The 121,896-nt window shown below is 56.5% G+C and overlaps 5 protein-coding genes across 16 annotated transcripts; 2 read left to right on the top strand and 3 right to left on the bottom strand.

Annotated features, from left to right (window-relative positions):
* Nucleotides 1-306: 306 nt before the first annotated feature.
* Nucleotides 307-32,560, top strand: FADS2 (fatty acid desaturase 2). Of its 2 annotated transcripts, none has more exons than XM_037137728.2 (12): nucleotides 307-454; nucleotides 9,710-9,820; nucleotides 11,397-11,594; nucleotides 11,688-11,789; nucleotides 17,047-17,172; nucleotides 24,571-24,631; nucleotides 24,884-24,960; nucleotides 29,721-29,818; nucleotides 30,072-30,168; nucleotides 30,465-30,544; nucleotides 31,239-31,364; nucleotides 31,695-32,560. In XM_037137728.2, exons 2-12 carry the CDS (start codon nucleotides 9,758-9,760, stop codon nucleotides 31,744-31,746), a joined length of 1,080 nt encoding a protein of 359 aa, XP_036993623.2. In that variant the 5' UTR covers nucleotides 307-454; nucleotides 9,710-9,757; the 3' UTR covers nucleotides 31,747-32,560. The 2 variants fall into 2 exon arrangements, with proteins under 2 accessions (XP_036993623.2, XP_036993622.2); XM_037137727.2 differs by lacking the exon at nucleotides 307-454 and adding an exon at nucleotides 927-1,334.
* A 5,238-nt stretch (nucleotides 32,561-37,798) lies between these two features.
* FADS3 (fatty acid desaturase 3) lies at nucleotides 37,799-52,689 on the bottom strand. Of its 2 annotated transcripts, XM_037137726.2 has the most exons (12): nucleotides 52,273-52,689; nucleotides 43,456-43,566; nucleotides 42,719-42,916; nucleotides 42,181-42,282; nucleotides 41,929-42,051; nucleotides 41,570-41,630; nucleotides 40,889-40,965; nucleotides 40,356-40,453; nucleotides 39,956-40,052; nucleotides 39,715-39,794; nucleotides 39,429-39,554; nucleotides 37,799-38,141 (listed from the first exon to the last, which is right to left on the bottom strand). In XM_037137726.2, the coding sequence occupies exons 1-12, from the start codon at nucleotides 52,495-52,497 to the stop codon at nucleotides 38,090-38,092; spliced, it is 1,350 nt and encodes a 449-aa protein (XP_036993621.2). In that variant the 5' UTR covers nucleotides 52,498-52,689; the 3' UTR covers nucleotides 37,799-38,089. The 2 variants fall into 2 exon arrangements, with proteins under 2 accessions (XP_036993621.2, XP_053515251.1); XM_053659276.1 differs by lacking the exon at nucleotides 39,429-39,554.
* A 6,695-nt stretch (nucleotides 52,690-59,384) lies between these two features.
* Nucleotides 59,385-80,742, bottom strand: RAB3IL1 (RAB3A interacting protein like 1). 6 transcript variants are annotated; one of them, XM_053659215.1, is made up of 11 exons: nucleotides 80,507-80,742; nucleotides 69,044-69,296; nucleotides 68,573-68,668; nucleotides 68,412-68,489; nucleotides 67,570-67,788; nucleotides 66,508-66,654; nucleotides 65,893-66,021; nucleotides 65,687-65,799; nucleotides 64,211-64,310; nucleotides 61,429-61,495; nucleotides 59,385-60,442 (listed from the first exon to the last, which is right to left on the bottom strand). In XM_053659215.1, the coding sequence occupies exons 1-11, from the start codon at nucleotides 80,656-80,658 to the stop codon at nucleotides 60,360-60,362; spliced, it is 1,437 nt and encodes a 478-aa protein (XP_053515190.1). In that variant the 5' UTR covers nucleotides 80,659-80,742; the 3' UTR covers nucleotides 59,385-60,359. The 6 variants fall into 6 exon arrangements, with proteins under 6 accessions (XP_053515190.1, XP_036993617.2, XP_036993616.2 ...); XM_037137722.2 differs by lacking the exon at nucleotides 66,508-66,654 and having other exon boundaries at nucleotides 64,211-64,307; nucleotides 80,507-80,741; XM_037137721.2 differs by lacking the exon at nucleotides 66,508-66,654 and having other exon boundaries at nucleotides 80,507-80,740.
* A 146-nt stretch (nucleotides 80,743-80,888) lies between these two features.
* On the top strand, nucleotides 80,889-107,898 carry BEST1 (bestrophin 1). Of its 5 annotated transcripts, none has more exons than XM_037137714.2 (12): nucleotides 80,889-81,027; nucleotides 85,753-85,803; nucleotides 98,572-98,762; nucleotides 100,006-100,100; nucleotides 100,610-100,843; nucleotides 101,252-101,406; nucleotides 101,788-101,865; nucleotides 102,202-102,354; nucleotides 103,721-103,801; nucleotides 104,135-104,286; nucleotides 105,958-106,611; nucleotides 107,547-107,898. In XM_037137714.2, the coding sequence occupies exons 3-12, from the start codon at nucleotides 98,611-98,613 to the stop codon at nucleotides 107,563-107,565; spliced, it is 1,773 nt and encodes a 590-aa protein (XP_036993609.2). In that variant the 5' UTR covers nucleotides 80,889-81,027; nucleotides 85,753-85,803; nucleotides 98,572-98,610; the 3' UTR covers nucleotides 107,566-107,898. The 5 variants fall into 5 exon arrangements, with proteins under 5 accessions (XP_036993609.2, XP_053515155.1, XP_053515157.1 ...); XM_053659180.1 differs by having other exon boundaries at nucleotides 103,694-103,801; XM_053659182.1 differs by lacking the exons at nucleotides 80,889-81,027; nucleotides 85,753-85,803 and adding an exon at nucleotides 97,487-97,628 and having other exon boundaries at nucleotides 98,538-98,762; nucleotides 103,694-103,801.
* An 80-nt stretch (nucleotides 107,899-107,978) lies between these two features.
* On the bottom strand, nucleotides 107,979-112,626 carry FTH1 (ferritin heavy chain 1). The gene is made up of 5 exons (XM_037137820.2): nucleotides 112,621-112,626; nucleotides 110,308-110,694; nucleotides 108,862-109,008; nucleotides 108,401-108,526; nucleotides 107,979-108,300 (listed from the first exon to the last, which is right to left on the bottom strand). The coding sequence occupies exons 1-5, from the start codon at nucleotides 112,624-112,626 to the stop codon at nucleotides 108,139-108,141; spliced, it is 828 nt and encodes a 275-aa protein (XP_036993715.2). The 3' UTR covers nucleotides 107,979-108,138.
* Between the last annotated feature and the right edge of the window lie 9,270 nt (nucleotides 112,627-121,896).

The raw sequence follows: 121,896 nt of genomic DNA, 5'->3' as shown, positions 1-121,896 counted from the left end.
GAGCCTGTACGACACCGCCCAATTAATCGTGTGTGGTCCTGTAATGCTTCCATGTTCTTCCCTCAACCAGGTTGAGAACTTCCTGAGCCCAAAGCAAGGACCGTGTCCTGTTCTAGTCGCATCCCCACTGCCCCCACGGCGGAGGTTTCTCCTCCCCGACCATGGAGCTTAGCACAAGGAAGCAAGGCAAAGAAAGGTTCCGCGATTTTCTCAGATCGTCTGATTACAGGGTTCAGGGCCCTGGACGAGCCCGAAGCCGGCTCATTCCTACAGGGAGGGTGCAGGGAGGCGCCAGTGTGGAAAGCGCAGTCAATGTGGAGTACTGGAGTCCGGATTGCAGTACGCTAGTGAGGTCGACGCCTAGCCAAGCCAGCGCCGAAGTGCAGCTCGCCAGCCGGGAGGCTCCGCGCCACCCACCCGCCTGCCGGCCGGAGCCCTCTTTGTGAGGCATCAGGTGCAAACTCAGGGAGCGCGGGACGAGTGCGCGCGCGCCGCGGAGCGCGCGGAGCCTGGCTGCCGCCTCCGCCTGCCCTTTCAGCGCTTCTGGGATCTGCTCCTGAGCCCCGGGCGGAGGCGAGGGGGAGGGAGAAGGTCGGACACGTAGCCGGCCTTGAGGCAGGGCTCGACTCGGCGCGGCCTGGCGGGCGGGGGAGCCAGGGACCGCTGCTCCGGCCCGCTAGCCTTCGAAAGATCCTCCTGGGCCAATGGCAGGCGGGGCGACGCGCCCGGATTGGTGCAGGCGCTCTGCTGATCACTGTGGAAACCCGGGCGGCGGGGAACGCGGGAGGATGCGGAGCCCCGGACGGGGGGAGCCAGAGGGGCGGGCAGAGGAGGCGTCGAGTCTCTGAACACCCGAGAGTTTTTACTGGTGGCAAAAGTCCATCGCGGGCTGGCGGGTGGAGGGCGGGGCGGAGGAAGGGGACTGCCTGGGGGCTCTGGGAAGCCAGGGATATTCCGAGGGATATTTGGCAGCACACTCCCAAGCAAAGTCAAGGAGGTTGGGGGAGGGGGCGCAGTGGGAGGAGGGATAGAAGACAAAAGCCGAAGGCGAGGAGTGCCCGGCCGAACACTCGGGCCATCGGTGCCGGTTGGCTGCAATACACGGGGGATCCCGGTCGGTAGTCAGCATGGGCAAGGGGGGGAACCAGGGAGAGGGGGCCCCTGAGCGCGAGGCGCCGATGCCCACCTTCAGCTGGGAAGAGATTCAGAAGCACAACCTGCGCACGGACAAGTGGCTCGTCATCGACCGCAAGGTCTACAACATCACCAAATGGTCCAGCCGGCACCCAGGAGGCCAGCGGGTCATCGGGCACTACGCGGGGGAAGATGCCACGGTAAGGGTTTGGGAGCTCTCCCGCCACCATTCTCTACCGAAGGCGGGAGTCAGGAGCCCTGAGTCCCAGGGCGCCAAACCTTCACCGCTGAATGGAGCTTGGGGGCGCCCAGAAGGGAAGGTGTGTCTACTGTGCTCATCCCTGCTCCTAATCTTTGTCCCATGGGACAGGTGGGCCAACCGGCTGTGGGGGTCGGATATGAGGCCACGGGAAGTAAGCAGCGCCGCGGTGAAGATCCGAGCGGTGGAGAATCGTGCAGGATCTGCCGCGCGCGCACTGGGACCCACGCGTCCGCTTCCTGCACCGGGTTCACCGGAGCCAGGGACGCCCCAAAGGGGGCGCTCTGGCACCAGGGCTTTGGCGCCCGCGGCGTGGAAGATGGCCGCACCGGGCGGTGCGGAACGGAGCAGGAGAGGAGCCAGGTGTGGGACCCGGAGGGCGTCCCTCATTCTCCAGCCAGGCTAGGGGGCGGGGAAGGAAAGCTCGTTCCCGGCCCGGGCTTGCTCCTGCGTGGAGTCCGGCGTCAGGAGGTCCTCAATGGCTGCCTCGGAGAGACCTCTTGGGAACTCCTGTTCCCACGCTCTCAAAGACTCCCAGGACTCACCTGACCCCAAGGATTGGCCTTCGTGGACTCGGGTGGGGACTTGGTGAAAAGGGGAAAGGGCTGGAGTTTGCATAGCCCAGGTTGAGTGTCGTCGTGAGCGCGTGGATTTTAGCAGCTGTAGGGCGACTTGGCAACAGGTTCAGCTGCCCCGAGGTTACTCTGGGGCGTTCAACTCAGTGATCCTGTTTTACATCCGGCCTGGAATGCTCTTTCCTCTTGCTCAACCCCTATCCCAGAAACTTACTTCCTTCTAAGATCAGACTTTTGGGGCATGAAATGTGCTAACTAGGAATGTAGTTTAATGGTGGAGTAACTGGATATTGATTCCCCCACCACCCCTCGCAGTAGGAAGTATAGGAAGGGGACTTGCAGAGAAGAGGCAGAAGCAGGCTAGGAATTGAGAGTTTTGGGTTTAGGTTGTTGAGCCGGTGCTTTGTCCCTTGGAGCATGGACTGGCTTCTTCCTCAGAGTTAGGGGAGTGACAGTATCATGGCCCCAGCAAGTTTGGGGAGGGACTGACCAGCACCAGTGGTGGCATCCCCTGCAGCACTTCAATGCACAGTCCGGGGCCCAGCAGCACGCAGCCTCCCGAAAGGCTGAAAGTCAGGGGAGCTCTCCTTGGACAATTCAGCTGTCAGGAGGGAATTTTTCTGTTTCTGAGGAGGAGATGCCCAAACTCAGTACTTCCTCTTCCTCGGAAGGATGACCTAGTTAGTGGAGGGCAAAGGCAGTGGCCATTTGGGCCTTTTGCAGAAGTTAGAACTTGTCATCCTGGCCGGGTGGCTCAGTTGGTTGGAGCATCGTCCAGTGCACCAAAGGCTGCCCATTCGATCCCTGGTCCTCTCTGCCCAGGTGCGTGCAGATCCGTGTGTCTCTCTCACACTGACGTTTCTCTCCCTCTGTGAAACCAATAAACGTATCCTCAGATTAAAAAATAAGAAAACAACTAAGGAAACAAAGAAGTAAGAACTTCTTGGCATTGCCTGTCAGAATAAAAGTTGCTTAATTTTTTGAGCTTACAGACCACATTCAGACTTACTAAGTCGTTTCCCCGAGACTGGGATCAGCTCAAAGCGGCTCTGACTGCTCACTGCTTTTACTTAGGTTTAAAAACCTGCTCCAGCAGGAGCCCCTGCGCCTGAACTGAGAGCCTGACATCACAGCGGCCTCCCTACTTCATCTCGGATCTCTCTTCCTCTGCTCCTCCAGCACCTCTCTGGTCTTGCTTCACTGTGGGCAAAAGGGACCCTCACCCGAGTCCCAAGGGTGTCTGCTCTTTTCTTGGCCCAGTCCCACCACTCCAGGCTTTCTCCACTGGGGACTTGTAATCTTCAACTACAATTTCGTCACATGTGTGCGGTGTCTCCATGGCTCAGAGCTGGGGCCCGGGCATGAGGATGAGTAATCCACCCACGGTGACCACATCTGCTGGGTTTGCTTCCCTCCTTCCTCTCAAGCTGGGACGTGAAGTGAACCCTCTGCTCGTAGATCCAAGCTTCAGCCCCCAACCCCCCCTTGTCCAGCACTTTCCCGTCCTGTCCCCTCTTAGAACCCGGGGAGGGAGAGAAGTGGTCAGGATTCATTCGATCTCTTAAGTTGCTCCCACACTGTCCTTGTGAAAAGGCGACAGATTGAAAATAAAAGGCATCCTTGTCCTTCAGACGGAGCAAGAGGATGTCGGTCAAGGCAGAGGACAGGGGTTTGAGGGCCTGAATGTGAATCTTTAGGCAAGACACTTACCTTGAACTTCCCTTTTTCGGATCTATGAAATGGGAAGGCTGTTTATTATCAGGCTCGGTGGGCTGTGTGTGAGCTCACTATTCGAACCGGAGAGTGCTCTACAGACGTGAGGGATCCTTGCCTCGTGTATGTTCCCAGCATGCACAGTGGGGAGCTCAGTAAACCAGAAAAAAAGTGTGAAGAAGGGGAACCTAAGTGGCCCCCTTTTTTAAAAGGAAAATGCATTTACTGGCTTTTCCTCATCTGGTTGTGTCTGGAGGGCAGTTGCAGCCCCTCAGCTACATCTGGGTAGGAGCCCCCTTCCTGCTGGCTCCGGCCTCAGGGGAGATCCCACGCGGAGCTCAGAATTCCTGGCATTTTATGCAGATTCCAGGGAAGCAGAGTCCTCCTGCTTCTCCACTATAATCCCATTTTGCCCAGGCAGCCTGCCTGGGGCCTACTTCCTGTGTAGCCCCACCCTTCCCAACCGCCACCCCCCCAGCCCTGCACCCTGGCAGTGCATGTACCTGGCATTGGGGGCACTTGCCAAGATCTCTTTGGGCACAGACCACTGCCCCCACAGGCCTCCATTGCTTTTTTCCTTTGGAGGAGACATGGCATAAGAGACTCCCTGCCCTGTGTGCATCTCTGCTTGCTTTGGAAATGAAGTTGGCACCCAGGGTCCCTCTGCTTCTCCCTCTCTAACCACGTGTTGCAGAGTCCTGGTTCCCAGGGCTGCTGCCTGCAACCCTGTATGCCCGATGTTGGCTCCTCTCGCACTTCTGAGTCCTGGGCTCCATGCCCGGATGTGTGAAGCTGGGTTAGAGTCCAGTCTTGCTCTGCAGAGAAGGTGGACTCAGCCAGAAACAGATTGAGGCACCCGGGGCTCAGTGCAGAGGAGCCGTGAGCACCGCCTGGATGGGGCTGCATCGGATGGGAGTATGTCTTGCAGAAGTTGGCTGGCCTTGGAGCCAGCCAGGCGATGGCAGAAGCAGGAACTGTGAAGGCCAGGCCGTGTGACATCCACTTGTCTTCCAGTTGAGAATCGGGGTGTTATGGCCCTCCCTCCTGCAGCCTGCCCCCGTCCCACTCCCCCACCCCCAGTCTACAGGGAATACATTCCCGGCGGCTCTTTCAACCTGTTTGCCACTCCTTTCTCTGCACCTGTGCCCCTGGGCTGCTCCTGGAAAGTGTCGGGCTTCTTTCCCTATCCGAGGAGGATAGAGCCTGGTTCCAGTTATTTCAGAGTCTACCTTTGGGTGGTCCCTGTCTTGGGCTTGCCACTGGCAGTCACTTCTGTAGCCATCGGGAAACTTCTCCAAGTGTGTGCAGCACATGTGTGACCCTTTGGCTGGGGGAGATGCTGCAGTCAGCTCTCGGGGAAGCGGAAGTTCAGTTTGACTGAGGACTTTGTATTAACAGTGGAAAACTTGAGAGCTTAGGCACACCTGGAGTGTGACCAGGGGCAGGTAGCTTTGTCTGCCTCGGTCTCTTCTCATCATCTCCCTAAAACAGGACCTGTTTCAGAACTTGGGGGAGATTAGTGGCTTGTGTACATAAAGCCGGTGGCTCAGTGGCTAGCCCACCTAACTTCAGCAGGCGGCCCTTCTCCCAACCACTAGTGTGTAAGAGCTGGGGATGGTGAGGAGTTCCGCCGCTCCAGAAGGATAAGCCCAGTTCTGCAAAATGGCAGAAGAGTCTGAACATGATTGCTGGGTGCCACAGTCTCCTGGGGCGGGGAGGTGCACAGCCATGGGGCCCTGGGTCCCCGGGTCCCCGCGGATACTGTGAGTCCTCTGGTTGGGCTCTGTCATAGGCCCCCCAGTTATTGCTGCAAACAAGATGGGTGTGGCCTTGCCTTGTAGAGCTCATATTCTTTTGCTTTTTTACAATTTTATTTATTTATTTTTAGAGAGGGGAAGGGAGAGGGAGAGAAATATGTCAGCGTGTGGTTGCCTCTTGCCTGCCCCCTACTGGTGACCTGGCCTTCAGTCCAGGCATGTGCCCTGACTGGGAATCAAACTGGCAACCCTTTGGTTCACAGGCTGGCGCTCAATCCACTGAGCCACACCAGCCAGGGCTGGAGCTTGTATTGTAATGGAGACAGGCAATAGGTTCTCCTGTCATTTGCTTTTAGTTATTAAGGAAGGGTGCAGAAAATACGTGTTTTCTGGAAACAGGTATAAGCAATTGCCTGGCGCATGCGGTCTCACAGTTTCATGTGCCGTGTCCTTACACACTAGTTGTTTTACGGTAGGTGTTAATTACAGCAACTAATTCAGCTCCTTGTTACAGGTATCAGACACTCCCTTCCTTAGTTAGGTACCATCCACCACTTGGTGTCCTGGCAGTTCTCGGTTATCTGAAGTGTCTGTACTACAACAAGAGCGAGAACATCTCGTTTATCTTTCTATATTCTTTGCAGCACCATTTTTGTAGTTGGAACACAAATATTTGAGGAGCGAGAAGTATATTCAGGGTATGCAAACCAATTTGGCTTATCGTAGAAAATGGCAAGATCTACCTTAAGAAAGATGTGAACACCCTTCTCATTGGGGGGGGCTGAGAGGGGGATGTTTATGTTTAGACTTTTAATCAACTGCATAATAAAATAATAAAACTAAAGAAAAAGTACAACAAGAAGTGAGAGCACAGCCCTGACTGGTGTGGCTCAGTGGGTTGGATGTCCTCCTGCAAAACTAAAGGTCGCTGGTTCGATTCCCAGTCGGGGCACATGCCTGGCTCGTGGGTGAGGCCCCCAGTAGAGGGCATGTGCAAGAGGCGCTCAGTCAATGTTTCTATCGCACATCAATGTTCCTCTCCCTCTTCCTCTCTCTGAAGGTGAATAAACAAATAAAACATGAGCACAGATGCTCCCCAGTGAGAGGTGGCCTGACTGGAGATGTACTGGCTTTATAAATCCTCGGTGCCGCCAAAGTGACATGCATAGTGAGAGCAGCATGAAGTGTCGGACACTTTATCGCTGCACGGGCTTTGTGTGAGCTGCTGGTGCCCCTCGGTGGCCCCCGTATGTTCTGAGCACGTTTGAGGTGGGCGGGGCGAAGCTCTGGTCAGTAGATTCGGTGTCATCGTAAATGCATCTTCGAATTTCGATATTTTCAGCCTACGATGGTTTATTGGGACATAACCCCACCGTAAGTCGAGGAGCATCTACACATAATATAGCCTGTGACCTTGATAACTTGCGAATAAGCTAAAACGTGTCTCGGAGAAAGTGTTGTGGGGCTCGAGGGTGGCTGCTTCTCCTGGGGCGGGTGGGAAAAGCCTTTCTGAGGCGTGTCCCAAGGCAGCCGGCCACAGGGCACAGTGAGGACGGGACTCCAGGCAGAGGGGGGAGCTGAGCACAGGAGCACAGGTCTGCTGCGGGGATGAGCTTGGTGGGTTCCCACCAGACCCGCTCAGAAAGCTGCCGGAGCCAGCAACGCTCAGCTTTCTAAGCTGGTGGGAGGCAGCAGGCGTGTGGGGACACAGCCCCTGAGTCAGGCGAACCTGCATTTGATACTGGCTCGGCACCCCCCCCCACCAAGAGCTCCACCAGGTAGGTCCCCCGCCTGGGCAAGGGCCTGGAGGTATGGCCTGGACCTGGTGACGGCAGTGAGAGCTGGACGTGGGGAGAGCACGCTTGCAGATCGCTGCACTGAATTCTACCCGAAAAGTCGAGAGTCGAGAGCAACCGTTGAATTGTCTGCCCAGGCAGTTGCTTCTCAGGAAGCTGCCTTGATCGAGGACTTCCTGTTTGTGTCTCAAAGGCTGTGGTCCGATGTGGGCAGGACCAATGAAAGGGCTCTTTTAGGCTCCGACTTGGGGAGGCGGCTCTGCTCACTGCAACACCAGCAACACTCTGGGCCCAGCTGGGGAAGCCGTGCTGGGCCTTTCCCAGGGCCTTGGAACTTGGGAGCAGGGAGGGACTGCGCTGGTTGTGGAGGAGGCAGAGGCTGGGTACGGGCAGCTGGCCCGGAGTGGGCACAACTGGTCAGTACTGGATCCCAGGCCTCATTGCTGCCCGCCCAGGACCCCTGGAATAGCAGCCGGTCTCGTTTCTGAAAATAGTCATAATCCGACGCTCTGCCACCATCCCTTTTCTGCTCAGGGGGCACAGATCTTTTAAAAAAAACTCTGGGCCCTGTTTTTTTCTGCACGAAGTGTTGCTTTGTGAGTCTGTTCTAGACACAGAGAGAGCAGAGACTGGGCGAAGGACTTGGTGCCAGGGATGAGGCAGTAAGGAAATGGGAGAAGACCGGCAATCGCCACCGAGGGGGGGGCGGGGGCGACAGCGAGGGCGAGGGGGGGGATGTTTATGTGCTTTGTCAGCAGGTCCCATTCCTTCCCTTTCGCTTTAATGTGAAAATTTCCAAACATACAGAACAGGTAAAAATAAGCGAACACCTGTGTAGCTTCAACCAAGAGTCACTAGTTTTCACTTTGGCACATTTGCATCCCCCTCACTGGGCGTGTGCAGTTTGCTTTTGCTGAATCGTAGGAAGATAAACTGCATCATATACCATCTCAGTTCTAAATTCTTCACCATCTTCTCCTAAGAATTGGGGCGTTCTCTCACATCATCATAATACCTTTACCAAACAATAAAAGCAGTAATAATTCTTTTTTTAAAAAGATGTATTTATTTATTAAGGAGAAAGAGAGGGAAACATCAGTGTGTGGTTGCCTCTCTCACGCCCCCTACTGGAAGCACAACTTGACTCACAGCCCAGGCATGTGCCCTGACTGGGAATCCAACTGGCCACCCTTTGGTTGGATGGCAGGTGCTCACTCCACTGAGCCACACCAGCTAGGGCATAATTCTTTAATATGACCAGATATCCATTCCATATTCCAGTTTTCTCAGTCAACTCCCCAAAATTGTCTTGTATAACTGCTGGGTTCCCACCTCCCCCATGGAGTCTTTCAAATCAAACATTACAGGTTTGATATCTATGTATCACCTCTTTATTCAGTCTCTTAATCTAGACATCCTCCTCCCCACACACCCCCTCCCTTTTTCCCCCCTCCGTTGATTTTCCTGGTTGTTTCCTGTAACCTTGGACTTGCTCCTCTGCCCTGGCAAAGGCCCAGAGCTTGGATGCATGCAGGCGGACACTGTCCGCCGCGGGGACTTCATACGGCAGCCCGTCAGGGGAGCTGGGTGGGACTTCATCTCCAAGGCAGGCTTGTTATGAGACAACGTATGGAGGGTACAGAATATGCATAGAAAAAAAACCTGCCAGGAAATACGCTAAAATACCAGTGACGGGGGTCACTCCCTGGGTAGTATGTATTTTCCAATCTGTTCTGGCCTTTTATTTATTCAGTTTGCCAAAATGATGCACACTATTACTTTGGAATTGGAAAAAGATGAAAATGGCTAGCTTTTTTTTTCAATTTTAAAAGCGATGCAGCAGTATTAGAGGAAGTATGGAAAGTAATGAAAGTGAAACAAGCCATAGTGCCACCACCTTCACCTGTGATACGGAGCCTTCTGTAAAAATTATTTTTATAATTTTCATAATTAGTTCTATACCTTTTCAAATTTTGAAAAAGCCTTTATTCAGAAATGATTTTACCTAATTCTGCATTTTTTTGTTTGTTTAATATTGCTCCTAATCACATTTTCCACACCGCCGTAGTCTCCAGCGTTGCTCCTCTCATGCAGAGCCAAGTGCGGGGGTTGCGGTGGCCCCCCTCGCGGGGTCCCAGGCACCCCGCAGAGGAGGCGAGGAGGCTCAGGTCCTGCCCTGGCCCTGCCCAGCTGGGTTCGGGCGCGCTGTGTCTCTCCCTGGAAGGGGCGCATTGTTCTGACCCGCCCAGGGGCAGCCGCTGTGTCCGCGCGTCCACCTTCCGTGAGCTCAGCGGCCCCTCGCCTTGGCAGAGGCCTGGGTGGCACCACGGTGGGCGCTGCGCACTGAGGCATCAGCCCCTGGCGAGGCCTGAAGGAGCATCTGGGGCCAGCGCGTGGGAGGGACAGAGAGGTTTACTGGTGAGGGGTGCAGGCTGAGGTCCGGCTCCCACTCATCTCCTACCCCCTGCTCCCCAGGATGCCTTTCGCGCCTTCCACCGGGACCTTGACTTCGTGCGCAAGTTCATGAAGCCCCTGCTGATTGGCGAGCTGGCCCCGGAGGAGCCCAGCCAGGACCGGGGCAAGAACGTGAGTCAGACCAGACCAAGGATGGAGAGAAGGGAGGGTCTGCGGGCAGATGAGGACCCCACCCGTCGGTGCAGAGTGCTAGGTGTGGGGCAGGGGGCCTTTATGCCAATCCGGGGGGAGCCACCGCCCATCCACTGGGGTCAGGGAAGACTCAGAGCCCCCCACCCCACCCAGGCTCTGCCTGACCCCCCACTTGGAGTGATTCATGCCCAGCCTCTCTACTTCTGGGGCCGCAGTGGGCCCTGGCAGGGCAGAGGGCTGTTCCCTCTGGTCCCTCTGTCTTCCAGAGGTCCACCTCCCCTCCTACTGGCTCTCCACATTTGTTGCCCCCCTCATCTTTCCCTCCTGGAGCCGGCCTTCTGTCTGGCCTCTGTCTGGGGGAGGATGTGGCTTCATCCTCCACCCCCTTCCAGGCAGCTTCTCTCCCCAGCCCCCAGAGGCCCACAGGCTCCCCACCCCCCACTCTGCTCCTGCTCCTGTAGCCCCCACCCTGTTTCCCCACTTTCACTGCTGCTTAAGTGGTTGCCAGAGATACTCTTGGGTTTTTCACTTATCACCCAAGCTGCCAGACTTGGCCTCCTCCACCCACAGTCACCCTATTTGCCTATCAAAGGACCCTGGGTGTGTCCTGTAGAGGCCTCAGCTCTCTTTATCGCCTTCCCCCATCCCCCCCACCCACCACCAAACACTGGTTTCCTCAGAGCCATCCTGGGGTCCGCCTCCGTTGCCCCTGACCCCACCAGTCCTCTCCTGCCTCCCTCCCAGCTCTGGGGACTTTGTCCTGCTCTGTGTTTGTGCCTCCCCCACCTCCACCTCCTCAAGGCCCGAGGGGGTACCCCAAACAAGGCTGCCGCCCTGTCAGGTACCGGAAACGGCAAGCTTTTGGGGGGACGTGAAATAGACATAAGATAAAATTGACCATTTGGACCCTTTTTAGGTGTAGGGTTCAGTGACTTTGAGGGGCTTTCCCACTGTTGTGCGGCTGCCACTCCAGAACGGTCAGTTTCTAGAACTTTCTCATCTCCCCAAACTGAGACTGTCCCCCGTCCGGGAGCAGTGGCTTCCAGTCACCCCACCCCAGCCGTGGCAAGCGCCGTCCTGTGTTCTGTCTGCGAGTCTGTGTCCTGTCTGTGAGTCTGCCTGTCCATGGCGCTCAGATGAGTGGAGTCAGCCAAGCAGTTGCCTGTTGGCGTCTGGCTTCACCGCACTGAGCGGGTGTCTTCGAGGTTTGCCCACGTTGTAGTAGCCAGGGTGGACGTCTTCTTCCTTCATAAGGGCTGCGGAACAGTCTGCTATCCAGACGGACCTCGTTTTGTTTACGCATGCATCCAGCAGCGATCTCTGGCTTGTTCTGCCTTCTGCCGATGGTAAATAGTGCTGCCGAGAACGCAGTTGTACAAAATGCAAGCTTCGAAGTCCAATCCTTTCTCTGCCACTTAAATAGTTGGCTGTGGACAAATGCACAGTCCCCAGGGCTGTGCCAGGTCCAGGCCCAGGTACGTGGTAATGACAGCAGTTGTTGTGCACCGTGGCTGGTGGCTGACACCTACACCTTCCCCGTGCTCTCGCTCCAAAGTCCCAGATCACCGAGGACTTCCGGGCCCTGAGGAAGGCTGCCGAGGACATGAACCTGTTCAAGAGCAACCACCTGTTCTTCCTGCTGCTCCTGGCCCACATCATCGTCATGGAGAGCATCGCCTGGTTCATCGTCTTTTACTTCGGCAATGGCTGGATTCCAACCATCATCACAGCCTTTGTCCTTTGTACCTCTCAGGTGAGGTGTGGCGCCCTCACCTGGCTCCCCCAGCTCACAGAGGCCTGTCCCTGTGCATGGCTACAGTGAAAACCCCTGGCCCTCTCTCCCCAGGCCCAAGCTGGATGGCTGCAACACGATTATGGCCACCTCTCTGTCTATAAGAAGTCTACGTGGAACCACATCGTCCACAAGTTCATCATTGGCCACTTAAAGGTAAAGCTCAGCAGCCCTGGGCGTCCGTCCCATCGGTTAGCAGTTGATGACACTCTGTCTCACTTGACTCTGAGACCAGGTCGCCTCTTCTCCGGCCTTGCGAGCCCTGACTCCCTTTCTCACCAGACCCAGAGAACCCGCGGCCTTGCTAGGAAGACAGGCATATGCCTCTTGTGTCTGTTGGCTCCGCTGATTATGTCCTTCACACCCTCTCTAAGGGCTCATCTAGTAAATTCCCTTTAGTGTGGGGCCAGTGGGGGAGCAGCGTCTCTTGATGAGCTGGAGTGGTTTTGTCTCTGGGCCACGGGAGCCGTTCGATGCATCGAGATTCTTTGTGTCTCCTCCTGGGCAACCCAAAGTAACCCTCGGAACCGTCCTCAGTCTCGCTTTTGTGAGCTGTCTCCTCCCTCCCACTGCGTGTCATTTATCATCATTTCATGAGCCCTTCATTATAAGCAGCCTCAGATATGCTTGGGGGGGGATGACAAGGAGATACTGTCCTCATAGAAGTCTTTATTTAGATAAGGGGACGTCACGAGGTACAGTGAGCAGCTGAGCCAAAGGGTCAGATGTGTTTTAAACTCAGAGATGTGTTTAAAACTCGGTTCTGTCCACCCTACAGAGGAGGAGGCTGGCCCATGGAAGTGGCAAGTTCGTAAAGCCCTGGCTGGACTTGCCGGCGGGTGACCTTGTGCTGGTCTGAGTGGCGTTATCTCCTTGGTCTTGGAAACAAGACCAGGCTCTCCCTGAAACAGATCATCCTCTGCCCCAGGCCTCTTACCCTTCAGCCTCCAGCTGCTTCCTGAGAAAGGCTGGGTCCTGAAGACTTCCGCCCTCCCTTCCCTCCCCATCCCAGCTTGGGAAGAGCCACGCGTCTGGGTTAACTTAATCCTCCTACAACCCAGATGCATCAAGCAAGCCCCTTGGCTTACGGGCTCCAGGTCTGGCTGGGGGTGAACGTCCGCTGAACCGGTCACCAGCTCCGCAGCAAGCGGCTGGCCTGGCCCTGAGCCTGACACGGTCTGAGAACCTGGGTTCTTTCCAGAATTTCAGGGGTGAGAGGAGCGGGTGCTCATAGCAGATCACTTTGTTTCACTTCGTGTGCTTTTCTGTGGGGCAAATCCCTCGTCGGGGTTGAAAGTGACATTTCGCTCCCAGCCCACGTGATCCCCACGCAGCAACAATCAACAAAGATGGGCTGCGTCCGGTCTCCAGATTGTCCTGTCTCCAGATCCTGGGCGGGAGCCAGGCTGGGAGGCGCTTTCCCATCCCGCTGGCCCTCGGTCCTTGAAGGGCCCTGGACGCGTCCAGGCCAGTGGCGAGGCCATGCAGCTCCCCCAGGGGCGCCCACGAGCCAAGGCCATCACAGCGCTCCCGGAACTGCTCTGGTACCTGGTGGCCATGTTGCTGCAGACTGGTCTTTTCTTTTTCTTTCCCTAAAGATTTTATTTAATTTTAGAGAGAGAGGAGGAAGGGAGAAAGAGAGGGAGAGAAACATCAGTCGATGTTTCTGCCTCTTGCATGCCCCAACTGGGGACTTGGCCCGAAGCCCAGGCATGTGCCCTGGCTGGTACTCAAACCAGTGACCTTTTGGTTCTCAGGCTGATGCTCAGTCCACTAAACCACACCAGCCAGGGCCAGACCAGTCTTACAAGGCCATCCATTCCTCTGGCCTCTTTGCTGGGACAGAGGGAGACTGGCTGCAGGGAGCCCAGTCACCTCAGATGTTTTAGCACAGGCAGCGAGGACAGTGAAAAGGGCACTGGGACCTGTTTTCTTAGCATTGGCCTGTGCGGCCGCAGGATCCACGTGAGACCCCCCCCCCATCCTGACTTCCTGTCCTCCTTCAGCCACGTCACTTCCCTTCCGATGGAGAGCTCTTTCCAAGGCTGATCTTATGTAATGACACTTCTAAGCAGCCATGCCTCGGCTTAAAACCATTTCATTGTTGGCCATGGCACTTAGGACAAAATGCAAGCCCCAGGGACTGGTGCCAAAGAGACTCAGCATCCAGGGATGGAAACCGGAACCTGCCAGCCTTTTCACAGTCTTGTCTCGGGCCTCTGGGGCCAGGACTAGGGCGAGGCAAGTGAGCCATTCACCCAGGGCGCAGAATCTAGGGGAACACCAAAAAATTTTACCTCGGTAATCGAGGTAACATTTCAGTGCGGTATTGAAAAATCAAAATTAATGCCCCAAAATGCACATTGAACAAAATATCAACCTTTTAAAATTTTTATTTGTTTAAGATTTCTTATTTCTATTTATTTATTTCTAGAGGGAAGGGAAGGGAAGGAGAAAGAGGGGGTGAGATACATCAATGTGTGCCTGCCTCTCATGCGCCCCCTGCTGGGGACCTGGCCTGCAACTCAGCCATGTGCCTTGACTGGGAATCGAACTGGAGACCCTTTGGTTTGCAGCCCATGCTCAGTCCACTGAGCTACACCAGCCAGGGCTCAGAATACCAACATTTTAAATAAATAAGGATCAGGGCGATGCTGAGCCACATTGGAACCGGATGCGGAAGGAAAAGCTCGTGTTCTCTGTTCAGTGGTTGATGTTTTCCTCCCCAGAGCATCAAAGTAGTTAACAAATACTTACAAATTGGAAAGTCAGTGTATTAAAAGCCCCAATGTGAACTTTAAATATATTATTTATATCCAAACAGAATTTTCTGTTCGGTTAACTGAAAATCATTTAAGATGGTCGGTCCCTTGGTTGACCATCAAATCATTTAAGATGGTCACTTAGCTATCCTTGCAGCTGAAAACGAGGTGAGCCAAAAAGTAGATTTGGGAAAGATGGTCGACGAGGTTGCATCTGTTAAAACCAGGGTGCACCTGTCTCCTTTTCCCTCTGGCTCCGATGCGGCTCGGCCCAGCCCTGCTGGCTGCCACCCTGGGGCTTGGGCCCAGCCCAGGGGCCTTCCTTTGGCTCCTGGAACCGCCCACACTCCCCTCACTCCATCCCCAAGGCCCTCACCTGGACTCTTCCCCTCTGTCGGTACAGCGCCCTCACTTGGCCTGGCCCCCTCTCCCCGACCTGCAGACCAAGGCAGTCCTGAGCGGCCTCCTGAAGCTTGGCCAGCCCTCTCGGCCCCATCTCGCTCTGATGTGACCCCTGACTCCCTGGTTATAGACAGTGGCCCCTTCCCCACTTCATTCCCAGGGCCGGCAGCATGTCCGCCAGGGCTGGGCCACTGTTCCCAGGCGAGCGAGGCTTCCTGGGGGGGAGGATTCGGGAAGCAGAAGGAGGGCTTTGCCCAGCAAAGAGGAACGGAAGAGAATCACAGGAAAGGAATGGCACCATCAAAATACGTTTTGTCATTCCATCCGGGCTGGTGCGGCCTGGCCCCTCCTGGCTGCTGGCCTGCTGGCCTGCCCATCTTGCTTTCCCCTGGTTACGCATTCTGCAAACACCAAGCTTACTCATAGCATGCCTCGCCTCTGAATGTTTTTGTCCCAGATACTTTTCTACTTCAATCTCCTCAGGAATTTGGTGTGCAGTCCAGGCAGGCACTCAGTCCCCTGAGCCACACCAGCCAGGGCTGCGATTTGGTTGCTTTTGGCCAGAGAGATGAGTGTGTTATCCGAGTCCTCGGCCCTCTGAGCTCTCGCTCCCCAACACCTGGTTTTGCTCTGATGGGCTTTGCAGCCCACCTGCCTGCAGGTGCCCGAAGTCGCCCGCAAGGGCCGCCGCGGCTCAGAGCCATTCCCACCCAAGCAAAATGTCTGTTTCTGAGATCAGGCCTTTTTGTAGATGGCCAGACCCTTGGCCAGAACACAGATGGCTCCAGGAACAGTCCACCCGTGAAGTCCCAACGTGAAGGGTCAGAGTCTTGTTTCCCTCTGTGCGTCACTGGGCTGCTTTGTGGAGGGACACACCCTCCAACTGTGTGGGGAGCTTGAGCCAGTGAGACAGATTCACGGCCTGGAAATAAACACTCACGTAATGCCGCTTATTTCCGAGAACCTTACTTTTATACTTGCGTGGGAGAGCCAGGAAGCTCTGACCGCGCTCCTTAGCGAGTCGGTCAGTCCCTCCCGGGCTGTGCCGCTGACTCAGTCCTGCCCCACAGTGTACAGCGGGTCTGTCTGCAGGGCGTCTCTTGCCAACTGCTCCAGGCCCTTGTTTGTTTAAAAAAGCTTTATTAAGATGCCATTCACATACCATACAATTCATTTGAAGTGCAGAAGCCAATGACTTAAACCATCGTCACGGTGAATTTGGGGACATCTTCATGGGTCCCAAAAGAAACCCCTGCCTCCTAGCTACCACCTCCCAATTCTCCCATCCCTTTCGCCCACCCCAGCCCTCGGCAACCCACAGGCAAGCACCCATCTATCTCCAGATTTCTCTGTTCTGGACATTTCGTGTCAATGGAATCGTCTGTGGTCTGTTGGGACTGGCCTCTTTCACTGAGCTTGAGGTTTTTCAAGGTCCATCCCCGTCGTGGTGTGTCAGTACCGACCTTCCCTTTAGGGGAGGCCCAACAGCACTCCGCTGGACGGGTCCACCCCGTTCTGCGTAGTCCAGTTCTCGGCTGCTGGGTCCTTGGGTCGTGTTGCCCTTTTTGGTTATTTTGAGTCATGCTGCTGGGAATATCCACATACAAGTTTTTGTGTGGTCGTGTTTCCTCTCATGTCCCTTGGGTTCACACCACAAGCACTTCCTTACCTGGCATGGGCACGCAGGAGCCGTGCGGAGGACCAGGGCGTGGAGGCTCGCAGCTGGGGCTGGAGGAGCGCACAGAGCCCTCCACGCCGGCCGGACTGCTGGCCGCGTGCGTGGGGCCTCGGCTCGGCCCTCACCCGCCGTCCGTCCACCTCTCAGCTGGGCCAATGGGCCTGGGCGCGTGCAGGCAGTGACTCGGCTCCACTCCGGAGTCCTGGCCGCAGGGCCGCCAGCACCCTTCATTTGGTACTGGCAGGGCTGCGTTCTTTTGTGGGCAGATAACATTTTTTTTAATTGATTTTGAGAGAGAGAAGCATCGATTTGCTGTTCCACTTATTTTCGCATCCATTGGTTGATTCTTACATTTGCCCTGACTGGGGGTTGAACCCACAACCCTGGCATATCCGGACCACACTCTAACCAACAGAGAGCTACCACCCGGCCAGGGCCAGACGCCTTTGGTGTGACAGGGAAGTCAGCCCTGAGTGGTGAAGGTGCCAGGCCCCTAGGAACTGGCCTTGGGCAGGCCTCGTTGTCAGGTCCCCTGGCAAACTGTGCTCCTCACCCTCCTCTCCCCCCACAGGGCGCCTCCGCCAACTGGTGGAACCATCGCCACTTCCAGCATCACGCCAAGCCCAACATCTTCCAGAAGGACCCAGACGTGAACATGCTGCACGTATTCGTCCTGGGCGAGTGGCAGCCCATCGAGGTGTGTGAGTGGCGGGGCTGGGCAGGGCGCCGACCTGGGAAGCGTTTGGTGGCCCGAGTGGGGATCGGGGCAGGGATTCTGTGGGGTGACTCTTCAGCCAGACCCGAGGTGTACACGGAAACCTCTCCTGGATGCCCTGAATTATTCGAGCTGCAGTTTCTGGGGAGCAGATTCATGTGTAAATGATGGACATGGCTTCTTATCAGAGCGTCAGTGCTGGTTAGAGGCTGCCCCCCCTTCCACCGGCCGGGGGTGGGGCGGGGGGGGAGCTGGTTTCAGTTGGCAGGGCTCAAGCTTGGTCCCCAAAGGCCAGCTCAAGGAAAGCTCATTTGGAAAGCCACAGGCCTCCCCCTGGAAGGGAGCTGGCCGCAGTCCGCGCCCCCGGCTTCCCCAGCAGAGGAATCGAGCCTCCGTGAGAGGAGGGGGTGTGGCCAGGGGTGTGGCCTGCGGGTGTGGCGACCCCTGGTCACACAGGTCGCGCCCTTTTCTTCCACTCGGCCTTATTTTAGTATTAGTACATTTTAAAATTTTATTTTTATTTATTTTTATAGACTGGGGAGGAGAGGGAGAGAAACTGTCCTCCATTGCCTCTCACATGCCCCCAACCGGGGACCTGGCCCGATACCCAGAGGGTCGGGTGTGTGTCCTGGCCAGGAATTGAACCGGTGACCTTTCCCTTCCCCGGACGACCCACCACCCACTGGGCCACACTGGTCACGGCTAATATTAGTACATTTTAAAATTATAAATACAGAATATACCTATCGTAAGCATTTAAGTGGCTCAGAAATACACCCAATCTGCAAACGAGGCGTCTGTGACCTCCACCGTTCCTGCCTTGCCCCTGTGGCAGCCCCTGAGGTGACGGCTGGTGGCAGCCCACCCTATGCTTCCTACGTGTGGACAGTTGCACACACACCTGCTTTTCAAGAGCTAAAGCGAAAACTTAGAGACTCTCCCCTGCAACTTGCCGCCTCACCAAGCATGGACCTCCTTCTGAGTCCAGGTCCATCGGCCTCCGCCTGGGGCTGCCCAGGGCTCCGCTCTGTTCCTGTTCTGTAATGCTCCCCGTGCTGTTTCCTAAGGCAGGATATTCTGGTGTGGCTAACTCTTAATTTCCTTTTAATAAGCGCTCTCCCAGTGTATTTGAAGAATGTCTTCATTTAATACATTTTTTTAAAAAAGTGGAGCCTTGCCCTGGCTGGTGTAGCTCAGTGAACTGAGCACAGGTCTGAACCAGAGGATCGTGGTTCAATTCCCAGTCAGGGCACATGCCTGGGTTGCAGGCCAGTTCCCAGCAGGGGATGCACTAGAGGCAACCATACACTGATATTTCTCTCCCTCTCTCCTTCCCCTCTAAGGATAAATAAAATCTAAAAAAAAAAAAAAGGTGGAGCCTTTTTCGGGACAGCTCCTAGTAACGGTTCACTTTACCCCCAAAACCTACATGTGCTTTGATTTTCGGAACTCCATGGCTGAGGTGAACCGGAGCTGAGGATCCCAGCCTCACAGAGCGGGACACCGGGAGGGGCTCGGCGGGCATCAGGAGCAGAGTCTTGAATTTCGCCCCGTTCCCAACAGTGTTGGCACCCGAGGCTTGCAGGGAGGAGGGGGGCAGAGCCTGTCTGTCCCTCCCCTCCCGTTTCTTGTCCACTTGAGAGGGTATCTGAGCAGAAATGTGGGTTTCGGTGGCATTATCAGTGCAGGGGAAATTAGCCAAAACTCAGCGCTGTGGAAGTGTGGGGCCTCGGTGCCGAAGTAGGTGCTTGAGTTTCTAGGAAACTTTGCTCGCTTTGATTAGTGGTGTCTAGGGGGTGGACCTGATGAACTTGGCCCCTGGCTAGCGAAAACAAAAGCTTCCCTCGGTGGGTGAGCCCCCACCCCGCTGTGGAGCTGCTGGCTGTCCTGACAGATGGTCCTCGTTTCTAACAAGCTCGAGTATCGCCAACCACGCTGGCAGGAAGGCGTCTTTCTGCCTGGTGGCCCATGAAACCTCTTCTGACATCTCTCTCTAGACGCTTGTCCAGGGCTGGCTTTGGGGCAGGGGGTGGCCAGGAGGTTTGGGGGTCTGGTGACAGTCGCTGGTAGCATTTGAAACGCCTCGGCCAGGGCCACAGTGCTCCCGTCCTCGCCATCCTCCTCTCACACTTCTGGGGGAGGGTTGTTTCTGGGTCCTGGCTAAGCTGTGCCCTGGTGTCCACAGAACCGTGCTGCCCCGGAAGGGACTCTGGTGACGACGGTCTGATGGCAGTTGTCTCACAGCAGACCCACACAGCACACCAGGGCCGGCGGCCCCCAGAGCAAGGAGGCCCTCTTACCTCCGCAGACCGTAAACAAAGCAGCCCAGCAGGCACTCAGAGATGCAAGCAGGCGCCCCCTGGTTAGTTTCCTGTCTTTTCCTCTTATTTTTGACTTCCGGGAGAATTTTTTGCTTGGTTGATGTAGCAAGATGTATTTGTTCACCCCCTCCCACCCCCCCCACCCCAGCCCCCGGAGAGCCCTTCCATTTCCTCTCTGCTTAGGCAGTTCTTCTCTTCGTAGGCACTATTTGCAGTGTCTTACAGTTTCACCTTTGAATGTTGAACTTCTGTCCAGTGGGACTGGGCTCAGAGGATGCTCTTGCCTTCACGTTTCTCTGGAGGCAGCCCGTTTCCTGGCTCCCCCATCCGGGGGACACTGCTCGTCCCCTCCAGGCTTTGATTTTATTTTTAGAGAAGGGAAGGGGGTAGAGACACATTGCTGTGTGGTTGCCTCTTTTGTACCCTCCTCCTGGGGACCTGGCCCTCAACCCAGGCTGACTGGGAATCAAACTGGCGACCCTTTGGTTCGCAGGCCAGCACTCAATCCACTGAGCCACACCAGCCAGGGCGAATTTCCAGGGCGAATTTACGCCTTTATATTCAGCCTTTCCATCCAGGAATAAAGCAACTTTCTCTCTTTACTCAAGTCTTCTTTCCTATCTCTTGGAAAGGTTTCATACTTTTTTTTCATACTTTATATATCTCGTGCAAGTTTCTTTTTCTTTTCTTTTTTTCTTTTAAGATTTTATTTATTTATCTTTAGAGGGGAAGGGAAGGAGAGAGGGAGAGAAACATCAATGTATGGTTGCCTTTCGTGCATCCCCTGCTGGGAACTGGCCTGCAGGGAACCGGCTTGCAACCCAGGCATGTGCCCTGACTGGGAATCAAACCGCGATTGTCTGGTTTGCAGGCCTGCGCTCAATCCACTGAGCTACACCAGCCAGGGCAAGTTTCTTTTTCTTAATCCTGGATATTCGCCATTTTCGTCACTGTGATCAGGGTTTCTCTGGTGTGCAGGAAGCTGCATTTGGCTAGCTAGTTGTCTGATGTCCAAGCAGTGTCCACTTATGTCTCTTTGTGATTCTAGTTGCTCTTCTGTTGGGTAGACAATCGCATCCTTGAAAATAACGAAAACTTAGCCTCTTCATCTGTGGTAGCTGCACGCTCCTGTCTCTGGTGGGCTCTGTGGCCTTCCTGGAGCTTCCACGACAGGCGTGCACAGTGGTGGTGTCCATGGCTCAGTGGCAGCCTGACACTGCTTGTCCTTTTTTCCTGCCCGTGTCATGGGGGCCTTGTCCCTGTGACTGTGTTTCCACCTCTGCCCGAGAGCCTGCTTTTCCACCCCCTGGAACGCTCTCCCTGCACCCGTGCCTGCCCACCGCTCATCGGCCAGGCTTCCCGGCTCAGGCAGCCTTTGGTGAGTGGGTCAAGGGGCGAGTCCTTCCTAGGAGTGACCAGGCGCTCCTCTCAGGCCCGTGGCCTGGGCTGTGGGGTTTTGCCGGCCGTGCATGCCTGGTTGCTCTTTCTCTCCTGTGTTTGCAGGTTCCCAGAGGCTGAGGCTGGACTTTGCGACAGCTCCCCTCCCCCGCTCCGGAACAGACAAAGAAGGCCCTTGTCCTTCCTTAGACATTTTGTTCTAAAGCTGAAAAGTCCCCTGTACATGCCCCTGGCATCCAAACCTATAATCCAAGGCTGGCCATGTGGGCCTCCGAGAGGCTGAGCCCGGGAGGGCTGGCCAACCGGGGCAAAGGGTTGTAAACCTCCAGGAAGCCAAGCTGCCCCGCTGGCAGTGTCCACGCCTCCTTGCCCCCCACCGCACGCCTGTGGCCTGTGGCCCCAGTCAGCCTCAGCTTGGAAATGCGTCAAAGGGAGCCCTGTGCGCCACCATCTTCTGCTTGGCGTCTGGACACAATAAGGCACCCATACCTCATCTGGGTGCCGGCACCCACTGTCCTCCCTGCGTCTCCCCCCGATGGCCCCACTGCCCTGAGCTTTCTCCCTGTGTGTGGTGAGGGCTGTCCTCCAGTGGGGAGGTGTGGGGTCCCAGTGGGGATGAAGGCAGACGCTCGCCGAGAGAGTCCAGGGCCAGACGCTGTGCTGAGCACTGCGTGGCGGCAAGGTGGTTGCTGAGCCTTGCTCAGCCCTGAGGCGGGAGCTGTGCGCACACCCACTTTACAGACCGAACAACTGGGGCTGAGAGCAGTGGAGTGACTCGCTCAAGGCTGTGGCTAGAGAAGCAGCGCTGCGGTCCCGTCCCTGGCCCTCGGGCTCGAAGCCGGGGCTTCTGGGTCCTGGGGGGTCTTGCCTAGGGCCACTGCCTGGTGCACATTAGGGAAGTGTGTGTTTGTGGGGTCACTCTAGCTTATTCTGATGGAGGAAGAAGCCAGGAGCCCCCCTCCTGACATGAAACTTTCTAAAACACCTCCCTCGCCCCTTCCTGGCACCCGTGACGTACGCAGCTGGGTGTCGGTGAAGAACGGACTGTGGGGAGACCAGAGCCAGAAAGTCGCCCCCGTGGCTTGGCCTCCGCCAGCCGCAGCTGTGCCTCCTGGCTCCCAGAGGAAGGCTGGTCAGCCACACCCTGATGCCGGGGGGACGGACGGCGTGTCGGTGTGCCCCCTCCCCCACCACAGGCGCACGCGTAACCTCGACCAGCCTTCCCTTCATGGTCCCAAAGTGCTTCTATAGCCACTTCACCCGCCGGTCCCTCCACAACCCTATGAAGTGCCCATCATCCGTCCACTTGACAGCTAAGAGCTCGTGGGGTGGGTGGTGGTGAAACGATTTCCTCTGATAACGAGTTGTTTCCAGATCTCGAGCCCCTGCCTCCCTAATCCCGGCGATGTCGGGGACTGATGGAGAGGCCTGCCACTGCCGCGACCATCGGCAGGGACCTTCCGGGGCCATCCTGGGGCGCTGCAGGGACACGTGTAGGAGGCAGCATCAGCCTCTGTCATCCCTGTCACTGTCCCCCACAAAGGTCACCAAACATAAATGAAAACAGTGTGCTTCTGTGCAAATGCAGCTTCAAATGAACTCCCAGGTGACTCCCCTGCACCCCCCCAAGCAGTTCTGTCGCCCCTGAGTCCTTCTGCGGGGAGCCTCTGGTCTCTGCTGCCTTGCCCAGGTTCCTGAGGCCTTAGCGTGTTGACCAGCTCGAGAAAGTCCTCTCAGCCTGGGCCCCTTCCCTGGGGTGACCTGCGGGGCAGAGTTGTGGGCAGGGCTGCTGTCCAGGGCCGGAGAAGCCTACAAAGGCAGGGCCTGTGGGCCCCTTCCCCGGCCTCTGCGAGGGAGTTGGAGCAGCACCCAGGGGCCTGTCCCGTGGGCTGTCTGCTCCCAGACCCTTGGGCAGCCGTACTTCCCCCTGCCCCCAGAACGACCACTCCGGGCTCCCTCCCCCGACCTCCCTAGCTGGGACATCTCCAAGGTCAGCCTCAGCCCCGGCCTTAATGACCATCTTTGAGCAAATGAACACACTTTCTGGGGATGAGCAGGACCCCTACCAAAGCACAGGAGGCCGCACAGAACCGAGGGATCGATTCTGGCGGCCCCCCAGTGGGCGTGCTGTGGCCGTGGCTGCTGGTGTCAGGGTGCGTGTTTTGGGGACAAGCTGGCTTTGCGCCTGTCCGGGGCCTCTCCTTTCAGGAGTCCACAGACCCTCCCTGTAATTTGACAATTACTTTCCTCCCTGCTCTCACCTGGACGACAAGGGGCATTGGCCTGGACAACATCCAGGGTCTGTCTATCTCCCTGGCTTTGATTTCCCAGCAGTAAGTAGGGATGGACATCGTTGGCTCCGGCCTTCAGGTCCAGGGAAGGGTTGCTGAGGGGCACTGCCCCTGGGGTTGGGGCCTGGCATTTTAGGCCCATGTTCTCAGTTTTTTTATTTTAAAGATTTTATTTATTTTTAGAGAGAGAGAAGGAAGGGAGAAAGAGGGAGAGAAACATCAATGTGTGGTTGCCTCTCACTCGCCCCCTACTGGGGACCTGACCTGCAACCCAGGCATGTGCCCTGACTGGGAATCAAACTTGCAACCCTGTGGTTCACAGGCCAGGCCAGAGCTCAGTCCACTGAGCCGTACCAGCTACGACTCATTGGTTGTTCTTAACAACCAGTGATGTGGATGGCAAATGGCTTAGCAGGGCTGAGCGACCTGTGCAGGGTCTTGGCCCTGGTCCAGGCTCCCCGCACAGCCCCAGGCAGGGTAAGCAAGAGCAGGTGCCCCCTGCAAGCACCATCTTTTGGTCTTCGCCTCTAAGGAGCAGCCTGGGCTGGGCCCCCGAGGGCTGGGCTTTAGAATTAAAGGGCTGCTGGGACCCTGTGGGGCTGTGCCTCTCTGACCGGCTCACTCACAGAGTGCCTAACAGCTTTGTACAGCGAGGGTGCCCCAGGCCCTCCTCTCTCAGAGTACCCAGGCGTCGGCCTGCCCAGGGGTGCGGGCTCCAATGCGGAGGGGACTGGTGCCCTGGGTGGAGTGATTAGGTTTGGGAATTGCAGGAGGCTCCAAGGAGGTAGATGCTCCCAGGCCCTTGCCTGGTTTTTTGCGCCTGCCTCGGGCTCTGGAGAGATTCCCCAGGATGACTCAGCAGCTTTTGTCAGCCCCCTGGGGGCCTGTGCCCCTGTGTGAGTTGTTTGGTTGTGCATTTACGAAGCCAACAGTTATTTGCTGACTGTTACTGGGGCTCTGGGTCAGCTTTCTCAGGTCCAGATCCCAGCTGGGCCCATTTTCGTGTGGCCTTGGGCAGTGACTTGACCCTTAGCCTCTACCCTGAGCCTCAGCTTCAGGAGTGCCAGCTTGTGGACTCTGGGAGGGGTGCATGAGTGGAGGCCGGCACGAGCGTGGGGACAGCACGCCCAGCCAGGGCCCGGGGAACGTTGGCTGCTGTTAGCTGGAGCAGCTGGGAGCCCAGAGGGCCGGAGGGGCCCACGCTTGGGGGGCTGAGGGTGCAGATTGACAGCAAAGGGACAGAGGCCTCCTGAGTGGAAGGCGAGATGGCCGCTGCAGGGCGGGAGGAGGGGCAGGGGCAGGGGCAGGGGCAGGCACGGGAGGCTGGGCCCCGGGGAGCCTCGCACTCATGGTCTCTGCTCTCTCCTCAGTACGGCAGGAAGAAGCTGAAATACCTGCCCTACAACCACCAGCATGAGTACTTCTTCCTGAGTGAGTGCGGGGCACCCAGCACCTTACCCCAGACCCCCCACTCCGGCTATTCTCTCCCACGGACACCCCTTCCCTGGGTGGAGGGCAGCGTAGGGGGTCATCTGCTCCCAGCCCCCTCGGTGGGCCCCTCTGAGCTGCAGGCCAGTGTGCTGGGCCCACATGTCCTGCCCTTGCAGCCTGGACCAGGAGGGACGGGGAGGACCGGGTGGGACAGGACACCTGTGAGCACCCCTGCTCTGTTCTCCCCCACAGTCGGGCCTCCGCTGCTCATCCCCATGTACTTCCAGTACCAGATCATCATGACCATGATCGTCCGAAAAGACTGGGTGGTGAGTCAGGGGCACAGCTGGCAGGGGGTGCGGGGAGGGCGGAGTCTGGACGGGTGCCCCGGGGCCTGCACCTGCCCCGCTGTGCCCTGTGGGGCCCCAGGCCTCTCCTCCTGGGGCGGCTGCCTTATCTCTCTCAGGAAGGGACCTGCTGTGAAGCTGCCAGGAGGTGGCAGGCTGTGGCACCCCTCTCCTTGCTTAAAGATCCCCCACCCTGGGGAGCCACTGCCTTTGCAGAGCCCCCTCAGAAAGTTCCCGAAGGCCCTGTGATCGGAGCCACACTGGGCCCACGCATCTGCGGCGGCCACTGCCTTCCTGTGTCCCATGCGGGCTCTAAGCCCCACAAACTAGAGCCGTCAGGTTTGTAAACAGAGCAGCCGGGGGGCGGCTGAGACGGCAGGTGTGTTAATTTGCCGAGGCTGCAGAACGAAGCACCACAGACCGAGCGGCAGCTCTGTTAGCAACAGAATTGTACCATCTCCCAGTCCAGCGGGGCTGGGAGTCCAAGGCTGAAGTGTGGCCAGGGTTGGTCCTTCTGGGGCTGCGAGGAAGGGTCTGGTTGGGCCTCTCTCCTTGGCTGGTGCACGGCCGCCACTCTCTCCGCGTGTCTCTTCGTGTCATCTTCCCGGTGGTGTCGGTGTCTGTACCCAAAGTTCCCCTTTTTATGAGGACCCTGGTCGTCGTGGATTAGGGGCGTCTCGGATAACCTCGTCCGAATGAACTACATTTGTGGTGACCCTGACTCCAGGTCAGGCCACGCTGTGAGGTCCTGGAGGTCAGGGCTTCCACCCGGGCCTTTTAGGGAACACACTGCATGCAGCCCGCAACGCCGGACTGGAGGGAGTCTCCGGATTCTGCCCCCAGAGAGAGGAAGGGGCCTGGAGAGGGGCTGGCTCCGTGTGGCCGTGCAGGAGGACGTGCCCACGGAGGAAGGACCGGGGAGGGGCGGTCCGAGGAGGCAGAGCTGGCTTTGGCGCAACAGAGACAGGGCTCCCCTCTCCACGGAGTCACTGGGTAGGTATTGCCGGTGTCTCCTCACTCAGTTTCATCGGTGCTCGCCCTAGCTGATACTGAGGGGCTGGGCGGGGCTGGGGGGGTCTAGAACCCAGCCTCCCAATTCCATGTCCTGGGCCCTCCCCCCCACCCTTTAGCCACCAGTCTCTGAAATAACAATACCTTTTATCTGTCTAGTATTTGAAGGGCCTCAAAATTTTTTGTCTTACGTCCTCTCATTGAAAGTGTGGGCAGAGGGTCTGTGGCCAGGGATCCCGTGAAGAGGACCAGGACTGACCTCAGGAGCAGGTGTGGCGGCTGGGGACTTGGTGGGACTCTGGCAGTCCCCGCCAACCCTGTGCTGGTAGAACCTGTCCAACTCACTTCTAAGATCGGCTCGTTCCCCAAAAGCGAGCATCTCATCGGTCCCCACGGTGTTCTAGAAGCAGCTGAGTGCTTCCACCTACGCTGTGTCATTTAACCCTGTTTTATGAACCGGGGAGGAGTGGGCCGGAAGAGTGGAATTTCTGGATCAGGCCAGTGATAAGGGTTTGAACCCAGGCCTCCTCCCACATGGAGCGCTGTTTGCCCCGGTTCACCTGGGCCCTGGAGGGAGTTAGGCCAAAAGGCATGAGAGCCTGGCTGTGCTGGGTCAGGCGGTGCTGCCAGGGGCATTTTATCTGCTTTCATGGCAGATGACTCCTGACATGAATATTTCATCTTGTTTTTCTCCCGTTTGTTCCCCAAGGAACGAAGCAATTAAACAGGGACAGCAGGAGAGGAAATTAGACTAAGTACCTGAACAGGGTCAGATGGCAGAGCCAGGGAAATTTGCTAGGGCCTCCTGGCCTTTGCAAGGGCTTGCCAGGTGGTGGGGAGTCTGCGTGGCCCTGCTCTTGCCCCTGCTGGAAACTAGGGCTCAGGCCGGGCCCCAGGGCTCCCTCCTGCCTGTTCCCAGTCTTGATGTCTGAGATCCGCAGAGGATCCCTTAGGTGCCCGTGACCGCGTGGGCAGAGGCACGCCCTGTGCTGTGGTTTGCTTTATGATAACAGCAAGCTGAGGTGCCAATTGCACCTGTGACCTAGGGCAGAGGTCCTCAACATGGCCAGTTGTGACTGTCACAGCTCAGGGTGGTGGAGCAAGGGGGCCCGAGTGGTATCTCTGGCATCTAGAGGGCAGGCACCTAGCCAGGGAGGCAGCTGAAGGTCCTAATACCGTGCAATGCGCAGGACTGCCGCCTTCCACTAGGAATTACCAGCCTTGGCGCCGACAGTGTGGATGGAGGCTGTTAAAGACATCCACGAGGGAGGTCTTGACCTCTCTGGCGGCGATGCCAGTGGCCACCTCCTGGGGATGCTTCTCAGGACCCACCTCGGAGGGAAGGGTCCACCGGATCTGATACCACCACCAGCTCCCCCCTGAAATTATCCCTGTTGGCGGCTCCCAAGTCCCTCCCGAAGGTCCCCCCCCACCTCTCTGTGAGATCGCGCAGCTACATCGCCCCCTGCCCCTAAAACAGCGGCGCTGTAGTCCTGTATCCATCCGCGGGAACACAGAGCTGAGCACGCGCCTCCCTTAACACACAGGTGCTCACCGCTGTGCCACGGACACACAAAGACGGTGTGAAAGGGAATGTGATGGAAAGTAGGGGGACTTGTCATATTTGCTCCCTCTGCCCCTTAGAGGCTGCCTTGTGGGCCCCGGGGTGTTGCCCTGCGCTCACTGCGGGTCCTCCCGACGCCCCGCGGCCCCTTCGCAGCAGCTGCTTTCCTCCCCCTTTTCTCACGGAGACGCAGCGGCCTCCACACGCAGCTGCTTCTATCTCCCAAGTAGAACGGGAGTCCCTTACCTCCTTGTGGGTGCTGCAGGCCCTAGTGCGGGGCGGGGGGTGAGGGGGACGTCATCACATGCCCTAGCTGCTGCAGTAGCCTAGTCCTCTGCGCCTCCAGTTGGCAGGGGTCCGTTTTAGATCCAGATGTAGCCGTGTTCTGTTGTTTCAAGTTCCCAGTGGTTCCCCACTGCCCATGAGGTACAGGTAGGTCTCCCAGGCGGGATGTGACCTGGCCATGGTCTCCCGCCCCCTACCTCGGGTTGGAGAGTATGGAACATGCAATCTGAATGGAAACAGCTCCTGCCCGCCGCCCACCTCCCCAGCACACATGCCTGTCTGGGCTTTTGGTATCCTTGCCTCTTCACCTAGTCTCCTTCCTACTGTTCTTGTTTTGGCAGGCTTCTGGGGTAGCTCGGCCCAGCTCAGGCACCACCTCCTGAAGGAGGCCTGTCCAGGGCAGCGTGGAGACCCCACTGCCACGTTCCCTTCGTGCCCCGCCTCAGCCTCCTGTCCCCTTCCGTGGGATAATGGAAGGAATCTCTTTCTAGCCCTGCCCTTGGAGACTCGGGGCTTCTGACCAAGCTTTTGCTCCCAGCACCTCATTTAGCCTCTGACACAGAGAAGGCTTCCCTGAGTGTTGGTGGAGCTACACCGGGCAGAGCTGGCCTGGAGGATGAGTTTGCTGAGCAGATAATGGGGGAGGGAGCCTCCAGGCAGGTACAGCCAGGACGCAAACATTGCAGCAAACATGAGCACACCTGTGCGGGCGTATGTAGATCAGGAGACCTGCCGATGAGGCGGGGTCAACGCGCAGGTGTGTGAGGGCTCCGGCGTCCTAGCCCGGGGCCGAGTTTTACCCTTTGTCCCCTGGCAGAGAAGGAGACCGGAGATGGCTTTGAGGATGGTGGTGGCCTGATCCAAACTGCACGTTAAGAATATCCGTGTCCATGGGGGGAGGGACACGGTGCAGGGCACTGACTGGGGTCCTGAGGGCTCATACCGCAGGCTTCGCCTATTGTCACAGCACATACTCGAGCCACGTGGAGCCTCAGCAGGAGCCCTCTGCCTGCCCTGCAGAGCGGGGCTGAGGCCCAGCGACGTGAACCACCGGCAGCCACACGGGCCAGCGGTGGAGCTGGAGTTAGCGCAGGCAGCCTGAACCTGGAACCTCTGATCGCCCCCTGCCAAGACTCCAGGGAGAAGTGACGGGGGGGGGGGGGGCGGGCCCAGCCCCTGTGTGCACATTCCTGGCAGAGCAAATAGTCAATGCAAAGGCCCAGAGCTGGAGAAGGAGAGGGGTGCCTGGCCTTCTGAACAGTGTGGGCTACTCTGGGTAGGGTGGGAGGCTTAGTAGGGGCGGTGGAGTTTGCTCAGTGTTAGGAAGCCCGCTCTGTCCTGGGGGCACGAGGCAGAGCCGAGACCAGGGTGGGGCTCCCGCTGTGGTCTGGTGGACTCGGGTGGCAGGCCCGAAGCAGAGTGCCCGCCTGCCCTGAGGTGGGGGCAGGTTGCGCTTTGGCATTTGCCCTGCCTTGCTGAGTGAGCGTGGGGGGGGGGGGAATTATGAGCCCGCTGGGCGTCAGCGGGCAGTGCTCACTGTCGGAACCCCCCGGGACCACAAAAGGGCCACTGGCCTCCGGCCCCTCCTTATGGATACTCCTCAGCTGATGTCCTTGGGTCCCCATCCCTGTTTGTCTTCCTGAAGTCAGAGCACACCGCTCCCTTCCTGCTGCCAAACACACGGCATTTCTCTAGAAACAAAGACAGTCTCGCGAACCCGGCACAGGCAGGTGTCTGCTGCCCAGTGCACCCGGGGCCTGGGGCTGTTTCTCACATGCCTTTGCCGCATGGGGCACGGGAGGTGCTGTGTACACACCTGCGGTCAGGACGTAGTGCCAGGGAGGGCAGGGCCGTCCCGCATCCAACGTGTTTCTCTTGGCAGGACCTGGCCTGGGCCATCAGCTACTACGTCCGCTTCTTCATCACCTACATTCCCTTCTATGGCATCCTGGGCGCGGTCCTTTTCCTCAACTTCATCAGGTGCGTGAGCTTCGCTGGCTAATCCCTGCTTCCCCCCAGCATGGGTGCTGACTGGAGCTTTGAGGAGAGAGACCATGAGGAAAGGCTCAGAGGTCCCACTGCCTGCCCTGGGCCTACGTCCTGGCACCTCAGCTTACCCCCTACACCTGCCTTCAGCTGCTCGGGGTTGGAAGGGGGAGCTGTTTCCACTGCAGCAGGGTCCCCCTCGATCAGGGTGGCCAGGGCCCCAGCACTGAGCAGCACTCTCTCCCAGGTTCCTGGAGAGCCACTGGTTCGTGTGGGTCACGCAGATGAACCATATTGTCATGGAGATTGACCGAGAGCCCTATCGTGACTGGTTCAGCAGTCAGGTGAGGCGGCGGGGCCCTGAGTTCGTGTCCTCGGCTGCTGGGAATATGGCTACCTGGTGGACCCGGAGCTGTGCTGGGCTCTCCAGGGGCTGCCCGTGTCCTGCTGGCTGGTGCTGAGCTAAACGGCAAAGGTGGCAGGGCTCTTCAGGAGGGTCCAGTGAGGAACCGGGGTGGGTGAGGACTCCAAGCAGAATAGTGTGATGTGGAGGGGTGGCTCTGAGACCACGGGTGAGGCTGGCCTCGGGGAAGAAGACAAGGTTCTTCACTCCCAGCCACTCGTCCCTCTTCCCTGACAGCTGTCAGCCACCTGCAATGTGGAGCAGTCCTTCTTCAACGACTGGTTCAGCGGGCATCTCAACTTCCAGATCGAGCACCAGTGAGCCCGGGCAGGGGTGGGGGCCGGCGGGCCACACACAGTGGGAGGGAAGTGGCTGCCAGTCCCATCTGGGCAGAGGGCAGCACTGGGGGGCTCCTTTTCCCTCCCCCCGGTGAGATCTGCCACCCCCCAGCCCTAGAGCACATTCCACAGCCATCCCCACTGAGGCTGGGGTTGGGGAGGGGCGCCCTGTGCCCCACTGGCATAGTGACAGCCCCCTCCCCAATGTGTGGCAGGAGCTTTGTAGTTACAGAGGGCTGATGCCAGCGCCTCCCTCGGTCCCGTGAGCCTGGCAGGGCAGGGCGGTCGATCCCATTTCATTAGCAAGGACACGGAGGCCCAGCGGGGTTAGCTAGCTTTCCTGGAACTGGGACGCAGAGGGGCTAGCCCTCAAATAGCCACCACCCCTGCCGTCCCTCATCCTCTCCTGCCCCCTGGCCCCTGTTCCTTTGCCTCTCACCCCCCCCCATTTCCTTTTTAGGAAAATGTGCTGTCTCTAGTCATCAAATTTCTTTCCAGTCCCCAGAGCACAAACAGAGCTGTCCCCAGACAACCCCCCACAGACACACATGCCAGCGGCGTCAGTGGGCACATGGGGAGAGCTGCAGACAGGGACCCCGGGGCCCTGCGGCCTCTATGGGCTGAGAGAGGTGGCAGGGGTGCGCTCACACTCTGCACCCCACGCCCTCCGCAGCCTCTTCCCCACCATGCCACGGCACAACTTCCACAAGGTGGCCCCGCTGGTGAAGTCCCTGTGCGCCAAGCATGGCATCCGGTACCAGGAGAAGCCGCTGCTGAGGGCCTTGCAGGACATCATTAGGTGAGGGGAGCCCCTGGGCGCGGGGGTCCCTGCAGCCCCGGGGGACAAGGCGGGAGGATAGAGGGCATGTGTCTGGGACCACCCGTGGTGGAGGCAGTGGCAATCACAGGAGGGGCCGAGCCCTGTTGGCACAGGCCCCACCGGGCCACCTCCTGACCGGGAATTGCCTGGCTTATCTCTGGGCAGGATGAGGGTCTTCCTTCCGCCTGCCTCGGTGGAGAGCTGAGAGGAAGCCCTGCACTGTCGGCCAGACTTCCCCGTCCCACTCACTCCCTGGGCCCCCGGCTCCTCGCCGGGTCCCCGATTGTCCCTACCTTGCTTTCTTCCCAGGTCCCTGAAGAAGTCTGGGGAGCTCTGGCTGGATGCCTACCTGCACAAATGAAGCTGTAGCGCTCGGGTGCCCGTGGGGGAGGGGGAGCAGGTGGGGACGATGGCCAAAGGGAGGGGTGGGTTTTTGTCCTGAGGGGTGTCCGCAAGGCTGGGGTACATGCGAGCTCACTGGTCCCATTTTTGGTCTTTTCCTGGTTTCCTCTCAAGTTTTCTTTCACTTCGACCTCCAATACCCATTATGGGGCCTGCCTTCTGTCAGGCCCTCCCCGCCGGGAGCTGAGAGATTGGGGGCTCCGTACCACCTCCACCCTCTGCCCCTAAACATCTGCTAGATGAGGGGTCCAGAAATGCGTTTGGACCCCCTGCAGCCTGGCCTTCGGGCCTCATACTCCGTCTGTTCTCCCTGAGCCCCCAGTGTAGTCCAAGACGCTGGGTCACAGTGGGCAAGGTGGCTCCCTGACCCTGCAGGCCTGGCTCCGCCCTCGACAGCACCCACGGTCTGCCCTCCGTAGAGAGATGCTTTGTGATTTCAGGCTACCAGCAGCTCAGACCTCTGACTCAGAAAAATGTCCTCCTCACTCCCCTGGAACCCTCTGACCAGGGCTGGGGCACTTCCGTCCCTCTGTCTTCCACACTCTTCCCACCTCCAGAGCCAGGACCTCGGGCCCAGGGGGCAGTCCTGTGGGTGGCCTCTGCAGAGGCTGGGGCGCAGGCCAGGGTCTGGAGTCTCAGCCCCAGCACCCACCCCATTCAGATGTCTGTCCTGGTTGGGAGGCTTCGAATTAGGGGCACGCGAACCTTTCTCCAAAGTGCTCTTTTGCCTGCCGGGCGGCCATGTCTGCCGCTCTCTCATGACTTTCACTGTTTTTTTTAACCTTTGGCCACAGGATACATTCTGACGGGGTGGCACTGGGGCTGGGGCTGACAATCTGCTTTGGCCCATGCCCCTCGAGGCCAGGCCATGCTGCCGGCTAAGCCAAGTTCACTCACTGAGGCCGTGGTGGCCAGCCTGTCACCGCCAGGGCCACCACTGTGGGGAGGACAGTGGGGCAGAGAGGGAGAGAGTCCTGGAGGGGACTCCAAGGAGCCAGGGGATTTGGGGGGACCTGAAGAGGGTTGCGTGGGAAGTACAAGTGAGAAGGGTTTGGGGCCGGAGGCCAGGAGCTGAGGGGACAGGAGAGTGGGGGGTGGGGGGAGCCCTCCACCCTGGCAGGGACCCAGAGCCACTGCATTTGGAAACCTAACCCACTAACCAGTATTCAGCACTGAGGCGGCACAGGGCAGGGCCAAGCTCAGAGTGGGGGCCTTTGGAGGAGGGTGTCCGGTCCACCAGCTCTGGCTGGCCAGGAGGTCCCAGTACCCACTGTGGCAGACCGAGCGCCGTGGCAACGTCGACCCTGCTGCTGAGAGCACGCAGGCCCGAGGGGCCGTGTCCCTCCCGAGGCCGATGGATCCTTAGGGAACTGATCTTAATTTCTCTCTTGTTGCTCCCCCAGCCCTTTGTGTTTTTTTGGAAATAAGAGAAGTAATTTTATTCTTACTTCCTTGATGAGTGGACTGCCTTGTTCTCCTGCCTGCTAAGGCGGAGGGGGGGTCGGGGGGGCAGTGCTGGGTGGAGGAAGGGCCGAAGCCAGGGCTGTGCGTGGAGAGGTGAGCTGCCCTTCCCTACCCCCTCCTCCCCTGTGGCCACCCTTACCCCTGCTGCCTCCCCCCCCCCCAAGTGCGCTCCAGGCCAGGAACTTTGGGTAATTGACCCAAATACATTGTCCCGCCTTCCTCCTGTGCCCTGGGTAGCTCAGCAAAACCCAACTCCAAACTGCCTGGAGCTTCGAGAGGCCTCCAGGGAGGTGAAGGGAGGGCAGCAAGGAGGGGCCCCACAGGCCATGGTTCTGACATGAACCCCGTCTCTGTCTTCATTCTGGGACCAGCTGTGTGCCCACAGCCTCACGTTAGTTGGCTCCTGCCATCTTCTTTTTGCTAGCTTCTCGGTTAATACACAGCCCTGGGGGAAAAGGGAATCTCAGAATTTCTGAGGAAAGCCCGGGAGACCGAGGCTTCCATCTGCACCCCCTGGGCCCCCGGGCCCCTGTACTGGCTCATTCGGTCCCCACAGTATGGGGAAGCCCGCGCCGTCCCAGCCCGTCCACGACTCACCAGTTCACAGGCAGTGTCATGGAGACGGTCCGAGGCGGCAGTCCTGCAGGGGAGCTCTTGACCACCGAGCCTGGGAAAAATCCAAGGGGGTGCACAGGGGGACTTGCTCTGGCCTCATGCTGCTCCGTGACCACCTGCCTCTGTGGTGGCTCAGCGGGAAGGTCCGGCGAGGCAAGCTCTGGAAGGGCCAAGAGGGTCAGTGTAGCCAGCAGAGTCCCTCAGGGGCCCCCCATCTGGCCTTGCCTCTTTCTCCAGCTCCAGTGTAGACCCTTGTCCCCCTCTTTGGCCCGTGACCTCAGTATAGCCGGCAGGGGTAGCCAGGTGCCTTTGCTGGGATACGGGTGATTGATTCCCCAGTGGGTGCAGGGACTCTAGCAGGACCAAGGAGCAGAAGCAGCCTGAGCCAGGCCAGAGACCCACCGGGGCTTGCTGAGTGGCCTTGGGCAAGTCCTCCTGGCCCTCTGGGCCACAGTGTCCCCATTTGTACAGTGAAAAGGTTGGGCCACAGCCCTTAAGGCTGCTGTCCTGTCAACACCTGTGAACCCTTGGCCTTGCCTTCCTGTAGACCTACTGGAGGCCCTCGAGCCCAGGACCCGAGGAGAACCAACAAGCTAGGTAGACTCGGTGCCTGCGAGGGCTCAGGTCGGTGGGCACCTGCATCTTCTGAGTGATTTCTTCCAACCTCATCCTGAAGTGTTGCCGTTGGGTCAAAAAGCTGGGGACACCCATACCCACTCTTAACTGACCGTCCTGTCACTTCATTGGTACTTGCTCCACACACAGAATGGTGGGGTTCTGGTCCCCACTCCCTGTCAAAGTTGTGACACCCTAACACGCAAGACCCCGAGTGATCCCAAGGCCTGAAGCTTCCATTCACAGGACACAGACCAGAGGGGAAAGGACCGGCCCGAGGCCACTCGGGGACAGTGGCTGGATCAGGGCAAGCACGTGGGGTGCTGACTCCTCACCCAGCACTGCAGGATCAGTGTGTCAGTGTTGGGGGTGTGGGCGTGTGCACGGTGCCAGGCTTAGTTGGGGCTTGCAGAGTAATCTGGGCTGTGTGTGGACCTGGTGGCCAGTAGCCTGGCAGGTTTCTCTGGCATCAGCAAGACACTTGGAAGCCCTCTGGGTCCGCTGGCAGGAAAGGAGGCGTTGGTGAGAAGGGGCAGGGCAGAGGTGGCAGCCACCTGGGCTGGGCTTCATCTGCCGCTGCTCAGGTGACAGCCTGGGACCCATCGAGACTCCTCAGCTGTCCCAGGTGCACCTTAGCCAGCGAGGTCTGCCCCTCTGGACAGGACTCGGCCTCTCGAAGAGCCCCTGGTCCCACACCTGCGATCGAGGTGACGAGCTGTGCGTCCCAGGGGCACCTGCAACTATCTGGGAAGACGTGGAAGCCCAGAGGGGGAAGACAGCCCCCCTCAGGAATGTGGGCGCTCCTCTGGCCGCACGTTACGTTCTAACCCGACTGGCCACGCAGAAGCAGAGCAGGTGGCCACCCAGCATGCGTGATTTAAAGTTCATGTCTCTCCTGTTCTCCACCGTCATGAATGTTCTTCAGTTTTGAAGGCGTTTAGATCTTTTCTCCAAATCCTGTGGTTCAGGAGCCCAGTGCCCTAGTCACAGGCCCTGGGGGCTTGGGCAGGGACAGGCTGAGCAGGGCAGCCTAGTGCTGTGGGGGTGTAGTGGGGAAAGGACTGGGGAAGGAGCCATGGCCTGTCCTCTCAAAGAAGTTTGTCACCCCCACCAGTCCCCCCAGATGGGTCCTTGTATGTAAGTGTGGGACTGCTTTGCCACCACCGGCCGGGGTCAGCCCGTGGGAGACCCTCAGTAGAGCCGTGGCTTCCCTCGGCAGATTTGGGTTTCTTGTAAGGGTCCCAAGACTGTGCAGACCATAGTGCAGGGACACGGGGTTTCTTAGAGGCGCCCCCAGACCCTTCCCTCCGCCCTTTACAAATCCGGCACAGGTTTGCTAAGTTCTTGCTCCCTGACTGCCTAGGAAACCTACAGATAGGTGAAGGAGAGCTCAGCTCATGAGAAAGGTGGTGCCCTGTCCCCCAGGGGCTCTAGCATGGGGCACAGAGTGGGACAAGGACAAAGATGACCAGCCCATGGAGAATTTTATGCAATGAGGAGATAGCTGGGGGTGGCTACTTGAGGTCAGAGGGTCTCTCCAAGTGTCTTGAACAAGTTACTAGGCAACTACCCATTTGCAGACGAAGGGTGTACTGTCCACGACCACCACCAGGGGCAGCATGGAGCATGGCCTGCCTCACAGTGATGCAATACTCCGGGCGACCTCCGAGTGGCGATGCAGGCTCAGCATTGTCGCTGGGTGGCGACATGCTACCCTGGAGTCCTGAGTGTTAGTATCTCCCTGACAAAAGCATCAAAGCCAGTGCAGAAAATGTACTGACCATCTGCCCAGGCGGGGGGTAGAGGGAATGCCATCTAAGGGCCCACGTGGCACCAGGAGTCAGCAGGGTTTCCACTGGTGGACACTGGAAGGGGGACTCCCAGCAGAGGGAACAGCCTATGCAGGGTCCCTGAGTGTGGGTCCTGCCTGGACGTAAGGAATTTGCTCTCAAGACAGAAACACCTTTCAGGGAGCAGACAAGCTCAGAAATAACCAAGGACTTGTCCCAAGCCAGAGCAGGTGACATCCCAGGGCTTGGAACTATGTGTATAAAATATGTAAACACGTTTCTCAGCTCTGTTGCTGGGCCTACTGCCAAGAGCCTTCCAAGAAACCCCGTTTTATCTCCCATCACCAAAGGCGACACACTCCCCTCAGGGAGGTCAACTGCGTGCCTTCTGCTTTCTGAAGGACATCCAGTCAGGGGCTACGGGGGCCCTAACGAAGAGTGGGGGACAATCCTGTGGCTGGTGGGGAGGCTCCGGCCCCCATTCCAGAAAGGCCCTCTGACATGCTAGCTCAGCATTTTCGTGTTTACTTGAAATTCCTCACACTTCTTCACGTGGGACCTTCACCTCAGCTTGACGCTGCTGGCGTGTGGGTACTGGCCTCGCTGGGGTCCAGCAGCCCAGCCCTCTGTCCCTCCTCCTACCTTCAGGAAGCCCCAGGGGACAACGGGAAGCCCTCCACAGAACCATCGTGACCAGGGTCTGAGGCCTACCGTACCCATTTTCCAGATGAGGAGCCTGGGACTCAGGGAAGGGCAGTGCCTGCCTCAGGGCACAGGCAAGCCGGGGCTCCAGGGACAGGAACGGCCCGTCGCAGCCGCCCAGCTCAGGCACAGAGGCGACTGCAGGCAGGCACGGGGAGAGCCTGGGGGTGACTGAGTGCAGTCAAGCTGCGCCCCCACTGGTGCAGTGACCAGTGTGACGCTGAGGCAGCAGGTGGCCCACTGCCCACGGCCCTCTGAGGCCCCTCATCACAGAGGCTGTGGGTGGAGCCCAGTGCAGGTGGAGGACACACTGGCTCCTCTGTCCTGTGCCGTGGGGCCACCTGCAGACGTGGCTCTCGGCCCTGGGCCCTCACCTGCTACACCAGTGCCATCCCACTATGCCTCAGGATTAAAGTGAGGCGAGCCCATGTGAGCACTCAGGGCTGCTGGTGAGCAGGTGAAAACCAGGAAGGGGCAAGGCAGGCCCTCGGTGGATGTGACCCAGAGCAGAGGGGAACTCCAAATGCCACCATCCCCCCACCCCCCAACACCATCGTGGCCCAAGGGCCTAAACTCATGGATCTTGGCAGACTCCAGCTCCAAAATTTATGCAAGTTCAGCCCTGACTGGTGTGGCTCAGTTGGCTGGGCGTCGTCCCACAAAGTGAAAGGCCACAGGTTCCATTCATGGTCCAGCACGTGCCTGGGTTGCGGGTTTGGTCCCTGACTGGGGTGTGGGCGAGAGGCAACGGACCGATGATTCTCTCTCCCCTTCGCCCTCCCTTCCCCTGTCTCTAAAAATAAAGAAATTAAGTCTTTTAAAAAATTCATGCAAGTTCAATACTTTATTCCATAATATATCTGGGTTTGTTTTTATAGAAAAATAACAGTTTTCCCTAAGTTTTTGCTTCCAGAAAACATGCCATGCTCATTGTGTGGCTTTGTGTACCATCACCCGAGCCCCTGTCCTGTTGGGCCGACAACTGTGGCCTTGGGGCTACCGAGCAGACAGACAAGAGGGCCGAGGAGAAGATGGCAGGACCAGGGGTCGGCAGGGCCCCCCAGGCCGGGGGTGGGGGGCTGTCAGGTCTGTCTGTGGCAGCCCTAGGCACTGCCTTCACTGTTGGAGGTAGGTTTCCAGCCAGCTGTTGCCAGACTTCTTCAGGGTCCTGGAGGGGGGGGTGGGGGTGGGTGTTGAGGATGCTACTATAAGACATCCACCCCTATCCCCCAAGATGAAAGCTGGGAGTCCCCTTCCCCCGAGGCAAGTGGCTGGGCGGGGCTGAAGAGGTGGACTGGGGCATGAGGCTACCTTCTGGTAAACTGGAGTGGAATCTAGATCTGGACTGGAATCTAGATTGGGGGAGGGGCAGAGCCAAGGCCAAGTCCAGGCAGGAGCCGGGGTGGGCCTGTCCCTCCTTCCCCCAGTTCTGTCTGTTGCCTCCTTCTGCTGGGCCCCATGACCCAGAGATTTGTAAGGCCTGGCCCCTGTCCACAAGTAGCCCGGCACAGTCAGGCAGAGGAGCCAGAAATGTCAACGACTTGTTAGGAAACCCTGGGCCAGGCGGTGTAACAGGGCCAGGCCGAGCGCCTGAGGCCCGGAGGATGGGGCTGGGAAGGGTCATGAAGGAGAAGAGGAGTTCAAACACCGGGATGGAAGGAAGGGTGGCCAAGTAAAGGGAACAGCAGGCGTCAAGGCGCAAAGGCAGGAGAGCTCTGGCTGGAGAAGCTGACCCCTGTTCCCACTGCCAAGGCTGCCCCTGGGCCAAGCCCGTCATCCCAGCCAGGGCCACTGCAGGCCCCACCGCTCCGCTCCGTCTGCTTTGGCTCTTGCCCCGTCGGAGTGGTCAGAGCATCTTCCCAGAATCCAATTCCTCTGCTCCGATTCCTCCGCTCCACTCCTTCACGGCTCTCGCACACACCAGCACCTGCCTCGGGGCTTTTGCACTGCAGTTTTCTTGCCCAGAATACCCTTCCCCCAGACGTCTGTCTCCCTGGCCACCCCTCTCCTCTGCTCCCGGCTCTGCTCACTTCTCCCTTCAATACCAGCCACCTGCCACCCTAGGATTAAAACCGTAGTCCCTGCTTGGCACTCCCCAGCCACTCTCTGGGCTCCACCCGTGGGTTTTATAGCCTCGTTTCTTGCCAAAGCACTTCTCCCTTTCCCGCATTTTCTGTAACGGACTTATTTTAACTGCTTGTTTTCTGGTCTCCACGCCAGGCCAGGCAGCAGGCAGGATCTCAGCCTGTTTTCCTCACTGGTGGGCCCAGGGGAGATGGGGTAAGTGAACTCAGGAAACGGAGGGAGGGAAGGAGGCCACAGGCTCAGGACAGACAGGCTGACGGGAAAGGCCTCACGTGTCAGCACTTCAAGAGAGACCAGCGTGGGCTCAGAGAGGGGGCCGATGGGAGCCAGGGTGGCCAGGGGACCCAGGGGGGCCGCCATGACCCCTTACCTAACGATGTCCCCTAGGGCGGTGAATAAGGGCTTCACGTCGTAGACAAGCCCGTGCTTGGCACACAGCGCCTGGACCAGCGGTGCAACCCTGTGGTAGTTGTGCCGGGGCATTGTGGGGAAGAGACTGGGGCGGGAGGGAGAGCGTGTGCTGATGCCTGGTGTGGGGGTGCCAGGGGGACCATCACCCCTCACCTCGCAGACCCCCAGGGGACCCAGGGCTCCCATCTCAACCTCCCCAGAAAAAGACTCACTGCCACCCGCTGGGCCCCAGGGCCTACACTCACTGGTGCTCGATCTGGAAGTTGAGGTGCCCGGTGAACCAGTCCAAGATGAGTGAGGACTCCACATTGCAGGTGGTTGCCAGCTGCCAGGGGCAGGGGAGGGCATGGGTGAGGGCACAGGCTGGCTCCAAGCCCTGGGCCTGCAGCAGCCCCTGAACCTGGCAGCCCCATCAGGGCCCTTTCCCTCTCGACTGGGACCTCACCCACCTCAGGAGGTGCCCCTCTGGCCACCCCTGCTACCCACCTGAGAGCTGAACCAGTCCCGGTGCTTCTCATAGCCCATGTCCTTGGGGATGTGGCTCATCTGTGTGACCCACACGAACCAGTGGCTCTCCAGGACCCTGTGGGGAGGCTCAGGCACTGCCATGTCTGACTCACCACTGAGACGGGACCCGGGCCTTGGCTTCCTCATCTGTGCAGGGGGATTGTGGCAAACCCTCCCCCACTGGAGGCCCCCACTGGGAGGGGCAGGCTCCCTGCCCTGCCGAGCCCAGAGCAGCCCACCCACTGTTCCACAGAGCCCACCACTCTCGTGTCATCTGATCCCCCTACAGCCCAGGGAGGCTCTGAGGGTGGAGGGCCATGGCCAGGCCCCCGGCTGCCTGTGTGTGGCTCCCCACCCCTGCCATTCTGAACTGCCATACCTGACAGCCACATAGAGGAGCAGCACCCCAGAAAAGCTGTAGAAGGGGAGGTAGGACAAGAAGAAGCGCGAGTAGAAGCTGGCGGCCCAGAACAAGTCCTGCAGAGAGTGGGGCACATGGGTCTCAGAGCAGCCGGAAGGGGCGGCCAAGGTCATCCGTGCCTTCCGTCTGATGTGCCTCAGAGCCCTGGAGAGCTCACTGCCCCCTCTGGGCCTTGGTTTTCTCAGCCAGGTAAAGGGGCAGGGGCTTTGCCCTGCCGGCTGAGCATGGAAGCGAAGGTGCCATGGCGGGGCTGAGATGAGGGAACCCCTGCGTGGGAGACTAATGCCAGAGTCAGCCCAGCAGACCCCCACGCCCAGGAAGGACACCATGCCGGGGCCTGGGGACACATTCGCTCTCCCCCTGCACACATGTACCTCACTGCTGCATGCACACACACCTGTTTGCATTCGTGGACAGGGGCTGCTCCCTGACGCCCCCGCCTCTTGCCACCATGGCTGTATACCTAGGGGACTGGAGCAGGGCCCACTCACCCTCCACTGCCTCCACACCAACATGTGGATCAGATTATCCACCTCGAAGTTGACCAGGGTGAGCAGCGGCGCGCCAACTGCAAGGAAGGCACGCGAGGGCTCAGGCACTGGATCGGGGGTGGGGCAGGTGGGGCGGGGGCGGGTCTCTGTTACTCTGGGGACACCAGTGGGACTGGGTGCTGAGCCTGGTCAGCTGGGATGAATCCCCATCACCCTCCAGGCCTGGTCCACATTCTTTCTTCAGCATTTGAGCCTGCCGGGCTGACCTTTGCCTCACTGCCTCCCCTGTCCCCACAGCAGTTCGGGGCCAGCCCTGCATGTCCCCATCCTGTCCCCTTTGGCCATACTCCTCGAGTCCTCGCCCTGTCTACCCCAGTGATTGCTCAAATGCTCTCGAGCTCTGGACCACTGTGATGTGAGGGCAGGAAGAAATGCTGAGAGCTCCAGGCAGGGCTGTGGCCACCTCTGGTCTTAAGGCACCCTGGGCGGAGAGAGCAGCCGGGACGGCAGAGCAGGGTCTGGGAGAGGTGCTGGTGCTGAGGGATGGCCAACAAGTGCCCCTTCCCCAACAGGTTCTGGAAGCTGCCCTGTGTCGGCAGGCATGGGGCAGACAGTGCAGGCTCAGGCACGGTCCCCACCCCAGCCATGTCCTCACCATTGTGGGGACAAAGGGACACTCACTCAGGAAGAAGTACAGGTGCTGGTGGTTGTAGGGTAGGTATCTTCGTTTCTTCCTGCCGTACTGCAGAGACAGACGGTGGCTGAGCAGGGCAGCTCTCCGGAACCCTTCCACCTGGGCAGGGGCTGGGGCCTGGCTGGGACCACAGGGCAGAGGCAACCCCAGATTCTAGCAAGCGGGCTCATCATCACCAGCAGACTGGAAGGGGGGGAGGGGTGCCTCTGGGGTGGGGGCCCAGCCTGGAACTAGAGTGGGGGGCTTGGTTGGGGGCTAGGGCTGGGCCATAGTTGGGCCCCAGGAGCCACCAGTCCCCACTCAGCTGCAACTCCAGCCTGTGTGTGTTGCTGTGCTCCCCACGAACCTCAACAGAGATCTCCCCCAAGAGGAAGATGGGTGCTGCAGCCACATCTGGGTCCTTGCAGAAGACGTTGGGCTTGGCGTGGTGCTGGAAGTGGCGGAAGTTCCACCAGTGGGAAGAGAAGCCCTGCGGGGGATGGGGGTTCTCAGGAGCAGGGCCAGGACATGTCCACCCCTCCGTGCCTGTACATGTGGGCGGTCCCAGTGCGGCTCCCCAACTCAGCCCCTCAATGCCCACCACGCACCCCACCCTCACCTTCAGATGTCCCATCACAAATTGCTGGGCCAGGCTGTTCCACTCGGACTTCTTGAAAACAGAGGAGTGGCCCAGGTCGTGCTCCATAAACCAGCTGTGCATCTGGGGGGAGAGACGGGCTTCAGAGCCTTGACCCCTGGCTCCGGCCACAGGGGACGGCGCTGGCTGCCTAGGACCCCAGGAAGCCCCACATCCCCCGCTCACCAGGCCCTCCCACAGCGAATGCTCCATTTTAGGGCCCTGGACACCAGCTTCCTCTTTTCCAGAATACCAGTTTTGGGGAGGTCTGGGGACCCGCAAAACTCGGAGCTGCGGGGCAGCAGCCCTCTGGCTCCATGCCCTGTGCTCATCCAGGGTCCAGCAAGAAGCTTCCTCGGCTTATTTAAAATACAGCTTGACCCTCAGGTTCACACCTCAGGGGGCCCCTGGCTGGTCATTCATTCATTCATTCATTCACTCATTTGGCAAATGCACCCAGAATGTTCACAGGCGTCTGTCTGTCGGGCAGTTTCGGGCTGTAAGATGGCGCTGGGGTCACCTGGGAGATAGCCAAGAAGAGGGTGGCAACGGTGCTGGGCACCCAACCGGAGCCAAAGAGGTAGATGATGAGCCAGGCGAGCACCTCCATGCCCAGGATTTGGCCCCACACCAAGATGTAGAAGGTATGGTTGGGCTCGAACAGCTTCATGTCCTTGGCTGCCTGATGCAGGGCTCGGAAGTCCTGGACCAGCTGGACCTGCCATGGTGAGTGGCCGGTCAGGCGAGGGAGCAAAGTCCCAGTTGCTGCAGAAAACCCCTGCAGCCATTCCTCCCACACCCAGCCCAAAGGGTATAACCAGAGGGGTCAGAGGGACAAGAGCACTTGGCTTGGGGAGGGACCTGGATTGCTGCCTGGTGGCAAAGGCTTCCCTGCAAAAGCGGGGGTGGGGGGGCAGTACGTGAGAAGCAGAAAAAGGCAGAGTGGGCAAAACCCTTAAAGCACAGCTCGTCAAAATCCTCATTGTAGATTGGGGGGCTGGGCCCAGAGCTGGGAGGGCATTGCCTGGGGACAAGTGCTGACCCAGCTAGCTCTGCAGGGGCCATGGGCTTCTGGCAGGCGTGCCCACAGCTCTCCCTACAGCTGCCTGCCTGCCAAGGAAGGAATGGCAGAGCAGCCCTGGCCGGGGCCCCTGGGGGTAATGCTGTCGGAGCAGGTACCAGCCAGGCCCCTCCCTCCACCTGCCCACCCCCAGGGCCCTCCAGAGACGGCTCAGCCTCTGCCGGGGCCCTGCTCACATTCTGGGATTCGTCCCGGCGGGGCTCCTCTGGGGCCAGCTGTCCGATCAGCAGGGGCTGCAGGAACTTGCGTACAAAACTGAGGTCCCGGTGGAAGGCATGGAAAGCATCCTGAGGAAGAGCAGATAGTCAGGTGGGCAGACAGACAGACAGACAGCTGGCAGCACCTAGAGGCAGTAGACAAGGTGGAAGGACTGTTGATGGGAGGGCGGAGCAGACAAGAGAGATGGAGGGACAGTGAGCTGGTTGGTCAGCAGTCATGGAAATAGCACCACGTGGGTCAACCTGGACCAGGAGCCTGCCCTGGTCCTCCCCAGCTGCTTCGCCCAGCACAGGGGGCCCTTCTCCAAACCTGGCTGGGTGCATAAAAACCTGGATTTGCAGAAAGGTCTCTCTGGAAGACTCTTGGTTCCTTTCATGGCTGGGTTCAACTTTTCCCAAAAATAGCAATCTGGAAAGCTTTCTGGAACTTGTATGCTTTTCTACTGCATGCAGAATAAGGCCTGGGTCAAACTGCCACATTGTCCCCGCTTCACAACACAAGCACGGAGTAGAGGGACATGGGTGGGAAACCTGTACTCGGGGGCCACCGGGCCACTGAGAGGAAAAAAGTCAGTGAGGGACACATAGACGGAGATCTTGGGCATTTGTAAGGAAGATTCTGAAACAGTTTATTTTAAAAGCAGGAGCGGAAAGCATATATTTTTTAGAGAGGAAATTAAATAAATAATCTAGCATTCTCTGTGATAGCAGGGGTGAAGGGGTTCGAGGAAGAAAACAGCAAGAAGAACGATGAAGGACTGGAAAAAGACACCAGTCAGGAAGCGGCCTGGGCATTTCCGAAGTGTTAGTAAATTTGAACTTCACATCGGGGGCTCGCTTACTCTTCTCGATCTAGTCTCAATGTGTGCTTCATTACTATTCACCGTTCTTCAGCTGATTTTTATCCTTGGACTTGCAGAGACTTTAAGGAGCTGGCCACAGCCACCCAGCGGTCTGAGCTGAGAGAGCAGTGACTAGAGTGGTGCTGTCCCCATGTGCCCTGGGTAGGTGGCAGCTGGCTGCTAAAGGAAGTACCTTTGAAGAAGGTTGACTGAGAACAGGGGTCTCCTATTGTTTTCTCACTAATGAGCCTACTACCTTCTGATGAGTGTTCAAACACAAGTGACAGCCGGGCCCCTGTACTTATGGCCAGACATCCCAGTCCCAGGGGAAGGACATGCATGGGCTCTACTCAGAGGCCACACCTGCAGGATGCCTGCTCTCTTACTGGCCATGGCGGTGAGGGTGGGGGAAGGGGGTGGAGGGAGAGATTTCTGGAGTAAACTAGGCCCTGGGGAAAGCTAACCTGGGACCCCTCCCTGGGATTCCGAACAGAAGAGGGAGCTGTGTGAGCTACTGAGTGCAGACCTCTCCTAGATGACCCTGGATGGAGGGGCTGGAGGGAGGGCTGGCCCCAGCAGGGCCCTGACTGTCACTGGCAGGGAGCTAGGGGGGAAGATAGCTCTTGGGCCTCAGCTTACCCCACTCGTAACCCTGAGTGAGTCTGTTTGGCTGGGACTGCTAAGGCTTTTTTTTTTTCCCCTTTAACTTTTTCATTTTGGAGGTGGGGAGGGGAAGGGGTGGGAACCAGGCCGGAATAGGTCTGCCGATGCGCATGAGTTCTTGACTTCGTGCAGAGAGATTTCACAACACGAGTCCAGGTGATTCCGAGAGTACATTTATTAAAGCTGGGGACCGTGAGACAAAGGAAGCGCATAGGGCAGAAGCAGCACCAGGAGAGCCTGGGCGGTGAACTCTCTGCTTTGTCTCCCTAGAAGTGTGGTAGGAAAGGAGTGGCCCACACCGGGCCGCAGGAACTCACTGAGAAGTAAAAGCCACAGTGACAGAAGCGAGCCAAGCGGGGCTGCTGTGAGCTCCCTGGGAAGTCAGGGAAAAAGGGGCCTTGTGGGCAGATGCAGGGGGTAAGCCCGGGAGGAGCTGCCAGTGCCCGCTGCTGCCCTGGTCGCCAGTTTCCTAAACTCAGAGAGCAGAGAGAAAGGCATGGGCCAGCTCTGGAGAGAGGACCTTTTCCTTAATTTTTTCACTGCAGTAAAACATGCATCGAATTTACCATTTTAACTATTTCTCAGTGTGCAATTCAGTGGCATTAAGTGTATTTATTCACTAAGCTGCGAGACCATCACCACCAGCTCTGGAACTCTTTCCTCTGCCCACCCTGAGCTCCGCCCCCAGGAAACACTAACTCCCCACTGTCTCTGCCTGTGGCACCCACCATTCTGCTAAGTGACTACTCCAGGGACCTCACAGAAGAGAGAGCATACGATATTTGTCCTTTTGTGACTGACTTGTCACTTAGCATGTCTTCAAGGTTCATCTCTGCTGCAGCCCGTGTGGGAATTCCTTTCCTTCTGAAGGTTGACCCTGAGTCCCCGTCCTTTCCCGTGAACGTCCCCCGGCAGCACGCAGCACCTGAAGCTCACGTACACAGGCACACGGGCACACTCACAAGGACCCAGAGGGGCACACCTGTCACAGAGATGCAGCCAGCGTCTGAAGCGTGTGCCTCCCCACACGCGGGCACACCCACCCCCCACCTCAGCACCAGGACTGGGACACAGGCACACACGCAGAAACACGCACAGCCAGAGCCAGAGAGAACACTCAGACGCACACGGCAGGCGCGCACACTCACAGAGCAGGACGCAAGTGCAGTGGGTACCAGCCCAGGATTTCCTGCCTCCCAGTCCTTTCTCTCTCCCACCTTGTGTCTGCTCGGGGGTCACCCCAGTGCCCAGCTGACTCCTGGGCGCTCTGGGACTGCGGACCCTCGAGCTGCGGTGCTGTGGGACCCCCAGCTCGGCTTCCCTGCCTCCTTTCGCCCTGGTCCTCATTCACCCAGGCCAGGCCTGGGGGTTCACTGAGGGAGCGTGCTTTGAGATGTGGCTGTTCAGGGGCCCGGGGCCGGGGCTCAGCGGGTCCTTGTTGAGCAGGGCGGCTCCTGGGGCTGGGCGGGTGCTGCTGAGCCTGTGCTTCTGGCTCTCAGAGCCGGCAAGGTGGGTCCCTGGCCTCAGCCCAAGTCCTGATGCACTAGCAAACAGCTTTTCCTGGAACACTGGCTGGGGCCATGTGACCCAGTCCTCTCCGGGCCTCCACTTAAGGACCCAGGGGCCTGGCAGAAGACTCGGAGCGGTCAAGCCACTTATACAGCTCCATTTTCATGGAGGCTGGATCAGAACACCCAGTCTGCCTGTACAACTGTGCTTGTGAACACAGGGCAGTAGCCCCAGAGCGGCCACGCTTGGGCCAGAGGGGAGGCAGTGGACCTCCTCTGTCGAGGGCGGGCGTGGTCCTCACTGTGAGGCTGGTCACCATCCCAAACAGCCAAGGACCTGGCTGATGTGAGACTGTGCTGTGGGGGGACAGGAGGGTGGTCCTGGGGTTTCCTGGCCACACTCATTGAGTTTCAGGGCACTGCAGGAGACCCCCATCACCTACCACTGGTGACCTCAAAACCGTCCTTGCAGGGGTCTGTGTGCGAACACTGTGCCCATCCCTCACCTAACAGGCTGAAGGAGGCTCTGGGCCTTGGAACGAAGTGGGGAGTGACGCTGGCGTCAAAGCTATGCCCCAAACAGATGCCGCTGGTGGCAGTGACAGGCTGTGTGCAGGACAGTGTCCTTGGGGCAGGGCCCGCAGAGTGGGTGTGAGGGAGCATAGGAGAGCAGAGAGCGAGGCTCCGCAGCCCCTGAGGCAGGGCTGAGTCATCCCACTGGGAGGGAACAGAGGCTCAGGGTGGTGCGGACCCTGCCCCAGCTGGAGTTGGCAGGGGCAGAGCTGGGATTAAAACCCTGGTCCTAGCAGGATAGAACCATAACAATAAAAAGAGCAACCAGGGCCCATCTTCTGTGATGCCCACGCCCCACTCCAGGGTACAGCAACCACCCAGCTCTGCCTGGGTCCCTGCAAACCTGCCCCCAGCCCTGAGCTCCCCTTAGCAGCTGGTTAAGGGGCAGCATAGGGGTGGAGGGCGGTGCTGGAGCCAGCCTGTCGGGGATGGAAGCTGAGCCGCCACTTATGAGCTGGGCCACAGAGCCACAAAGGTCACCCCCCCTTCTGTTCTGTGTTTTCTCACCAGTAAACCAGGAACCACAAGTGCCCCTCTCGTGGGCCTCTGGGGGCACCCAGTCTGTGCAGGTGGTGCACGCAGACGGGACCCGGCGCCCAGCGAGGCCCTCGCCCAGCCCCGGCCTGATGTGCCGCCTCCTGAGTCCACTCAGATGTAGTGCCCTAGAAGGGTGGGTCCCAGGGGTGACAGTGACAGGCTGTGGGACAGTGTATCCTGCAGGTCACGTCCTGGCCAACCTGAGGCTGATGAATGAGATACAGTGGGGGTGGGGAGAATTTCTGGCCACTCTCCAAAGATTCTGGAACGTTCCAGATCAGAAAGAGGGTGGGGCAGGGCCGCTGGGGTGGTCTCGGTCTGCTTCCAAACCTGTGCTGAGCAGGTGGCAGTGGGCTGTGGAGGTGGGGACATGCCTCCTCGGACACCCTGGGCGTTTCTCCCTCCCCCACCCCGTCCAGGGCCGGAAGGCAGAGCAGGAACTCGGGCTTGGCACTCAGAGGTTCCTTCCCGTCCTCTCCCCTGCACTTCTCACAGGAGGCCAACAGGCAAGCGCTATCGGTAACCCCATTTTACAGATGTGGAAACTGAGGTACAAAGAGACCAAAGGACACACATCTCTGGACGTGGCACAGCTAACTGCTGGTGATGCAGAGCCCAGCTTAAGGACCAATGCCCTTAGGAGGCTGTCCCATCTCCCCAGCACTGCTGGTCCCTGGTGATAGGCTGACACGTGTGCCAGAGCCTTCTCCACCCAGCACCCTGGCCTTGCAAGTGTTGCTGACCCAGCTATGGCCCCAGGGTGGCCAGGCCCTCTGGCTCCTGGTCCTCTCTCCACCACTAGGCTCAGTTCTCAGCTATTCCATGAGAAGCCTGTGACAGGTCAGGACCCTTGGGAAGACACAGGAGGGCTGCCAGCACCCACACCTCTGCACACTGTGGTCCTGCCCTGTGCCCGAGACTCCGATCCCTCCCCTAGGGAGGGAACAGGCCATGGCAGAAATGCTGGGAAGGGGCCTGGGGGCGGGGCACTGTAGGAAGTGCCTAAGGAGGGCAGACAGGTCACACATCATTGGGTGAATGGAAGGAGACCGTGTGCGGGCCCTGGATCCAGGTCCTCCAAGTTCATGGCCAGCACCCTCTGGGTCCCACCCTCACTCCAGAGCCTCAGGATCTGCCCTGCGTTTCCCCAGCTCCCACCTCGGAGCCTGTGCTCCAGCCAGTCCACCCACCAAGGAAATCCCTCCTCGCAGAGGTGTGTGTGGTTCAAGCTATATCTTTAGAGGTGAGAACAGAGTCTGGCACTTAGGATATGCTCACTGCATATCTACTGATAGGTTTAATAATTCAGTAATTGAAGAATGAATGAATGGGCCCTGGCTTGTGTGGCTCAGTGGATTGAGTGCCGGCTTTTGAACCAAAGGGTTGCCTGTTCGATTCCTAGTCAGGGCACATGTCTGGGTTGCAGGCCAGGTCCCCAGTAGGGGATGCATGAGAGGCAACCACACATTGATGTTCCCCTCTCTCTAAAAATAATAAATAAAATCTGTTTTTACAAAAGAATGAGTGAACGGAATAAGCAGCTAAATCACAGTGTAGCATATGGTGAGGAACATATGCTGTGGGTTCAAACGCCAGATCTAACTTTTAATTTCAACTCACCTTGCTTCTCTCGGGCCCGTTCCCTCATCTGCAAAGTGGGGAGAGGATTAAAAGAGAGACTGTCTATCAATCCGGCTTCCGAGCCATAGCGGGTGCTGGGGGGCGGGGGGGCTGGCTCTGGCGCACTTCTGACTGTGGAGCACCGTGACGTCCTGGGACATGACACGTGGTCCCTGGCTGTGGCCAGGCCGTGCCCCTCCCTGGCTGGCTCAGGCTGCCTACGACTCTTAGAGGAGCCTGGCCCAGGGCCCAGAGCCTTCTCCCCGGGGGACCCACTTTGTATCCCAGGATGGCCGCAGGCTGACCTCATGGCACAGGAACTCTGGGAATTTCCTGGCAGGAAGGCTTCTGCTGCCTGGACATGGAAACAGCTGATAGGCAGCCAGGGCTGGTGGAGGCGGCTTCAGGGGCACCACTCTGGCTAGATGGGGGCCTCGCCCCCACCTGTGCTCCAGGACCCGGGACAGGAGGCCAGGGTCCGGGCTCGACCACACAGGGCACTGGGAGGCTCCAACCCCGGACTGCCTGGTGGGAACATTATGGACAAAGACTGGGGTCCCCCAACCCCAACCATGTCATAACCCCTTTGGCCTAAACAGACCAGGTATTCCAGCAACTCCAGCCCAATGTTTGGGGCCTGGAGGGAAGCTAAGAGATGGCTTAAGGCAACTCTATCCTGTTACCAACACAGGTGGAACCAGGCAAGGTCACTCAGCGAAGGGGTGGCCGTGCCATGGCTGTCCCGGTGGGCTGTCCAGTCTGCAGGGCCCACCCACGCGTATCAGCCAGCAGTGTACACTGCCCCGGAGCAACGACGGGGCAGCCCTGGGAGGCCCAGGGCTGTTCCCAGCCAGACTGCGGGCTGGCCCAGCTCTCCCCACCTTACAGATGAGGAAACTGAGGCTCAAAGGAATGACATGCCTGGTTGGAAGTCACTCAGGGCCTCCAATGGCTGAGCCATGACCCAGCCCCAGGGAACAGACAGGGAAACAAGAAGCAGAACTTCACTGGGGAGGAATCTATAAGAAAGCTGTCAGATGGAATTCTCAGGGTCAAGAGCTAACATTAGGATGGGGTTCTTCTCTCTCTGGGGAGCAAGAAGGAAAATGCAGTTAATAAATGCTCTCTGGCCCTGGCTAGTGTGGCTCAGTAGATTGAGTGCTGGTCTGAGAACCGAAGGTCACGGGTTCGATTCCCAGTCTGGGCATATGCCTGGGTTGCAGGCCAGGTCCTCAGTTGTGGGGAGAGTGTGAAAGGCAACTGATCGATGTCTCTCTTACACACTGATGTACCTCTCCCTCTTTTTCTCTCTCCCTTCCCCTCTCTCTAAAAGTAAACAAATAAAATCTTTAAATAAATAAATGACCACTCTGTTGCCTTCTCCTTGGCTGCCCCCAGCCTGTCTTACGGATCAGGGGTTGAACAAGGCCAGAGAAGGCATCCACAGGATCCTTGAGGAGCGAGCCAGGCTGGGGGGCGGCTGTGGCACCTCGTATCCCCAGACCCTGACGAACGTGCACACGAGTGCAACGTGCACACGAGTGCAACGTGCACAGACATGGGCAGCGCTGGCACACTTCCAGGCCTGTACAGGGTCACACACTCATCGGGCCATGGTCAGCTTCAAATCTGTGGCCACCACCAAGCCCCTCGGCACCTAAGTACAAGGCTTTCTGTCAGTGTCCAGAGTTTTAGGAGACTTCTGACCCTCACCCCTTAGCGTCCTGGGGTGGAAGTGGGGGAAAAAAGGCCTCTTTTCTCTACAACAGTGATTTTCCACTGGTGTGCCGTGAGAATCTTTGAAACACACAATATCTGGCTACTTAGTCAGGAACACTGACCTCTTTTCCCTTAGATTGTCAAGTAAAAAAATAACAACGGCCACCACAACAACAGTTGTCTGGTGTGAATGAATCAAAATTATAGCTACTTTTTGTCAGATCAGCAAAACCCATATATTTTGGTGCTCCAAAGAATGATAGCAGATTACGTGCCCAGTGGGACAAAAGAGGCTGGAAATCTTTGCTTTGAAAGAGTCCTGTGAAGAGCGCTCAACCCACGGGAGAAGGCAGTGGGCAGGGGCCACGTGGCCTGGTCACAGGAATACTGACCCTCTCGGGACAGCACACCATCTCTTTTGCTGCCTGAGCCCTGCAAGACCTTCCCAGTCCTCAGTGCGTAATACCTCACCTGTTATTACGGATGGACAAGGACAGAGCATCAGGGCCCCAGCTCCTACGCCCGCCATGGGGGACCCGGGAACGGGGCTCATGAGCAGTTGGCTCATGAGGAGCTGGCTGCTCTGCCACTGGGCTCCAGCCAGATGGTCTCACTTGGACCAGGCCCCACACCTCCTTGGCCAAGATATGTCTAGACATGAGCCCGGAAGGGGAAGTCGGGGTCCCCAGGGCCCAGCCTGTTCCTGGGGTGATTGTGCTTCCCAAAGAGGCCCACCCAGCCTGGCTGGCAAAGTTCTCCCACAGGCAGCTGCCAGCCCAGAAGAGGTGAGTCACTGCCCCTCACTGACTGACATTTACAGCAGCTCTGGGGTAAGCCTGCATACCTCTGGGCCGGGCTCAGCCTTTGCTGCCCAGCACCCCCCCCCCCCCCCGCCCCCTGACAGCACATCCTTGCCCAGCCCCTAGGGTCTCGGCCCCATCCCTGGCACCAGCATGAGGGGCCTGGTCTGGGAAAACCCAGAACTGAGAGGAGGAGTCTCAGAGCAGCACCGGGGACCCTCTTCTAGGGCAGGCTCTTTCCGCCATGACACACAGCACAGCCCCTTCCTCCAGCACAGCCCGGCACCAGCCCAACCCTGGTCCACGGCCTGCTGTGTGGACTTCCATGCGGGGACAGCCCCCTGACCCCTCATCAGTCCCCTGCCAGTCCAGCTCAACTCAGGGTCACCGGCCAGGAGGTTAAGGGTCAGCTAGGGAGGGCACTTAGGCCCCGCAGGAGAACCAGGGTACAATGCCCACCACCGGGCCCCAGCGAGCGTCAGGCTCCACCCCGCCAGCGGCGGGTTTCCTTACCGTGGCGTCCTCAGCGCCGAAGTGGCCGAGGGGGAGACTGCCCCCCGGGTGCCGCAGTGCCCAGCGGCTGATGTCGTAGACGCGGCTCTCGATGACCAGCCACCGGTCGCCCGGCTGGTTGTGCAGGCGGATCTGCTCCCAGTAAAAGGTGGGCAGCGGCTCCCCAAGCCGCGCGGGCCCTTCGCGCGGCCCCGGCTCCCCGCTGGGCTCCCCGACACCGCCCATGGCTGCGTGCACAAGTCCTCGGGCACCGGGGACCTTTCCGAGACCCCCGCGAGACACGGAGGGCAGCGAGGTGGTGCTCTCCGGAGCTCCCTCCGCCGCCACTCGCTCCTCTGCGGCCCCGCTTCGCTGCTGCCACCCCCGTAAGAGCGTGTGCCGTTCGGCTCTCCCTTCAGCGCAGAACTTTCCTCCCTTATAACCGCGCCGGCGGCTCGCCGGCCGTCCGCCCCCGTCCCGGCCCGCCGCCCGCCCAGCGCTCCAATCCCGGCGCAGCGCCCAGGCCCCCATTGGCTGCGGGGCGCCCCGGCCGATGGAGAGGACGGTGTAGAGGCGGGGCCCGCCCCGCCCCTAAGCCCGCGGCCACCGTGCCTGACCCTTCCCCGGGACTCCGTCGCTGCCCAAGGCTCTGTCACTGTCAACTCGTGGGCTCCGGGCTCGGAGGGGCGGGGAAGGGGAGGGACAGGGGCAAACACCCACAGCCTTTGTCTGCTGCTCCCGCGGGGGCCCACATCTGCGCCTGATAGGCTTGGAACAACAGTGAGGATAACGGGCTTCCAGCCACCCATCCTTGAACATTAAACCTTGAGCTCACAGAGTTGGAGACGCTACCTCGGGGTGACAGGGTGACCATAAGCAGCCTTCAAGCAATGGGCCACCAACGTCTGCACAAAGAGGCCGCCTTCAGGGCTGAGGGATTGGCCCTGTCTGTGGCAGGTGGTCTTCCCGCTGTCCCAGGTTGGGGATGTTGAGGGGCAAAAGGGATGGAGGGGCACTGGAGTTCGTAACAGGGCACTACCATTCACTAGGGGCCTGGCTGGGTGGCTTGCTTGTTACTGCCCCCCCCCCCCCATGTTTTACTGAAATAAACTCAAGCTCTTTTGACAGCATCGAGTTTTCTACAAATGACTCCATATCTATTTGGGATAAAAATCCCTGCTCCTAAAAGCTGATTTCACAACCTGAGGCAGATGAAATCAGGCCAAGATTATGCTTCAGGGTAGAGCGTCAAACAGGGTAGAGCGGCCAGACTGGGAACTCCGCAGGCTGGAGAGCTGCATTTCTCACAGGCTTCCAGACGCAGCTGGTGTGCTGGTTCGGAAACGCACTCTGGGGACCCTGAGTACAGTGGACCCTTGAGCAACAGGGGTGTGAACTTAAGGGGCGAGGGGATTTTGCTTTTTCAGTAAACATACGGTGGGCCCTCTATATTTTGGGGTTTCTCATTGGAGGATTCAACCCACTGAAGATGGAAAACAGTATTTTCTATCCTGGGTTGGGAATTCCCAGATGCAGAGAGCCCGCTGAATCCCTGGTTTTGCATCATTTTACATCAGGGATGTGAGCCTCCATGGACTGGGGTACCTGTGGGAGTCTTGGAACCCATCCCCTGAGGATACTGCAGATGACTGACATTTTGGGGGACTTTTGACTGCAAGGGCATCGGCATGCCCTAGTCCCTGTGTCTACAAGGGTCAACTGTGTATCTTTCTGATGGGCTGACATTTTGTCTTGGTCTAACAGTTTGTAGCTAATATTGGTGGGGTAGGCACCCAGGGCTCAGAACGACGACTGAGGGGGCCTCTGGGTTCTCCTTGGTACCGGGAATATAAGCTTTGGTTGCCAGGACAACTGGTGATGCTGTGAGCAAAACTGCCTAAGCCCTTTTCACTGTGGCATCCTCCAACCTGCACCAGAGCCTGTGTGTGTGTGTGGTGGGGGGCAGAGCAGAGGGGTGCGACTGGCAGCCGAGGCTGGAGGTCACTGCCGACGCCCCTGCGCCCACTGTGTTCACACAGGGGCAAAGGGTGGAGGAGGCCACCTCTCGGAGGAAATAACCCTTTTGCACCAAGATACAAAGATATATACTGATGGTTGCCAAAGGGGGAGGGATGGGTGAAAAAAAAATAAACCAGAAAACCCCGGGGGTGGAGGAGGCCATGCCAGCACCCTCCCCCTCTGGCAGATGTGGGTCAGAAAGTGGCCAGGGGAGGAGGCACTGCTGTCCGCTGCAAATGCCTCTGAATGACATAACTGCATGGCATCTGCTAGGTTCCCAAGTATGACTTGGCCCTGGAGAAATATATAGACTTATGCCAAAAACATGGATTAAAGTACTAAACATAAGATCTGAAACCATAAAACTCCTTAAGGAAAATATGGGGGGGTCCCCGGCTGGTGTGGCTCAGGGGACTGGGCACCGACCTGTGTACTGAAAGGTCGCTGGTTCGATTCCCAGTCCGGGCACGTGCCTGGGTTGCGGGTCAGGTCCCTGGTTTGGGGCACGTGAGAGGCAGCTGGTGGATTCTCTCACACACCAATGTTTCTCTCCCTCTCTTTTTCCCTCCCCCTTCTCCCTAAACATATTTTTTTTTAAAGGAAAACACAGGGCAGAAGCTCCTCGAGGTTGGAGTTGGTGACGGTTTCATGGCTATGACACCCAAAACCCAGGCAACAGAAGCAATTAGTAACGAGTGGGGCGGCGCCGTCCAAGTCAAAAGCTTCTGCTCAGCCAGAGAACCAACAGAGTGAAAAGGGAACCTGTGGAATGGTAGGAAGTGTTTGCAAACCATATACCTGGTAAGAGGTCAGGATCCGGAAAGGATAAGGAACTCATACAACTGAACAGCAGGGGAAAAAAAAAAGCGAACAATCTGATTTAAAAATGGGCACAGGAACAGAGTAGACATTTTCCCGAAGACCACACACACGTGGCCAGCAGGTGCAGGAAAACAATCAGCGTTGGAGACATGCAGGCCAAAACACACACAGTGTGAGGAACCATTGTGACCTCCCGCCGGTCAGAATGGTTTCCATAAAAAAGACCAAACGAGAGGCAATGAGAGTCGGCCAGCACGTGGGGGGAGGGGAGCCCTGGTGCACTGCCGGGGGGGGGGGGGGGGGGATGTGAACTGGTGCGGCCACTGCGGAGAGCGGCACGGAGGATCCTTGGAAGTTCAAATGCAGCTGCTGGGCTGCCTGGCAACCCCATTCTGGGGCCAGAGGAAACGAAAGCCTGGTCCTGGAGAGGCACCCGTGCTCCCATGCTTGCGGCTGCGCCTCTCCCGTAGCCCCGATGCGGACACAGCTCTAGTGTCCATCAGCAGACAAATGCGGACCAAGGGTTCAGCCACGAGAAAAGAAAGACATCCTGCCATTGTGATGACTTGGGAGGGCGTCGTGCTAAGGGAACTAAGTCAGAGAAAGACAAATACTGTGTGGCCTCACTCAGATGCAGAATCTAAAACAGCCAGACTCTCAGAGTGAGATGGTGGTTAACGGGCTGAGGAGCAGAGGAGGTCAGGAGCCCTCGGTCAAAGGGTGAAAACGTTCAGCTGCGAGATGAACAGGTTGTGGGGACCCAATGCTCAGTGTGGCAATTACAGTTAATACCATAGTGCACACTCGAAAGCTGCTGAGAGAAAATCCTAAATATTCTCATCCAGCACCTCCATGGGGGGCACGGCCCTCACCCGTCTTCAGGGGCCCTCAGGGGTCAGCGTCTGGCCCCTGGTGCCCTCCCCAGGCCCTGGGCTGCTCTCAGCTCATGTGTGAGGCAGCTGGTGGGTTGGGGGACCTGCATCTCCTCCTCCCCCAGCTGCACCTGGGGAAATGAGGGGCACAAAGGCCTGTGCGGGGTCCCTGGGAGGTTAAGCAAGGACAGGGTTCAGAGCCACGCTGCCACCCCAGGCCCTTCACCCTGGCAAGGAGGAGGGAGTGGCTGGCCACCCGCTGCCTGGACTCCTGTACCCCAAAAGGTGTCTAAGCTGTGTCCCCTCCCCAAAGTGTCCCTCGTGATTTCTCTATAGCCTTCGATAGGTCGGTTTGCCTTTCTGGGCTGCAATCCAGTCGATCTTGAAACTCTCCTAGGGTCAGGGAGAACTTGGGACTTTATTGGCCCCAAACCCGTCGGGGCAACCGAGCCCTTTCTGACCACTTGGAAAGGGAGAGGCACCAGTTGACATTCCTGAGCTGCCACGGGGCCGCTGCCAGAGTGTTGGGTTTAGGGAGGAGGGGGAACTCACTAGCCAAAAGGCAAGGAGGGGTCTGGCCAGCTGGGGCGTTTTGGGAGGGGGGTCTCCAATACAGCCCTTGTCTCAGCCCTGGCCTGGCTTCTCCCTACCAGGAGCTGCCACACAGGCCTCTTGTTGGACCTGCTGCAGTCTCCACCCCATGGAGCTGCCAGCCACTGTCCTGGAGCCAAATGATGCTTGTGCAGACCTGGGGCACAGTGGCTCGGACAGGCCGAGTGGGTGCAGCAGGGGCCCAGGCAGGCAGACATATGAGAGAGCGCTGGGCCTCCCAGAAGGAGCGGCCACAAAGCACAGACCCACACAACAGACAAGCCAGAGCTGCAGCTTGGCTTTGAGTTCCAGCTCACCATGCTGCCAGCTTGATTACTGGTCCCCGGACACAGCTCTTCTGTGAGGTGGGGGGGCCCGGGGAGGCAGGGCCCACAGGAGGATCCAAGACCTGGAGCCCTGCCACCAAAGACTCCCCAAAGGTATCGCTACGATGGTGCAGGACAGCGCCTCAGAATGGACGCCCCTTGGTCAACAGAGGCCGCAGACAGACAGCAAGCACGTGAAAAGATGCTCAACATCACTAACCATCAGAGAAACGCAAATCCAAACCACAAGATGTCACCTCCCAGCCATCAACACAGCCATTATCAAAAGACACTGAGGTAAGAAGTGTCGGGGAGGATGCAGGGGCTGGAATCCTTGCACACCGTTGGTGGGGATGCAAATTGGCACAGCCGCCCCAGGAGACAGAACGGAGGGTCCTCAAAAAATTAAAAATAAAACCCCCTTATGATCTGGCAGTGTCACCTCTGGGCAAACACCCAAAGGAGCGGAACGTGGGCCCCCAGGCTATGCCTCGCACTCCGTGTTCACAGCAGCAGCATTCACAGTGGCCAAGAGGTGGAAACAAACTAAGTGCCCGTGGATGGGAGGGTAAAAAAAAATGCGGCACAAACACACATGGGAACGTCATTCCTCCTTAAAAAGGAAAAATCCTGCCCCGTGCGGCACCACAAATGACCCGCGCGCTGTCACAAAAAGGCAAACAGTGCGTGATTTCCTCTTAAAGCACCTGAAGAGGGCAACCTGCTAAAGACAGGACGTAGAGTGGTGGCTGCCTGCGGTGGCGGACCGGAGCTCTGTAACCGGCACAGCGTTTCAGATGGGCAAGGCGAGAAACTTCCGTGTGCTAGCAGTGCGGACACAATGAACGCAACTGCCCTGCCCACTGGACAGTGCTCAGGACGGTAAATGTTTTTTTTATGACAATAAAATAAATGAAAGAAGCAGGGGAGGGGGGCTGCAAAGGTCACTTGGTCAGATCTTCCTGGCTCACCGATGAGAGGAGCGACCTGCCCTGGTACAGAGCCCGGCAGGCAGGACAAGCGAGGCCGACCTCGAAACGCAGCAGCTCCGCTGTGTGGCTGCGCTGGGCTCACTGGCCGTTGGTCAGCGCTGGCTTTCACAAGGTGGCTCCAGCCCTGGTGGGTGTGCCTCAGTGAACTGAGCGCTGGCCTGTGAGCCAAAAGTTCGCTGGTTCGATTCCCAGTCAGGGCACATGCCTGGGTGGCGGGCCAGGTCCCTCGTTGGGGGCATGCGAGAGGCAACCAGTTGTTTCTCTCAAACATCAACGTTTCTCTCCCTCTTTCTCCCTCCCTTCCCTTCTTTCTAAAAATAAATAAATAAGTAACATGTTTTAAAAGGAAAAAGAGGTGGCTGCCTATGCCAGGGCCAAGCAGGTTATCTAGAAAATTCACTAACAACCCCTACATGACTGATGCCAGCTCAGCGTCCCCTCCTGACGCCAAGAGTCAGATCGCTGAGCTCCTTCGGAGACCCCCACCCTACCCTGAGCCAGGATAACAAGGGCGGGGGCAGCTGTCATGGGGTAGAAGTATGGGGATCAAACCTTGATTCAAACCTGACTCCGTCTCCCCATCTCTGAGAAACCAGGAAGGGCCCGACTCCCTACCAGGAACGTGGCGGGTGTTCAGGAAGAGTCTTAGGATGCCGGTGAACGCTGTGGGCTCTGGGGCTGGGCTCATTCAGTCCTGTCGTGGGCCCCCCCACCCCCCGCCCCATTTTCTCCGTGTGACCTCTCCGTGCATCAGCCAATTCATCGGCACAGTGGGGGCAATTGCACCTCTGCAGGTTGCTATGATTCAATGAGCTCCCTCGTTGAGAGGGCTTGGACCCAGGCGTGTGCTCAGAAATTGAGTATTGTCAGGAGAAAATGGGGCCAGGCTGTGTGTGTGGCTGTCCACCCCCCACACCCCTGGGTACCTCAGCTATTGTGTGCTGCCAATGCGCCCACGTGGGCCTGCCAACAGAAGTGCCCTCACTCAGAAGCGCCACCTAGTGCAGGAGTGTGGGCAGAGCAGGGGAGGACCCTCTGACATGGTGCCTGAGCCCTGGATGTTCCTGGGCCAGGGGCACGGGCGCTGGGGGTAGGGATGGGCAGTGCCAGGGCCCAGACCTTCATCCTCTTTGTCCCCCACTGCTACCGCAGTCCCCACCCATCAACCCTGCGGCTGTCGCTCCAGCGCCAGGCAGCCTCAATGCTTTGGGCTCCATCAGCCCGAGGCGGTGGGAGACAGGTGGGGGATCTGCCCAAGGCCCTCGCGACGCCGCAGCAGCGGCTCTCCTGAGGAGAGGAAGCCAGCTCATCCCCCGGCACCCCCCCCAGCCTCACGAACACCGGGGAGGACTCCTGGAGTCCTCCCCACAGCAATCGCTTCAGGATTTGGGTTTAATCTCAAGCACGAGGGTGGGTGGGCAAGGAAAGGATTTGGTTTCATTCCTTCAGATGCCCAGGCCTTGGCCTGAGCCCCAGGGCGCGGGAGTGAAGGCGGGTGGCCACTCGGCCCCTATCAACAAAGGCTTCCTTTATTAAATAGCGACGGTGGTACATTCCATTCAGAGGAGGAAATCGGACGTGGTGAGGGATGTGTGCAGGGTGCAGCCCGGTCCTGAGTGGGCTGTGAGGGGCGAGGAGGGGCCCGGGTCCTGCCCGTCCCACCCCAGTCCCACATGCAGGGCTTGGCGACCTGAGCCCCTGCTGTTTGCACAGCTGGAAACAGGCTTGGTGTCCTGAGGTCCTGTCTGTGTTTTACTTTGGGAGAAAGGGGCCCCAGTCCTTCCAGCAGGGGTGGGGCATGGCGTCCTGGCACACAGGGCTCTGAGAGGGAAGGGGGAAAGTCAGGAGGGTGTGTGTGGGGGGCTTGACCCATCTGGGGAACTCCGGGGCAGTTCTCAAGCAGATACAAGTTGGCATGGAAGCCCCTGTCAGCCTCTCCTAGCACCGCTGCCCCATGGACACTTAGGATGGCAGGCTCACTGGGGCAGTCCAAAGCTGAGGCCACCTGGGAATAAGGCAAGGGATGGCCACAAGGGGGTGCTGGTGGCCCAGGGCTTGGGAACTGGGGAAATTGGGCCACTCAGCGAGGAGCAAGGTTTCTTTCTGAGAAAATGGCAGCAACAATGCACCTGCAGGCAGCAGCTCCTGGAACTGCAGGTGAGGGGTGCTGGCTGCCTTGGGTGTCCCCTCCAAAAAGCTGAGCCCTTGAGTATGGGTCCAGGCTCCTTGGTCTTTGGTGCTTTCTAGAGCCTCCTGGTGGCTGTAGTACCGCTGGGGAGGAGAGAAGGGTCATCTCATGAGGTCCTGTGTGTGCTGGGATGGACCTTTGGTACCAGCTCAGTGCTGTCTCCATGGCCTGGCCATTTGTCCCTCTGTTCAGCTTCTGGCTCAGGGCTGGCTGCAGGGTCCTGTCTTGCTGTCCGTCTGTCAGACTCGGGGTACTGACTGGCTCCCGCCCTGAGCCCCACTCCGGCCTGGGCCAGGCCCTAGGCCTCCTGGGGGAAGAAGCCCAGCTTGGCCAGTGACATCTCCTTGCGCAGCCTTGTGATCTCCCAGAACATTGGCTCTGCTGTAAGCAGACAGAGAGGGGACGGCTTAGTGACAGCTCAGGGTCATCTTAGGCAGGTGGCCTGGCCCCCTCTGCTGGCTGTGGGCAGGGCAGCGGGCAGGCACCCCAGGGCTCCCTGCTTCCCCAGGACAGAGGATCTCGGTGTGTGGTGAACCTCTCTGAGGCTCCCGGCCGTGGTCTTGAAAACCGCTGAACACACTCGAAGGGGCAGAGACCCTTCTGTGCCGTCCTGGAGGAGGCAGGGATGGTCACTCCCACAGCCTAACACAGACATGCGTGTGCACGCTGCCACACACTCACACACGCTTTCCAACCTCACCTCACTGGGACTTTGAGCAGGGGCAGGGCCGCACTGTCAGTCCAGGGACCTGGGAGGAGGTGGCCCCTCAGGGCTCACCACCTGATCTGGCTTTGGCCTTCCAGAGAGACTTGACCCCCAAGTGGGGGAGGAAAGGCTCAGACTCCAGACTGGTTCGGGAAGAGGCTCATCAGGGGACAAGGTTTGGAGGAGTGGGAAGGCAGGCTTTATAGATCGGGGGGTGGGGGGCAGCAGAATGGAGGACTGGCTGGGCTCAGTGGGGGGCTCTCACTCAGGGGACCGCGAGGAGGCCACACTTGGAGGGGAGGGGACTCCCAGGGGAGGCCCCTCATGCACGTCCTCAAAGGCCAGGCTGGTAACAGGAAGCTGTCCCTGAAGGCTGCGGGGCACGGAGAGGTTTCTGGGCGGAGGCGGCAGTCAGACCCAGGTACGGCAGTGACCGTGGCTAGCCTTCCTGGTAGGGCAGGGCCCAGGAGGCTCCTTCTGCGGCTCATCTCGGCACCAGGAGGCCTACCAGCTCTTTACTAACCCACAGTCTCCTCCCTCGCAGAGTCCTGGCCTGAGACAGGGACAGCAAAACCCTCTCTGGGTGATGATCCCTGTGCTGCGGGCCAGTCCCAGCCCTCTGGGGCGCCGTTCCCCCCACTGGCCACCAGGGGATGCTCACCGTCCTGCCGCACCAGGCCTTGCTGGATGTAGCGGATGTAGGTGAAGAAGTTGCACACAGCAGTGATCTGTGGGAAGAAGGTGGGAGGGTGTGACCCGCCAGTCCTCCAAGATGGGGTCCCTCGAAAGCCAGGGCAGACCAGAGACCAGAACGGGAAGCCCATGTCCTGTCCCATCAGGGCCAGATAATGCTCCCTGAAATGAACAGGGCTGGGTGGTTTTAATTCACAGTAGCAGAGCTATTATTACTACTTCTAAGGAAAAGAATAGCAGCAACTAACATTCAATCAAGTCCACACTTCCAGCAAGGCAGGCGTGCTTATCGTTCCCATTTTACACGTGGGGAAGACAGAGGCTGCAGAAACGAAGCCACGCGACAACGACCGGAGGTCACAGGGCTGAGAGCAGCAGGGTGGGAGCAGGAAACTACGCTCACCCCCGGGGCCTGCTTGCTCTGGATGCTGCAGTGCCTGGCCAGCCAGGCCTCTGCCAGGGGCTCTTCGTGATGCCGGGACAGACGAGCGGATCAGCAGCGGCTCCCCTGGCTGTCCCAGCTCCCCAGGCCCAAAGCCCCCCCGCCCCCACGGGCCTGAGGCCTGCTCCATGCCAGGCCGTGTTCAGAACTGGGCCCTGCCGTGGTGACTCTCTTGCTGGGGGGGAGGGCACAGAGGATGCCCTCGGGGGGCCTCATCACCCCGCTGCTGAAAGTGTCGGCCATTAACAGCTCATAGGCGCCCCTCTGCCAATGATGGACTGGTGGTGGCCGGGTGGGGAGGGCAGTATGCAAGGCTGGCTCCACTCTGGGCTGCAGCCAGACTCCAGCTGAGGCCACACACCCTCTTCGCTCCACACCCCACAACCTGTCCGCCCTCACTAGCTCCTGAGACACACACAAACCTTCTCTTAGGGTCTGCGTCTAGGGAAACCCACTCTGAGAGAGGTGGAAGGCAGCTGGCAGCTACACCCACAGCAGCCCCTACGGAATGTCCAGCGCTCTGGGGAAGGGCTGTCCAGGGTGGGGGGGCGCGGTCTGGGGAGTGGAGGAAGATGCAGGGAGGAGGCAGTGCCCTTGCTGGGCCCTCAACCCACACAAGAGCCCTTGCCAGGGCGACAAAAGTGGGTGCAGGGGGGTTGGTGGCCTGGGCAAAGGCAGGGTGGTATAAAGTCCAGGGTGGCTGAGGAGGTGGGAGGGGCAGGGTGGGGTGTTGCCCAGGGCCAGGGGGCCCCCACAGGAGGCTGTGGGCAGTGACTGGGGGCAGCGAGCAGTGGGGTTTTTTCCCAGGGGCTGTGCTTTGGGGACAGAACTTTTTTTAAAAAGATTTTTAGAGAGAGGGGAAAGGAGGGAAAAAGAGAGGGAGAGAAACCCACCGGTTGTCTTTTGCATGCCCCCAACTGGGGACCTGGCCCGAAACCCAGGCATGTGCCTTGACTGGGAATCAAACCAGTGACCTTTTGGTTCCCAGGCCAACACTCAATCCACTGAACCACACCGGCCAGGGCTGGGGACAGAACTCTTGTCCCTGTGGACTCCGCAGTACTTGGTCTCTTCAGGTGGGGACCACATCCTAACACTTCACACCCTGTCATCTCCCATGCCAGGTCTGCCCACACAGTGGACATGCGGGCCCAGAGGGAGCAAAGTTCTGAATGTGGCTTTGCTAGGCAGGGGGACATCTGTATGGGGAGCCTCCTGCTGAACCCTGGCTGGGATCAGAAAGGGGGACGGAACAGGGCTCTGGGCACAGATGCATGAGGTGGGTGCTGCAGAGACTGGATTCAGAAGGGGGAGGCCTCAGGTCGGCTGGGTGGCCCCAGACACGCTCCTGTCCTTTCTGAGGCCCAGGCTCCCTCGGGTGGACGAGAGCCCAGCTCCACCCCAGGGGCACGCACCAGGGCAACAGGCTCGGATGCTCTGGGGAGGCTGAGAGGACCAGACAAGCTGCCCTCGCTGACTAGGCGGCTGCCCAATGATGGGGCCATTTGCCCAGTTAGTCCCCATGAGGAGCCCCCAGCAGGTCAAGGGGAGGAAATGTTCCTTCACAGAGGACCTGTCCACACTCTGTCATCTGTGCACTGAGCTCGGAGTTTTCCAAACGCGTTCGCTTTTGTTCCTTCCAATCCTCTTCACTGTTCATGAGGAAACAAGAGGACTGGGGACCACCCCCCCTTACCCACCAGCTTGGTGAGGCCCCCTGGCCCAGCCTGGGTCACAGGGCAAGAGAGGGCAGGAGCTGAGAGGCCCAGAGGACCCTTGGGTGCCAAGGCTGACCATCAGGCTCGGTGGCAGACACCCTCAGAACTGTCTCCCAAGCCTGGGCCGGAGCCCAAGCTGGCTCAGGAGTGTGCAGCTGAACTCTAGCGTCACCCGCTCGATTAAGGCAAACAACAGAGGTGATGGCTGTCCCTCCTGTGATGATCTTCTGGCTTGCAAGAACATGGGTACCTCAGTCCTTCAACCACAAAGGAAGTGAATTCTGCATTTAGAAGAAGACCCCAGTCTCCAGAAAGCATGCCGTAACTGACACCTTGTCTGCAGTCCAGGAGACCCTGAGCAGGGGACCGAGCCAGGCTGTGCCCAGACTCCTGACCCAGGGAGATGAGAACGAATGGGTGCTGTTTTAAGCCAAGAAGTTTATGGTGACTTGTTACGCAGCAATAGCAAACGGACACACCTGGCTCAGAGTCAGTCTCTGAGCCTGCTGTGTGGATCAAGGCCTGGGGCCCAGAGTCCCAGCCCAGGAGGCCCCTAAGGAGCCAGATGACACTCCGGATGGATGACTCACCCTGGCTCGGGAGGATGGCGAGATGTAGTAGTGGCTCTCGGAGTCCCCGAGCCGGATTCGGTGGCGACAGACTCGGGCCAGTCCGCTCAGGGCACAGCTGCTGGGGGAAACCAGAGGGGACCGTGGGGGCCAGCTGGGGCTCCCCAGCCCAGCTCCCCCAGGGAGGGTGCAGCATCCAGGAGGAGGCACCGCAGGAGGAGCAGGAGAGCTTGGTCTACTGCATGCCAGGGGTACCAAAGCCCTACCTCCTAAAGCCCCTAAAATGCCTCCCCTACTTTACTGGGGCCCTTAGACCCAGTCACCCCTCCCCCCACCTAAGAAGCAGTCCACCCTCTCCTCCATTTAGTCACCAAGTCTCCAGGCCAGGTCACACCAGTGGGGCCCTGTGACTGGCTCCCCTCAGCTCCTTCCAACCAGCCCTGCCCCTCTGTTTCCATGTTACCACGGGTGCCACGGGTCCGGGGTTCCTCCGGACACCTGCAGCTAGCCCGTCATCTTTCCCTGCAGCTCACCCACCGCCCGGGAAATAGCTATGCAGAATCCTGAGTAAAGGAAGGTTTAATGGGCGCCCTGGCTGCGGGGCTTATCAGAGCCTTTGCCGCCTCCAGGTCCACTATGACCCTCTGCCTGGACCATGGAACCCTCTTCCAGGGACAACTTCAGGGACGTCTTTAGATGGTTCGTGAAATGCTGGCTAGCAGGTTAAAGCCCAAACCTCATTTGAGGACCTTCACTCTGGCCCCCCACACCCTCTGCAGCCTCAGTCCCATCTCCCTGCCCAACCCACAGTTTCCCCACGGACTCGGCAGTGTTTCTGTGGTGCCCCGGCATCTCATACTTGTATTCATTCTGTTCCTTCCGCCTGAAAGGCCTTCCCTACTCGGCAAACGGCCATTCCGAGGCTTCCCTGCAGGCCGCCCTGCTGCGGCGGGGAAGTGCTCCCCGATCTCCCGCCCCCTGCTCCACCCTGGTGCGTGTGTTCTGCTCCAGCCCTGCTTAGGGCCGGCTCAGTAGCAGGAAGGACCAGATACCAGCACTGTTTGGTTGTTTATTAGCAGAAGGCAGAGCTGGCTATTGACATCACTCATGTGTCAGTTGGGGCCCAGAGCCCACTGTGGGAGAGAGGAGGGATTAAAGAGGGATGTGTGTCAGGCCCACCAGGGAGAGGCAGACCCCCACTTCTGGACTCCCTGGAGAGCCTGGGGGCCTGGGACTAGGGACAGGATGGGTCGGGGCAGAGCCAGAGATGCCTCCTGGCCCTGCATGAGGGCGCCACTGTCCCTCTTCTGCCAGGCACCCCCGTACTCCTCTGGGTGTATACCACACCCTGTCCACCCCCGGCAACCACACCAGAGCTCCTGCAAGCAGGCAGGCCCAAGGCTCAGTCCTCCTTGGCCACCCCCTCAGCAGAGTCAAGATGCTGGGGGGGCGGGCTTTTCCAAGGGGGCAGAAATGAGAGAACAGAGCACAGCTTACTTGGTGCTGCCATATTCGACTGCAGGCACCTTCACTGTGGGCGGTGTTTGCAATGCCACGGGCTCGATGGTGAGCGTGTTGTCCTCCACGGCAGCCCGAACCAGCGCCGAGAGCTGCGGCAGACCGGGCAGTGGGTGGGTTGGCGAGGAAGGAGCCTCGGCTGGGCGGCTGGGCCTGCCGGCTGGCTGCCTTCTGCCCCAACTCACCTCCTGCATGGTGAAGTCCAGGCAGGGGCCCACGTCCTCCCGGTACACCCTTTCTAGGAAGGGGCTGTTCTTGTCCAAGGTGGGCGATTCCCTCCAGGCCTGAAACTCTGCAAACAAGGCTGTGTCCACCTGTGGCGGAGGGCAAGTGGGGAGGAGCGGTCAGGGTGGTGGGGACCAGCCCGGCAGAGACAGGCAGAGCTGAAGGAGGATGCAGGGCAGCCCGTAGCATGCCAGCGGGCCTGTCCCCAGTGGCCAGGCAGGAGGGCTGGCCCCCCAGGGAGAACTCCCTTCTTCCCTTTGCACCAAAGACTTTCAAACCCAGGTTTCCCTTCCAGGTGTGTTTGCAGTTTCCCGGCACCGCAGGGTTGCGGACTTGGGTCCCGGGGGCCTCGACCTTAAGACCCACCCCCACCCCCCAACTCCCTCCTGGAGGAGGGAGGGTTGAAGAGTGATGCTGCAGGTGCTCACAGGTACCCTTAGTCACGCACAGGTACATGCACACAGAGGGGAACACACATCGGCTCTGGGAGGCCCCCCCCTGGCTGGGGTGGCGGGGGCATGCTCAGTGAACGAGGCTGTGGGGCCAGAGGGGCGGCCCCTCTGCAGAGCCATTACCTGTCGGGAAAAGGAGAGAGAGGTAGCGGAAGTGGGGGCTGCCGGCTGCTCCCCAGGCGGGAGCTGCCAGGCCGGCTCGTAGGTGAGGTGAATCGCCTTGCCGGGGACCACACAGAGGAGCAGGGAGAGGAGCGGGGGCAGCCCAGGCTGGGTGGGTGGGGCCGATGAGGCAGACAGACGGACAGACAGGGGGACAGAGACAGACAGCAGGAAGCAGATATCAGTGTCCAGGCTGAAGTGCAGAACTCAGAAGAGGGACCAGACGCCTGGACTGCAGCCCCCCCCGCCAGACACTGCAGAGATACAGGATGGGGAGGGGCGGGGGGCCCCCTGGGTGTCAGGGACCCTGGGAAGCGGAGTCCCACCAGAGCCCTCGTGGGCCCACGCTGGGTACAGCCCTGAGCTGCGCTCCTGATGTCCACGCCTCTTCAAGTCCTCCACGGCCCTGGGAGTCCCTCTTATCATGTGAGGAAACAGAGGCACTGACAGGTGTCCCCACGGCCAAGGACGTCCTAGCCCGTTGTCCCACCTGGCCCAAGGACTCCATCTACCCGGCCAAGGACGGGGAGACAGCTCCTCAAAGACCATGCTCAAGAGGGTGCTAAGAGCCCTCAAGCCCTGAGGTGTCACAAGGTTGAGCCCTGGGCCTCGGGGCTGTGGCCACACAGGGCCCAAGGAGCCCCTCCCAGCACAGCCTCTCGAGGCTGCGGGAGTGTGTCTCTCTGAAGATGCCCAGAGGACAAGCCCTCTGAAGACCAAGGCCAGCCTCGGGTGCAGAGATGCCATCTACTGCTTAGAGGGGCAAGGACCGGGTACCAGGCCCCCAGACTGTATGCCCTGAGGCTGGGGGCCAAATGTCTCACCTGACAAGGAGCCTGTCCAGCCCTCAGGGCCAGAGAACACAGAAGCCCAGAGAGGGCAGCACAGGACCCAGGTCATACAGTGTGTGGGTGGTGGTGGGGGGGGCAGGGGGCAGGTCTGGTTCCCAATAGGCCTGAATGCCTGGCTGACAGTGGGACTGTCTTCCTTTTCTGTGTCCACTGCCCGCCCGCAGGCCCTCACCTCTTTGCCCTCCTTGTCCGGTGTGAGAATGTTTCCAGCAGCAGGGCACACGGCCGGGCACAGGGTGCTGCTGGTGCTCTTGTGACGTAAGTGGCCCTTGCGGGGCCCGGCCTTGGTGGGGCTCAGCAGCTGTGGGTGGAGCTCGCGGTTGGGAGAGGCTGGTGTGGAGGTGATGACCAGTGTCTTCAAGGCTGTCACCTCTGCCTGCAGCATGTCGATCTGGCCAGAACGAGACGGCTGCCAACCTTAGCCCAGGGCGGATGCCTCCCCGGCTGCCACCACCCGCCACCCCACTCAGGACAGCAGCAACCAGCCCCTGGAGCAGCCTGCAAGCTGGGGACTGAGACGCCCATTTCAGACAGGGGAGCTGAGGCTCAGAGAGGAGACCTGGCCTGTCTGAGGTCACAGCAGAAGCCAGGACTACCTTAGATGCCTGTGTCGGGGGGCTGGCTGGGCCTCCCCCTGAGGGGCACCCAGGAGTCAGGAGTAGCCCAGCCCCCCTTTTTACAGATGGATAAATGGGCACCCATAAAGTAACCAGGAGTCACCTACCCAGGCTCACACAGCCAGGCAGAGGTTTCTGCTTTGTAGATGGGGTGTGGGGTGAGACCAGAAATAACGATGACCACAGAGGGCATCCTCCCAGCCCCAAGAAGGCCCCGGAAAGGTCTCTGGGGCCCAGTGGAATTTCAGTGGCGTCATCTCCGCCCCTGTCTCCCAGGCCCTGGTTAGCAGTGAGCCCCTCATCCCTGGGGGCCCCACCAGGCCATGCAAGGGTCTGACTGAATAGGAAGGTGTGCAGGAGCTCTGGACCGGCCTGGGCAGGTGGCACAGGGGCTCACCTTGCCCCGAGCCTCTTTGAGCTGCTTCTCTGACGCTGCCTGCTTCATGTTGGCTTCTCGGACCATCTTGTGGGCTTCCTGGGAAGAAGCAGTGGTGAGCAGCCGATGCACCCCCAGCGGACCCAGTCCCCAGCTGGCCCCCAGGTGGCCGGCCACTGCACCTCGAAGAGGCTGGCTGTCAGCTCCTCCAGCTCCCGTTCCAGCTGCTCCCGGACCTTGGACAGCCGCTCACACTCCTCATCCTTCAGCTTTAGTTCCTGGGGGTTATGAGGTGGGTGGGTGTCAGCCCCCCCCCGGGGCCCCCAGCCTGCCATTGGGGAGAGCACGTCCCCTGACCAGGCTCCATGCCCAGAGTCATCTTATGGGGGCCTGAGCTCGCCTCCTCTGCTGCTCTACTTTATGAGGCATTTCCGAGGTAGCTCCTGTCAGGGGGTGGAGACCTTACTATCGGTCCATCAGAGTTTGGAACAAATATTCAGAGAAGCCCAGAGTGCTACGAGTCATTTTGGAAGAACGGGCCTACCCTTCGTTTGGACCTCCCTGGTGCCCCGCACAGGCCGGGACAGGTGTGTGAGCTCTCCGGACGTGGGTGAGGGCCCACAGCTCCCCCAGGCACCCCTCCCGGACCCCACCTTCTGGGCTTTGTGCAGCTCCTCCTTCAGGAACTCCGAGCCCTTCTCTCGGATCTCCATGGACGAGCTGCGCAGGCGGCTCATGTCCAGCTGGGTGGCTGCAGGGCCCTCCTCACCGGGGGCCTCCTGCCCTACAGAGGTCTCCGCTAGGCCTCCCGGGGATTCCCTGAGGCTTCTGCAGGAGCCCACACTCTTCCAGGAGACAGCAACAGCTTCGTGGGGCGGTGGGTGGCCCTCGTCTGGGTGGGGCTGCCTGTGAGGCAAGCGGCAAACAGAGGGTGGGATCTTGAGACCCAGAGAGCTGAGCCCAGGGGCCAACCTGAGCCTCAGTGTCTGTACCTGTACGATAGGATGCTACCAGTGAGGCCACCACCAGGGTTGTCCCAAGGGCAGAATGACCAAAAATGAAATCTCTTGGGGTCAAGAGACTTCATTCATTCCTGTTTGCTCACCTCCTGCCACCCCAGGGCTGGGCACGGCACACAGTGGTGCTCAGCTCTGTTTGTCCAGCAGGTGACCCCAGGGTCAAGGTATCACTGTTGAGAATTGGAGTTGCCACTTCATAAAGTGTGGACAATCCAAAGGGTCCTACCTCAAGGGTCACTGGGGCCACAGAGAGGTGCCTAGGACCTTGGCCCACAGAAGGCACTTATGTGGGAATTGCCTTTGTTGTTATTGTTAATGCAAATTTTATGCAAACTAAGAGCAGGCCAAAGAGGAAGGACCAGCTAGGACAGGCAGGAAGGTTCTGCAAACAGCCAGGCCAGGCAGGCTCACTTCCTGTCCCCCTGGATCTGTGGGGACGGGTCCCAGCTCTCCCTGATTCGCGTGTGACCTCAGACAAACACCCCTGCTCTGGGCCCCAGGACCCTGCTCCCCTGGGGGCAGCTCGGGGGAGGTGGGAGCCGCCAGCTTTTGCCCTCCCCTCCTGCAGCCAATCCGCACTCCTGTCTTTGCCTTCCAAGCAGACCCTGGGGAGGGAAGGAGGAAGGGAGGGAGGGAGAGAGAGGGCTTGTGGTTTGTGCCAAGACAGCACCTCTGGACTCGCTCACTCAGCAAAAGTTGGCGGCTCCTGAGCCAGCAGCTTCTGAGCAGCAGAGGCTGGGCTGGGGGGCTGGGCCAGGGCACTGATAGCAGCGAGGAAGTGGAGGGGAGGGGGCTTGGGGAGGCCCACACAGGAGGGAGGAAAGACAAGACCACAAAGTCCTGGACTGCTGAGGGGAAGGTGTGAGGGCAAGACTGGGGGCCAGGCCTCCGGCTTGTTCTTCGGACTCTGGGACTGTCACCAGCAGCTCCTCAGTCTCGGTTTCCCCCTCGGGTGACGCAAAGGGACTGGACACCAAGGGACCCCATCAATAAACCCGTTCCTAGCCAGCCCTCCCCGTGGCCCCGTCTGGCCGGCCAGCTCAGCCCGGCCTGCCCTCTGCTTTGGAACTGGCCCACAGAGTGGCCTCGAGTTTCCTCTGGCCGGGTCCTGACTGGCAGAGATGCGGGGTGGGAATACACATCCGTCACTTCATTAATGGTCTGTGTGCTGGACAGGGATCCTCCTAGCAACCTTGTATGGGACGGGTGTCTCGTTGGAAGGGGGTCCCTGCAGTGTGAGGGGCTGTGGCGGTGCAGTGGTGGGCCTGGGCTGGGCTCTCGTCCAGGGGACTTGCATTGTCTCAGGGTCCGCAAGGGGTGCTCTGCCCATGTTATTCTGTTTAAAGCTCTCAACGGCGGTCGTGGGATTGTCCCTGTTTTACAGGCGAGGGAGAGGTCACCAGGCTGGCTGGTCAGCTGCCGTATGGGGACAGGTGGCCAGGTCTGCAGCCCAGGCAACCCTACCTCCCAGCAGCTCCCAGCGGGCGGCAGTGTAAGTGGCGGAATCAGTGCTTCTGTTGCGGATCCAAGACTGCTGGGCTCCGGAGGAGCCTCCTGAGTCCCCTCCTTGGCTGTAGCAGGGAAATCTGACCCAGTTCTTACCCCACCTGGCTTCCCAGCCTCTGCTCAGGCCCAGAAACTGCCCCGCAGGAGGAAGGGCCGGGGCTGGGGGAGCTGCAGCTGAGAGCAGAGGCATGTCAGGCAAGCCCAAGGCCATGCCAGGTTCTGACCGGAGGTGCAGGTGAGCCCGTGGGAACCCTCTGCAGCAGCCTCCCGCCTGTGGCTGGGAGTAAGAGCCCCTGCAGGAGCGGCAGGAGGGGTCAAGCGAGAAGGCCCTGGACTTGGCACCAGGTGAGAGGTGTGCAGTCCACAGCCACGTCTGGCAGACGCCCCCACGCCCCCCACAGGCCTGCCCAGGGTCTGGGTCCCGCGGCTGACACCGAAGGCCCTGGAGACTGTACCCACCGGCAGTCCAGAGGTCAGGGGCTCGGCCCTCAGTCAGGTGGGGGCAGCTGGCCCCTGTTGGGGTGGGTGTTGCCCACTTTGAGAGAAAGGGCAAGAACCATGGGCCTCGGGTGGGGCTGGCCCACAGGGACAGCGCAGGGCACAGATGGGACCCCAGGTCTCAGACACCCAGGCTCCGAGCCGTTCCCTCTGCAGGGACCGCCCCGCCACGTCTCACACCGCCTGCCTGGGAGAAGAGGGCCGCCAGCCCCTCCCGTGAGGGCCGAACTTTGTCCACCAGTGTGGTCTGGGCCTCTGGCCACACAGTGCAAGACTTTAACTCTCCTCTGGTCCCAAGGGCACAGGCGGGGGGTGTGGCCAGCCAGTCCCCCATCATTTTCCCAACAGGCTCCCACTTCCGCTCACTGCCGGTGGGGGCAGGGGACCCTACTCTGCAGCCAGAAGAGACAGAGACCCCAGGAAGCCTCAGGCAGAGCGTCTGTGGCCCCTTCTCCACCCCCGTGGGAAGGCCCCACACGCAGATCTCGATGGCAGAAAGCGTGGGGACAGTAGGACCACCCTGTGGTCTCCAGCTGCCCACTGCCTGGGCCAGGGGTGCGGGCCCAGGAGAGGAAGGCCTGCCGCGTCCTGGGAGGGAAGCTCTAATCCCAGGACCCTCTGCCTCCCATTTCTGGGCTCCGAGGCCAGCTCGGGGACTCAGACACTTCAGACTAAGAAGGGACCCGAGCCCCTGGCTCCTCGGCCCAGCGCAAGCCAGAGCACTCCTCCCCCATGCACTTCAGCCTCCCAGACCACAGGCCCCAAAACCTGGGCGTGAACCCCTGTGGCAGAGAGGACACACTTTTCTCTCGGGTGAGCTCGGGCTACCACTTAAGTTCTTTGCTGGTCTTTCCCTCAAGTCCAGGCGCACGCCCTCTGCCCCAACCTCCTCAGTCCCCATTCCCTGTAGACACAGAGTCCAGCATCCAGGATGCAATGCTGCCGTGGGCCACTGGGAAGGGGTCTGCTCGGGGACAGGCTCAGATAGTGAGAGTCAAGGTCGAAGGTAGGTGGGGGCCGTTTCCTAGGGCCCAAGGCAGTTCGTACAGGAAAGGCCCAGAGGGGTCACTTCCCCTGGAAACATATGAGGGTGGGGGAGGCAGCCTCCGGAACCTCACTCCCCATCCAGGCCTGCCCAGGAGGGCCAGCGAGGCTTTCATTTCCATCCACAAAAAAGGGCAACTGAGAATGAAGGCTCTGGGCGCCACAGTCCCCAGTCACCCAGCAACCCCTTGGTCCACAGGCCAGCCCAGGGTCCAGAGGGCCTGACTAGGGTCCTGGGTGCTCCTTTCCAGTCCTGACCAGGCCCTCCTGCCACAAGGACTTCCTGCCCCTCAACCTCTCCTTCTCTACCCACTGGTGCCCAGATCACCTCTTAGAGCCAAAGACCCCTTAGCCAAAGGGCACACAAAAAGGGCTCACTGAACAGGTGGAGGTGTTGTCAGCAAGGGGAGCTCCGAAACTGGGGCAAAAGGAGGGCAGGGAGGGTGCTCTGGCCACCCCCCCCTTCTGTCTGGGGCCACCTCGCCCATGTCCAGTTTGGCTGATCCATCAGCAGAACGCCCCCCCACCCCCGCCCGCCAGGGCCCAGCTCTGGGGCAGTGCTGCAGCGCAGGGGCTGGCTTCAGATTCATGCTCCTGCGCTCAGTAAGCCCTGGGGACACTGAGGCTGATGGTCAAGCGACCCCTGCCCAGGGGATATGGAGGTCCCAGGAAAGGTTTCAAATGCTGGATCCCGGGCCAGCCTCCAAGCCCAGTCAGGCTCAGCTCACTAAGAGGGGCCAAGTCGTCGGCTCCAAACGCACCAGCACGTTGGCATCCTGAGCCCCTGCTACACGCCCACGCCAGCCCACCGCTGCACTGGATGGCGTGTGAGGACTGTGGCAGCTGTGTGCCCAGCCCTTGACACCTGAATCTACAAGTGTCACTGTGTGTGAACCACATTACATCGCAGCCAGGAGATGCTCTCCTCATCCTGGTTTGAAACTGGAGGCACTGAGGTTCAGAGAGGGCAGGCGCCTTGGCAGGAACACACAGCAAGGAAGCGGCAGGATGGGAAGTGAACCCAGAGTGCTGGCAGCAGTGAGTCATGTGACCTGTCACCCAGAGGAGCCCGCAGGGGAGGAAAGGGGATGAATGGTGCTTTCGGAGAAGTGAGGCAGGATGCAGACCGGGTGTGAGGAAGTTGGAGCTCGTGCCCAGTGGCAGTGGTGGTGGCGAGTTCCACTCGGGGCAGCTGTGCAAGCCAGGCAGGCTCTGAGCTAGCAGGGGACACACGGCACAGATGCCTCTGAGAGGGGGCTCGTGGGACCACCAGGGGCTGGATAGGGGGACAGAAAAAACTGAGTTGCAATAATGAATGGATGTCAAAAACCAAGGGGAAGGTGAAGGAGGGGGCGGTGGTGATGACAGGAATGAGGAACTGGGAGGGGGTCTTTCAGGGAAGGGGAAGGGGGTGGCTGAGGGAGGCACTAGGTCAGAGGGGGCAGCCGCAGCCTGAGTCAGATGAACGGAGGGTTCCAGGAGAAGGGGCAACGGTGTGACACATGGAGCCGAAGACCAGGACTCCAGGGGTGGGAGAGAGTAGACCTGGGCAACTCCAGGAACTGGGGAGCAGGTGTGTGCAGGGGAGGTGGGAGCAGCAGCAACGCCTGGCAGGAGAACACGGACCAAGAGTGGGGAGAGGGTCGGAACTCCTACAGCAGGTGGGCCGGCCGAGTCTCTCCAGCCCCAGCCCCAGGCCTGTCAGCGCGGCCCGGCGCTGATGAGAAAATCCAGCCCCGGATCTCCACTGAGAGCCGGAACAAGGCCCCAGAGGGCAGGGACTCCACCCTCCGCTGGTCAAGGCAGGGCCCCCAGCACCAGGCTCGCATCCACCTGCTCAGTACTAGAAGAATCTGACACCCCGAGACTGACACACGAACGCCAAACACGCACACAGTGAGCACCCGCCCCGTGCCAGGCGCTGCACCAGCCCTGCTCCGCCCCGTCTGCACGGCCTCACGAGTCCAGCGGCAGCACCCCCAGCCCCCTGCACGGCCTCGCGAGTCCAGCGGCAGCACCCCCGGCCCCCTGCACGGCCTCGCGAGTCCCCCGGCAGCACCCCCGGCCCCCTGCACGGCCTCGCGAGTCCCCCAGCAGCACCCCCGGCCCCCTGCACGGCCTCGCGAGTCCCCCGGCAGCACCCCCGGCCCCCTGCACGGCCTCGCGAGTCCAGCGGCAGCACCCCCGGCCCCCTGCACGGCCTCGCGAGTCCAGCGGCAGCACCCCCGGCCCCCTGCACGGCCTCCCAAGTCCAGCGGCAGCACCCCCACCCCCTGCAGGCCACATTCCAATTCCTTTTGTTCCCTGTTTCTCCTGTGCCGGGGCAGGGGAGTCTGGGACGAGTGGGACTCTGATGAGGGTGAGTCTTGCATACAGGTGTGCTGATTATGGAACAGAAGAAAAGAAGGGGGAGGGGGCAATTCACGGAGGGCTGCCAGGAAGAGGCAGCAGTAAGGGTAGCACAACCCTCTTTCCCCTGCTCTCGACCCTGGGGCCTCCGGTCATACTGTCTCAGGGAAGCATTTAAGATCTTGCTTCCCAGCTTCCCGGCAAAGTGTTCAGTTTGGCTCAAATAAACTCTTACCAAAATTTCAAACAAACAGACAAACAAACAAACAGAACTGTCTCAGAGCTTCAGTCTCCTGTGACTTAGGCCTTACAGACAACTGCCTCAGACTCACACTCCTTGGAGTAGCCACAGCCCAGAGCAGGTTAGTGACTTGCCCAGAACCACACACCTGCCGGCAGCCCCTGAGCTCTCTTGCACATCGCCTGCCTGCGAAGACACAGCCCCCATCCCTGGGGGTTTGGGGTAGACCCCTCTCATTTCTGGGTAGTCCCTCAGAGGCTGGCCCTCCCCAGGACAGGTATGATGACTCCCATCCATCAGACGGGAAAGTTGAGACTAAGGGGCTACACCCATGTCAGGTGGCTACCTCATGGCAAAAAAAAAAAAAACAACAACTAGCCCAGAACCCAGTCTCTGACCCCTGCTGACCAAGTTCCAAGTGCCCAGCCCAGGGTCAGCTGCAGAAGTCCCCAAGACGCTGCCCTCATGCCCATCCACTTAGGGCAGACTTAGTGCCCAAAACTACAGACATGGGGCACTGTGGCAGATGGGGAGGGTGTGGCCCCATTTTGGGGGAGCTGCCTCCAGGCCCAGAGTTATGGCCCACGTGCAGGAAAGCAGACCCACCTGAGCTCCTGCCTTGTCCCACCACGACCAGAGGAGCAGCTCTGGGCCCAGGGCCAGAGGCGTGAGCTAGCACCATGCCTTGGCCGGTGACAGCAGACGCCCGAGAGAGATGTCTCAGTTCATCTCACAGGTAAGGTGACCCCTCACACATACAGATACATCGACCCCTCCTCCCAGATTCCTCCTGGTTCGGGACGAAGGACCCCAAGGGCACAGCTGCCCCAGAGCTGCGGGGGGATACAGGCACAGAGGCTTGTCAGAGTTTAAGGGCGTGAGTGACACTGGCAGGGTCCCTCCAGCTGCTGCTGCTGCTGCTGGGGAAGCTCCTAGGACACCAGGTCCCCAGGGGGTACTGGCAGCCTGGCCCCTGACCTGTCGATCCCTGGCTCCAATAGCCATGCGAGGGGTCCATAAAAAAGTAGGGTCAGGGTAACTGCAAAACTCTGCCTCTCACTCCCCAGGTGCCCAGCTCCTCATTCGGCCCCTCATGCTTCGCGTCTGCATTTAGGAAGCACCTTCTTCGTTCTCCACACCTGGCTAGGCCCCCGGGGACACAAATGTTCATGAAAGTAGTGATACTGTTGAGGATCATGTGGGGGTCAGCATGGCAGCCTGGTCCACCCAGAAGGTTCCTGGGAATATGGCAGGGAGGCTGGACTGGGGACCTTCTCCAGAACCTTGAGTCGTCTCTTCGATTCTGTCCTCAAAGGAAGTGTCTAGCCCTAACCGATGTGGCTCTGTGGGTTGGGTGCTGTCTGCAGAGTGAGGGGTCACCTGTTCGTTTCCAAGTCTGGGCACGTGCCTGGGTTGTGGGTTCTGCCCCAGGTCAGAGAGTGTACAAGATGCAACCGATTGACGTCTCTCCCATGTGCCAGTGTTTCTCTCCTTCCCTTCCCCTCTCTCTAAAAATAAATAAATAAAATCTTATAAAAAGAGAGACAGAGAGGGAGAGTCCACCTGCTAGCACCCAGCCGCCTCTGTCTGGCCCCGGCATGGATGCCTCCAGGAAAGGACATTCTCTGGGCCTAGGTCATTCCTGGCCCCACAACCTGCTCATTTCACCTAGAGGCCCAGAGAGGGAGGCCTCTCAAGATCACACAGCAACTCGGTGGCTGTGTTTTGCCTTGGGCACAGCCAACACAAGAGGTAATGAGTACCGCCCTCACCTCTCTAGGTACCACCAACCCATCTCAGCCACACTGTCCCTAAACCTGGTCTCCTTCCCTGGAGGCACAACCCTGAGGATGACCTGCTCTGCTTCAGTGCTCTCCCTTTAAGAGCCTCTGGTCTCTCTACACCCTACCTCTACCAGGAGCACCCCTGCATCTGAGGATCAAGCCTGTTCTTCCCCCTCACCCCATCTCAGTTCAGGTTCTGCTGAGTGCCATAGAGCACAGTGGATCTGGCCTATATCAGAAAACTCTTCAGCCTCCCCAGGGGGGCTGCGGTCACTCCCCAGCTCTGTCTGGGAGCCCTGTGCTGGGACCACCCTGCTGGCCCCGTTCTTTACAGGAACACAGCGCACCTCCACTCTGGCCGCCCAGGACCTGGTCTTTCCCCCGCCTGGGGAAAGAGGAAGTGTTTACCCAGCTCCAGGAGAAGACCACAGCCTTCCTGCACATATGGGGCAGGGGTCAGCCAGGGCCAGGGACCACCGGAAAGCCAACGAGCAGACACGGGTGCTGGGAGGGGGGCTCCCAGCCCAAGCCTCTGAGCCCCGCCCCTCCAGGAGCCCCAGATGGAGGCTCAGCAACTTTCAGGCGCCTTTGGCAGAGACCCAGCCCCTTTTCCCCAACTGCACTGCTTTCCAAGGGTTCTTCTGCAGGGGGCGCTCCTCTGGCCATGTACCCCAGACTTACCGACTTGCACCCCTCCCCCATCTCGCTTGCTCTCCAAATGAGCTAGGAGGAGTTGGCGCTGTCACACAGGGACGGCCTGCCACCCCCTTTCACACTCCCAATGCCCGAAGACACCCCCCCCCCGCACCCCGCCACCGTGACCTCTCCCCGCGGAGTGTCCTTCCATCTCTGTTTGAGTCGGCTCTCTGGTCCTCGTGCTGCAACGGGTTCCTCCGCCACAGACAGGACCGGGGAGCCGAACACCCAGTCCTGTGTGTACAGACTCGGCAAGGACCCCTCACCGGCCCAGCCCGGAGGCAGCGGCAGCCCGACCCGGCTCGGAGCCGCGAGCGCGCCTGGACCTACCCGCTCCACATCCCAGAGCTTCGGGGCGCCCCGGCGCCTGTCCCCGCCGCCTCAGAGATCTCCTAGCACCGCGTCCCCGCCGCTGCCGACTCCACCCCTGGCCAGCCGGGCAGCCCCGCCGCCTGTCAGTCCTGACCGCAGTCCGTCCGTCCAGCCGCAGCTCTCACCGGGGACCCCAGCTCAGCCCCGACCCTGCCCTCGGGGGTCACGTGGCCAAGGGGGTGGCCAGAGGACACATGCCCGGCCCCGCCCCCCCGCCCGCAGGGCGCAGAGCTGGAGCGCGCTCGGGGCCCAACCCCACTCGGCTGCCCGCCCCGGACCGTCCGACTGCGGGGGGAGCCGGATCCCCATCGTCCTTGGCCCGAAGCGCTCAGACGCTCCCCGCTGCTGCCTCTCCCCCATCACCTCCTTCCGGGCACGGCGCAGCACCCTCTCCGGGCCACTCGGCTCAAGAACCTACACTGGTTACCAGGCTTTCTGCTCCGTGATCCTTATCGATCTTTACTCTGGGTCAGCAGACACCTTCCAACCCCCTCCGCAGGCCTAGCCATCATCACTCCCTCCCGAGCTCCCTGTTCTGTGTCCGTCCCTGTGCGACATTTTGCCTGGTGGGAAGGGGGGCAGACCGCAAAACACGTATTCTCTGTCTTACTCTCTGGGTGCTTATCCCAGGCAGAACCCGCATTTGGCCCTCTCCAGCCCCAGCCTCTCCTGCCTGTGAACACTCCTCTCCCAGCCTTGCCTTTGCCACTGTCTTCTCTCTGGAGGGAGGCACCCATCACACCCACACACCTGCCTGGTGCCACATCTGCAAAACCTCCTCTGGGCATCTCAGACCGTTGGCCTCCGTGTACCTCAGTCTCTCGGTGCCTGTCACCCATCCTAAACTCTGACCCTGGCATTGACCTCAACTGCAACACAGGACTGCTGAAAACTAACCCCCCTTTTCTCCCGAGGGCAACTCTGTCTCCCGCCCGTCATATCCACAGGAGGACTGGGAGGGTTGGAAGAAGATACCTCCCTTCTGGAAGCTACCACACTCTGGGCACCCGTGTCCTAGGCCCACAGAGCCAGGGTCCCAGGCTTGAGTCTGTCAGGTCTTCATCTGGGGACACATACGTATCTCTTTCATTCGTTCATCCACCCACCCTTTATGAGTACAAACTGTGGACAACACAAGGGCTGTGGACCCACAGGAAACTGCGAGACACAGTCTCTGTCCTCCTGGGGGTCTAGTACAGTGGGGAGAGGGGCGTATGGGGGCATACTCTCAAGGACCTCCACTTCTAGGACCCCCGCTTGCCCAAGGCACACCTACCTTGCTCAGTGAATGGTATCTCTGTTCAAAATGAAAAAAGTATCCCTTCCCTAGGTGGCCACGGCCCCCGTCAAGGCTCAGGACATGGCGAGTGGACAGCAGGCTGGATGTCATGCCAGGTCCTGGTTCCCTGGGCCAGCACCTGTCTGGGGAGCAACCTGGGGCATCCCTTCCCGATTTCCAGTATCTTTCTGCTCAGGCCTCCTATGCCTTTCACTCTGCAGGGAAGTTGTTTCCGTGACTGTGGACAGGGACCAGCTCCCTCCTGGCGCCCTGTTTCCCCACCCAGCCCAGCCCAGCCCAGCCCAGCCCAGGGCCTGGCAGAAAGCAGACGTCCTCATGAGCGCTGACTTGAACCCTTCACCAGAACAACTCTTGAGCATCTGCTGCCTTCCTGGCCCTTGCTGCGTTCACTATTTAGGGAAGGGGAAGAAGATGACTCCAGAGGAACTCAGGACAGGAGCGGGCAGGAGATAAGACCTAGTCCAAGACTGGTGGGAGATGAGGGGCGGAGGGTGTGCCAGCCTGGGGCCGTGGCTCCAGAGGAAGAATCCTCAGTATGGGAGGATGGGCGGGCTGTGGAGGCCCTTGAGTGAGGCCTCCACAAGCAAGTGTGGGGTCACCATTCTGGGAGCATCGATACCCCAATTACCAGTCAAAAATATTCCATCGTCTATATATCCAGTTACCTTGGACTCCCAGGCTTCACTAGCTTCTCCCACAGCCCCATAAGCTCTGCTCCTCAGCTGGAAAGGATGGGCTCAGAGAGGGTCAGGAATATGCCTGATGTCACACAGCCAGGGGTGGTGACTGAGACCCTTTATACCTGTTTTCTGAAAGGACAGCCCAGAAAACAGGACTCGCTGGAGACTGCAGCTGCCTGCAGTCAGGTGACTACTAGCTGCCTGGCCGGCAGGTGGAAAGGGAGAAATAAAATAAGGTTTGTCTTCCGCCCCCAAGCCACTGGCCTCTCCAAATCCCCCCTGCGCTCAACCAGTTTCCCTGGCCCTCCCCATCCCCAGCTTTGGCCACAGTCCCTCGGCTGGAGGGAGACTTGGAGCAGAGCCGCCAGCCTGCACGACCCAGGGCCTGACTCTGTTCTCCATCCACTGTGTGACCTAGGGTGAGTGTCTTCTCCTCTCTGAGCCTCGGTCTCTAAGTCTGTGTAATCACCAAGTGGGACAAGACCATCAGGGCCACCCCCTGGCACTGAGCTGGTAGGAGGCTCATGAAACTCCTAGTTCCAGGTGGGTCCCCTGCCCAGAACTTGGCTGCTCGCCCAGACCCCCTACAGAGCAAGATCTCCCCTCCCTTTCAGGTCACCAGCTCACCTGTCTGTGTCCCAGGGCTCCTCTCCCAGGTCGCCCTCAAGTGCAGGGCACAGACCTGATGGGGCGTAGCGAACCGTCCCTGAGCTCATCGCCAGGTACACGGGGCATTTTCCTCGGGCGGGGCACCTGGCGCCTTCCTCGGTGGGGTTCATGCCTACGGGGCCGGACCAAGTGTCCGTCCCTCCGGAGACAGGCAGGTGGCAGAGCCTTCTCCCTACCCCCAGGCTACACTAACCTTTGCTATCTCGAAGAAGCAGCTGCCTGTGAGGGAGGAGCCTCCCGGACAGGAGTGTATCTCCTTAAACCATAATTATTAACTCATGTGGCTCAACAGGCAGAAAATCCTGGGGCCCTCCTTCCAAGGCCTCAAAGGGAGGTGGCAGCCTCCTCTATAAGCCCGAGGCCCTGGGCTTCTGCTGGACCCACAGAGGAGGCCGCCTGTTCCCTGCTCACCCAGGTCAGCTCGTCGGAAGGAGCCTGCCCAGCCCTGGCTGCAGCTCTAGCTGGCTGTGTAGGCTTGGGTAAGGCCGCCTGCCTCCCCCACCCCAACTCTGGCCTGGATATCCCCTTCAAACCTTTAAACCCCAGCAAAAAGGGACAACTCAGTGAAGTAGCTAAGAACACAGGCCTGGCTCTGGCTGGTGTGACTCGGTAGACTGAGCGCCAGCCTGCAAACCAAAGGCTTGCCAGTTTGAATCCCAGTCAGGGCACACGCCTGGGCTGTGGGCCAGGTCCCGAGTTGGGGGTGTGTGAGAGGCAACAGATGATGTTTCTCTCCTACGTTGATGTATGTCCCCCTCTTCCAGACTATGAACCCCTGGACCTGGTAGCCTCTCTGTGCTTCAGTTTCCCCAACTATGAAATGGAATTTCACCCTCGCCGGCACACCAGGCCGGCTGCTGTTGCCCAGATATGCTCTACAGCCTCTCCTTCCTCAAGTTCATCCCTCCTTCTGCAGCCTCCACCCCATCCCACCCTGCTGATAGATTTCCCTTTTGCTCCCACCCCCTCCTGCTGGAAGCCTTCCCTTGTGATTTGCTTTCTTCCTCTGCGGGCAGTGGCTCCAGCCCTCGGACACATGGTCTGCTTTGTGTTATGACAAGTGCCCCATGGTGCTGTTGGACACCCCACAGGCACCGAGTCACCCACTCATCACCAAATCCTCAGTGTCCCCTCGCCTGGCACTCAGTCCACCAGGGAGGGGTTGAATGTCTTCCCCTGTCTCATTCGGCCAGAATTCTAATCCTAGCCCTGCCATTCCCTGGCTGTGTGACCTTGGGCAAGTCACTTAACAGCTCTGGGACTCAGTTCCCCCATCCCTAAGATGAAAACAATTCATTCTCCCCTGTGACACTGTGAACAGCTAAGAAGGTAACGCTCGTGACGTGTCTACCACAGCAGAGACTGGAGTGAGCCCTTCCTGTCCCCTTCGCCCCTGCCTTCCCTTCTTTCCTGTCAGTGCCAGAGTTCCCACTGGGGAGAAGCTGCCAGTTCCTGACCAGCGGTCACACCCTCCCCGCCCACCCGCCTGCGGATAACAATATCTTCCACTCAGGCTTTGGGCTTCCAAACTCTCTCAGCCTAATGCAAACCAGATGCTGGCCTCCCTTTCCTGGCGATGAATTTTCCATGGCCTGCTCCCACCCCCTTCCTGTTTTTGCTCCTCGCTGATCCCCCTGTTACATTCTTCGGTGCCCCCACCTTCCTCTGCAGGGCAACCTCTGGGCCCACCTGGAAACAATTAATAGAAAACAGGATGTGTGAAAAGGGGGTTCTTCCCATCGCCCCAGCATAGCAGGAGGGGAAGTGGCTCCGTCTACCTGGTGGGTATTGGGCACACAGTCCTTCCCCAGCCGCCGAGCCCCAGCCATCGGGGGGAAACTGAGTCAGAGTAACTTTGGGAACTGTGTGGAAAACTGCTACTTTCTGGACTTTTAGGCACAGCGAGGGCCGAGCGGGGAGCTGTGAAGGTCTCATTCTTGGCTGTGACTCCTTAGAAAAATCAGAACCAGAAGCGGCCCTACCCCTTCCCGTTGCAGGTGGAGAAAATGAGACAGAGACTTGTCCCAGGTCACGCGTGAGTCGGAGGCGAGAGGCAGCCAGGTCCGAGACTGGCTGCCAGTAAAAGCTGCTGCCCGAAGTCAAAGTCACGAAGCCACCTCCGGGGTTGCTATCTCAGCGTCATTCCCTCCCTCCCCCCAGCCCCGCCCCCGTGAGTCTGGTCACGAGGGGAGGCTCGCAAGGCCGCCTGCCCTGGGCTGCTCAGCCGCCTCCTAGCCGGCAGGCAGGAGTCTGATGCTCGCTTGGCCCAGCAAACCCGGGCCTTCCCCTCCAGAGCCTTGGGCAAGCCCACGAGTGCCAGGGCGTTGTTGGGGGCTCCTCCTTCACCCTCTGGGCCCTGTGAACCCCCTCTGGGCATCCAGGGCTGGCCCTCCCAGCAAGGACTTCGCCAAGTCCAACAGCCCAAGGGCTCCCAAAAGCCTGGCTCTGGCCACCCCTCCCTCTGCCAGCTGTGCGGAGTGTTTGGACAACTGGATGGAATGTTTTGCAAGGAGAGAGTTCCCCCTGGATCTCTGAGCTCAGATTTCAGGAGGGGAGGAGAGGATGCTGGCTTCCGGGAAAGGGGAAGAGGCTGAAGAAGTCAAATGTGGGCCTGGAGGCTCTCCTCCCAGGACTGACCAAGACACTGCCCACCCAGTCCCAGGGTGGTGGGGAGCTGGCGGGAGGCCCAGACCCCTGGAGCAAGGACAAGGCGGAGGGCGGAGACAGCCCAATAGTGTTGAATTGTTGATAGGGCCAACCCGGTGAAGTCAGGCTCTGGGGACAGCCTGGGCTCCAGTGAGGGCCTGGCCGGGGACAGCACTTTGAGAATGTTAAACTCCATGATAAAGACGGTTCTATCTACCACCAGCCCCATTTTACATGTGGGGCAATTAGGGCCCAGAGGGGGCAGGCACTCTCCCCCGCTGCGTGTGCAGCTGGGCCTGAATCCAGGTTCCTGATCTTGAGCTCTGTGTTCTCACTGCCCAGGCTGTCCCCACTGTCAGTCCCAGTCTCAGTCCCAGACACACAGACACCCAGCCAGGGAACAGTCATTGCCCTTGCTCTTCCCCAGATGACCACTACTCGAGGGTGGTACTCCGGGTTCACAAAGAGAACACACAGGTGCTGAGTTCCCCACCAGCCTCAACCCACTTGTGGAGGCCCTGAAAGCCAGGGTTCACACACCACCCCTACTCTGGGGCCAGAGCTCCCCCAGATTCTCCACCACAGCTGCCCAGGCCTCCCCGAGTCCCGTGAGTAGGGCTAAGAAGCTCAAGTCTGTGACCCACTGCATGCAAGAGAGTTTGAGCCTCAGTTTACTCACCTTAAAATTGGAGGGTTATCCTTGCTCATCATGTTTGGGGGTGCTGCCGGTGAGGGCCAGGGAGCCCCTTAGGGGACTTAAAAATTTCCCGGCGACAAAACCATTAGAGCTCATGTGAAAGAAGGAAAGAGGAGATTCCTTTGGCCCAAATGGATATGGGAGTCCCATCAAGGTGCCCGAGGGCCCGGGCTGGATTCCTGGGGTGGATGGAACCTGTTTGTTCACTCCCAGCTCCCAAGCAGGAGAGCTCAGGCACCTAATGGAATTCCAGAACCAGCCAAACCTTCAGGGGCAGATGTGTCTAGAGGGGGAGGGTAGACATACCCTCCCCTGCCCAAACCTGGGACCTGTCTTCCAAATGGCAGGATGTGGAGTGGGGCTGGGACATTCACATTTGAGGTCAGACTTAGTCCCCCCTCGCAACCCATGGGTGTGGTTCTGCTTCACCCTCTGTTCTCATATGAAAGGTGAGGAAACTGAGACTTGGGAAGCTTAAATAATTGGGCAACAGTGGACAGCTGATGGAATTGGGATTTTAATCCAGGTTTGTCTGACTTCAAAACTCATGCTCTTACCCCTCCGACATTTACTTTCTTGGGAGGAAGCGTAAGGGGAGGCTCTCTGGAAAAAGCAGGGCTTGAAGAAACAGCACTATTTAATTATATAGACATGAAAAAAATAGAGATGGAAGGTGGACATTCTATGCAGAGAGACCATCAGGAACAAAGGCCTGGAGGTGGGGCAGAGACAGGCACGGACACAGAGGAGTCGACCTTTCCCTTGGTGGAGGAGCCTAAGCCGATTTGGGGACAGCAAAGAAGAGGCTGGATGGGCAGGCTCAAGATGAATCATGAAAAGCCTCAAAGGTCAATTTAAAGAGCTTGGACTTTATTCTGAAGGCTCCAAGGAGACCTTGAGCAGAAGAGTGATGTGATCAGAGCCCTGCTTTTGGGAGATAAAATTGACAGCGATGTGCATAGAAAATACAAGTGAAAATTACTAATTTCCAGAGAGGAATAGACTTCCTATACTTAGAAGCATTTGAAGAGTCCTCAAAAGAAAAATCAATAGATCTGTTTACTTTAGAATTTAAAATGTCTCTACATTCCTCCATTCTCCAAAAATTAACGAAAATTAAAAGGTGACTAGCCTGGGGAAGATATTCCCAGCAAATGGCAAAGTGTGAAGATCTTTAATATGTAAAAGAATTCACAAAAGCCAAGATGAAAAAGACTGGGTGCGAAATTAATATGTCCATTCATTCATTCATTCATTCACTTATTTAACAAATATTTAATGAACACCTGCTCCAGGTGCTGAGGAGATAATGGTGGACAAGACGGTTTCTATACTCATTATGTGCACAATTTGGGAGAGGGGTAAGTTAGGGTCATTCAGACATCTAGGTACAATGCTTGCAGCAGGTATAGAGATGGGAAGTACCTCAAGGAACTCTGAACCTAGATTTGAAATCTAGGAAATGTTCCCAAGAGAAGAGTGTGGGAGTAGGATGGGGGACTATTGATACAAACGAGTCTGGCCAGGGCACCAGGGGCTAGATCACATGGGACCCTGTATGCTAGGTCATGAGTTTGAACTTTGTGCTGGAGGACCATGGGGAGTCATGGAAGGGTTTCAGCAGGAGTTGAACACGATCAGATTCACCCGTCCAAAAATGACATAAATGTCGTGTGTGTGTGTGTGTGTGTGTGTGTGTGTGTGTGTGTGTAAAGGACTGAAGAGTTTCTGCTTTCAGTGAGGTGGGGGACTTGGAGCAGTGGGGAACTTTCCTAGTACAGGAAAAGGACGTCCTGGAAAGAGAGGCCATGGTTCTCCTAAGCCCCGTTGTCTAACCAGATCTCCAAAAATCTCTTTCTAGCCCTCAAAGGAAAGTGAGAATGAAGCTGGGAGGTTGGCCAGAAGGAGGACGGTGAGTTGAATCTTGGGCAACTATGTTGAACCAGGACCTTCAGGGAGGGCGGAAGTGTTCTGTGTTGGTGGCACCCCCTGGCTCTTGGTAGAAGCCGATGCAAATACCCTTTGGAGGGAAGTGCCCAACTTTAAGTATGAAGGCTTCCCATTGGTTAATACGAATCAATGAGCTCCCAAACAGGTATCACCAGCACACGAGGAGGCTAGCCACTCCACGGAGGAATCAGCAGAAATGATGCACAACAGACCAACAGGCTACAGGACTTCAGACATTCAGGTCCTTATATAACATAGAATGGTCTTGTATGAATTTAAGATAAATAAGCAGTAAGAGATTATCAAGGAGAACCAAGAAGATTTTTAAATGACCAAATGATTGATATAGACATATAGACACACACACACACACACACAACACTGGGTTAAAGAGACTAGACACAGCTAAAGAGAGCATTGGAGTCCTGGAAGATATGTTAAGGAATTCATCGGAAAATAGCACAGAGAGTCATACACAGAGATGGAAAACATGAAAAAGACGTTTAAAAAGAGGAACAGAACATAGATTTATAAGGTCTGTACAATCCAAGAATAGAAAATAAAGCATGAAAGGGTGGCAATATTTGTCTAGTAGATACAGAGTCTGGGAAGAGGAAAAAAGCTCGGGAGATGGATGATGATTAGGTTGCACAGCAGCGTAAACTGCACCCTTAGAAATGGTTCAGATGCTTTGGCTGGTGTGGCTCAGTGGATTGAATGCTGGCCTGTGAACTGGAAGGCCGTCAGTTCGATTTCCGATCAGGGCACATGTCTGAGTTGTGGGCCAGGTCCTTGGTTGGGGGCATGTGAGAGGCAGCCTGTAGATACAGCTCTAACAGGAGGATGTTTCTCTCCCTCTCATTCTTCCCTTCTTCCCCTCTCTTTAAAAATAAACAAATAAAATCCTTTTAAAAAAGACAGAGTAGAAGGAAGGTAGTATATTTATATTAATAACTGAACTTCAAGACCAAAGTCATTATGAAGGGCAGAGGCGGCCACCAGGCAGTAATACTAAAATGATGAGAATGTTTAGTAAAATAAAAGTTAAATTCACCAGAAAAATGTAACAATTTGAAATGAATATGTGCCTAATAATATAGCTTAAAAGCATTTAAAGCAAAAATCAATAGAACTATGGGGAAAACTGAACAAATCTGTAATTATGGTGTGAGGTGTCAACCACTCTCTCTCAGTGATGAACAGATCAAGCAGACAGAGTACCAGGAGCTGACTGCAACAGAGACATCCAGTGTCGGCCATAAAGGCCAAACCACTGAGCTCTGGGTCAAAGCTGCTTGAGAAGCCATGAGATGCCTGTATTGCTTCCCTACTTCATGCCATTGAGCATATCCCTCTTTCCAAGTGTAGCACAAGATGGGAGATTTATCCTCTAAGGGCAGTAAAACAGAGAGGCTTTGGGCCAGTATCTGACTGAGAGGATGAAGTGATTGCATACAAGTTGAAAGCAGAGACCCCCAACCCTCTTCCCTCACTTGGCAGCCAGGCAGCAACTTGCAGGAGCCTTCCCTGGGGCCCTCTGGCCACCCCAAGAGGACAGGACTAAAGGCCTGAAGACTAGATTTGCCCAAGCAATGCCCAGTAAGAGCACCATAGTGTGAAGTTCAAAGTCAACATGCTTAAAGTTTCCCATCAGTGTTAAGCTCCCGTTCTTAGCAATGAGCAGACAACGAAGGAGAACCTCTGACATGACAGGAATCAAACCTAGTCAGCAGAGCAAAGCAACCTGCAAGAAAGAGGCTCAGGAAAAAACTCTATCATCTGTATCCTCAGAGAGAAAGAAGAGAAAGAATTGCATTCACGAAACAAGAACATGCTTTTCAAACAAGTAACTGTTCAGAGAACAACAAGAATTCTTGGGAATTAATGTTGTTTTGGAAAAGATGATGGCAGAAATAAGAACCGTAAAGAGAGGTTGGAAGACAAAGTGGAGGGAATAGGTCTCAAGATAAAAAAAATAAAGAAATGAAAACGAAAGGGTTAGAAAATTAGAGGACAAATTGGGAAGGTTTAATGTCTGAAAAACAAGGATTTCAGAAAGAGAGAACAGATGAGAGTAGAGGGAATAAGGCATCAAATACATAATTTGAGACTATTTTCTCAAACTGAAGAAATGGTTTGTCAAATTGAAAAGGCCCACTTGTACCTAGCAGAGCCAATGAAAATACTAAGTATGGTGTTGGGAGAACCGGACAGCTACATGCAAAAAAATGAAACTTGAGCACCAACTTACACCATACACCAAAATAAATTCAAGGTGGATAAAAGACTTAAATATAAGCCTTGAAACCATTAAAGTCCTAGAGGAGAACACTGGCAGGAAAATCTCAGATATTTCACACAGCAACATTTTTACTGATATGTCCCCTAGAGCAAGGAATATAAAGGAAAGAATAAACAAATGGGATCTCATCAAAATAAAAAGTTTCTGCGTGCTAAAGAAAACAGTATTAAATTAAAAAGACAACCAACTGTATGGGAAAACATATTTGCCAATGATACCTCAGACAAAGGTTTAATCTCCAAAATATACAAAGAACTTACACGACTCCACTCTAAGAACACAACCAAACCAATTAAAAAATGGGAAAAGGACTTGAACAGACACTTCCCCAAGGAGGACATACAGAGGATCCAGAGACACGAAGAAATGTTCAGTATCGCTAGCTATCAGAGAGATGCAAATTAAAATCACAATGAGATACCACTTTACACAGGTCAGGATGGCTATCATAAACAAAGCAACCAACAACAAATGTTGGAGAGATTGTGGTGAAAAGGGGACCTTAGTTCACTGTTGGTGGTATTGCAGACTGGTACAACCATTATGGAAAACAGTATGGAGTTTTCTCAGAAAAATAAAAATCGACCTGCCTTTTGATCCAGCAATTCCACTGCTAGGATTATATCCTAAGAATCCCAAAACATCAATTTCATAGAACCTATGCACCACAATGTTCATAGCAGCACAATTTACAATAGCCAAGAGCTGGAAGCAACCTAGGTGCCCATCAGTAAATGAATGGATCAAAAAATTGTGGTACATATACACAATGGAATTCTATGCACCAGAGAGAAAGAAGGAACTAGTACCCTTTGCAACAACATGGATGGAGCTGGAAAGCATTATGCTGAGTGAAATAAGCCAGGGGTTGAAAGACAAATACCATATGATCTCACCTTTAATAAGAAGCTAAACAACAAAACAGACAAGCAAGCAAAATAAAAACAAATATACTGAAATAGAGAACAGGGGGACAGTGACCAGAGGGGAGAGGGGAGGGAATTTAAGGGGAAAATGGGAGGTATTTAGAGGAACAAGTATAAAGGACACAGGAACAATAACTAAGGGGGGGTGGAGATAGGAGGGAGGTGGGGTGCATGGGGGAGGGGTGGGCTGGGATGGGAGAAATAAACAGAAAACTGTATTTGAAAAATAACTTTAAAAAAAGAAAAGAAAATACTAAGTAAGATACATCAGTGCACAATTTTAGAAAACTGGGGACAAAGAGACGATCTTACAAGTTTTAACACCCTTAACATCAAAGGCTCTGGAAGCAGAATAGATTTGGATGTCATGGGAGGGGCAACAGAATCAAGAAGACAATGCCTTCAGAATTCTGAAGGAAGATTATTTTCAGCCTAGAACTCTGTGCCAGTCAAACTCTCATTCAAGTATATAAGCAGATCTCAAAAAATGTAACTGTCATTATACTCTTTCTCAGAAACGACTGCAGGATGCACTCCAACAAAACAAGGAGTAAACCAGAACCCCCTGCCCCTGCACAGGTTAGGAGACAGGAAAGCCGCTACAGAACAAAAGGAAAGGGAATCTTTAGGATGATAGTCAGGGCAGATCTTGGGATCCTGTGCAGGCAAGGACAAGAATTAGTCCAAATTGGAAGAGGCGATCAAGAAGCTGGTGCGTTGAGAGAGGTCATGACCATACACCTCCGCCACCACCACTTCGTGTACCATCTATCCCATCACTTTGAACTCATGAACTATCACAGGGCATGTTCAACCAAAACAGAAGAGTAAACCATAAGAAAGACAGACAGAGGATACAGGAAATCCAGGAACCCAACCCAGGACAATGAGAAAGATTACTCCAAGGATGAGAGCAAAGTCCCTGGACAAAGACTGTGCAGAGCAGCAGCACAGAGAGCAGCCAGCCCAGGTGGAGAAGAATGATGGTCATTAGAAACTATGCCTGTGCAAAGTCATTGGAACTGATAGATCAGCCAACATGACTGAAGATACTAGAAGGTGTGGGAAGAATGAACAATAGGTAGATAAAACAAACAAACAAGACAAGAAAATTAGAAATTTTAGAGAAAACCAAAAGTAGATAATATAGTTTCTACAGTGCTCAGGAATGACTAACATTTGAATAGGCATAAAAATATAAAGGTCAAATATTTCCTTAGCTCTTGTTGTCTTAATCCACAATAGTATCAGATCACTAAACCCTCATCTGCCAAATAAGAAGTCAATAGATTAGCCCTGGCTGGGTCAGTGAGCACTGGCTTGTGAACCAAAGGGTCCCAGGTTCAATTCCCAGTTAGGGCACATGCCTGGGTTGCAGGCCTGGTCCCCACTAGGGGGCGCACGAGATGCAACCACACATCAATATTTCCCTCCCTTTCTTTCTTCCTCCCCTTCTCTAAAAATAAATAAATAAAATATTTAAAAATAAAAAGAAGTCAATACATTAAGTGATTATTAAAGAGCTGTCTGCATACTCCTGTTACTTAGAAGACAATGAAGATGCGTGAATCCCAGAAGGCGTGACTAGAGGGGGGGCTGGAGAGGAGGGAGCGGTGCAGCAGTAAATTGCCGTTTCGTTATAAGCCTTTTCGTGACCATTGACTTTTTAAGTTATATGTGCATGTTACTACTCTGACAGAATCAAAATTAATTTTAAAAAGAAAAAAGAGAAACCCAACAAGGATGTATGAGAATTAAAAAATATAAGCCGACCTCACTAATTCTGGGCACCAAAATTCTAAATGCAATTATTAGCAAACTGAATTTAGCAATGAGTGGGTAAGAACAGACATATAGACCAATGGAACAGAACTGATAGTCCAGAAATAAATGCATTCGTCTACTGTCAGTTGACTTTCAACGAGAGCTCTGGTGCCATTCAATGAGGGAAGAACAGTCTTTTCAACAAATGGTGCTTGACGACTGGGCGTCTGCATCCGAAAGAATAAAGCTGGACCTTTGCCTCACAGCACATACAAACATTAACTCAAAATAAGTCAAAGACCTAAGTGTAAGAGCTAAAGCTATAAAAAATTTCAGAAGGGCAAACCTTCATGACCTTGGATTTGGAAACAGTGTCTTAGAAATGACACCAAAACAGAAGAAACAATCAGTAAACTGGACTTCATCAAAATGTGAAGACTTTTGTGCATCCAGTGGCGCCCTTGGGAATATGAAAAGGCAACACACAGGATGGCAGACAGTATTCATAAATCACAACATACGCCTCACAAGGGCCTAGGATCCAGAATGTGTAAAGAACTCCTACAGCTCAACACTAAACAATTGAAAAATGGGCAAAGGACTTGGATGGACTTTTCTTTGATGAAGATACACAAGTGGCCAACAGATACATGAGGTGTTTAATGTCATTTCTCACGAGGAAAATGCAAATCAAAGCCCCACTGAGAGCCCATTGCACACTCACTAGGATGGCTGTATTTAAAACAAAAAGAGGAAAATAGCGAGTATTTCTGAGGATGAGGGGAGATGGGAACCTTCACACAATGCTGGCAGGAGTTTAAACTGCTAAGGCCACTGCGGAAAACAGTTTGGTTGTCCTTCGAAAAGTTGGCTGTAGAATTACCATCTAACCCAGCAATTCCACTCCTGGATATGGTCCCCAAAGAACTGAGGACAGATGTTTAAACAAAACCTTTACATAAATGTACAGTAACAGCCCCCCACACGGAAACAACTCCTGTATCCCAGTGGTTTGCTCTGATGAGATGATAAGATTGTTTTTAACAGTATCTAGTGCACTGCCTGGCACCCAGTGAAGGCTCAGGATGGGGGGGCTGTTGTCTCTTCTCCTCTCCCCACAGACCCCCCAGAGTGCAAAGCACAGCTGCGTTTAGCATGTGGAACTGAAACCACAGGAACGTTCTGGAACAGTAAAGACAGCCCGCTCTGACTCAGACAGTGACCTCCTCACCTCTCCCAGCTACAACTCTAATTCTGGGGACTTGAGGCAAGCCCACTTCTTTCTCTAGGCCTGGGGTTTCTTTGTCTGCAAAACAAGCAGCTGGAGGAGAAGCCATGAGGAAAATCCCCATTCTTTCATGCGAAGCCAGCTGCTAGCATGCCCATTCGACAGATGAGGAAATCTGAGGCCACGCTGACTTGTACTGAATGAGTGACAGCTCAGGTCTTCCCACACCCAGTGTGTTTCTCCAGGAGAAGGCTGACCCGTGACGCCCCTTTTCCTCCTCATCCGCCCATGGGCCCCGGTTCCCAGCAGGCAGGGTGGACGGGGGTAGGGAACGTGGATAGGGTCTGTGCCTCACCTGGCTGGCCTCACTGGGGCAGAGTCCATGGCAACAGGGCAGCTCGGGGATCAGCGTTCTCCCCAGGCTGTGGTGAATCCTTGTGCCTTGCGTCTCTCGTAGGACTGGCTGTGGCCTAGTCCATGCTATTCCATTGTCGCTGGTGGGACTGGGCTTGGTGAGGCTGGACCCAGCCCTGTCCCAGCCTCTCGCAGCCTCTTCTGGTCCCCGTGTCTTTCTGCAGGAGCCAAGACTCATGAGCTCATCTCTTTGAATGCTGAGATTGTCTAGCCCGTCAAGGGTGAGGGCTGCCTGGCCCGGTGGCACAGGTGTTGTCTGATTTGCTTCCAGGCCCCAGGCTGGCAGTGTCCCTTCCCTCCCCGTCTAAGACTTGGGCTGAGCCAAGTCTTTCCTCTTCTTTTTTGGCTTCTGCCCTGTTTATTCTGTGTTTGTCCCAAGAGACAGGTGTGGGCTGACAGGTGCCCTATGCAGCACCTGGAGGCAGCATGCAGGCCTGGCTGGCCCACCCCAGGGGCCCCTGCCCACTGCCCCCAGCCACGCTGGGTCCCCTTCTTCCTGCCCAGCAGAGGCAGACCCTGGAAGGGCACAGTGGCAACCCTCTGTGATGGTGCTGTTGCCATGGTGATCCTAGATGAGAAGGTCATCGCATTCTGACTTTGGAACTTCCACCCACCTGCCCAGCTCTGCTCTACCTGCCCCGGATACAGCTCTCTGCTGGGGCGCTCGAGAGCACGGACTGTGCTTCAAGTCCCTTCCAGGTCTCCTCCATCCCTTGAACCTCCCTTCAACCCCAACAGAAACCACTACCCTAACATGTAAGGCTCCACCCCTCGGACACTGAGCTCCATTGCAGAGAGGAGCATGGGTAATGGAAAGGGCACAGGACCCAAAACAGACAACCATATTCCAGTCCCAACCTGGCCCTTTACAGCTGTGTGGCCTAGGACAAGGCAGGCCTTGCATTTCAGCATCCTTCTCTGTACAATGCTTCAGTGAACATAGGAATGCACATGTATTTTTGAATTAGCCTTTTGGGTTTCTTTGGATAAATACACTATGAATACTCAGAGGCAGGAATTAGCATAGTTCCAGTTGGGGGCATCAGATGGTTTGTTGAATACACTGCTTTGCAAATGGAGAGCAGAAGAGGCCAACTCTGACCCAGTCCTGGAAGGAATCCACCCTGGGGCCCCTTGTCCAAGCATGACTTGGGTCTGTCAGCGCTTGTCATGGCTTCTCTGTGTGCCCAAGCTGCCCTAGGCTGGCTGGGAACGTTTTCATGGCTGAGAACCAGTGGGAGATGCCACGACTTGTGTTTAGTGCTGGCGGGCCGCCCGGAGCACCCAGCTGCTCGGGGCGTTCCGGCGATACCCTGGGGCCTCGGGGAGGGGAAGGGAGCCTGGGGCTTCCCTGTTGGCGGGTTCTAGTGGGACTTTGGGGATATTGTGAAGAAACCCTCAGTTCAGGAGAAAGGAAGGGGGCACTCCAGTGTCTGCCGGCTCCCTCTCATGGCTCCACAGCTTCTAGTCAGGGTCAAGGAGATGAAGGAGCCATCCAGGGCCAGATCCAGGGTCCACACAGATTCTAACCAGTGTGGCCAAGCGGCTAGGGCTCTAGAGCCAGCTAGTCAAGGGCTCCCCCCAGTGGACACCATAGGGGAGGCAAAACCCGGAGACCCCTCGAAGGCTGGCGTTTCATTTCTTCCTTCCACTAAGAGAGTGAGCATTTCTGCCCCAGGTGTGGTACCAGGCACATGTTTGTTTTAATTAAAATACATATTTATTAATCATCTGCTAAGCGGGAAGCTCTGTCAAATGTTATGCGTTAGTGAGGGAAGACAGAATATAAGGTAGGGAACTATTCCTTCACAGCAGCGGTTTTCAACCCAGACCGTCTATTAGATTTGCCCGGGGAACTGTAGGAAACCACCAGCACCTGGGCCCCGTCCAGGCTAAAGGAGGGGGTGTGCAGATGCAGCCTGGGTTTGCAGGTCGTCCAGCAAAAGTCGACAGGTGGCCAGGCATGAGAATCACTGGTTTTGGAGAATTGACCAAAATATTTCTTGTCCAGCCTTCTCACCCAGCTGCCGAGGTAGGTGGTGCTGTCCCATTTTGCAGATGAGGAGACTGAGGTTTGGGTGACCTTTCCCTGGTTCAGTTAAGGAGAACGATGGGAAAGGTGTTTCCCACATCACAGTGTTACCATCGGCATTTAGCTAGATACTGATAAAGGACAGAGAGCAAAGGGAACTAGACATTGAGTCTAACACACTGGGGGGCATAAGCCTGTTTGCTCGCTCACGCAGGGAGCTGCAGGTTCACACTCCAGAGGGTCACAGCATTGCTCCACCGAGGGCATTAACACTCTTCCCTCCCTCTCTGTGGCATCGACAGTTGGTGGGGGGCACAGGGGACCTGTCAGTCTAACTAGGGGGTGGACCTATGAAAGCCCCCAAAAGTTTGGGACGTTGACTGATTCTTCTGAGAAAGCACCTGGTCCATCTGAAACCCAAGTCTTGGTAGTAACCTCTGGGGAACAAAGCATTGCGTGCGCTCCCCCCCTGCCCCCACCCGGTGATGCACCCACCCAGTTTGATCACGTGCTCTCTCTCCCCGGAGCACAGGACCACGTGAGCCTAGCAGCTACGGCCCTGCAGCAGATGGCGTAGACTCCAAAAGGACTAAGCTCTCTCTCTTGCTCTTCACCGGCACTCGCTCCCTGCACACGCCGGTTCTCTCCCTGTGGCCCTAGCAGCCAGGTGGCCCATGGCCGCGCAACTTCACACGCAGGCTCCAGGGGGCAGCCTGAAATGGACTACAGCTGGAAACACACAGCAAGCTGGCCGGATGCAGCTCTGCACTGGGCTTTAATATGAAGCAGAAACTCTGGATGCTGGCTTTTGTCTCGGCCTTGCTGAGCACACGACTGGACTGTTTCCATGGCGGGAGGGAGGCAGAGGAGACGCTGGAAACCCAGGGGCAGCTTCCATCTCCACAAAAATAAACCATCTTGCCACCCCACAGTCTTCTGTATGTGGGTCCTTGGATGCTTTCCGTGGGGTCACATGGAAGAGCCCAGGTGCCACCAACTGCAGCGGGAGGCAGGGATGCCACACATGCTCCCCCAGGGCTGTCCCTGCTCTCTGAGAGACTGCTGCATGTGTCTGTCATGAATAGAAAAAAAAAAAACAAGGTCATTGTCAAATAATTATAATATTTTTTAGGCATTAAATTACAGAGGCAAAAATGGCACACACTAAAATCACCTGCAGTCTGGGCATTGTTACCCTTAGGAGTATATCAGAGAGAGAGAGGAAGGGGGTGGGGAATTTATTTTCAGGTTCTGTAACAGGGTGCAGCCGGGGGGGGGGCGCCCAAATAGGGATTTGTAATGGGGTCTAGAACTTGGTGTCCAGGAAATATTAGGAAAAAATATATATAGGATGTCCTCGCCCCCAAAAGTCTGAGCTGGGGGATGGGACACATGGAGCAGGGCCATTGAGAAGAGCTGGGAGGTGATTGGCACCATACCACAGGGCCACACCTGCCAGGACTTACTATGGCAGCCCAGTAAAGCTGGAAACGCCCAGGAACGCTGGCAGCTGTGGCCAATTGTGGGAGGAGTCGGAAATGGTGCAGCAGAGGAAGCCGGGTGCTGGGATTTAAACCCAGGCACGGCAGCCATGCAGTGTCTTTCTGGGACCACGCAGGGGCTTTTCTGGACCACTCCACCCGGGCAGAGAAGAGCCACAGACTTCTATTTCTTTTTCTGAGACACGGTACCCCGGACTGGGCAGAGGGGGAAGGAAGGACTGTGCGTTTGTGGGTATTCTAAAGGACTTTGGGATCTCCATGAAGACATTAAGTCATTACTCTTAAGTTTGTATAACTCTTTAAATAAGTAATCCCTTTTCACCGGTCTCTGGCATTGAGAGACATCTTTCCCTGGCGGTGGGAAAGGCAAACCTAGTAGGGGGTGGGGGACCCCTGGGGCACAAGGGTGGGTCCATTTGCTAATAGTATGTCGTCTCCCCGCAACCCCGGGTCTGCACTGTAACAGTTTGAGATCAAATTGTAACTCAGGGCTTCTGGATGTGTGGTCAGAAGACCGCTGGCAATGTGACCCCACAGTGTGCGTTAGAAATTCAGCGTCCCCTGCGTCACAGAATCACACTCCAGAGAAGGATGCTGAGAAAGCCACAGTTAAAAAACGTCCCCAGCCCTTCTTATGGCCACTGAAGACCAAGTGCCACCTCTGTTTCAAATTTTCCCTTAATTCAAGAGGAATGTGTCCTGAATGTGCCACTTTCGGGGGCTCAGGAGGGCCCCGGAGCACGGATTGATGCGTTAAAATGTGGGGAGCCAGCTGCTGAGACATTAACCAGCCGCCCTTGGGGACCTGGGCACTCACTCGCATTTCCCATGGGCTGGCTGGGAACCGCAGCATGATCACCAGAGGTGCCGTGTCGTCCTGCACCAGGCCCGGCCCCCACACAGCAGCCCCCTGGCCGCCCTCTCCTTCCCTAGCTCACAACCAACCCACTATGTCCTGCGGGCCAGTCACAGCCCGAAGAGCTGATGTCACCAGCAGCCAATCAGAGCTCCTCACTGGTGTAGGCAGAATTCTGTGAGTCTTACTGGGGTGATGGAATTCTAAAGAAATACCATCTTTGGAGATGGGGGCACTGAGGCCTAGAGAGGAGCAGAGGTCCACCCCTGGAGGCAGAGCCAGAGCCAGGACTTCCAAGTGTGGCCCCCAGAGCCACCAGAGCCCCGCAGGGCCTGGGCAGAGGCTCCCCCTCTGGGGACGGCTCTGGACCCCCTCCCCACAGCCTTCCCTGGGAGACCTCAAGGGTCAGATGCGAATCCCTCAATCTCTGGACTTTAGGGCCCCAAGAGAATGGCAGGATTGGCAGGGTCCATGGTGGAGGGGTGTTGCTGGGAATGTCAGCCCCACGCCCTGCCAGGGAGGAATTAGAGGGGTCCCGGTGACTGTGCTGGCTGCTGCTTATGGGCAGATTATGAGGAGGAAGCACAAGGGCCCCTTTGTGGAGGTGATGGTTTAAGGAGTCAAGTGACCGCTTAGCACCCACAGGGGCAGTGCCAGCCCCTAAGTGTAGGCAGGGACACCGGCCACAGAAACCAAGAGAGTCCCACCAGTCCAGTGGCCAGACCCGTTTGAAGGATCACCCGAGCATCCTGGAGCTCCGCCTGTGAGTAGAGGTGGCCCAGGCGGGCTGGGCTGGGGCCTTGAGGGCCGTTGGGGTGGATAACTGTCCCAGCACATGTGTGTGTGGTACATGTGCAGGTATGTGGGCGCCTGTGTGTCTGTGCAAAGGCTCTGGGTGGGGAAGAGCTCGGTGTGCACTAGACATAGAGAGAGAGCCAGTGCGGCTGCATCGGAGCAAGCGGGTGTCCATCATGGCTCCTGTGGGTTCTTACTGGGCCCCTCCTTTGAGAGCACAGTAGGAGCCGCCACTCTAAGGAAGGAATAGGCAGTAAACAAGCAGATAGTCTGCAAAATACAATTTCAAGTATAACATGACTAAGGGCTGTGTAGAAAAACTGGGCGAGGCGAGAAGACAAAGTGTGGGTGGCACTGGGATGCTATTTTCAGGTAGGGGTGTTGGGGACATTCTTTCTGAAGAGGTTCCCTGAAGTGGGGATGAGCCGAGAGTCAGATAAGGAAGAGCGTCCCCCAGGCAGGAAGACCAGCAGTGGAAAGGCCCTGGGGCCCTCAGGAAACATCTCCACCAACCCTGCTCTGTTCTGGGCTCTGGGAACAGGACGGCAGACGAGACTGAGCAAGCCTCTTACCAATTCTTTCCCTGCTTGGGGAGCGGGCAGAGGACTGGCCCCAGTGTGTGCACTGTTGTCATTGTCCTTGTCATGCAATGTAAGGGCACGGACCTAGCTATGTCTTCCCTGCCAAGGCTGTGGGCGGTCTCTGGGTTCACTTCCTACCTCCCCCAGGCAGTCAGACCTGGCAGGGCCGTACAGACCACCTCACCCCCATCTCTGTGTCCTGAGGAGGGGCTGAGGTCCAGAGCAGGGCAGGATCCTAGCTAAGGGGACAGATGAGCCCCAGACAGGCTCTGACCAAGGCTCCCGCTCTCTCCCAGCCCCCCCCCATCAGTGTCCCTCTCTGTCCACCAGGACCCAACCCACCTGCAGCAGCCCAGTCAGTGCTTGACCATGACCGTCACCTACTCAAGCCAAGTGGCTAACGCCCGCTTAGGCTCCTTCTCCCGCCTGCTGCTGTGCTGGCGAGGCAGCATCTACAAGCTGCTCTACGGCGAGTTCCTCATCTTCCTGCTCAGCTACTATGCCATCCGCTGTATTTATAGGTACAGGCAGGCAGAGGGGCTGAGGTGGGTCCCGGGGGGGGGTTGCAGCTGGGGCTCGGAACACTGGGAGACCTCCAAGCCACCCAGGGGGCCCATGTGTCAGAGACAGGCAAGGCTTAGCTCAGCCTGTGGCCCAGCCCGGGGGCTGAGTGCCGGGGAGGGGAGAAAAGGAGGCAGACTGGGGGGGGGCTGGGGGGGCACACCTCAGACACCTGTACCTCCAACCTGGGGCGAGTCCTGGAACCCAGGCCTCACCTGGTCCCACGCAGCCAACCTGCGTTCCTGAATTCCACCCAGGCTCATGGGTCCAGAGGGCACTTTTTTTTTTTCAATAACAAGGTTTATTTAAACAATAAATATAGGACAGATATCATCTCAGAATAGATGATACATATGATAGCATTTTAAATAGAAAAAGCATTAATGACTGAATAGATTGAAAATATCAAATACTTAAAAAGTCTTGAGTTCCTAGTGATAGCACTAATCAGAAAACACATTGGTTTTCCTTGATTGTTACTAGGGCACTAATACAGTTTTTTTTATTAGACTTTTTTTAGAGCTATTTTAGGTTCACAGCGAAATTGAGCGGAAGGCACAGAGTTCCCACATTTCTGCCCCCCCCACACACAGACCCTCCCCACTATGGGTGACCTGCAGCGCAGTGAGCAGTACACATTACACAAGATGGACACACGTGTCATCATCACCCGAAGTCCACCTGACAGTTTACATGAGGCTTCTGCCTTGGCGTCGCACATCCTGTGGGTTTGGACACATGTGTGACTTGCATACACCATTACAGGGTTGTGAATAATGGTTTCGCTGTCCTAAAAACCCTCTATGCCCTGTCTATTCAATCCTCCCAACTGTACTTCTTTTAAAGACCAAACACCCTTTGTTTCAACCTATTTAAAAAGAACAACAGCAACTGCCCTATGGATCCTTTAAAAGCAGCCCCAGAAAATGGCAGGACTGGCGGGGCCCGTGGTGGAGGGGGTACCTAAAAGGGACTCCTTCCTTCCTCCACCTCAGGAAAACCTCCCCGGGGACCTCCTTCAGCCACTAAGTCCTGGGCGGCTCAGGGCCACCAGAGAAGGAGCCGCACCGGGCTCAGGCGGTCCGAGCTGGAGGGGGCAGTAAAAGGGACGGGGAGGCTGTGGGGCAGCCACACTTCTACCTGGTGCCTGGCTGGACCCCAGGCGGTCTCGGCCATCTGTCGCCTCCCCCACCGCTTCCCCAGGATGGCCCTCACGGAAGGACAGCAGGTGATGTTTGAGAAGCTGACTCTGTATTGCGACAGCTACATCCAGCTCATCCCCATTTCCTTTGTGCTGGGTGAGCGCCCTCTTCGGGGTGTCCGGGTCCCCATGCTGCTAGGACTGCTAGGAGCTGGCGGGGTGTGGTCGGGCATGGGGCCCATGGTCACCTCAGTGCCTCTCGGGAGTTCAGGGAAACGGGGAGGGGGGACTGCAGCCAGAGGGGCGGACGTTGGATTCGAGGAAGGGTTCTTCCTGCTGTGAGCACTCAAGACCTCGGTTCCTGAGGGCAGCGCTGACATCATGGCCCCTGGAGCCTCTGCGCAGGCGGAATGGGATGGAGGGGGAGGGGAGTGCTCTGCCTGGTTTCTGGGATGGATGGGGGCGGGGTACAGGAGAGGTAATTCGAGACCCTTTGCCTCCATGCGGGGCGCCTCTGATGGCCCTCACCGCCTCCCTGGGAGCGCCTTCCAAAAGGGGTGAGGCCGGACCTGTTCCCGTTAGAAAGAAGAAACCGAGGCGTCGCCCTCGCTAGGCTCCGGCAGCAGCCTGGGCCCTTGCCCCTCGCCCCGTGCCCTTTTTGCCCAGGTTTCTACGTGACGCTGGTCGTGACCCGCTGGTGGAACCAGTATGAGAACCTGCCGTGGCCCGACCGTCTCATGAACCTGGTGTCAGGCTTTGTGGAGGGCAAGGACGAGCAAGGGCGCCTGCTGCGGCGCACGCTCATGCGCTACGCCAACCTGGGCAGCGTGCTCATCCTGCGCAGTGTCAGCGCTGCGGTCTACAAGCGCTTCCCCAGCTCCCAGCACCTGGTGAAAGCAGGTTGGGGGGACCGGAGCTGGGGATGGGCGGAGCCAGGCGCCCCTGGGCTGGGGATTGGGTGGGAACCAAGGGGTCGAGCCTGGGGGCCTCAATTGGCCTGGTGGAGTTAGGTGCCCGAAGGCGGGGCCAGGCCAGGCCAAGAAGCCCATTCCCCATCCTGTTCTCCTGTACTCTGTGTTTCCAGGCCTGTACAACTGTGACCTCGGTCTCTGGCCTTTCCTGACCGGGTCCTGGTTAATAATATAGACCCCTCTCATGTTCTCAGCCCAGAACATCACATAGTAGGCACTCAGTAATTATTGTTTGAAAGAAGGGGGGATGGTAAAGGAGCTCCCAAAGTCCCTGTGGGCTCTGCAGGGCCTGAATCCTGTGGGTCTCCCCACCCACTGCTTCTTCTCTACCCCACAGGCTTCATGACCCCTGCGGAACACAAGCATTTAGAAAAATTGAGCTTGCCACACAACACGTTCTGGGTGCCCTGGGTATGGTTTGCCAACCTGTCGGTGAGAGCTTGGATCGGAGGTCGAATCCGGGACCCTGTCCTGCTCCAGAGCCTGCTGGCGGTGAGCCCACCACGCAGGTGGGGCTGCTGCAGAGCAGGGAGGGTTGTACCCCAGGTGGAACTCGGCTTCCCAGGAAGAGGAGGGTTGAGCCCCTGAGGGTCTTCCCAGAACATTCCTGGAGACTGTAGGACCTTTTCCAATAGGATTCCACCACCCAGTGTGGCCCCTCCCACAGTCCCCTCCCACCCCCTCCTGAAAGTGAGCCTCTGAGAGTCTGGTTCCTTTTTGATAGATGAAGGAGCTGAGGCTCAGAGAGGTTAAGTGAGCTGCCTGTGACCACACATCTAGGGCTGGACCGTGAGCACCAGACCCTGGTACCTGGGGAGGAGCCTGGGAGGGCAGGTGCTGGTCAGAACCCCAACCCTCCCTCCTGCCCCCCAGGAGATGAACACCTTGCGTACGCAGTGTGGACAACTGTTTGCCTATGACTGGATTAGTGTCCCGCTGGTGTACACGCAGGTGAGGACAAGGCTGGCGAAGCTGCCCCTTTGGGAAACTGAGGCTGGGAGGTCCCAGGAAGCAGCCTGTGATGGAAGGACTCACTTAGAGGCTGAGAAAGAGGCTCGCCCTGGGAGTTGGGTCTGCACTGTGCAGGTTCTCTCTAGGGCCCAGTTTGAAGAGTCCAGGCTCCTGCCTGGTGGAGGCCGGGGGATTTTCCCACTTTAAGGAGGAGGTCACAGAGACCCAGAATCACAAGAGGGTGTGAGTCAAAGAGCAAGGTTTTGTCCCCCAGCCTCTGGAGCTTCGGGACCCCAGGCCCCCACCCAGCCCATTCCCACCTCCTCTCCTGCCCAGGTGGTGACCGTGGCGGTATACAGCTTCTTCCTGGCTTGCCTGATTGGGCGGCAGTTTCTGAACCCAGCCAAGGCCTACCCGGGCCACGAGCTGGACCTCGTTGTCCCTGTCTTCACGTTCCTGCAGTTCTTCTTCTATGCTGGCTGGTTGAAGGTGAGCCTCCCAAGACAGGGCTGGGTTGTGGGTGTGGCCAGAGAGGTCCTGGCCAGCCAGGAGAGGAGGGTCCCCAGTGTGGAAGGTGTGCACTGGGTCCTGACCGTGGCACTCTAATCTCCCCAACTTTTTACAAAGAAACTGAGCCCTGGAAGGGAGTGAGACCTGCATGAGGCCCGAGTCTGAGGGCAACGGTTCACCCAGGGTCTGGACCGTAGCAGGCATGAGAGGCGCCAGGGAACCTCAGTTGTCCATCCGTTCAATGGCAGACCTCCTCAGGAGCCTGATGCCCACTTTTTTGGGCAGAACGAGGGGCAGGCCCTGCTGGTGAGGTGGCTTCTCACTGTCCCCAGCCACGTGGTCCCGGATTTGTTCCTTCTGCTTAGTAAAACAAAAGCCCTGAAGCTGACTCACCCCAGCCTCCACCCTTTGGAAGGCAGACAAGTAATGCCTCTCTTTACTCAAGCTGTGCCTGGTCGGGGCATGGAGGTCCCTGTACCCACCACAAATGGCTTTTCCAAGGGTTCATTCCCATCACGTCCAGTGCTCTTTCTGACAGGAATTCTGAATAACAGTGGTCTCTCCATCTCTTTATCTTCCCGTCCATTTCCCACCCACTCTCCCTCTCTTCCTTTATTTTTTGGTGGTGGGGGTGTCTCTGTCTCCTCCCTGCTGTCTTGCTCCTCTCCGTGTTTCACACACACACACACAAACACACACCTACCTCTCCCCCTCCCCCCGTTATCTACAGATCAAACCAGACCGCACCATTTTGCTGCTTGCAATTCTCCTGTGGTGCCCCGGTAGCTCGCATGCAGGATGCCCTCTGAACCTCAGTGCACTGCACTCGCCACCACGGCAGGGCTTGCTTGGTCAGGAGACTTCAGAGGCTGGTGCCCAGGAATCTGCCCGCCTGTTCTGCCCTTTACTGTAGCACAGCCCCAGAATTAAGTCTGTTGCGTTATAAAATAATGGATAAATGAATGTTTGGACACATGAATGAGTAACTGAATGAATGAATGAGTAACCGAACTAATGAATAGAATCATGCCACTGCAGGTTAGATGCAGTGCGGGGAGATAAAGGTGGCGACTGGGCTGAGTATAGCTCTGGGCATTCAGGGGCTGGGTGAGGGCTGGCTCAGAGGAGCCAGAAAGACCCGGCGTCCCGAAGTGAAAGGCAGTGTATTTGGGTGCTCACATGTGTGAGTGGCTGGAGCCCTTACACAGTGGAGACAATGGTCAGGCAGGAGGGGCATCTGGGAGAGGCTTAGGGGGTGGAAATGCCAGGAGCGGAGGTTTAAGGATGGGAAGCAAGACTGCAAGGGTTCGCCCTGAAGATTTCCAGAGCCTCACCTACCCCCAAGGTGGCAGAGCAGCTCATCAACCCGTTTGGGGAGGATGATGATGACTTTGAGACCAACTGGATTGTCGACAGGAGCTTGCAGGTATGGGGGTGGGAGGGAGCCAGTCCCATGGACCCTCCCCAGACAGGACCTAGGGAGGGTGATGCCCACACTGGACCCAGGGAGGGGGCCCTGCAATTCTGTGGAGGCCTGATAGCGAATTGCCTCCTCTCTCCCTCCCCCGTCAACCATTCACTCACAGGATTCTCACCCCAACTTTTGAGGCTTCAGGTAGGTATAAGTGTCTCCATTTTGCAAGTAGGGAAACTGAGGTCCAGAAACACAGAAGTGGCCTCTCCAAGTCGCCTGGCACATTCATGGCCCTGCTCGGGCTGATCTTTCTGTTGGACTTCTGCCTCTGTTTTGGGCACCCAGGTGTCCCTGTTGGCTGTGGACGAGATGCACCAGGACCTGCCCCCAATGGAGCAAGACATGTACTGGAATGATCCAGAACCACACCCTCCCTACACCACTGCTTCTGCCCAGTCTCGCCGACCCTCCTTTTTTGGCTCCACCTTCAATATCAGGTGGGCAGTGCCAGGGAACCACGTGGGTGGAGAGAAAACCCCAAGTTCAAGGGCCAGGAACTTAGAATAGCCTACTTAGTGCATACTCGGTGCTTACTGAGCACAGGGTGCCGTACTAAACTCTTTATATATATTAACTGTTTTTTTTCTTCCCAGTAACCTTGGTTTGTTATCTCCAGTACTCAGATGATTAATTCCAGGTTCAGAGAGGTTAAGTAAGTTGCCCGGCCCACCACCACACAGCCACTAGCACACGTGGGCTGGGCACGTGTGGTCCGCCTGCACACCTTTCACTCTTACCTTGTACTTAGGTACTTCGGGGCTCTTAGGTACCTTTAGTCTAAGCCCCTGTGTCCAGAGGACACCAAGGCCCAGAGAGAGGAGGGACTTACTTGAGATCAGTTGGGATGTCCGGGCCTGGTTTCTGACTCCAGTCCAGAACTGTTTTCTGATAAGCCACAGTGTTTGGGTGGGAGTGGTGGTGGTGGGAGGGGGGCCCTGCAAAGGAGGGGGCGTGGCAGCCATGCCCAGCAAGAGGCTGGGTACTCACGGGTACCTTCTGGGGAGACTTTGTGCTACAGAGTAGAGGCCCCAGCTCACCCACAGCAGCCAAACTGCCCCCCACATGGGTCCCATCTCCCTGATTTGCTCAGAATCCCCTTTGAGCTGCTGGGCCTCAGTGGGCTGAAGGGCCGCCCTGGACGGCACTCTCTTTCTGGGGTGAGAGTGGGAAGCACTGGGGTGCATGTTGCGGTCCATACCATGAAGGTTTTCTTCCAAAGTATTAAGCTGTGTTCTGTTTTTGTTCCTTTAAGAACCGTATATCCTATGAAACTCCGATTAGAATTAGCTAGAATTCCCTAGTTTAAGTGAACAAGGTTTGGGAAAGTGGTCAAACGAAGGCTTGCTTAGGTCAGAAACATTCCTGGAGGTTGCCTTCAAGTTCTACGTGGTCTGAAGGTTGGGGAGACGGAGGGGAAGTAACAGAAAATACTAACGAACAGGCCATGCCTCCGAGGAACCCATGATTTAGTGAGGGGCTCAAACTGTAGACGTGCACTGCAAGCCCCAGAGGCCTGGGAAGAGGACAGGACATAGGAGAGAAGGCACCACTGGCCACCTGGGAGGTAGCCTCTAGCTGGGCCTGCAGCTGGGCTTTCGAAGTGTCCAGAATTTGGACAAGGGCAAGGCAGGCCATACTCCAGGGTAGGTAGGCTTTCTCTTGCAGAGTAAAAGCCTTAGGCTCTCAGGAAGTCAGGCTTCCGTCCTTAGAGGTGCTACTCCCTAGTTGGAACCACAAATCCCTGCCTTGCCCAGAGTCCCTCCTGGGCTTCATCTAACCACTGCTACCTGGGCACTAGTAACTCAGATTGCCTGGAGTTAAGGTGGGTGAAAGGGAAGATGATGAAGAGGAAGCCCTTTACTGCTAGGGAGTTCGAATGTTAATGTAGGCAAGAGGGAGCCATAGAAAAACAGTTGGGTGAGCTAGGCCAGGAGGAATTAATCAGGAGGTACAGGATGGATCAGGAGAGGGGCAAGTTGGGGCATTGTGAAGACCAGTGTGTGTCCTTGACCTTGGGCCAGAGGGAGAGAGAAGGAGGGAAGGAGAAAAAGGTCTGGTTCAGTCCTCTGTTCCCCCTACTCAGCCTGAAGTCTCCTGCTTCTTTCCAGTCTGCATAAGGAAGAGATGAAGTTCCAGCCGCATCAGGAGGAAGAGGAGGAGGAGGAGGAAAGTGCTCACAATGGCATCATTGGCCGCTTCTTGGGGCTGCAGTCCCATGACCACCAGCCCCCCAGGACAAGCTCAAAGACCAAACTACTGTTGCCCAAGAAAGAAGTCCTTCTCCCTGAGGGCCAGCCCGAGAGCCTCAGGGGGGCCAGAAAGAGCTCCAGGGACCAGGATGATGGCAAGGCCTGGAGGCTGAAGGGGGAGGAATCCTTTACGTCTGCTGCACTGTGGGGGAGGTCAGGCTACCACAGTGCCCCACAGACACCTCTCGGCTCCATCCCTATGGTATTCCCACCGGGACAGCCAGCAGCGTCAGGTCTTCGCAGGGTCTCCGGGGCGGACAGCACTGTCAAAGGCCAGGGCCTGCAGCTGGTGACCCCTGGGACCAGGAAGAGCTTTGACTCGCTCCCGGCGTTTTCTGGGGCCTCAGTGGAGCGCCTGGAATTGTGTCACAAGAGGAAAACCGTTGAGTTTAACCTGACTGACGTATCAGAAGCCCCTGGAGGTCACCTCAGAGAACCACACACACCGTCAACTAGCAGCGTACACACCACACTCAAAGGTCATGATGATCCTTACTGGGCCTTGGAAAACAGGTGTGTCCTCGACCCACCCCAGAGTCAGTGCACCTTCTCCTTGGACACCTCCCCACCCTCCCCAGCCTCCCTTGCTGAGCCTACCCTCCTTCCACGATTTCCATGTTTCTGTCACTGCCTGAGGAGGCTGGGCCTGTGCCCAACAGTGGCTTGGGACATACACTTGGCGATGTAGGCACAGGTCCTAAGGAAGTGTTGGGGGCTTTTGCTCATTTTGCCCGAGCCTGACATTGCCAGGGAGTCCCTGGGACCTGGGTGAAGGAAGATAAAGCTGCAGGAATGATGCCAGAGGAAGGGCTACCAGGCCAGGAGCTTGAGGGGGGTTATATGGTGGTGTGTAGGGCCCCATTCCAGAGTGTGTATACATGCTCCTCCAAGACCACTGAGTGGTCCTGAAACTCCTGCAGAGGGTGCCACACCTTGGGGAACTGGCAGATGGTTACGGTGAGGGCACGCAGGTCCTTTGGGGTATCTGTAGCTTCGGAGACTGCAGCAGGCCTTAAACCTGCTCCTCCAGCTTTCTTGGGGTCAGTCCAAGCTGTCACAAACCACCAGCTTGTTTCCCTTTATTCCATCTACTATTCAGCCAATTGTCTATCTACTCCACCCCATCCCACCACGATGAGGAAGGGATGTTTAACTTCCTGTTTCTGGATTCTCCAGCAGTTGCTTCTGTGGTCAGAACACACAGCTGGAACTGAAAACCCTGGGGGTTTTCAACCCCGAGGGCTGCCCTCTCTCCTGCTTCTAGACCTAGACAGAAACCAATCACTGTGGCTTGTTGGGGAGGGTACTCATGGCTCTGTAGTCTCCTGACACAAGTTGCTTGTTTTCACTCTGCAGTGTCTCAAGCTTTGCTCTCCTCCTGCAGCTAATTCAGTATTGGAATGAAGTTATCCTCCATATTCATGTGAATTTTCTCAAATTTTCCACAGGGAGGAAGCACATTCCTAAGCCGTTTCCCAAGGGGGATCGCTTTGCCGGCCTGGTCCTTCCTGCATGTACACCAGCAGGACACTGATCCAGTCGTAGTCACATAGCCGTCCACACTGAGAAGTATGTTCCCATGACAGCCTGGATTACAGTTAGCTCGATGGGTACCAACAATCATGAGTTTCAGGACGACTTTTGTACATAAAAATAACGGAAGCTGGAACAAACCACTGGAAACGTGGAATTCAACCAGGAGTCTTTCAGTCCTGCCTGCACTCCACACACCAAAGCCTTGGTATCTTTTCCAAACTTGGAAATTTAGTTTAACTAAAGGATTATTAATAAACTAAGGACTTGCACAAATACAAATTCTCTTATGCGTTTTATTTTAATTGGCCTGCCAGTCCCTCCCCCAAGAATTCGAAGACAACAGCTGGGTACCAAATTACTTTATTTGAAGGAACGGTACAAATGAAGGACGTAAGTGGATGATTGGTAGAAGTTATAGAAAAGGTAAAGGTGACTCCAACATGCACACACTGCTTTGGTGACCAGGGAAGTCACTCCCGTGGCAGTGGGAAGGCAGCCTGAGGCTTAGCTGTCTGCACTCTCTCCCAGAGTGTGCTTGTCAAAGAGATACTCTCCCATGCCAGATCCAGGGGCCCCCAACCTGCGCAAGTTGGTCACATGGTCACCCAGCTCTTTGATGGATTTCACCTGCTCATCCAGGTAGTGAGTCTCGATGAAGTCACACAGCTAGAAGAAAAAGAACGGGGAAGAAAGTTACTGGTAAACTTGCCCAGCCAACTAAGGAAAAATGAGTTCCTCCGTTCACTCCCCGGTTGCGAATACTTACATGAGGATCATTTTTTTCAGTGGCCAGTTTGTGCAAGTCCAGTAGGGACTGATTCACACTTTTTTCCAAGTGCAGTGCACACTCCATTGCATTGAGCCCATTCTCCCAGTCATCGCGTTCCGGTTTCTGAAGAAGAGGAAGTCAGGTCAATGCACCTACAATTTCTACCAAGTAAATAAACCATGGCAATTCAGTAGGCACCTACTATGTGACCTTTTGACAAAAGGAACATTTAAGTTTTCCTTGGTAAGTTTCCACCCTTGATAAATTTAACACCCTCACCCTTTACCGTTTGCCTATTTGGGCTTAGATGATGGGCATAAGAAGCACAAAAGCCAAAGTCTCATCATTTAAAAAGAAAACTGCTAGTCACAGAGTGATACCTGACACCGAGTGATACCTGACACCTAAGGACTGCTCGATTAATCCGGAGGCGTGCCAACCCTAGGACCTTTGTTCACCTTGATGTCCTGGAGGAAGATCCGGCCCCCGCGTTGGTTCTGCAGCTTCATCAGTTTCTCAGCATGTTCCCTCTCCTCATGAGATTGGTGAAGAAAATACTTAGCAAAGTTCTTCAAAGCCACATCATCACGGTCAAAGTAGTAAGACTAAAAGTGGAACACGAACATGTTAGGGGTGGGTTGTGTTCCTGGATTGGTTTCTATTCTCTAATGCAAAAACAGAACCCGATACTTCCAACTTAAGTTTACTAAAGGAACCTTCAGAATATCACAGGAATTGCCTCCAGTACGAAACATACTGCAAAGTTCTTAAAGCCAGTGTTGAGTTTCACTGGTGAGGGTGCTGAAGTATTTATCCTGAACTGTTAGTGCCTTCTTCCCCTCTTTCCTGATAAACCCATCAAAGGTGTGCTGGTCAGCTTGCAAGCAGAGGGAAGGATTTCTAAAATTTACCCACTAGGCAAGGCCACAACTTCAAGCAGAGCTAATGTAGATAAATAAGACCAGTAGAAAGCAAAAACTTGATTCCAGTTTTACACATTTTGCTGTATTCTGTTCCTGAAATGAATGGCAGTTACAGAAATCCAGACCTGTTTTCAAATCCATCTGGAACACGTCTATTCCTGGATAATTTGCACAATCCTAAAATAACTGAAAGATTTTGTAAAACTGATCTCACCAATTATAGGGAAAAATCCCTTGCCCAGTAACTGTTGGCAGATTTTACCCAAGAACTGAGAGTTCAATGAGTGGGCTACAATTCTCAGACACAAAAAGGATAAAGAATTATCCAGGCACTGGGATGCGTGACTAAGACAACTTCGAGTCCACAGAAGGGGAGATTTCTACAGTGAGGCTCAGAGATAAGCAGAGCTGAGGGGTGGAAACAGTTGCTCGGCAGTGAGAGGCCCACGGGAGATAAAGACACTTTGCACCAGCCCCCAAGGTTGCTATTTGACACCATTACCCAGCAGGCTCCGCCATAACCAGGGGGATGGGAGCTGGACTTCTCCACCCCTTAGGTGAGCAAACCGGGGGTCCTCAGGGGCACGTGATCAGACTCAGCAGGATTGGAAATGCAAAAATATACCTTCCTAACTGCAGAATTGTACAGTTCCTAAACGATGCAGGCCCAGGATTTCCAGAAAACGCACTCTCTTTAACCATAAAATGGTGCACAGAGCCAGCCCTCGCCTATGAGGAAGCCCTCCCAGTAGGCAGTCGGAAAGGGCGAAGTGCCCGGAATTTCTGCGCAAGACAAGTCTCGAGATACTTGAATCAGCCTTCCCAAGCACTGGGAAACATTTTCCCAAAGGGCGCACATAGGTTGCGCGGGGAAGGAGACCAGGAGACCACAAACGGTAGCCACAACCTCCGCCCCACCCCCGGAGAGGCTGCACGCCCCTTCTCCGCCAAGCCACCCGGGGAGACCCCGCCAGGCCTCACCATGGACAGGTAGACGTAGGAAGCGTAGAGCTCCAGGTTGATCTGGCGGTTGATGGCGGCCTCCGAGTCCTGGTGGTAGTTCTGGCGCACCTGCGAGACGGATGTGGTCATGATGGCGGCTAAGGACAGGCGGCTTCGCGGTGCTGGAGCGGTGGTGGGGACCTTGGGATGGTCCGAGGGCGCTTTGAGGAGGTGGCAGAAGGATGGATCTGGACAGCTGGCTGGGATGGGGGGGGTCGAGCGCCGGGTTCCGTTCAAGCACTGTTGAAGCAGGAAACCACGGCAACTCTCCGCGAAGACTCTGGCGCAGTGTCCAGCCACCCCACTTTTATAGCAGGAGCAGGCGTCACACCTGCCCTGACCAATCACAGATCCCGCCTGCCGCGCCTAGCCCCGCCCCTCCTTGGGGGGGGGGAGCGCGGGGCTCCACCCGGTTGCCGCTTTGGGGGTGGGGAGGTCTGGGCCCGTGTTGTGTGCGCGCGGGATCATTGCGGAGGCTGGTGGCTCTCTGTGCTAAGCGCTTGGTTTTGGAGGGGTTGTTGACCCAGCTCGGATCCCGGACCCCAGTGGCGTTCTGGGTCCTGGAACCCACGGGAAACTGTCCCTGAGGTCCCTAACGGTATTCTAATTTTGTGGGTCTAGGGCCCGTTCATCAGAGCGTCAGAGCAGCAGTTACCACACCCCGATATTGCAGATTGGGAAAGTGAAAACATGGGCCCTAGGAGGCCGAATGAGTCAGGATGGACTGGAAAAGAGCGAGGCGGCGTGGGGCCTACAGCCATCTGGATCCGCCCCGCCAACTTTAGCAGAAAACAAATATGGCTCCCGGGCACTGCAGTTTATGCAACAAAGACCGGGAGGGCAGCCTTCCCCGAGGGAGCCAAGGGGGTGAGTGAGCCGCCTGGGTTTCTGAGGAAACCACTGGTGATGCTTAAAACAGAGATCGGAGGTTAGAAAAAAAAAGATAGAGAGAAGCGACTTGGATCTGAGAGCCGATGCTGGGTGGCCATTTTGAAATGACCTCTTTTTTCAGGTGTGACAGGCACCCGGGACCCCGAAGGGCAGGTCCAATGCCGGGCCGATGCATGTGGCTTACAGCTGTGTCCCAAGCTGGGTGTGAATTTGTGGGTGACAGAACTGGAGCTAGGCTGGATCTCCCGAGTCTGCTGGCTTCAAGGTTCACTATTCTTAGCCAGGTTCTTCTGTACATAGGTGGGAGACATGTCCAAGGTTCCTTCCAGTATGCTCACAAATCTGAAACTGGAAGCTGGACTTAACAAACCTAAAAAGAAAAAAAAAAGGAGGGGGGTATTTTATTCAAATATTAAAACAAGTTGCTGATGGAATTATGGCACTTGCTTCATTTCCAAATGCACATGTATTACTTTCAGAAAAAATCTACTGGGGATAGAGCTGCATTAGAGTCAGCAGAAAGATACTGGGAGGACAGAGGAACAGTTGCCTTACCCAGTCTGGGCTAAGTTTGAAGACAAAGTCAAGGAAAGGTGAAGTGGAGGAGGGAGGTGCAGGAGGGAATTCCAGGCAGAGCGAACAGTGTATGCAAAGGGGTGGAAATGCCTGGTCTGCCCAGGGTACATGAAGGAAGTGTGTGGTCTGGGACAGCAGAGTCACGTTGGAGAATGCTGGGAGGGTCGTGTAGGGGCCAGGTCAGGAAGGGCTGTGTGCCATAAAAAGGGGCTACACTTTATTCTGGAGGACATGGGGACACTACGGGATTTCTTGCCAGGGAGGTACTGCCGGCTTGGTTTTGTTTTCAGATACCTTTGAATCAACCCCACACTACTAGGATACGAGTATAGCTAAACCATCAGTGGCCGAGCTTTTCTATATAAACAATAACCACCAGTTAGAAAATGTAGTAAGAGAAAATCTTTCATTTATATTGGCACCAAAAGCCGAGAGTACCTAGGAACAAAGTTAACAAGAGATGTGAGGAGAAAACTAAGTGTTTACTGCTGGACAGGTAAGAAAACTTGCGTCAGTGAAGAGACACCATGTTTCCAGACAGCCAACCCCAGTTCTGCAAAGATGTCGATTCTCCTAAAATAAACCTATAAATTCAGTGCAGTTTCTGTCAAATGAAGTGGGGTTTTTTTTTTTTTTGAAACTTGACAAAAATGATTCCAAAGTTCATTTGGAAGAGTAAGTGTGTAAAATAAGTGATAAGCCTTTGAGGGTAGATTTGCTTCCTTGATATTATGAAAAAAACAAAACCAGACAACTGAAGTACTGCCAACAGCTGGTACTGGCACAGAGAGAGAGAGAGCACAGCAGTGCAGGGAGCAGCCCTACCCGCATACAGCGGGAACTTGGGGGATGTGAAAGTGGCATTTCAAATTAGGGAAGAAAGAGTGGGTTCAACAAATTATGCTGAAACGATTGACAGTCATGTGGAAGAAAATGACTCACTGTATTTCAAAACCTATTTCGGATGGATTACAGATTCAAGCCTTAAAAAAAGCCTATAAAGTTACTGGAAGAATAGACAGAAGACCATCTTAGAATTTGGGGGTAGGGAGTATTCTGAGGCTGTCAAAAGCCATAAAAGGACAGTTGGCAGTTTTGGCCACTTAAAAGTGAAAAGCTGTAAGACAAGAGATGCCATACACAAAGTTAAAATTCAAGTGGCCTATTGAGTTGATGGTGTTTGTAGGCCCTACACATAGTAAAGGTGATAACTGTAGCATGTTCGTATGGGCGGGTCACGCCTTTTTTTACCACCCAAGCCACTGCAAGCACGGTAAGCTGCCGGAGGGCTGGCGTTGTTTCTGTCTTCATCCTGGGCTCCCAGCACTTTGCAAGGAGCCTGTTGCTTGGTGCCTGGTATTTGCTGAATGAACAGATGCTAGCATGATTGAATGTGGAGGCTGGATAAAGGTCAGGCCGGAGGGCTGGGTACTGGGTACTGAGAACAGCCCTACCTCCCATTGAGCAGAGGAGACAGAAAGCAGATCTGAGAGACATGAAGTCAGAACAGCTGGGATGAGGTGGCTGACTGGATATCATGGGGGTAGAGGTGAGGGGTGGGAGGCGGCCAAGAGAGCCCCCCAGCTTTCTTGCCTGGGCTGCAGCTGGCATTCACTGAGATGGGGAGCACAGGAGGAAATGCTGTCTCGGGGGAAGGCCGTTGGGGGGGGCCAGCTAGGTTTTAGACTGGAGGTGCCGAGTTTCCGGACGTCCAGGTAGACGGAGCCCCCATGAAGTTAGGATCCACAGGAATGAGGGGGGTCCGTGGCAGTAAGGCATTTGGTTAAACACAGCGGCTGCTGAGAACTTCACAGCAAAACTGAGGGACAGCTTGGGCTGTAAAAGGTTGCCAGGGGAGGTTGTCTGGGAAGAGTTAAAGGAAAATCTCCCGCTGATGTGTGTGTGTGTCTGTGTGTTTGCTTAGGCCATTCCACACCTTCTGGGAAGCCAGTGTGTCAGAACTGGCAGCTCCATGCTTCTGGAGTCTTCTGAAGCAGGGGCCTAGTCTTTGCACCTTTGTTTACCAGAATTCTGCCCGCTACCCCTCTGGCCCCAGCTCCTCGTGACTTCGAGGAGGCGGGGAGCTTGGCGGGCTTCCTGGGACAGCAGCTTTGGTGGGAGGAGTCACAGGCAAAGGAAGAGCCTGTGGTTGTTTCTGTAAGACGCTGGCTCAGTGGGGCCTGGGGGTTGGAAACTGCTGTCCCACCGTGACTCAGCACTCTGCCGGTCTGGAGGGGCTGGGCGTGGGCTCCGAAAATGCTTTGTCAACGGGGGGGCAGAAGGCTTGGCGGACTGTGACTTAACCGTGGGGCCAGGGAAGGCACCGCCCTGCCCCCATTTCCTCATGTGGCTGGCTGCCCAGGCTGGACCTGGAACAAAGGGGCCTAGATCACCAGGCCCAGCCCTACACTGTGTTTTTGCTAGAAGGAGTGGGTGTCATTTTCCTACCCATCTATCCCTCAGTGCCTTCTGGCCTTAGAGGGAGTTTTCAGCAGATGTTGGGTCTCTCCCTTCTGGGTACGGTAGCTGTGGATTATACCTTAGGGTTCCACCGCTGGTGAGATCAGAGCCACTCAGAATGTCGAGGCTCAGACGAGACATCAGTGTTTCCAAATCACCGTGCTTTACAGAGAGGGAGGTGGGAGCCCCGTAGGAGGCCAGGGCTTGTCCAAGGCAGAAACCCACGCTGAAATGTAGGACTGGGCGCATAATGGAATATGACATGGTCATCAAAGACAAATTTGTTGCTGGCACGTGTATGTTGAAGTGATGTTACATGAAAAAACAGAGCCCAGAATAGTTCGTGTAAAGCTGGTTTACAGTGGAGAAAAACCGTAGGACTGGAAGCATAGAGGAGGGTTGGGAGAGAATGGATTGAGTAATGTTTTCACCGAATAGCTGATGTTTTAAATGTCTGGAATTTCCCCTGAGGTTGTATGTCAGAAATAGGAGTTTAGGAATTTCAAAATTGAGGAAAAAAAAAAACAAAACCAGTACTGAATGAGATTTAGGTACATTTCTGAATGATGCAACCATGATTCAGAGAACTTGTCCTTAAGCCGTTTCTTGAAAACCCATGGGGCATTGCAGGCTCAAAGTGTAGGTGCTCAGGATCCCCCTTTTCCAGCAGGCTAAGGTCAAGAGCCTTGACCTGGTGTGTTAGACAGTAGTAGAGAATGGGAGGCCTCACTGCCTGCCTCCGTGGGCGCTCCCGAGGGGACAGCCCCGCATCCCACACCTCTGACAGGTCACGCACCCTGACTGTCGTTGTCTGCTCGTCTGCCTTCCGCCTGGACTTTGAGCTCCATTTTGTGCTGTGGCCCAGACCCCAGAGCAGCCCGGGGGCCCTTCCAGTTCTACAGCTCGCAGCCCTCCAGCCGTCCTGCGGGATCCTCCTGCCCTTGTGCCCGGTGGGATGTCTGGTGTCTACCTCTGGACTGTAGGCCCCTGGAGGTCAAGGGTCTTGTTTTTGCTTCTCCTGCTGGGTCCTTCCAAATGATCTCCTGGGTATCTGTCCACATTCTAGGCACTTCGAAGAGGTCACCTGGCCTTGCTGAACTTTGATTCCTGTGTTTATTTACAGTATCTGGAACCAGTCCTCCCCCATGTTACCGTGGGCGCTCGTCACCATAATTCAGGTTGCATCTCACGACCCAGTACTCAGACACGTGGCTTAGGCATGTCACACAGTCCAGGCTCAGCCATGCCCACCCTGGCCAGATCAGGAGAGGCCCTGCTCAGCCAGGGCGGCAGGTGGGGAGCCACGGCCAGCAGCCTCAGAAAGAGGGTCAGCCTCGGGAGGCCGTGTCAGCAAGGGCAGCCCCTCGTCTGCTGGCGACATGAAACTTGAGGGAGGAGCTTTAGCACTGGGCTGCACAGAGTTTGGGGGTAGAGACCCCAGCTTCCTTGTGCAGGGCCAGGAGGTAGGGTGGTGGGGACTAGACAAAGAAGCACCTCAGCAATCCAAGAGGCCAGCAGCCCTGAGGTAGTGTGGGGAGGAAAAGGGCAGCTTAGGGCGGGCCCACCTTGGAGGCAGCAGAATGAAGCAGCTGCAGGGAGCAGCCCAGTGACTCTTCAGCCACCAGTGAAGGTCCCCGGTGTGCAGTCTGGGTGAGTTAGTTTTTCTGGCTAGGCCAGCCAATGGGGCCCAGCAGTCAGCCAAGTGAAGTCCTGGTGTCCCATGAGAGGGTCAGGACCCCAAAGACCTCACTCTTAGCCTGGGAGAGGCCCCGGTCAACCTCCTTACCCACTGCCAGCTCTGCTAGCTGCACCTCACCCCGCTGTAACTTGTCTCTGGCCTGCGCTCCCCAGCCTTATGAAATGCAGAGGTAAGTGCGTCACTCTGCCTCACATTCTCTAGGCCTTAGGGGTGGAAGTATAACTTCGGTATGGCCCCAGGCCCTACCCATCTGCCGGCCACACTCATCCAGGACTCAGCCATTCCCTGTGGCCCAGCAGCGGGTCCCCTCACACCTTGGGACTAGGCACAGCTGGTCCCTCTGCCCTACTGCCCTCCCCTGACTCTTCTGCCTGAAAAGCAACTGGACTTTCAACACCCAGCTCACATATCCTCCCGAGGCTTCCCTCGCTCCCCCTGCGGAGCGGAGAATTTCCATTCCCGTGTCCTCCAGCGCTGCCAGGCTACAGCGAGCTGCAGCGACTTGTTAGGCACCTGCTGCCCACACTGCAGGGGGGCTGCCGTGCCCTCCTCCTCTCGGCAGTGCCTCTCCCTTCCCCAGCTCAGGACCCAGCAAAGTGCCAGGGTCACGGACTGCGGACTGCCGAGAACCATGTGTCAGATTTCATTTGAGGCCCAGCTGTTACCATCCCTGTTACTGAGAGATGGGCCTCTCCCACCCCCTGCCTCACAGGTTTGCTTTTTCCATTTTAGGTAAGACTAGCTCTCTCTCTCTCTCCCACGTGGAAGATGCCAAGAATGAGACCTTCTGGGGGTCAGGATGGTTTCCCAGCAGGGATCTGAGAACACTGTGACTGGTGGGGTCATGGGGACAGTGATGCCATGGTCACAGGCTCTCTGCTCGGAGGATGGGTTCCCTTTGCCTGATCCTGTGGCCGAGGGACTATGTGGGAAGTCACGGGGGCGAGGGACATGCCCCGTGGTTCCTGGAGATGGGACTAGAGCATTCTTGGAGCCATTATCCTCCCATAAGCAGAGCATGCCAGAGGCTTTATACAGAGCGGGTCGACGCCTCGCTGTGGCTGAAATGACCACAACTCCGAGGAGGAGGTGGAGCGGGGAGCCTTGCTCTAAGCAGTCTCCTGCTCAGAGGAGGAGACGGAAGGTCAGAGAGGTTCAGCAACGGCCTAGCCCATGGTTGCACAGCCAGTAAGAGACAGGGGTGTGATTCGAACCCGAGTCTAACCGTAGGATTATTTAACTTTCCGGATCTGGGGCCCTGATGCACCCACTGCAGTCCTGAAAGTCAGCAATGCTGATGGTACTTGACCATCAGCCTTGGGCCCTGGCCGACGAAGGTCCTTGGGATTCTGGTTGCCTAGAGGCTGAAATATCCTTGCAGGTGCAGAAGAGTTCCTGCAGCCCCCAATCCAGGCGAGGTCCAGCCTGACGTAACCCAAAAACACAGTTTGCTTGGTAGCAGGACCTCGGAGCTGAGGCACCCAGGCCTTGTGACCTTCAGAGTTCATTGTGCTGTGTGGGGGTCTGCTCAAGGACCTGTGAGGGGCCCAGCACCCAGGTTTTGGGGGCTTGTCGATTATTTGCTTAGCTTCTTTAGAGAAATGTCTATTCAAGTCCCTTTTAAATTGGGTTATTTGGGGGTTTTGTTGTTGTTGTTCTTTATATATACTGGATACTCACCCCTTATTTGATATAGTTTGCCAATATTTTCCTCCATTTCATTGTTTGCCTTTTCATTCTTTTGATTATTTCCTTTGCTGGGCAGAGCTTTTAAGTTTGATGTAGTCCCATTTGTCCATTTTTGCTTTTGTTAACTGTGCTTTTGGTGTCATAGCCAGGAAATCACTGCTCATGTCATGAAGTTTCTTCCCCACGTTTTAGGTCTCATGTTTATATCTTTAATGCACTTTGAGTTAATTTTTGTATATGAGTGTTTTATGCCAGTACCACACTGTTTTGATTACTGTAGCTTTGGTATATACTTCACAGTCAGGACATGTGAAACCTTCTGCTTTGTTCTTCTCTCTAAAGATTGTTTTGGCTATTAGGAGGTCCTTTGAGACACCATATGGACTTTCAGATTTTTTTCCATTTCTGCAAAAATGGAAAAAAAATGCCATTGGGATTTTGATAGGGATTACATTGAATCTTTAGATTATTTTGGGTAGTATGAACATTTTAACAATATTAAGTCTTCCAGTCTGTGAACACAAATGTCTTTCCATTTATTTGTGCTGTCTTTAATTTTTCTCAGCAGTGTTTTGTAGTCTACAGTGTTTAAGCCTTACACCTCCTCGGTTAAAGAAAATCACTAATTTTAAAAAAATCTCTTTTATCATTGAGAATTTGCAATATGCACCAATATATAGAGAATAGTTCAGTGAATTTCCATGTACATATTGCCCAGCTTAAGCAATTATCAGCTGGTCACCCTCATTTCTTCTGCATTCCCCATTCACTTCCCTGTCCGACCCTGGATTATTTCAAAGCAAATTCCAGACATTATATTACTTCATCTCTTAACATTTCAGTGCATATTTCTAGGAGGGAATGCTTCCCCTTTTGAAACGTACCCCAGGAAATAATAATTTCTTAATAACATCAACTTTTTAGTCAATATTCACAATTCCTTACTGTTCCATATGTGCCTTAAAAAAACAACAACCCTAATTTGTTTGTTTGAATCAGGATCCAGACAAGATGTGCGAAGGCCAGTGTCTCTTTAGACCCTTTGAATGGATTCTCCCCCTGTTTTCTCCCCACCGCTCCGCGGCTGGGCCTTGCTGACTGCATCTTTGTGGTTTTGTTTACTGTGTTCCCCTGCCCCAAATTTCCTGTAAATTGGAAGTTAAACCTAGGGGCTTGATTGTATTTTTTTTGGGGGGGCATATCTTCTGGAAAAATTACCAGTGGCATTATGTTCTTTCATCAGGAAGCACATAATATCTGTCTGTCCTTCTGCTTGTCAGCAGCTGTTAATCTGTTCATTCATTAGGATTCGCAAAATGGTGACATTCAAGTCGGTCATTCCCCATTTGGTCAGTCGGACCGTTTCTCTGGAGAGAAACTTTCCCTTATCAGCAGCTTGGTTACCCCTGAGGTATAGTTCTTAAAGAAAAGACAGAGTAAATGCTTGATCTTTCCTCTTAATTTACTAGTTTTCCTAATACGTTAGTTCTCTAATATCCACCAAAGGTGACCAATGAGGTTTTTTAAAACCATTATGAACTCACGGATTTAAATGTATACAACATGTTTCCATGAGCTGCAATTATTATCTGATTGGACTTCAACTTGTCTCCCGTGGGCCCGGTGGCAGCCTGTCTCCCTTACCCTTGACGTCTGTGGTACATTTGTTGCTTTCTGGAATGATGGGCTGTTTCAAGCTCACTTTGTACTTTTGCTCCCTCTGTTTTGCAATTAGCTGTTTCTCCAAGGGGCTCTGGGGAAAGTGGTATTTTGAGGCCACCAACTGGGTTCGAGAAGCACTTACGGCCTCTGTGTTGTTCAGCCACACCAGGGCTTTCCAGGGGACAGAGACAGGACTTGTTTAAAGGAAGAAATACGAGTTCCTAGTGATCCTTTCAATTCTAATTCAGAATTTTAGGGTTTTTGCTTAATCTTACAGCTGTTATATCTGACTCGCCATTCACCTGTGCCCCAAAGCTCAGGTCTCGAGCACAGCTACGTAGTTATTTAGTTACATTTTTTTCTCCATGGGGTACACAACAGTCTTAGAGTAACAATCCCAATACTACCACCAAACACTCATGATTGAGAACAGCTTAAAATTTTGCTTTTGTAATTTTCTTTTTAAAGTCAACCTCACTAGAAAGATATAGTCAAATTAATGTGTTTTTTTTCATTTTTATTTTTTTATTCTCACCCAAGGACATGCTTATTGATTTCAGAGAGAGGGGAAGGGAGAGAAACATCAATGTGAGGGAGAAACATCGATGGCTTGTCCCTTACACGCACCCTGACCGAGGCACGCGCCCTGACCAGAAATTGATCCCACAACCTTTCAGTGTGCAGGACGATGCTACAACGGGGTCACACTGGCTAGTGAATGTGTTTTAAAGTTACTTCTTTCTGTGTGTTTATGCTACCAACTCATTATTCAGGACCACTTACTTTGTTTTGCTTTCAGCTTTTTGGAATCGTTTTTTTAAATTTAGTTTTATTAATTATGCAACATATGCACCAGTCGGAGTCAAATCTATAAAACAGGATATGTTTAAAGGAATCTAGCGTCAGCTTTTCCTCTATCCCGTTCCTTCTTTTTGTTCAAACCCCCATTGTTTATATTTTAATTACTAAAAAATTTATATTTTTACCTTTCCTTCTTAGATAAACACTACTTTATGCACATTTTTGTCCACCTTGTGTATTGCCATTAGCAATGTATCTTGAAGATCACATTGTCTTAGTATGTAGAGGTCTTCCTCCTTTCTTCTGTTTTTAGTTGTGGTATATACATAAACACATGCATAAAATGCATAACATAAAACTTACAGTCTTAACCATTTTGAAGCGTACAGTTCAGGGACATAAAGTATGTTCACACTGTTCTGACCTTCACCAACACCCACATACTTATTAGGACTCTTTTTATTGAGAAAACCAAGCCTTGAGGTATCACCTGTCCTAGTCCTGTGTCCATTGGAGGAAAAAGCAGTTGGTGCTGGGGTGCGAAGCCCCTAGTGCATCTGTCCTACCACTGAGGGCCCTGCATTTTCCAATGCAGTGAAATAAAGCATTGTGAGCCCAGCCAGGGACCCAGCAGGTCAGAGCCCATTGGAAGAAGGAAGTGGCTTTGGGCTGAGCAGAGCTGTTGGGTAAGGGCGCCAGGGGACAGCTTTGGCCGGGAGCTGCTGGCAGGTTAATGAGTACCTTGTCTGGCTCCACCAAGTCCTGGGAGAAGAGATCAAGGCCCTCGGCCCTCGGCTGCAGGAGGTGTTTTGGGCCTGCGTTGCCAGAACAACTGTTTGGGTTTGTTAACTTGTCAACAGATATGTGTCCAAAGAGAAGCAAGTTGAAGCTTTTGCACCTGGACAGGAAGTTTCCTCATCGCCATCCTGGACCGGTGGGGGTCAGCAGTCTGTGCAGAGTGACCAGAGCATCTGGCTTTGGGAGGGGCTAAAAAGGGAACATGAGGCTGTCCCCTGAAAGCTTGGGCGCCTGCTGACGACCTGGCGGTGCGCCAGCCCAGAGCTCTGCTTGGCCACAGCGACACGCAGATGCATGAGACTCTCCGCCTCCGTGATGGTCTCTGTGAGGACCCAGATGAGAGGGGCGAGGATCCTCAGAGGCCCCCCAGAGAGCTCCCTGGGTCTCCTGGTCTGGCCATTCAATGTACCTCCGGACTCCTGGATTTGCTGTCCTCTCAGCCTGGATGTTCTTCCCCCACATCTTCCCTGGACTGGCCTTTTGTCTTCTCCTGCCCCGGAATAAACCACCCCCCCACCCCCGGGGCCTGTGCCTCTGCCACCCCTCTGACTTCGAGGCCCCTTTTCCAGTCCTCTGAAAGTCCTCCCCGAACACCTCCATCACACCCTTTGATTCTGATGGAGCTACTGACTCCAGTCAGGTCCCCCTTATCTCCCTATTCCATTCCGTGGTTGGGCCTTGTCCCCACATGCCCCTGGCAGGCAGGGACCACCCCCATCTTTCCCTCTGTGTCAGTAGCAGGGCCTTGGACAGAGCTGAGCATCTGTGAAATGACTCAGAGTAGACACAACAGAATCTGGGGCAGCTCAGGAGGCCGCAGCCCAGGGCCTGCCCCAGGTCTCTGGGTTGTCGGCAGAGCTGGGATGAGAACCCATGACTCCACTCGAATCCTTCTGCTTCCAAGTCCCGACGAGAGTACATTTTCCAACCCACTCACGTGGTCTCAATGCTTTGTGATTCTGGCTGTTAACCTTGTCGGGATTATAACATCT

This window comes from Artibeus jamaicensis, unplaced genomic scaffold, assembly GCF_021234435.1.
Source record: "Artibeus jamaicensis isolate MK-2021 breed Jamaican fruit bat unplaced genomic scaffold, CSHL_Jam_final scaffold_614, whole genome shotgun sequence".
NCBI lineage: Eukaryota > Metazoa > Chordata > Mammalia > Chiroptera > Phyllostomidae > Artibeus > Artibeus jamaicensis.
This window is presented reverse-complemented; position numbering and strand designations above follow the sequence as displayed.

Excerpts from the sequence above, each read along its gene's own strand:
- FADS2 (XM_037137727.2), top strand. The coding sequence starts at position 1,128 with ATGGGCAAGGGGGGGAACCAGGGAGAGGGGGCCCCTGAGCGCGAGGCG. Across the intron at positions 11,790-17,046 it reads TCATCATTGGCCACTTAAAG|GGCGCCTCCGCCAACTGGTG; the intron begins GTAAAGCTCAGC and ends CTCCCCCCACAG. Across the intron at positions 24,961-29,720 it reads TCGTCCGAAAAGACTGGGTG|GACCTGGCCTGGGCCATCAG; the intron begins GTGAGTCAGGGG and ends TTCTCTTGGCAG.
- FADS3 (XM_037137726.2), bottom strand. The coding sequence starts at position 52,497 with ATGGGCGGTGTCGGGGAGCCCAGCGGGGAGCCGGGGCCGCGCGAAGGG. Across the intron at positions 43,567-52,272 it reads TCGGCGCTGAGGACGCCACG|GATGCTTTCCATGCCTTCCA; the intron begins GTAAGGAAACCC and ends GCTCTTCCTCAG. Across the intron at positions 42,917-43,455 it reads GCCGGGACGAATCCCAGAAT|GTCCAGCTGGTCCAGGACTT; the intron begins GTGAGCAGGGCC and ends TCACCATGGCAG.
- RAB3IL1 (XM_053659215.1), bottom strand. The coding sequence starts at position 80,658 with ATGAACCCCACCGAGGAAGGCGCCAGGTGCCCCGCCCGAGGAAAATGC. Across the intron at positions 67,789-68,411 it reads TCAAAGAGGCTCGGGGCAAG|ATCGACATGCTGCAGGCAGA; the intron begins GTGAGCCCCTGT and ends CGTTCTGGCCAG. Across the intron at positions 65,800-65,892 it reads TGGACTTCACCATGCAGGAG|CTCTCGGCGCTGGTTCGGGC; the intron begins GTGAGTTGGGGC and ends GGTCTGCCGCAG.
- BEST1 (XM_053659180.1), top strand. The coding sequence starts at position 98,611 with ATGACCGTCACCTACTCAAGCCAAGTGGCTAACGCCCGCTTAGGCTCC. Across the intron at positions 100,101-100,609 it reads CCCCATTTCCTTTGTGCTGG|GTTTCTACGTGACGCTGGTC; the intron begins GTGAGCGCCCTC and ends CTTTTTGCCCAG. Across the intron at positions 102,355-103,693 it reads TCTATGCTGGCTGGTTGAAG|ATTTCCAGAGCCTCACCTAC; the intron begins GTGAGCCTCCCA and ends TTCGCCCTGAAG.
- FTH1 (XM_037137820.2), bottom strand. Across the intron at positions 108,527-108,861 it reads TCTTCCTCCAGGACATCAAG|AAACCGGAACGCGATGACTG; the intron begins GTGAACAAAGGT and ends CCTCTTCTTCAG. Across the intron at positions 108,301-108,400 it reads CTGAAAAAAATGATCCTCAT|CTGTGTGACTTCATCGAGAC; the intron begins GTAAGTATTCGC and ends TTTTTCTTCTAG.